This window comes from Amblyomma americanum, chromosome 4 (genome assembly GCF_052857255.1).
Source record: "Amblyomma americanum isolate KBUSLIRL-KWMA chromosome 4, ASM5285725v1, whole genome shotgun sequence".
NCBI lineage: Eukaryota > Metazoa > Arthropoda > Arachnida > Ixodida > Ixodidae > Amblyomma > Amblyomma americanum.
The window spans coordinates 192,338,073-192,480,807 of record NC_135500.1 but is presented as its reverse complement, the minus strand read 5'-3'; the positions used below and the strand labels follow the sequence as shown (position 1 = coordinate 192,480,807).

The 142,735-nt window shown below is 45.7% G+C and overlaps 7 protein-coding genes across 9 annotated transcripts; 3 read left to right on the top strand and 4 right to left on the bottom strand.

The window, feature by feature from the left end:
• Positions 1-4,342: 4,342 nt before the first annotated feature.
• LOC144130501 (uncharacterized) lies at positions 4,343-9,569 on the bottom strand. 2 transcript variants are annotated; one of them, XM_077664416.1, is made up of 3 exons: positions 9,407-9,569; positions 6,577-7,197; positions 4,343-5,863 (listed from the first exon to the last, which is right to left on the bottom strand). In XM_077664416.1, the coding sequence occupies exons 2-3, from the start codon at positions 7,177-7,179 to the stop codon at positions 4,493-4,495; spliced, it is 1,974 nt and encodes a 657-aa protein (XP_077520542.1). In that variant the 5' UTR covers positions 7,180-7,197; positions 9,407-9,569; the 3' UTR covers positions 4,343-4,492. The 2 variants fall into 2 exon arrangements, with proteins under 2 accessions (XP_077520542.1, XP_077520541.1); XM_077664415.1 differs by having other exon boundaries at positions 6,577-7,133.
• Positions 9,570-29,052: 19,483 nt separating this feature from the next.
• LOC144128911 (uncharacterized) lies at positions 29,053-40,570 on the bottom strand. Its single transcript, XM_077662703.1, has 2 exons — positions 40,307-40,570; positions 29,053-29,367 (listed from the first exon to the last, which is right to left on the bottom strand). The coding sequence occupies exons 1-2, from the start codon at positions 40,485-40,487 to the stop codon at positions 29,231-29,233; spliced, it is 318 nt and encodes a 105-aa protein (XP_077518829.1). The 5' UTR covers positions 40,488-40,570; the 3' UTR covers positions 29,053-29,230.
• An 11,516-nt stretch (positions 40,571-52,086) lies between these two features.
• On the bottom strand, positions 52,087-59,495 carry LOC144128910 (uncharacterized). The gene is made up of 2 exons (XM_077662702.1): positions 58,528-59,495; positions 52,087-52,220 (listed from the first exon to the last, which is right to left on the bottom strand). The coding sequence occupies exons 1-2, from the start codon at positions 59,398-59,400 to the stop codon at positions 52,164-52,166; spliced, it is 930 nt and encodes a 309-aa protein (XP_077518828.1). The 5' UTR covers positions 59,401-59,495; the 3' UTR covers positions 52,087-52,163.
• Positions 59,496-63,267: 3,772 nt separating this feature from the next.
• On the bottom strand, positions 63,268-77,527 carry LOC144128908 (transmembrane protein 185A). Its single transcript, XM_077662700.1, has 7 exons — positions 77,155-77,527; positions 76,843-77,019; positions 73,273-73,480; positions 73,075-73,158; positions 68,952-69,128; positions 68,124-68,256; positions 63,268-66,060 (listed from the first exon to the last, which is right to left on the bottom strand). The coding sequence occupies exons 1-7, from the start codon at positions 77,190-77,192 to the stop codon at positions 65,825-65,827; spliced, it is 1,053 nt and encodes a 350-aa protein (XP_077518826.1). The 5' UTR covers positions 77,193-77,527; the 3' UTR covers positions 63,268-65,824.
• Positions 77,528-77,566: 39 nt separating this feature from the next.
• LOC144128909 (small ribosomal subunit protein eS1) lies at positions 77,567-88,014 on the top strand. Its single transcript, XM_077662701.1, has 7 exons — positions 77,567-77,725; positions 77,921-78,024; positions 78,343-78,530; positions 83,603-83,728; positions 83,871-83,953; positions 84,057-84,166; positions 87,840-88,014. Exons 1-7 carry the CDS (start codon positions 77,664-77,666, stop codon positions 87,977-87,979), a joined length of 813 nt encoding a protein of 270 aa, XP_077518827.1. The 5' UTR covers positions 77,567-77,663; the 3' UTR covers positions 87,980-88,014.
• A 2,020-nt stretch (positions 88,015-90,034) lies between these two features.
• On the top strand, positions 90,035-136,409 carry Aasdh (Aminoadipate-semialdehyde dehydrogenase). 2 transcript variants are annotated; one of them, XM_077662699.1, is made up of 16 exons: positions 90,035-90,355; positions 90,457-90,600; positions 90,684-90,846; positions 110,522-110,645; positions 111,146-111,369; positions 113,941-114,130; positions 115,192-115,421; positions 120,320-120,417; positions 120,821-121,198; positions 125,941-126,038; positions 126,270-126,754; positions 129,013-129,161; positions 131,548-131,711; positions 134,746-134,871; positions 135,532-135,666; positions 136,017-136,409. In XM_077662699.1, exons 1-16 carry the CDS (start codon positions 90,094-90,096, stop codon positions 136,398-136,400), a joined length of 3,354 nt encoding a protein of 1,117 aa, XP_077518825.1. In that variant the 5' UTR covers positions 90,035-90,093; the 3' UTR covers positions 136,401-136,409. The 2 variants fall into 2 exon arrangements, with proteins under 2 accessions (XP_077518825.1, XP_077518824.1); XM_077662698.1 differs by lacking the exons at positions 90,035-90,355; positions 90,457-90,600; positions 90,684-90,846 and adding an exon at positions 110,020-110,434.
• On the top strand, positions 100,285-103,666 carry LOC144128905 (uncharacterized). The gene has a single exon (XM_077662697.1). It carries the CDS (start codon positions 100,441-100,443, stop codon positions 103,579-103,581), a length of 3,141 nt encoding a protein of 1,046 aa, XP_077518823.1. The 5' UTR covers positions 100,285-100,440; the 3' UTR covers positions 103,582-103,666.
• Positions 136,410-142,735: the final 6,326 nt, after the last annotated feature.

Sequence of the window (142,735 nt, the reverse complement as noted above, 5' to 3'; positions counted from 1 at the left end):
AAGAAGTTCCTGCACGTTTAAAAACAGCCGTTGTGCGACCCCTTTTTAAAGGTGGCAATGCCAAGTGTGTGCATATTTACCGCCCCATTTCCATCCTGCCTAGTTTAGCAGAAGTTTTAGAAAAACACATTTTCTTAGTAATGGACAGCTTTATTTCTAAGTCGGGGGTTTTTCCGATTTTCAGTACGATTTAATCGAAAAAAGAGGCACTCAAGACTTATTAGAAGAAATCAGTGACCTCTTGTTTTATTCACTAGAAAGAAATCTAGTATCATGTGCACTTTTTTTTGGATGTCGCAAAAGCGTTTGACACGGTATGCCATCCAATATTATTAGATAAGCTCTACAATTTAGGTTTTCCTGATCCTTTTTTTTTCGGCTGTTGCATAACTTTCTTACAGATCATCCCCAGCTTGTTTCCATTTCAAACATCTGTAGCTCCCGTGTTTTTCTCAATGCTGGTGTACCGCAAGGTTCCATACTGTCCCCCTTACTTTTTAATGTATACGCTAAGGACATGTGTACTGTGCTACCTGCTTGCAAACTATTTCAATATGCAGATGGTACTGCACTTGTAGCTACTCACGTGAATTTTTCCAACGCATTTTCAATGCTTCAGACTGACGTCAGAAAATTAATGGACTGGTTCGATATGAATTCAATGGATAATAATCATTCTAAATCAAAATTAGTTTGCTTCCGCAGCCCACTCAAGAATGTCGCACTTTCTTACACCCTTTATCTACACTTATCCCGATGTATAGACTGCTCTTGCCCTTCAGTACAGTTTTCAGATTCTGTAAGTATTTGAGGATTTGGTTTGATTCCGGTCTTCTTTTTTTTTCTATTCACTTATCCTACATACGTGCAAAGCTTCGTAAAGTCGTCTGTTTGTTATATCGTATTAAGATGTTTTTACCTATTTAGGCGAGGAAATAATTGGTTCATTCCATAGCCTACAGTGTACTCAGGTATGGAATCACAACTTTTGTTCTCGTATCTGGCATCAACGTGTAAATAGATTGTTAAAATGCATGTTAAAAAGTATTACTTACGATGTGTGTACTCCGAAAAACGTGAATCTTTTTCAGATGCTAGGGATGCCCAATTTTCGATCCCTTTTTGTTCATACCGTGGTACTAAAACGTTTCTGGTGCGATGCATTTAAAGTCCCCACTGTGCTTCCACGGCCTTTACGTCATGTGCCTTCATTTTCAGTTCCTCACACACGGACCAGATTTGGTCAATATACTCGAGCTTATTAATGCTCTTCCTCCTGAAATTAATTCCTGTGAGTCTATACGTGATAGATATTCGAATTAAACTTCAAAAATTTCACTTAGAATTATTATGTTGTATACTTCAATTTCTGTGCCATTGTAAATCTTTTTGGGTTTTTACCCGTTTTGTGCTTGGTGTTGTATTTCTTGCAATTTGTTTGGTTTCTTTAGTGCCCTCTTTCTTTTCTCTCCAAAAAAAAAGTCAGCTTTTCGGCCGAGGTTGAGGTTGAGGTAGAGGTGTGGAATGCTACAGGTGGGGTTAGCCTTGCTTTGTCTGCCGGCAATTGCTCCACCGCAGCGTCCCTTCGATATTAACAATGCCGCATCTACCCCGCTATGCGCACAGTCTCTTATAATAGCACACATTCTCTCCCGCAGTCACCATCTATGCACACAATCAATCCACACAGTTCACATCACAGTCCGAGTCTTGCTGTTGACTGACAGGCTTCGCGTGACAAGCCACAGTGATGGCTTAGGCGAGCCTGATTTCTGTTATTGTATTTGTATATTCGTGAATAAAATTATTATTATTATTATTATTATTATTATTATTATTATTATTATTATTATTATTATTATTATTATTATTATTATTATTATTATTATTATTATTATTATTATTATTATTATTATTATTATTATTATTATTATTATTATTATTTACAAATACTCCGGTATCAAGGAGACCAAGCAGGTGGTCATTTTTGTACAAGCATTTTCTCTTCACCACAAATAAAGAATACATATGCTCTTGTGCTTGACATATGCAGCAAAGAAAGAAGATAACAAGAAATGAAGAATGTGGCATTCCAGTATTGCAAAGTGATGGCTCTCACGTAACCAGAACAAAAGTGCACTTGCATGCGCAACGCCGCAGAGTAAGGATAACCGGGTGAAAGCCCCACGCTGTATCATACCTCTTGGAAATGCCAGGACAAAGTAGACCAAACGTCAAAAATGCCGTACCCGACACACAAGCAGTGAGATGCGACGCTAACCAGCGACAACCTGGGCCAGCAAGACTGAACCAGCCAGATAGTCCGCAAGTCAGCGGCGAGCGTACTACAGAAGGAGGGTTAATTATGGTGGAATGCGGAAGGTAATGCGAGAGCTGAGGAATGCGCAGTCGGTGGGTAGCAGCAGGTCTATATTTTTTTCGTGCTTTATCATTGGATGAAGTGACACCGCGTCCTGCGTTCGGTCTCTATTTTTGGCTCAAGCCTATAGCAACAGCGGGAGCCAATCACTTCAGCACACGAATCATTTCAGGCCCTCCGGTGTGAATTCGTGTTGTTCTCGTCGTATAAACCGAAACCTGCAAACTCAGAGCTCGCTGTTGGGATGGTGGTGCGCTGGCGATACTTACAATGGAAGGGAAGACGAGAGCATGCTACAAAATTCGAGGGTGCGTGAATTCCCTTTGATTCGGTGCGCATGCCGTGAAAGGAGAGCGCCGCCCACCTTTGCTGCGCGACAGACGCTCGAATAGGCATCGCAATTTCAATCTAGTCCCTGTGCAAGCACTGACTGCTCAGCTCGAAATCCATGTTTTATTCGCCACTGGGTGCTGTGCTGTGGAGCAATGCCCCGTAACTTCTTAGGCTTTGACCAGAATTGCAGCAGTAACGAAAGCACCCGCTAGAAACACGGCGTCTTTTCAATTTTAAAGCCGTTCATGCAGTCTTCCTTGCCTTCTTTTTTTTTTGACAGAATAAACTACCGAAAGGCGTTCAAACTCAGTTTCATCTAATTTCTTATTCAATCAATATCCTCTTAATACCGAAGCGTGCTCGTAGGGCACCCCCTGTCGAAAAGTACTTTTTGCGTGCGCTTTCAAGTGCAATCGGTCTCTCACATAAAGCGGCACGTCCAATGAATTATGAAAATCACTTTTTTTTTGCTGAAAGCGTCATGCATATTTCAAAGGTCGGAGCTTGCAAACTCAATTTGCTATACCAGTGGGATTAAGAGAGTTGCCTCATCGAGTCTGTACACAGCAGGCCTGTTTTGCATTTCTGTGGCAGCCCTGCAGCCCCCAGGTTTTTATATCTAAGGACGCCGCCGCTATTTCAAGGAACCTCGTTTTACATGTCTATCCTCACTCTACGCAGTGACAAATCAGCGGCTGAAATACCTCGCTTCAAATAGCGTCTGCTACAGAGACATGGGAGAGGACTGTGCCCTGCAATGGGCGTAGTCATGATGATAATGATGGTGGTGGTGGTGGTGGTGGTGGCGGTGGTGGTGGTGGTGGTGGTGGTGGTGGTGGTGGTGGTGGTGGTGGTGGTGGTGGTGGTGGTGGTGTTGGTGGTGGTGGTGTTGGTGGTGGTGGTGGTGGTGGTGGTGGTGGTGGTGGCGGTGGCGGCGGTGGTGATTATGATGATGATTATGATGCTTGTACTAGTATTAACCCCTGAAGGGCAAACATGACGGACAGGCACAAGGGCACAGCGTCCTACCTGTGTGCCTTTCACGTGCTAGAACATGCATAGAATGCAGATTCGCCTGCAATAAATCCTTTGGAAATTAACGGGGCCTTGGTAGAACTGGCACATGTTCGACATCAATGCCCAAAGAGAATGTTGTCGCTTTGCTCATGATGATAAAACTGGTTCCACGGTTGAACGATGAAAATTTAAGAAAGCAATAATAAAATGAAAAGGGCTTACGGTTCGGAACTTTCGTGGCGATCATTATTCCGAACCAAAGAACTCTGGAAACTCGGTAATTAAGATGTGGGAGAGTGCGTTTTGTAACCCTATGTGACCGCAGAAGCTAAGCTGGACCATAAAGTATGTCTAAAGGGCTTGCTTTCACAGAGTGTCTAAGTGATAACACGTACCAGAAAATGATCGCGGCTTGAACAGAATCACTTGAGAAAAAGCACCTGTGAACTTTGAGAAACTGCGCTTTGGCTTCGCTTTTATTTTCCGACACAAGTGTGGAAAAAAGCAAGACAAGACGAAACAACAAATGAGAAAGAGAAAAAAAACAGCCTTGGTTACAACTTGGCCATTTCCCTTTTGCCCCTCTTACCAACCCCTCCCCCCCCCCTCCCGATGGCCAGTTTTAGGACAATCACAAAACAACAAGAGTAGCTGGAAACCGCGCAACCACCCAGCTTTGCCGCAGTTAGGACAAGTGTTCAGGTTTCCACATGTCCCCTTTTGCCATCATCCGGGCCACCTCTGGAACCTCTGCCAATGACGTCACTTTTTCTTCTTGGCCCTGAAGATTCTTGGAACTAGCTTTAGCCTCTTCCTCTTCGACTTCTTGGTGGGGCTGTTGTTGTCGCCGTCGCAGGTCACCATCTGCACGCCGGTATCCGTGGTCTTGCTCGTGGCCTGCACGTACTTGGACGGCTGCGGCGGCTTCTCCGCAGCATCGGCGCCCGCAAGCTTGGAATGGCTCGCTCTGCCGCTCTTCTCAGGCGGCGGGTTGTTGATGACCGTGACCTCGACCAGGTCAGCCTGGACAAGAGGCGTCACTCGAAAGAGCTGTTTGTCGTCACCGCTGGACTGGGGGCAGAAGTCGCGCAGCGACGTCTGGCTCGCCTTCTCTCCGCACGCGTTGTTCTTTGGAGGGTTCCAGCTGGGCGAGCCCCAGATCTCTTTCTCGTCGGAGCGAGCGTTGGATGCAGCCTTCTTGGACGCGGCAGTGTGGTGACTGCCCTGGCTGGGGCTGCCGTCGACCGCGTTCTGGAAAGGAGTCGTAGACTCCGGGTGTGATGGTTCGTCCCAGCTGGAGCGCGACTTGAGGAACGCCTCGTTGAGGTACTGGTGATCCAGCTCCTTAGGGGTGGAACCGGCTAATGAGAGTTGGCTTGCGGAAGACATTCCCGATGCAGCCCCGCTGACCATGGGGCTGCTACTTCCCGGAGAAGGCTCCTGCGGTGATTCTTGCTCCTTCCAGAACGGTGTGGCGCCAGAGCCGCCAGCGGCACTGTAGGACCCACTCGACTCTGACGAGCTGAGTATCCCCCTCACTGTGGCGCTCTGCAGATCTGGAGTACTGCCCAAAGCTTCGATGGTCTGCTTTCCCTTGGACGCACTTTTTTTCGTCTTCCAATCCTTGGACATCTGCCTCTGGGTTGCCACTGCTCCTTCCGCCTTAGGCTTGTGCAGTATGCCGTAAGGGTTGTTGGACTCCTTAATGTTTCGCTGGATGTTTTCGACGACCTTGGAAAATTCGGGTGCTTCAGCGATACCTCTCGGCTTCGATGTGGATGGCATGCCTTGCATGTACTCTTCATCCAGCAGACCCGCCTTCGATTCGCTGTCTTCGTTTTTGTCGCTGGGAAATTCTTTCACGATGGTCTTGTCGTCGCTCCGGCTGAAGATGTTCCACAGCAGACGACGCTTTTTCTTTTCAGGCGCAACCGGTTCCACCGGCTCCTCCACCTGGATCGTTGTTGAAGGAGGTTCGGGCACTGGGGCCGACTCCAAGGTCACCACCTCTGACCTCTCAACGCACTCGATCGTCTCAACATTGTCGCTAATCTTGTGGAACTCCTCGTACGTTGTCCTCATGACACGGCTTTCGTAGCAACCGTATGGCTGGTGACAGCTAACTGTGGTCACCTGCAGGAAGTCGCACCATAACGCCAGCTTTTTTTTTTGTACTGAAATCATTGTACAAGTGTTCACGTGGACATGAAAGGTTTTTTCTGTCAACTTTGTTAACTTACGCTATCTTCTACATGTGATGGTTGGCATTCTAATTATGCCTTAGAATTCTAAAGCGCACCCGAAATTGATGTAGCACGAACTTGCGGTGAAAAGTGCCAACTCCAAATATATAGGTCACATTTTCTCTAAACATTGCTCTGCAGTTTGGAAAATTCCTAAGAAATTGCAAGCGCGACTGGTTACCGTTATTGAGTTCTCACTGAGCAGCACACATCTCGTTCTACTATGTCGTTTAAAAAACGTTACAAAAAAAGAGTGCCAATGAGCGTCACATCAAGAGCAATATAAGCAGGTCAAGGCTGCAAAAATTATTAATCCCCAGACCGATACGTTGGCCAATTAACTGCGTGGCTTAATTATTTTTAATCGTCCAGTAGTTCTCTTTAAGCGGCCGACGCTCCAGTGCTGGCCATTCGTGACAGCCAAACAGCAAAGCGTCGAACAGACACTAATGACGCACCTTAAAGGAACATTGAGGGATTCCCTCCCCCTGCCTTCCCGACCGGCCTTTGGTAATTGTCCATCTCTTGTCAGAGGCGCGAAACACACGCACAGGCACAAGGAAGGTAGACGGGATCGAGCCCCCGGCCGGCCTCCCAGCTCACCTGCTCGCACTGGCTGTGGGCGTCCAGCGAGGACGAAGACCGGCTCCGCGCCGGGGCCGTGGGTGCCAGCGGCAGGAAGCCCGCCGGCAGGTGCGCCTTCGGGTTGCGGGGTGGCGCCGACGGCGCGGGCCACGTGTCGTCGTCGGCGGCGGCGCCGCGCAGACGCGGCGACGAGAACGAGCTGCGCAGCGTGGTCTTGGCGCTGGTGCAGAGCCACGGGTCCGAGCGGGTCATGCTCTTCATGGAGGGCGAGGGCGGGTACACGGACGACTTCTCCTCCACGTAGACGGGCGCGTGCGTCTCCAGCTTGGGCTCGCACAGCTTGCTGTAGGGCACCAACGGCTCCCAGGGGCCCTCGGGCTTGTAGAAAGCCATGGCGAACGTGGACACCACCAGGCCCATGATGATGAAGAGGAAGTACATGGCGTTCGTCGTGATGGCCAGGGTGACCGAGATGGCGGCGAACACGAGGAAGGTGCCCATCCAGATCAGCACCGACATGAGCACCACCCGCAGGTTGAGTCGATACTTGGGCGGCGGCGCGATCTCGTTCATGGCTGCGTCCGGAGTCGCCCACAGCCCCGCCATACTCTCAGGCCACATTGGGTACCGCGGCCGCAGCTGCGGAGGAGCGCAGCGCGTGGTATGCCGACGCGATGGCGTGCTAATTAAGCGCAGGGGCGCGGACTAATAGGGACACTATAAACCGTAATGCTCGTTTGTTTGTGACTCCCTTGTACAGACTTCGCCAAAAGTAAAAAGACCGCGAGGTCTGCTTCTAAGACGTGTAGCGGGGGTCTTTAGCATCCTTGGGAAGTCCGAATCTTCGGAGGGGGTGAGGACAAGAGCTCATCTCACTGTCGAGAGATTTCGAACACTGGTAACGCATAACGAGCCACGCTGCATGTCACCGAGAATGGTGGAGAACAGTGCGGTGTACAACACGGAATTGAAGGTCAGAGAAGGGACGGGTGGCACTTGTACAGTCCCGTTTATTTCCTTCAAGTACATGTTGTTCACCGCACTATTCTCTACGATGAGTCTGTGCCAACTTTTCTAGCTTTCTGCGTCAATCATAGAGACAAATCCCCGAGCGCTTTAGTTATGGCAAACGTTGTGCCGTATCCTTTTGATTGGATCCGTAGAATCGTAGTAATTCACTCAGAGCTTTGTTATCGATTGCAGTTAAGCTATAATCAGATGCGATGGTGCGGAGGATATTTTAAGCGCGGGCACTGCCGAACGAGCATACGCCAATCATTACCACCATACAAGTTCGAATATTCATGCTGAAAAGCTGCGCAAACTAACGGGACGCACAAGAGAAGAAGACACCACAAGCCCTGGATCTTCTTGCTTTTATGTGTCCGGTTACTTTGCGTTGTTTTTGATCATGAATATCCGCCAACTTGCTCAAACTTCTGCTTCGCTGGAGTTCGAATAGCAACGTCGCCTCTGATACCGACACCTCTGAATAACTCCAACATGGGTAATACAAATGCATACGTCTTCTTCTTTTTTCAATACACGGCTGGAACTACAGTGGAGTAATTTTACTGGTGTCATTAAGCTGCTAACTAAGGCGGTGTTGACTCTGTATGTGTTGACTGTACATCAGATGGCAAATGTAGAGCTGCCCTAAAATCAGGTGTTTACACACCATCTATAGGCATTAGAGAAAAGTACGAAAGTTAGAACAAAAAAAAAGCTTGATTTGTTTGCAGGAAGCGACACTATGTTGTTGGCGGTGTCATAAAGACAACAAGCGTTTGAAACTATCCTGCCGGCAAGGTGTTCTATGTAAACACCCATGAGAAGTCAGCATTGCGAATGAGCAGCGCCACAAGTTAGCAAGCAAAAACTATGTCTCGCTAATTATAGGCACTTTCGATTTATGCATGATGTGAAGTGCGGTCATGTTATGTCTACAAAGTGATTCATTGTACCTTTCAAATCTTGTACTCCCACTCCTACCTGTATGTATTAACCTATTTGTGAGTCTGGAAAGCAAAAGTTAATCATCGTGGGACGTTCTTGAGTTCCACAGTGTAGCTTGAACGGTTCATCTAGAACGAACGTGAGAAGCACCTTTCCAAGTGGGCAAGATCTGTACGGAATCTTCCATTCGATTCAATTAATGTTTACGTAAACAGCCGTTATCTTGATAAGTTATGCAGATGTAAAAACATTCGAATAAAACCTCCATTGACGATGGTTTTTGGCGGTAGCATATACGATAACAACAGCGACCGACACGTTACAACTACCTCACTGGTGCAGGTTTTAGCATCTGAGCATCCCGCGCACCCCCAACCCCATGAATCTAGCCAAGAATCAGTTCGAAGCACACTCGCTTCCCCGGCTTTCTGCAATGATAATCCGCTATTTATTAAAAAAGTAAAGACCGATGCTTGAATTTTAGCGCTAACGAGCTTTGGAGGGAACAAATTATTTTGGATCCCCCGAAATTAGCCAACTCCTGCAGCTCTTAAATTAGGTCCATCTGACTGGACCCTCTGATTTAATCATTGTGATTGGTTGGTGCACCTGCGACGGCTAATCACAACAGCCACCAAGACAAGGACCGGCCAATCAGCTCAAACAGAAAGCAACGTGATATTAGCCCTGTGGTTGTCCGCCCCCGCGGGTGGTCTCCCAGCTCTCAGCCAGCACATTTACATCCGTCCACCAGCCAGCACACATCCCAGGCACAAGCTCAGGGCAGGACCTTCCGGCCAAAGAAAAAGGACGCGCCAAGCTAGCACTGGCGCCCAGGGTTAGGCCCAATGGGTGCAGGGGCGGCGTAGGCACGGCGTGAAGCCAAGCTTACCGCTCACGACGTTGTCTCCGGGGTCTCGCTGATGGGGCGAAAGCCTCATGGCTCGGGTTTAGTCGGGGCTGCCGCTGTTTTTGCTCCGCTCGTCTATCGTCGCATTGGCCGTCGCTGCTTCGAACTGCCTTAGCGCGTCGCACGAGCGGCTGCACCTCGACCTCCTCTTTGACTGCCGAAGGTACGCTCGCTTCTTTTCGTTTTTTTGATGCTCAGAGTTGAACGATGGAAGCGAGCCTTTCAAGCGGTTTTTCTGTAGCATCGATGTTGCGCAGAAAGAAACCGTGAGGGCCTTTTGGTTTGTTTTTTTTTTCGCCGTGTGCGACAACGGGTTGCTTTTTTTTTTCACTGGCTGCTGTGCGTATGTTCGAGCCATAATATACGGGCCCCTGCTGATGATGAAAGCGTGCATGTTTGAGGAGAAAGAGGGTAAAGCTTTGCGACCCTTGTTAGGCTTAGCGGGAAATTAGATGTGCTGGAGGCTAAGCCACGATCGAGGTTTTGAAACGAGGCTCACTGGTCGAGTAGAACGCTGAACAGCCTTTATTTGTCGAGGACGCCTTTAGTCTCATGACACTGCGTAGCCAAATACAAAGTAGACATTTAAAAATACAATCCACTGAACTGAAACCGGGACCAAAACCCAAACTACAACAAGTCTTACAATGGTACACACATGAACGCTTGCTAGAGGCGCAAGCGCGACAGAAGAATCTTGGTGCACTGTTTTTCATTTCGCACACATGCCATAAAGGCATATTTTGGGTTCACTGTATTGTATAGGAAATCATGTAAGGTATTTTCGCGCAGTGACCAAGGCGGGCTCGTGGTCTTCTTCTTGTCGGTCAGGCACTTGGAGAAATCCTCCTCCCTTGTCGCCGGCGCAATTGTTTATGCATCTTCTCTGACTGTTTGCGAAGACTGAAAGACGAAGTTGCTGAATTAAGATCCTGAGTAAATGCCGACATACTCATCGTGTCAGTGAGCTACAGGGCACGAGAAGCGTCTTTATGTCATATACGTCATCATCACTTGTGGCGTCAGCGCTCTGCACGACAGAAGAGCGCAAGAATGTAATACCGTGAAAAAGTCAAACCCGACATGCACTCGTGACACTCTGCAAGAATCTAATGGGACATAAGTGTGTAACCTACTGATGCATGTACACATCGACGGAATCCGTTAAATGGAAACATGAGTCAGGTCAGTAACAAGATAAGAAACAGTGTGGGCGGTGTTTGCGCTCGGTTCAACCCCACAGTGCATCTTGAGGCACTCGGATAGTTGCCCTAATCTGGCCGAGCAGCCCTTCCCTTATCACCACCTCGATAGATCCATAAGAAAAATTGTGTACTTTGCATCCATGTCCACGCGCTTGATATAACCTAGAGGGCTTAAATACAGTAAAACTAACGTGTATAAACGCGAAATATATAAATGATACGTATAACAAGCAGCAAAGACAATTTACCGCATAAGCAACCTGAAGCGTGTACAGTGAAACCCAGTGACAATGAAACCAGCGACCTGAGTACAATGAAACCATCGACAAGTACAACAAAAGCTGCCGCGGTGACTGAGTGGTTATGGCGCTCGGCTGCTGGCCCGAAAGACGCGGGTTCGATCCCGGCCGCGGCGGTCGAATTTCGGTGGAGGCGAAATTCTAGAGTCCCGTGTACTGTGCGATGTCAGTGCACGTTAAAGAACCCCATGTGGTCGAAATTTCCGGAGCCCTTCACTACGGCGTCTCTCATAGCCTGAGTCGTTTTGGGACGTTAAACCCCCATAAACCAACAAGTACAACAAACAATGCGTTGTACTCATCGGTGGTTTCATTGTACTCAGCTTCATCATACTGATCGGAAGACATTGGCCAAGACTGCTATATGCCACCCGACCGTAGCTGTCAGGCAGATGTAGCTCAGTGAAACTGTTGTTCTCATTAGATAAGAGATCAGTGCACGCGACAAGACATACGCGCAGCAGAATAGCAATGCGTTTTTAATAAGTTTCCGTGTACAGCAGAAATCATACTTGCAGGAAACGGTAATTAGGCATTACGCACTGACTAAAGCATTGTCTGTGATCATACCCAGCATCCAAGAAATGGTTTCAAGAATATGCCTGCTTCAGTGGAGGGAAATACTGATAACCAAGAATCGTCGACGGTATACTCTCACTATTTCACGCGCATCATTTCTTAACCCGCATATTGCGGCGCGGCTCCCGCATATCCTTCTCTCTTCTCGCTTGTCTAACGAACGCACGAACAAAGAGGGGTAAAAATGGCTGCCGGGGTTCTTTCGATAGCATGTAGACCGTTTTATATTAACGCGAGAGATTGGGCACAATAGCGTTAAGGTTCCCGTTGTTGTTGTTGTTGTTGTTGTTGTTGTTGTTGTTGTTGTTGTTGTTGTTGTTGTTGTTGTTGTTGTTGTTGTTGTTGTTGTTGTTGTTGTTGTTGTTGTTGTTGTTGTTGTTGTTGTTGTTGTTGTTGTTGTTGTTGTTGTTGTTGTTGTTGTTGTTGTTGTTGTTGTTGTTGTTGTTGTTGTTGTTGTTGTTGTTGTTGTCGTCGTCGTCGTCGTCGTCGTCGTCGTCGTTGTTGTTGTTGTTGTTGTTGTTGTTGTTGTTGTTGTCCTCACACTTTCTGCAGAAAATTCGACGTCATCGTCGTCGGCGTCGTCCGCGTTGTGAGCGAAAAATCTCCGGAGAAGCAACCTATAGGTGGGCCACTTATGTCACGTGACCTTGTGGCGTCGTCAAAACCTGCTCACCAGAGTGTGAGAAAACTGACCACCGTGGAAGGGAGCAGTTAAATTAATGATTGGTCCCGAGAGATTGATCGGGAAGAGCAACCCGGGTCGCACAACCCCCATCAGTGGCAGCACACGAAATCACAGGGTAGCGGCGCACCGCTTAACCGCACTGCACCAGTATTGGTATGAGGACTCCCAGGGATCCATGAATATAAAGTCTAGAACGATCAATTCCGCATATGTGGGCATTAACCCATTAAAGCTATCGCACCATGCCATTAAGGCGGAGTTTAAGCGTACCCTCCAATTTTCTTTGCTCCTTCATCGGTGCGCCAAACATGCCGCTTGCTCATAATTTTTTTACGCCCTGAGTTGCGCAGGCAGCTCAGTCGGGCTATTTATTCCAAAGAAGAAATAGCCTGATTAAGGTATAAGCTGCAGAGATCCAGCACTTTCCTAATTTGCGTGATTATGAACCTTGTCTGACCGGCATCCCGTCTCTCGGTCGACCCTCTTTCTGTTGGCCCCGATGCGTGATCCTGAGGAGCTCATCACGCCGCCCACTCATGCATTATCATAATGCCCGGATTAGTACGGCGGGCACAAATCTCCCTTCCACGGCCACTGCAGTCGAGGTCGTCGCTAATCCTTCCAAAGAATGCTCATCACGACGTAACCCGTAATTGACCCCTGGCTTAAGCCGTTGTTTAATTATTCACTGCGATGAATCTCCCCTGCACGTGTAGCTCCGTATACGTTCCCGTCTCCAGGCAATGCGCAAGGACTCTGCCAGTGCTGCCTCGGGAAGCTAATGAGCGCGCTCTGTCTTTACCGGCCTCCTTTGCATAAGCAGCTCGTACCTTGGGACCACACAGAAGCACGAACAATGGCGCATATACGTGCTCGCGGAGCAGTGATTTTTCGCCGCAGTCCATTCTGTGCCACTCACGACGACAGGCGGTGATAAATGCGCTTACGGTACTTTTTCATTAGCGAGGGCTTCTCCGCGGTCTTTCTTCGAACGGACCACCGGCTCTTGCCACGGTCGGGAAAATATAAGGCGCGCGCTCCTTCGCGCACGAGCTTCACTGCGGCTTTTTTTGCGCTGATTAACGGGCCTTCTGTCGAACTCCTCGCGAACATTAAGATATGCGGTCGTACCACACGTATGGATACGCGGATGACGAAAAAGAATAAAAAAGAATAAAACTGCAGCCGCGGAGAGCGGGCACACAGGTGTTTGCGCGTTCCGGAGAGCAGGTCCATGCGCGGATAAGGGAGTCTATTTGATTAATGGAGTTGCATAAGAACGACGACGACGCTCAGCAGGTGAATATTCGCCGCGAGTCGAGCATTTCCTTTGTCCGTCTTAGTCTTATACCTTTTAGTTCGCCGCGCATATACGCAGCGAAGCCCGAACAATGCTCGCGCGGAATAAAGTGCTCGCGTAAGCGCAGCAGGTGGCTGCTTATGCCGATACGCCGGCTATCTTGTCCCCCCCCCCCCCCCCCCTCCTCGCTTCCCGCTCTCCCCGCCCTTTCTTTCCTGTCCGTCCGACAGCCGAGGCGTTGGGCTTAAGAAGGATCGATACCGGGAGTTACAGCTCGCTGCTGTGGGTTCATCGACGAATGGCGGCTCAGGGCGATACGGACCTCTGGTGTTTGAGCCGGAAGCTTTTTCTTATTCTGTCTTTCTTTCTTTTTCCTTCGTGGCATTCGTTGCTTTCGGTACCTCTTCCTCTCTGTGTGGCTGGTCAGTATATTGTCTCCGCCTAAGAGTCCATGTGACACCCATCGGAGCTCACCGAGCACGCGCCGGAGTATAGGAATCTGTATTCTGTGCCGCCCCCCCCCCCCTCTAAGCTTTCTTTATTCTCTTTGTTCAATGATTACACCGCTTAGCCCGAGGGCGCTACAGCAGGTGGGTTACAGAGTGAAAAAAAAAACACATCTTCATTTATGCAGCACACCTGTTGACGTGAAAGCCGATTCCATTCGCTGGTGGAACGAACAAAAAGCTGCAAGCACTTGCAGTGTAGTCAGCTTAAATGTATACCGCGCCGGTTGCCTTAAGTGACACAATTTTGCATGCTGTTGCGCCAGTGACCGCAGCAGTCGCGGGGCTTTGTGGTTGGGCAGTTCTGGAGGCAGTCAACGGACAGCGACGCACAAATAAAAAAATTAAAAATGACTACCCCTTCTCCTCTATCCTCAACATTACCCCCCCCCCCTCCCCTGGAAATTTTAGAAACCGCCCTCACTTCAATTCTTGGGGAAACCCCTGGTCCAGACGAGTCAAAAGCGCCCTTATGAAGGGGCATATACATCGATGTCTTGAATGCATATTTTCTGCATCGAGGCTACAAATGATTAGAACGAAAATAAAGTCCTTGATAACGGAGGCAACTGCGACGCGTGTAAGGGGCACCAGAGAACGTTAACTTGCGTAAACATGACGTTTAAAAATGGGGCCCTGTAGCGTTGCTAGCGCAAGCGCATGCGGGCAGTGAACAAAGAGAACGACGACAAGGAACGGAAAAGGGTGGGTGGCTGTTTCGGCTGGCTGTAACCCACCCCCCACCCCTTTTTTTTTTCAAACATTTATTGTAACGCCGCTATAGTATTATGCAGTTTGCGTCCACGCATTTTAGCCAAAAGCGGCAAAACGGGATTAACTGCCCCGTTTTGTCCTCACGACGAACTATTAGTCCATGAAAAGACTAACTGCGATTGATGTTTCTTTGCAGTTAGTTTCAGGGGAGTAATGGCAGCTCTTTGAGGGAGTAATGGCTCTGGCAGCGCAGTTACTCGGCGAAGGACTAACCTCTCTATTACGTTTTCTCCTTGATTGAAAAACAGTGTTATTCATATTTTTGTCACAAGCTTACATGAATGCTTCCGCGCAACCCCTCAGACACTGCATTGTTTTTGCGCAAAGGAGGTTTAAAGCACTGCGCTGTCGTTTACGTTTGGAGTCATAATATATTATGGTAATTTGCTACGTATAAATTACCGTGGTAACATGTTTGTAACCGCGCCCAACACCCAGCATCCATGCCTTCTCCGCAGAGCCTTCTGGCACCCGGCTCAACACTGAACCTGGCGCTCGAAACGAACAGCGCAATAAGGAGCCCGTTGTCACGTTCACTGCGAGAGAGACACCAGCGCATGGACAACATCCCGCTTGGTGGACACTGATACCATCGACTGCTCGGATCTCCAGCGCCTACGTTTTATGTGTCCCATGGGTGTTGATATAGGCTCTCGGTGTAAGTTCGGGTGTGCTAACTACGCTCTGACTTCAACCACGCCACTCTGGCCACGCTGTCTCGCGCCATCAACCAACACACAACCAGCATAGCGCCTTTTCCGCCGCACAAAAGATGTGCAGTGTTGTTGATACTGAAGCTTGCGTAAGCTGGTCAGTTACGTAACCCACAAAGCCGGTTGCGTGTGCGTATACGGGAGGTTAGTCATAAACCGATGCCTTTGTGTTGGCTAGAAGCGATCGCGATGGATACAACATTGAAGGCATCGGCCAGTCATAAACCGTTAATAAGTGAGAACAAATCTGCCAGCTTGGCAGCAGATTTGGGCAGTCGCCCTGGTTTGCACAGCACCGCATGCCGGAGGAAGAGAGGGCCCTCCAGCCCGAGTGTTGCGTCACAGCGCGATGCAAGGTGTCTGCACGTGCTGCATGCGAGGGACGAAGTCTGTGGAGGTTCGGGAGTGTGACCTCCAGCGGAGCGTAGTCCTTGTCACGGACGGCTGCTCTTCATCGCCTCGCGCGCGGGCGGAACATCATCGCGCGTGCACCTTGAAGGAAGCGCCGCGTGTGTGTTTCAGAGCATGCTAGTTTTTTCGCAACAAGTGCAGTGTAGTTCGGGTCTTCCCTACTGTTTCTCTCTTTATTGCACGAAGCGCTTTATCCGTGAGCCTGAGAGGTTTATTGGGCCGGGCTCACAAAAAGAGATGATGGCGAAAAAGGTGAGCCCAAATTTCGTATAGGTGCAAAACGCTTTGTCGGTTCCAGATACCTCTTAATTGATTCATTCATACTGTGTGCGTGAGGGGGGTGGAGATGGCTGTGTGTGTGCGAATGTCCTATTTTCGCTCCCTAAAATTTAATGCCGCAATTAGCCATTTCGGTCACACGACATAAAAAGGGAGGATGTTTGGGAGCGTATAGTGAAAATTCCAGGCTTATCGTCCTCTCCGTGTGTCAGCAAGTTGGAGCGATGGCTATACCTTCTCATCCGCCCCCTCTCCACAATTTTGGGTACATCCATTATAATTTTCACCAAGGACTAACTATGTGGACGCAGTAGCATTTAGAATCTAAACTAGTTAGCAATTCTTGCTCGGCTCAGCTCAGCTTTGCGTAGTGCGCAGGCAGTGCAGAGAAAAGTATATAACAGCTGTATCTTGCCAGTACTCACCTATCAGGCAGAAACGTGGAGGACAATGAAAATGGTCCAACTTAAATTGAGGACAACGCAGCGAGCTATGGAAAAGAAAATGTCAGTTGTAGCGTTAAGACACGGGAAGAGGGCAGAGTGGGTCAGGGAACAAACGCTGGTTAATGACATCCTAGTCGAAATCAAGAGGAAGAAATTTTCTTGGGCAAGGCATGTAATGTGAAGGCAAGATAACCGATGGTCCTTAAGGGTAACGGAGTGGATTCCAAAAGAAGAAAAGCGTAGCAGGGTGCGGCAGAAAGTTAGGTGGGCGGATGAGATTAAGAAGTTTTCGGGAATACGGTGGCCGCAGTAGGCAAAGGACAGGGCTAATTGGAGGGACATGGGAGAGGCGTAGTCCGGATGATGACGACGATGAAGAGGAAAATATAGATCGTAGCACACTGTTTTCTTATCGTTGCGTTTATTATGTGGTAGATCTCAATCCCAGTCGTTTGTTCTGGCCTGTTTTAATGTTAGAGAAAAGTATACAATGCAAAAACGATGTTGTTGAGCCAGGTGTCTGGCAGGTCTATGCATTGTTCAGATTTTAAATGGGATACACAGCCGCAGCTGAAGGGACACCGCTTTCCTTTCCATTAAGAGATGTTCACGGGGCGAGAGAAGAACAGCTGGCACGAGCTGAGTTCTCGCGAGGAGCTTTAAATATAGCGTCGTCGGTGCACCTCTCTAAAGCCCTTCGCACGTTAACTTGTGAAGACACCAACATCTGCCAGATGCGAGCGCCACTGCGGCTTAAATAGGCTGGAATCGTTCGACCCAGTTCTCGCTTGTAACTATCCGATCAAGAATGAGTGAGCCTGTCCGTCCGTCCGTCCGTCTGTCCGTCCGTCTGTCCGTCCGTCCGTCCGTCCGTCCGTCCGTCCGTCTGTCCGTCCGTCTGTCCGTCCGTCCGTCCGTCTGTCTGTCTGTCTGTGTCTGTCTGTCTGTCTGTCTGTCTGTGTCTGTCTCTCCGTCTGTTTGTCCGTCTGTCCGTCCGTCTGTCCGTCCGTCCGTCTCTCTGTCTGTCTGTCTGTCCGTCTGTTGGTCTGTCTGTCCGTCTGTTTGTCTGTCTGTCCGTCCGTCCGTCCGTCCGTCCGTCTGTCTGTCTGTCTGTCTGTCTGTCTGTCCGTCTGTCCGTCTGTCCGTCTGTTCATCTGTCCGTCTGTCTGTCTGTCTGTCTGTCTGTCCGTCCGTTCGTCCGTCCGTCTGTCTGTCTGTCTGTCTGTCTGTCTGCGTGCGTGTGCGTATGTGTGTGTTGTGTCTGTCTGTCTTTTAATTACCTACACCTCTTCCCTCTCTCTCTTACTCTTCCACAACTGGCGCACACCGTGGTACACAGGAGACTTATTGAGAGCCAGCAGGTATAGCTGGAGGCCGTGCTGCCGTCGCCGCAAGCGTGGCAGCAACGCGTCTAACGAAGCGCGCACCACGGCGCTAACCGCTTTAGCGTCCGCTCTGCGGCCATGCGGCCACTCAGCCAGGTGGCGCTGCGGGCGGCTAATGCCTTCGTCATGTCGCGAGCCTCAGATTAATACGGTTAGGGCGCCGCACTGCTCTCTCGCTTCTTTCTTGTCTCGCGACAACGGCAGGCAGTGAAAGTAAAGGTGCGAGTGTAATTAGTTCGCGTGCCGTGCAAGTGAGGCGGGAGCTGCCCGTTGTTCTCAGCTCGCTATAATGGCTTCTGCTGAACCACTCTGCCGCTTAACGCTAGTGAGTATCAGCGTCGCGTTCCAACACGCTCGTGCGAAACAGCACGTTCTACACAGCCTTAACGCAGCGCTGCATTTTACCAGAAATGAGTGACGTCAGAAACTTGGGCAACACAATTTCCTCGCCCGGCGTAGTGTTTTACGGTGCATTGCTCAACTGTGCACACAACTGTGACCGCGGATGGCGCCACCTTGCTGTGATACGTACGCTCAAAGTTCTCTTATACTAATATTGCGTGACAAGAAGGACACCGGTTGGCTAATAAAGCGGCCATAATTCAGCCAGTGTTGATAAATAATTATTCTTACAGGTTTAAGTAGAGCCGAACGTAAATGGTGATACTACGTCCCAAAGTGCGTTCAGTGTTGGACCACTGCTTTTCTGCTCGCTTGTATGGATCGTAATATCGCCTCACCGACTATGGTGATAAGCCATCACCGATGCCGGCCTAAATAACATAGTTCTCTTGGTTAAAGGAAGTTTCGAGAAAAGCACCAAGCAATTTCCAAGGGGTGTGCAGTTGCGAGGAAAAAAAAACGTATGCTTCTCAGATTATGACCGACTGTTCCGTCAACAATAAAGCACAGCGCTTTTTGTTTGAGTGTGTCTTTATATACACCGCACTGCTTATTCGGGCGACACGGAAGTGCTGGCTGATTTTTTTTTTCGCTTCCTTGGCATGTTTGGTTTGGTTTGTGGAGGTTTAAAGTCCCAAAGCGACTCAGGCTATGAGTCACGCCGTAGTGAAGGGCTCCAGAAATTTCGAGCACCTGGGGTTCTTTAGCGTGCACTGACATAGCACAGTACACGGGCCTCTAGAATTTCAATTCCATCGAAATGCAACCGCGGCGACTGGAATTGAACCCGCGTATTTCGGATCAGCAGCGGAGCGTCATAACCACTGAGCCACCGCGGCCGCCTCTTTTCCTTAACTTGTATCGGTCCCCGCAAATTACAAAACATATTTCTTTGAACGTTTTTTCTTTTTTCATCGTTTCGAAACACGCTCTGCACGGAAGTAACAGCACATCGACACATGGAAACGGACGCCATAAGGCACTGCACTCTGCAGGTTTACCGCGCACTCCGTTCTGTGTCGTTACGAATTCATAATTCCGTACCAGCATGGCAGGCTGCTGTACATCATTAGACATGTGATATGGTGCACAACTACTTAAAAAAAAAGATACACTGTCGCTCTAGCTGGTATGTGTTTTATGAATCCAAAATGACAGACAGATACGGCACGTTATATATATGGTCTTCATTGACGTATCACTCTGTGCGACACTTTCCAAGTTCGTCCGCAGAAATACAGCTCGATATTTTCTGAGACAGAAAGCGGGGACTGCTATATATTGTCGCTCGATAGGTCGATCCGTTGGTTCCCTCTGTCGACGAATTCTTATCTCACAGTTGCCGATATCGAATAGTTATTCTTTTCCACGGAAGTGGCCATGTCGTCGAATGAGCACACGGAGAAAACTGTTCGTTGCTGACAGAAATTCGGCTGTGTGCTGTGGCCAGTGCGACGGCTCTGAAAATTTGATGCATGTAACTGCGTCTTGCGTTGCACGCGCGGGCCTTGCTTTCACTGGCACCGCTTTCACTTAAGAAGAACACCTGTTATTAATTTTGTTCAGCACAGAAGTGAACAATTCTTGCCCATTCAATTTCTCTTTCTTTAAAATCGAAAGCGCCCCTGACGTCATGCCGACGTTTGAAATCTGAGCTTTCTCCCAAGACAGTTCTTCGGTTCCAGCTAGCTGCATTCTAGTCGAGTCGCTCCTTTTCGTGGAAAAGCTCTCATAGCCATTCTTAGGAATCTTAAACGTGGCAAAAGAGGATGGGAAGAAAACAGCGATTCGTTGATTCTGTCTCCCTCCTTGATTCCTTTCTTTCGTGCCATTCGGGTTAAGAAGCTTTGAAAACGAATTTTCATTTTTTTTTCTTGTAGTTTCTTGAACATGCATTGCGAATTGGCAGCGCGTGAATTTTTTATCTACATATGCGCTAGGCTTAGCTCTTTCCTGTTTTATTTTGAAACACGGGTACCTTGGCAACCCCGCTACAAGACTATGAAGTATACAGATGAACCTCATAGTGTTCAAAGACTTTTCGTTCCTTTTCACATAAGCCCTCGTGAGAAAGCAAAGAACCTTGAATCATTAGAAGCATTAGAACCTTAACGTTGAAGGTCTGCCAAGAAGACAGCGATCTGCCTAGAGCCCCATATACCCCTCTAGCCCTTCCGGACATCACATCCATGTCCACCTAAATTCCACCTTAGCTCCCCCCCAAGTCCCAAGCAGGCAGCTCGCTGCAGCTAATGACGCTGCGAAAGCCGTTTCTTCTTTTCTATTCCAACAGATTCGCGCCGTACTTGGGTAATCGATTTTTCGCTTTGGTACCTGTTGCGACTATACCTTGACCCCTGGCGCCAGGTAATAAAGGGAAGGTTAAATGACTGTGCGATACTGAGTCATCTGGATCTCAAGTACACGCCTATGTTGATTCCTTGGGATTATTTGAGAAGCGTGTTGATAAAACCAAACGATCAAAACAACATGCGCGCACGGCTTCATCCACACTGCCGAGCGAATCGCGGACGGTTGAGGCTCCAGCAACGTCACATCCCAGACGTGTGTCACCGGTGGGAAAGCTAATAATGGTTGCGTCCTCACGGACGAAAGCGAGGAATCAAATATGCCTGCCCTGTTCGCGGCCATCGACAGATCTGTTATCGCTGACCGTATTTAAGCTGCCTTCGTCTTCCCGCCCGAAGGCGTCGCCTTCTCTTGGATGGAAAGGCCCTCATCCTATTTTTCTTTCGCCTCTCTAAAAACCTGGCCTGGTCCATGACCGTACAAGTGGATCGACTTCGGTGAAACAAACGTGATGGGCTGCCTGCGGGACGGTCGGCGTTATTTGTCTTCGGCTCTACCACATACCGCAAGAGGATGCTTTTCACTGTCACCGGTGCTCAACTTCATTGTATCAACAACGCGTACCGCTTCTCAAAGAGTGAGTCTGAATTGTTTCGGTCTGTTTACACTCGGTTCCTGTGTCAAGTAATTGCTGCCCTGCGGTCTCGGTGCAAGAGTCGCCATTGCTTGCTGCGCTTTCGCTGTTTACGCGTGTCTCGATAGCATTTCACATCCCTCCCTATTCGCAGACGTAACTGGCCTGCTGACAGCTCCTTGGCGGCCACGCCGTCTGCATCTTTCTTCCATTTTTTTTTTGTTTCAAGGGTCACTTCTGCTTCTTTGCGACGCGAAGTTGAGTGAAGGGCCATTTGTCGTTTATTGACAAGAGGGTCAGGTACCGCGAGGTTGCTTTTCTGGTTCACAGAGCGAGAGTATTCGTTTTGATTCGTTTCTCTATGCCCAGAATAATCCAATCGAGCCAATCTTGAAACCGGAACAGGACTGTGTAGCAAGTGATAAGTACAGTAGATGGCCCGATGACAGTAAATCAGTAAAACCGCGATAACGATCTACGTGGTTAATAGCAAGTGATGATACTAGTATTGAAAACGACACAAAAAATCTATGAGTGTTTTCAGTACTGCTAACAGCTCTTTGCGGTCTGCAGAAATAAAGAGCTTTCCAACTCGTCAAACTCCTTGTTGTAAGAGAGAGAGAGAGAAAAGAAAAAATTATATCAATACTTTCCATCTCCTTCATGTTGATCAAAAGCAAACAACAAAAAACAAAAACAAATTAACGCCAAAAGTTTGTACACAGAGCGCCGCCATAAAGTCTCTGGCTTTTGAAAAGTCGCAGTGCTTCTGAATTCCTTTCGAAAGAAGGATAGCTGCATGGAAAGCTGTGGCTTGCTCAATGATTTAAAGCACTGTACAAAGGCCGTCCTGTGATTGCCTGGCGTTTCTAGGAATCGTAGGCTTTTGCCTATGCAATAGTATTCGAACTGCGTTAATTAACCTGTGTTCTTCTTTACCTGTACGCTGTCAGCCCTAAATCATGAAAAATGAGAACCTCTCTGACATGCGTAAGACGGGCGCAGTCTGACAAACTCCGAGTCACAGCTCCGGACAAAGCTTGAAATAAGTCTTTTCTGCAACTGTGTCCACTTTCTCTCCAAGAACATCAAATCAATGTTTATTCCTAATAAATTGCACAGAAAAAAATTCGTTCTAAGCACATGGTTCTTGTTAGCAGACCAGGCAGCACGTAAAACATCTTTTGAGATGGTTATGAAGCAATATACAATCATAAAAACAGAAAATTTCAAAGAAAATAGCTAACAAAAAAGTTATAAACCCCAACTTTCCCACTGAACAAATGAAAAAAAAATGAGAACTCGTACGTTACAGCAACAAAATGGAGCACTACCTTCTTAATTCTTTCATAATTTTACACAATGATTTTATGTCGCACAACAAGTGCTTCATTAAGTTCATTAAATATATGAGCTACATAATAATTTCCGGTTTTCTTTCTATACTTCATAAACCCTTTCGGTTCAAGACATTTTTCACTTCTTTGAATTGTAGCACTTATTTTTAACAATTTTTAAGAGCATTTGAATAATTATAACTGATCAGCAAAGTATACTTAAAAAGCTCTGGTACTTGAAGTGTTCACAGAATACCAGTTTTCCCATATGTCTGCGCGTTCCAGTTCTGGTCCATATGTTACGCTATTGTCAATTCTTTTAACTACACTATTAATAACTTGCTCTTTATGGTCAGAACATATAGCGTATAACGTTACCTGATATGTAATTACTGATTTCACTAATGTCTTATATACGCCGCCGCGGTGGCTCAGTGGTTATGGCGCTCGGCTGCTGACCCGAAAGACGCGGGTTCGATCCCGGCCGCGGCGGTCGCATTTCGATGGAGGCAAAATGCTAGAGGTCCGTGTACTGTTCGATGTCAGTGCACGTTTAAGAATTCCCAGGTGGTCGAAAATTCCGGAGCCCTTCACTACGGCGTCTCTCATAGCCTGGGTCGCTTTTGGACGTTAAACCCCCTGAAACCCATAAACCCAAACTAGTCTGTTATATATAGATGTATAGTTACATGCCGGAAGAATGTTTGTACCTAAATCAGTCGCCCAACGTATATGTGTCTCTTGGTAGAAAAGTGAACGGATTGTTGTTTTTTAGGCAACAAACACATTAAAAAATCGCTTCTCCATCAAATAGTAACGCAGGCAGCCCGTTGTGCCCTGCCTTGTGTGTGCCATTGTGTTCCGAGTCCTGTTGCGCTTCCTGCAGAGATCTCAGTCCGGGAGACCGTGAAGACTCTTCTCGACTTGAGCCATAGTCTAAATGATTTGAAACTGTTGCTTATTTGCCAAGGGTGAATTTAAAAGAGAGGGAGGGTAGTGTGTGGACCAAAACTATTCCGCAAGAAAATTACATTGCCCGCCTCCTTAGTTTTACCGACCAAGGAATTTCCAGAGATGCATAGAGCAAATTGACCGCTCCACAATCACTTCCGACATGATCTGAGACGATTATGTTACTAGCGACAGCCGACGCTCCTACTGATCTAGCATGCGCCGTCACGCTGCTACTGTCCCCTAGCAACAAGTAACAATCGATTTGGTCGGAGTAAGCATTACCATCGAGGTGGTCTTAATTCCCGCATTTCAATGTTCGTAATACCAGTACAGCACGTCCTGGAAGTAATAAGTTTGCTAGTTTCGATTTGCGCGGCAAATACGATAGTGGAAGGGACACTGGCATCATCATCACCGTAATAATCATCAGCCTTATTACGCCCTCTGCTGACAAAAGGGCATTCCCATATCTCTCAAATTAATCCTGTCCTGTGCCAGATGAAGCCGCCTTAATCCCGCAGAACTCCTAAACTGATCCGCCCGCCTAACTTTCTGCCGCCCCCTGCTACGCTTGCTCCAACGCATGGTAATGCGTGTCAAACCTGATTCCTTAGCGCTTACCGGCACCGTGAACAGCGCTATTCTGTTTGTCAGAAATGTCAAACCATTCATTGCTGAAAGTTCGTTAGGTAAGTAATAGGTTATGGCCTGCGCTTCAGCAAGAGTGATAGCAACGAAATGATTTTTAGTGACAAGCGGCGGCAACCATAATGCGTCGTTGATTGTAAGAAAACACACGCAGCCATTGGTATAAATTGTTCAAGGTCTGTATTATTCATACTTTGAGCATAGTCACGTTGCGGTCTAACACCACCAAAGCCATATTTTAAAAAAGGCGAAAGGCTGGAGAGAGAGAGAGAGAGAGAAATAACTTCAATTTGAACCCGTCAAAAATGACGGGGAAGGAGGCTATAGCCTAAACCCCCATTCATACCCCTAACCGTCGGCCGGAATCCCTTGGGACTCGGCGGCGGTCAGGGCGAGACCGATGACTTAATTTGCGTTGTCCTTCTGCTTCGTGCATGAGCAGTAAGGTCTCCCAGGATTGTGCATTTCTATCCGGGTCATTATAGAAAAGGTAGGTCCAGAACATGTGGACCAGACCTGCAATGCTATTGCAGTGCGTACATCTAGGATTAAATACTTCTGGATGCCATTTACTGTACAGTTGAAGGTTTGGAAACACCCCGCGGTTTGCAATTTCCTCTTTCCTAATGAGCTGTTTATCTGCTGCTGGATAGGCCTTACTACCGAGCTTATAACGAGAAATTATTTCATGGAATGTTGTGAGTTCGTCACCCGATGGGAGGTGTCCGCGTCAGCGGCGATCGACCGAAAAGTGAGCCCTCGGGCGGTCGCGTGCGCCTTCTCGTCCCCCCCCCCCCCCCCAAGTCCTGATGAGCCGGGGACCAGATCAGTGAGATTAGCTCTGATGGTACTTGCCCTTCTCTCAGAATTATTGCGGCTGCAGCAGAGATTCTGCCCGTATCATAATTCTTAATGGCTGCCTTAGAGTCACTCACTATCACGCTTGCACCATTTTGCATCATTGCTAAAGCAATGGCAACTTCTTCTGCCTCAGTTGCGCTTGTGTTTTTAACTGTGCAGCACGAGACCGGGTGTCCACTATCACGAACCACACTGCTGTCTTGCGATCGTATTCGGCAGCGTCCGTGTAGAGCACATCGGATCTACCTCGAAATTTTCCCTGTAGGGTCACAGCCCTTTCTTTGCGTTTACCTTTGTGAAATACCGGATGCATGTTCTTTGGCAGCGGTGCAATTTTGAGTCTATCCCTGGTTTCTTTAGGTACGTTATCTGTCCGCTTTGAACACTCCGAGGGTTCGTACCTTAGGCGCTCCTTGATTTTCCTTCCAGTTTTGGTTTTTAAAAGCCTTTGATGCTGCGACATCGTGGCGGCTTCTTTGAGCTCATTCAGAGTGTTGGAGACACCTAGCCTTAGAAGTTTTACCGTCGAAGTGTTCGGAGGAAGACCTAGTGCGGTTCTGATCCCGTTTCTGATTATGATTTCAATTTAGTCCTTTTTCTGTTTTGGCCAGTTTCAGATAGGGGGCAACGTATAGCACTCGGCTTATGACGAAAGTCTGAACCAATCTCAAAAGATTGGCCTCCTTCATCCCCGCATGCCTGTTAGAAAAGCGCTTGAGTAGCCGGTACGTCTGGCTGGTACTCGCTTGAAGTCTCATCATAGTTTGTGTTTTTGCCATTTGCTTGTATGCGCAGCCGTAGGACTCTAATACTGTCTACCATCGCAATGGCATTGCCATTCACTCGCAAAGCAATATCACAGCCCTTACAACGGGGACTGGAGATTTTTTTTTTTTTTCGGCAGTCAGCTCTTCCCTGAGTCACCGGAAACTTTCGCTGAAACTGCGAGAAAATAGTAGAAGCATATCTGCTGCAGGGAACTCCCATGAAAACGTAAGCATACTTGCTGCGCCTGACATGAAAAAGGTAATCTAATCCTGTAGGATAGATGGTTTATGGTTTATGGGGTTTAAACGTCCCAAAGCGACTCAGGCTATGAGGAACGCCGTAGTGAAGGGCTCCGGAATTTTCGACCACCTGGGGTTCTTTAACGTTCACTGACATCGCACAGTACACGGGCCTCTAGACTTTCGCCTCCATCGATATGCGACCACTGCGGCCGGTATCGAACCCGCGTCTTTCGGGTCAGCAGCCGAGCGCCGTAACTACTGAGCCACCGCGGCGGGTGATTCTGTAGGATAGCACTGATCTTGTGCGTATGCGCCTGAATCACCAAAACAACATGTCACCTATTCCGCAGCTCCAAAGACGCTATGACGGCTTGTTTTCTCTTCGAGATATGCAATAAACATCGGCACTCTTACAGTGAGGCTCTCTTTGTATTGCCTCATTTGTCCAAATAGCAATTGACAACAGATGTGAGTCAACGCTCAGGTAGTGGCATTTCGTTCTTTTATAAAAGACGCCATAAGCTCAGAGGGATGCAGTTTCGAATTTCAAAACAACACTAAGAACGTATAATTTAAGAAAGTAAATGTACTGCAGAAAGGAGCGATGGTCTGTGTTAAAAAAAACTATGCAGAGGTGTAGCGCTTTTGTGACGTTTAAATAAGGGGTTGTAGAGATTTTAATTTGCGCTCAGGGTTCTGTCGTATGATTTAATGCATATTCCCTTAACAATCACATTTTGAAATGCACACCTTGTTATCGGCCACAGGTGTTTTTCTGTAAATGTATCATGGGCTGGTTGGATTTAAACATTCATATTGAAGGTCGAGACTGCCACTACGACGTTACGATACTACGGACTGCAATTAGCACTGGTTACCTCGTATCTGCTATGAACACTTTAGAAAAGGCAAGTTTTAAACTGAGACTGTCGAAGTTCTCGGAAAACACGCAGAATCTCATTAAATGAGGAATAAAATAAAGGATAAACATATTTTATAATTATCCTGTATCGGCGGTCGTCGAACAGAATGCCCGCCGCTGTCGGCCGTGCTCAATTTAAAGCTGATAGCGAACTTTCTAGATAAAGCGTGCCAAGTTATTAGAACATTCTGGAACAGCGTAGAATCAGCTCTGCCTGGCTGCGGTCAATCAGGATAAATATAGTCGCGTCTTTCGTCGCAAACAAAGCGGCGTGGCGGCGCAGATTTGAAGAATGAACAAACACTGCAAAGATTCGCAGCACTATGAAGATAACGTAGTACTTTTTTTTTGCCGGCGTTGGGCATTAATCGAAAAATAGAAAGGAAAAGGTCCAAATGCCAGTAGAAAGCAAGCAATGATGGGTTGATGTAAAATAAGCATCTAAGGCTACCACATGCCAAACACGCGGTTAAAACGTCTGTTTGTTGTTTAATAAACTTCGCTTTATTCCATGTACGGTTTGTTTACGGCATTTACTTTCTTTTCAAACCCAAAGAGACAAGCACCAAATCAACTGGTGCATTTTCACTTGAAAGCAATATTGAATGCAAAGGAATGTGTTCATTGTAAAATAGACTAAAATGTTTTTTTTCTCAGGTTTACAATCGTTATGCATGAAAATAACGCGTGATTTACTGCGAGCTCGTCCCCACATTTTTTTTTTTTTTTACAAAGAGGTTTGTCCTGTTTTGTCAGTGAGTTATGTGTATACGATTAGCGTGTCGAATGCGAAGACAACATAAAATTACTTCATGGAAACTTTTCTGATGCCTGCATGACTTCCATTCTCCCAAGATAGCTTTATGAAGTGCTGTTTGTTTACTTCATTATCTCAAGTAGCCTGCCATTTATCCTTCTATTCAGTGCGTATTAATTATATGCTGTCTCTCGTGTTTACTTTTTGTTTCACCACTGCGAGCTTTTGCAGCGCATAAATTGGCTCGCGCGTTACCATCTATCTCGGTGTGTCTTGGGACCCAGCAGAATCTTGTGTTTTTGTGTTGCAATCTTTTCTATATTGTGTATGATGCTTCCTACTAGGGGCTCGATTGAATTTCTGGAATGCGGCGCTGTGAGTAAATATTAATTATGCTGCTTTCAATGTTCCCATTATTTAACCTGGCCGGTTAAAATTAATGCAAATCTCGGTAGCCTATTCTTTCCCAGTTATCTTGTAGTGCAGCACTTCCGACTAATTTCCTGTTTTTGATAAAAGCAAGCAGGGAACGTTTTGTTCCCTTGGAGCGGATGTAGTTGTGTGTACCGCTTTGTTGAGAGTTCCAACGTGAAATGAATCAGAAGTGTTCATGTCGACACAAATCATCTCGTATGTTTCAGATCGAAATAAAACTAGCAAGTTTTCATACCCGAAAGGCAGATTAGTTGCATTACCTCTTCCCAGGATGTGACGCTTAGAATGTGAGGCTTAAATTCGAATCTGAGCATGTTGCTTTCGTGGGACGAATACAGTTCCCTCTACACGTCTCGTTTTCATTCTATTTCGGCACCAAGAGTTCATCATAGCACCGCATACAGCTGGCACAAATTGTGCGCGTTTATGGTCTTAACTACGTAAGCGTGTGTTGTGCTGTGTTTGGTTTATGGCACGTAAGTAATTATGCAAGCGATTGCATTAAGATGTTTGATTACGGTTGTAACGATAGTGATGACTATCATGAGCAAAGGGACCGAAATAAATTAAACTGGGATCCCGCAGCAACTGGCAAATGGCTCGGGACATGTGTTGATACCTGTGTCCATGAAGACAGGATTTCAAATTTCTGGCCTATTTTCTGCTCAACAAAGGACCTGTTCATTCTCTCTACTTTATCTGCCGAGCTTGGCCGCTTCTAGGATGGGTACTGAACAAGACAAGAACAGTGGCATTAGGCCTCTTCACAAGGCTCATGAATTTTAGAGGAGCAATTTTATTTTTCATATTATTAAAGCCAAGGAGATTTAGTACACCCAGAACCATCCAAAAAGAGCAATTGGGCGCCAAATTACATAACAGGCTTGCACCGATGGAATGCGGTTGATACGTGCTGGATCTGCAGCAAGAACATATCCGAGCAAGCAATGGTCTTCAGTCCAGCAGCGACGAGGTGCAGGTGCAAGTGGCGAAGTCGATTGCTCCCGGGCAGACCAAGCCGCAGGGAGGGCGCGGACGCCTGGGGATCGGCGGCCAAGTGGTCGAAGCACTCGCTCTTCCAGCACCAGCGCCTGTGCAACAAAAACCACTCATAAAAAATCACAGAAGGAACTGGCATCCCCAACAAGAAGCGACTGCAATGCGGAAACCTGCCACCCAGCGTTAGGTTCAGCTACTGCCCGAAATATCGCAGTCCAGTTCCCTTTGGGCGATCCATTTGCCGGAGTTAGACTCCTCCGAGCAGCTGTAATACAAAACAAAGGCTGCGCAAGCGATGTTGTATTACACGCACGACCACATCACGAGACGAGGATGCAAGCTTTTTTTTTTTTTTTTTGGGGGGGGGGGGGGGGGGGGGGGGCTTCGAGGTTTGAATCCGCCGGGTCAAAGACGAATAAGTGAAGATTTTGCAAAATAAAAGAGTTCAGAAGTAGTTTACACCACACGCAACTCCTTTCCATACTCTCTTTGCAGGTTAAAGGTTCGTCAGCAGGTCCCAGGTTCAGCACGGGATATATTCAAAATTTCGCAAGTGCGCTTTCCCACATAACTATGTTTCCAAAGTCAAGATGGCCGACTTGTTTATTAAAAAAAAAAACTGCGTAGGCTACAGGAGAGGCGCTAAGGGTGTGGACAGAATGTAAGAAGCGTATTTTGGAAGAATCAAACAAAAAACTAGTCCTTCTTGCTTTGTTTCAGCTGGAAACGCATGGGCAGCCATCTTGCCTTGGGCAACATTGTTATGCGGAAAAGCTTACTTGCAGCATTTTGAATACCCTCTTTACATTTGCTCAAATTCAGACACCAAACTCTTAAATAACGTCTTTCTTAATGAAAAAACTACGCTGAAACTGGCAATTTAACTCCTGAAATCTTGGTCAGCACGTTTTCTTTCCAGCTTCACAACGAAATGATTAAGGCGCCGTGTGTGAACGGCATTAATGCTCAAGTCGATAACACATTGAATGGTTAAGAGCTAATGAAACCGACCCTTTTTCCCCGCCAAGAAGCTCACCCATTCTCACTACGGTATCAAATGCAATCACAGCATCGTTCACGGGTTTGAGTTTTTTTTCTGTGCCTGTGCGACGAACCAGTGGCGGATAAGCAAATAATTCATGACGCCATCATTTCGTATCAGGACACGAATATCCCGCCGATCAGTTCATCGGTAGCATACGTACGACGTATTTCATCCTTGAGCTACACTCTTCCATTTTGCGCGACCAAGAGAGAGAGAGAGAGAAAGAAAAACATAAAGGCAGGGAGGTTAACTAGGCATCGCCCGGTATGCTTGCCCTACACGTGGGAAGGGGAACGGAGGGAGAGATAGAAAGGGGAGAGAACAAAGAGAGATGATCACTTTTCCACATGTCCGTTGGCCATTACTTGCAGGGTACACAGGGCACACATTGATAGTTCACAACATTGCACTCAGTCCTGAGTCATTCAAGAACTTTAAATGTGCCTTCAAAGCTGTCCTCTGCGATGAAGGCTTACTCCAAGGACCCAGAATCTTGGCTTCAGTAAGGGGCCGAGGATCTAAACGGCAGAGTGTTGCGCGACCAAAAGAGAGCGGAAGCTACAAGGAGAAAGATCTGAAAGAGAAAATGAAGGTTTTGAAAAAGCGCCCTTGTTCAGTTTTCAGACGTCTGTGATAGGAAGAACACTGAGTGTTTTCAATCTAAGAAAAGAGTTACGTAAGTGAATTGCTTGTTAAGGGCTGAAATATTAAGAGAAGCAGGAAGCGGAAAGTAACAGCCGCATCTCCAATTAAGGAAAAATAATGCCAAGGCCTTACCGCGTTCTTTTTGCAAGGAAGCACATTGTTGCCGAAAGAGCCGTTCTGGAAATTAATCCCCAGCGGCCTCATTACCGCTACAATAGGAGCAGCGCAGGTACCGCCAAATTAATTCGAAACCTTGTGCAGGCCCCTTCACAGCACTAATAATAAGTTGTCTCGACAGAGTTGGTTGTGAGAAAGGGGATATTAGGCCTCACTCCTTATTTTCTAATGATGAAGTCATTGCTGGTTCGGCTGATCCTCGCTGAGTGCCTCTGGCGGAATTGCCGTTTCTTTAATTTCGTTGCAAGTATCGTCTAATCCAGCAGGGCACTGTTGTTAGATGGAATTCCAGTGGCGAAAAATAAAAATATTTACTTAAGAAGCAAATCTTGAAAGCCGTAAGTGGTTCATAGCTTGTGTTTACTTTCTTATATACTCGCTGTTTACCGAAGGCTTCAACTCACCACTTAGCGAACATAAGTAACTGTTCTGTCCGACATTCTTAGTCTGCTCTTATCCTTCGGGAAGAGTTATATGGCGATGCGTACTTATTCGCCTTCAAAAGCATCGCTATGAAGATCGAGGCACTGAAAAATGGGCGAATGAAATATGATCTCTTGTTAGCTTTGTTCGTTTTACACTACAACAAGCTATTCATTTCGTCCTAAGCAGGAACGGGCAAAAAAGCAAATAAACATTCCATATATCTCGCGTGACTCTTCAATTTGCCGTTCGGCTTTGATACAGTCGTCTCAAAATCAGAGCACGGAACGCTATACCGAGCCAAAAATAACTGGTCCGTATCGATCCGCAAAGGTTCCTCCTAAGGAGGCACAAGCAATGCGCGTAAGGAACAAAACGTGTACCTCACAAACGAGGAGAGACGAGAACCTCACACAAGTGCGCGAACTTCGCCCTCTTTTTACAAAGTCGAAATTCTGCAGCTCTTAAACAAAAGGACGCTTTTAGTGTCTTTTTTTTTCTTCGGGTCACTTGCGTGGATTTCGGCAGCTTTTTTTATCACAAATATACAAAAATATCCGTATTACTTTGTCCCATGAGGAGAAAACGACTTAGGCGATTATCCTGCTCGCGCACTTGCTTCACAGTGGACACGGTGTAGCAAAGCAAAGTATAAAAAGAAAGTAAAAGCTGAGACTCGCTGCTGAGATCTGATCACGCCACTGTTTTCGCCAGCACGTCGGCAAGAAGTCTTTTTTTTTTTCATACAGGATGACGTGCAGTCTTTGCGCGGTGGATGTTTCGTAACCCTGCTTCGCAACCTGCACTGTGATGCATGCCTAATGCCCCCCACCCACGTAACTGGTGCGACAGGCCCACCGCTGCGCGCATCTCCTAGGTCGATGTCGCCTAGAGAAAGTGCGCCAGCTCGGACTTGTCTCCAACGGTCCCCGCAAGCGTGCGGGGGTGGCACAAGGCGTGATGCAGATTGGGCGTTACAAGACGCGGAAGCAGCCTCCGGCCTCTGGCTGTTGCCTTCTTGCTTGCTGCATTCTCGAAAAAAAAAATTAAAAAAAATTAACGATGTGTTGTCTGACATACTAAGACACTCGACTCGTGTGTTTCAAATGTTCAACGGCGCGCGCTTACAGTTGACAGTTTACAACTGCCTAAAGTGTTTAATCTTTCAACTATTTAAACTTACGGTTAATAGTTTTTGGTAGTTAGCGTGAACAATTCACGCAGCAAATTATAGTTGCTCAGGCGCTGTATTAAAGTGTTAGTGGAGGTTGGGGCAAAACGCGACATTTTGGTTCTTGGTGCCAGCTAACTTTTGAATGCGTAACGAAATTAATAAGATGTTTAGCCGGCACGGCCCGTTTTATGTTCGCTGCAACTCTCTTTCCTAAGCAGCTATGCAGAAAAAAAATTGTTCGCGCGCATTGCTAGGCCGCCTTCAATATATTTAATACGACTAGTTTTTGGTCTTATACAAAGTTTAGGAATGTTCGCCCCTCGCATTATTTGGAGAGAGTTAGTTTAGCAGCAGCCTAACGAGATTACTAGGGGGAGGGGGGGCTTAATTTCGAGATAACCACCCACCTCCGCCAAAAAATCTAACTTTCTTTTGCCTACATATGCCTGACCTATTCTCATGACTGTGTATGAGCACACTGAAGCGGAAGGAATTCCGAGATAGATTCTTTGGGACACCATTACATTTGTTGGCCCCCATTGGTTTTCGCTTTCCACTAGCTGGCTGTCAATTTAATTTCTTTCAATTTCGTTGACTTTGTTTGGGTTACACAAAAGTTGCTCGCTACAAAAGAGGCTCGCCCGTTGACAACACTTGTCTGGCTAGTTGGTTCCCAACTTAACTTTAAAGGCAAACTTCGCAGCCTTAAAAGACGTGCCAGACGAGGCAGACAGGATGGGCGAGTCTTACTGCCGGCGTCGTCTGCAATGCTTATCTTTCATATCTGGCCAGGTATCTTCAATAGCCTTTAATATTTCATCCTCTTAACACCAAAAGGATTTCTGTCCACCCTGATCATTCAATAAAGAATAAAAAAGCATAATAACGCAGACGGACGTCACTCCTTTTAATATATCGCTAAAAAATAGGAGTAGTGACCTAGCACTACCTGCCGCGGGGCTCAGTGGTTAGGGCGCTCGGCTACTGATCCGGAGTTCACGGGCTCGCTCGAACCCGACCGCGGCGGCTGCGTTTCGACTCCGTCGAAACGCTAAGGCATCCGTGGGCTGTACGATGTCAGTGCACGTTAAAGATCCCCAGGTGGTCGAAAATTATTCCGGAGCCCTCCACTACGGCACCTCTTCCTTCCTTTCTTCTTTCACTCCCTCCTTTATCCCTTCCCTTACGGCGCGATTGAGGTGTCAGCCGATATATGAGACAGACACTGCGCGCATTTCCTTTACCCAAAAACAAATCTTCATTTTTAACTAGCACTACGGCAAATTGTGGGACTCGACATGAACGAAAGTAATCAGTGGTGTATTATTGAATGCAACTTTCTGACGCTATTATGCTCGACCTGCAGTAGAAAGTAGTCCATGAAATATCAGAACGGCTTGATATGTTGAGAGCTGGAGCGTAGCGCTATTTCACAACGACTGTATAGCAGCGCCACCTCAGTTAATTTTTACATTTTAGTGTAGACACTATGAAAAACCCATCCGATTAACGCCGCTGCATCCCCACGCGCCTAAACTTTCTTTCTTTTTTTTTTGTAAGCAATGGTCATAACAAACTGAGTACTAAGTTGTGCTAGTATACATGGATGTTCTTTTGCGCAGTAGGGAAAAAAATAGCATGTCAAGAAATTTTTTTTCGAAAACCTGCAAAGTAATAACATTCACAGCGACACCTATTTTCATTAAATGTTGTCAGTGCGATAGCGTTAGCAGCTATTGCCGCCCTTTCCACTTCCGGTCCGGCGACGTCACTTTTCTCCATCCAATGGGCGAATTTTATGGCGCAACGACGCATTTAGGCCCCATGAGGCTTCTAAGACACATTGAAAAATGCATACAAAAGTGAATTTTCAGTCTCCCGCCGGATGTCAAGACATGCGAGACCAGAGCAAAATTTTAGGAGACACTTAAGCTCCGCCTTAAGGGCATGATGCGATAGAGCCACTGGATTAATGTCCATACGTGCGGAATTGGTCATTGTAAACTTTACATTAATAGATCCCTGGGAGCCCTCATACCACACCTTGCGCCGTGTTTCAGCGGTTGAGCGGTGCGCCACTGCTCTGCGATGGCAGGTGCTGCCATCTCGCGGAGTTTGTGCGACCCTGCTCTTCTCGAGCAGCCATTAATTTAAACGCCACCCGCCACGGTGATCAGTTCGCTCACAAACCGGTGGGCATGTTGCGATGACGCGACAAGGTCATGTGACCTAAGTGTACCGTCTAGGTTGCTTGCCCGGGGACTTTTCACTCACAAAGCCGACCACGCCGGATTGTCTGCAGGACGGGAGACTAAGCATTATCGCGTTAAAAGTTAAGGAGTGTTGACACGGCCGCAGGAGCAGAAAAGCTCTCTGCTAACTGCTTCCCCGCCAAGGAGGGAAGACACATACGCAGTTCGGGGAACTAAAATAATGCAGGCAGTGACGGTATCGCGGCGCTATATGCTAACAGTTTCTGATACGACACGCTGTGTATGCAGTACTACAACGCACGTTCACGTGCCCGGCGCATTTGCATATTACGGACTAATGTGTGCAAATTAAATGGACACTCAACAAATAAGATGGGGACACAACAGCGATATTACTCAATGCGATTACGAACGGTTGGGGTCGCTTTTCAATCACAATGTGCGATGAACGTCCCTCATAAGTGAACACCAGCCATGTCATCATTGATCTTCAGTGAACGAAAAGCTTACTTTCGTACTGTCAAATCTGTGATGCGGTGTGTTGTGTTGGGTTTAATGGCACATAAGCAGCTAAGGCTATCATGCGCCAGGCTCAAGGTATATGAACGCTTTTCTGTAGGTGCAAATCTGTGATGCTTCGTTTGATTACGATAGCTACAATATAGCTCGCAAGTACCGCTTCAGTGCTCACTGAGAAGTTCCTCTGTGGCCAATCACTATACCGACGAAGCACTGACCTCCCTCGCTGTACAGCAACACATGTACGCGAAGCCAGAAAACACGGGAAACGAAAATACGTTGCTGTGTCCCGGAATCACACATGCCACGAGCACTGAAAAGGCTTCGACTCGGCGGCGGTTCTATAGGGCCAAACCGAGTGGTGTGAGTGAGTGTACATTATATATATATATATATATATATATATATAATATATATATATATATATATATATATATATATATATATATATATATTATATATATATATATATATATATGTGAAGGAAGGAAGAATTCATCATTTCTTATTGATGCGTCTGACTGCAAAGGCATATAGGACGGTGGCGCGTGTCAGGCCGATGCGTTCTGTATCGATCGCAAGGATCAAAAGGACGCAGAGACGAATCTACGTGGCCAGCTTTTCTCGGCCACACGGCTGCACTTAAATTACTAGTTCCGTGTCCGCGTGGAGGCTGGTGACATGACACACACTCGCCCAGCTGCTGCCACGGGCAGCAACTATAATAAAACTCCCAATTTCATTATCAGGTGCATTTCCTGTCATTCAGTAACGTCAACGCTGCTGCTCAACTTCGACGGACACAAACTGCAAAAAAAAATTACTTTTCGCTAATACCTAGTACAGTTCTGACGCCGGTGGTTAAAAAAGAAAACGAAACAAAAAAACTTGGGGGGGGGGGGGGTGGGGGATTCTTAACAGCGTTACGCAATGGCATTTGACGGTTTGGTTTTATGGAGCTTCATGTCCCAAAGCGACTCAGGCTATGAGGGACGCCGTAGTGGAGGGCTCCGGATAATTTCGGCCACCTGGGGTTCTTTAACGTGCACTGACAACGCACCGTATACGGGCCTCTAGCATTTCGCCCTCCACCGAAATGTGACCGCCGCAGCCGGGATCGAAAGCGCGGCTTTCGGGCCAGCAGTTGAGCGCCATAACCATGGAGCTACCGCGGTGGCTGCGCGATAGCGTTAGAGAGTGAAATTAATTAGTGCCACGAATTAGCGGCACTAATTAACTACGCGTTGCTGTACCGTAATCTACACACTGTGTGAGGCGAAGTGCTCGTACAAGACCTCCGTTTATCCTCAATTAGCGTGCTTCGTTTAGGTATGTCGTATTATGCATTGTGTTGATTTTCGATTGCTTTCTTCGTGGTGTGTGCAGTCTTTGCGAAAAATAAACAGCACAAGGGGTTTGCTTCCAAGACGTGTAGCAGGGCTCTTTAGCATATTTGACAGTCCTAAGCTTGAGAGGGTTGAGAATTTCAGTTCCCCCGGCCTTCGTGAGCTTAGGATCCCCGAGTAGGCAGGTGGAGCTGCGCTGCAGGGCTCAGAAGCAGATCCCTTGGGCTGTATACTTTTGACAAAGACTGTGCATAGAACATGTACATAGAACATGGTAATAAATAACATAGCGTGTCCTGCTCGCGACCACCCAAGAGACAGAGATTCGTGTCCAGAACTTTGCCAATCAATGTTTCTTTTAATCGAAATTGAGATGACTGACGTCAGGACCTTCTCGACCAATGAGGAGTTTCGAGTCGCGGCGCCACGCCGGGCTTTGGCTGAATGGGGCCATTATTAACGTTATCGCGGCAATATACGCAGGCTCAGGACTGTAGCCGGAGGGAGGGGCATTAAAGGCACAGGCGTGTCTAGGTGCAAGTATGAACGCGTACGGACGCACTGCGCGAGCAGTCTGTACGTGGCGTGTTTTAATCCGTTTAAGGGCCAGCGATATATGTGGGTGACGTATAAAACGAAGAAGCGTTCACACTGCCGGTTGTGCCGCTGTTCATCAACGCCCGTACCTTAACGACAAGGGAAGGTGATTCGTGATCGTCGTGATGACGGGGGCTTTTCCCAGGGAGAAATGCGCCACACGCTGACGCAGTTCCGCTGACCACTCGCCAGAGCAGTGTTCGATCCATCTGAGATCGATTTTAGGGGGCAACCCAAGTCGAAGCTAATTGATTGTCTTAAGTGCCGAGCGTGCTTAAGCAGCTCGTCGTGTTTTACATCTCCTGATGCGGTTGCGACCGAATTGCACTGCACCCTTAATGGCCATCCTTCCGGCCGTAATGGGTATACAGGTGATGTCAAAAGTAGAGCGTATACATGCCTCTGTACTTACTCGTACGCTATTTTTGTTGCAGAAATAGAAATAGCGAAAAAGTAATTAAGCGGCATGGATCATAAAGAACGTCTTAGTTAAAAAAAGGTGAAATGTTTTTTTTTTTTTTTTAGAATTCCAGGTTATTCAACAATTTAATATACGAAGCTTCTAAGTAAAGCATGCAAAGTGCTTTGCACTAGTATATAAAATGGTGGCGTAATCGTCGATCAAAAGCACGGCGATGTTAAGGCTTCTCGTCACTGCGTTGAAGAAGTATACGGGGAAACCCGTAATGACGTCATTGTTGCTGCAACCAGATTCTGCTGCCTTCGCCTGCATGCTGCTGTGCGTCGTCCGATGCCGCCAAACAATGCTTCGTGAGCTTCACCTTCGATAGCGTTGGTTTTCTTCCGTGAAACAACCGTTTCTTCGCTGGAAACATAGCGCCGTTTTCAGCGACGCCATACGTGACGTCATTATCGGGGCCTCTATCTGTCGCTGTGCACTGCAGAGAAGCCTGAACGCCGATGCCGCTTATTCGTCGATTACGGCAGCATTTCAAATGCTAGCGCTTAACGATCTGGCAGGCTTTGCCTGCGTGTTTCATATATTCGGCCCTTTTAAAATCATCGAATTCTAAAACCTCTTCAGTTGCTCTTTAACACCGTTTAAAGTCAGCAATGGCTGCGCTGTCGCCGTATCTTGATTCACCTCTCTGTCTACGAGAGGCGCGACTGTGCGCTCCTAAAGGTTTGTGTGGTATTATATACCAGAGCTAAGCAATCGTTTATCTTTGCGATAAATAAATGGTCGCCTGAAACGCTATAATTTTTAGCTGGTACTTTGAATCACGTAGGCCAATCGAGTCAAGCATGCATTTTTACCATTCCCCGTGCAGTTTTCAGGCTATAGCATCCGCTTTCCAGTAAACCTACCTTCTCTATCGCCGACCCATACCGAGCACAGCCACTGTCTTCGTTCACTGACCACTACCTGATGCAAGAAGTGCAGTTTTTTCTATATTTTTCGTGCATGCATATCAACGCAACTATTTGATGGACTGATCAACTGATCACTGACTGGTAATTTTTCTGGTTTAGAGCATTAGCCACAACACGATGAAGCTATCTAACTGTTAATTATACTTGGCGCCTAACACAAAATGGGAGTCTTGATGTCGTCATACGTCAGCGCGTAAATACTGCTATATATATATATATATATATATATATATATATATATATATATATATATATATATAGGTTGTGGGTTCGGATCCCACCGGCGGCATGGTTGTTTTTTCTGCTGCTTTATAAGTAATTTTCTTTAAGCGATTTATTAATCTAAGTATTATTATCCCACTGATAAGCATAACACATTAATAAAAAAAATTAACGTTCCCCTATGCACCTTGGTTTCGGTGACTGTTGGCTCCCTTCATAAATTTGTCAAACGGGCCCCTCATTTCCTTTAACTTGTCTGCTAATAGCTTAACGAGGGTCTCGGTTCTGGCAGTCTTGATGCCATAGGTAGCATAAGAGGGCTCTCGCACAGTTTCCGCCCTCACCGTTAGATGACGTTCTACGTCACGCTCGCGGTATTACAGGACGTGCTACGTCCGCCGCTATGGTCGAGGGTGGCGCTGGTGAACACTCTCAAGGCTCGCTTATACCGAGTAAACATAACTACCCACGAGAGCAGCAGATTGGACAGCCGTCGCCGTAGCGCAGTTGGTAAGAGCACAGGACGCGATATTCGGAGGTTGTGGGTTCGGATCCCACCGGCGGCATGGTTTTTTCTGCTGCTTTATAAGTAATTTTCTTTAAGCGATTTATTAATCTAAGTATTATTATCCCACTGATAAGCATAACACATTAATAAAAAAAAAATTAACGTTCCCCTATGCACCTTGGTTTCGGTGACTGTTGGCTCCCTTCATAAATTTGTCAAACGGGCCCCTCATTTCCTTTAACTTGTCTGCTAATATATATATATATATATATATATATATATATATATATATATATATATATATATATATATATATATATATATATATATATATATATGTATATAGTATATGGGCGCACATATATATCCAATTTTAGGTGGGTAGTGCGTTAAAGCAGTCAGATCCGTATACACCGTGTTCTTCCCTGTATAGATTCCTTTGCACTTTCACATGACTGCCCGTGCGAGCTGAGAGCTCAGGCCAGTCCTGTTCGAGATCAGCGAGCGGTTTTTCAAAGCGGCGGGGCGCGTTTGAAGATTTGCGGCAGCTCCCACACATACACATGTCGCGCTACTGAGGTCACAAAAGCACAACGAGACACGACGACACGCCCAGAAACAGACGACACACAACCTTGCTGCATCTTCTTGCTTGCTTCGTCCTTGTGCACATCGTTAATTTGTAGAAAACAGCGCGAACTTCAGTGCTGCTATGCATAAGGACAAACCTTAAAGTCGATAAAGACGCGGTAGTATGCCATACACACCTTTCTGTCCGCAACATAGACAACTTTCGGCGTCCGGGCCAGAGACAACGCTGCAGCTTGTCGGGCGGCAGTCAATGCACTCCGGGCAGAGCTCTGACGGACAGAGCGGCAACCGAGCAGCCGACGCCCCTACGGCGACAAGGATACAGAACAGCAAGCAGGCGCGAGCCGAGTCGTCCATCGCGATGGTTCTTGTGTCCTTTGGCAGCGTCTAACAGGGAGTGCAAGAAGCGCCGTGTTTTCCAATGCGTGCTTCCTTAAGCTGTCTCCTATATATGCCGTGGTTGCCTCCTATATGGTAACAGCTGACCTTGTTTGCTACCGACAGGAAAGGAAGCCACACGTGTGCGTGCTTCAGTGACGTCAGCTGTTGCTTCCTCGGGATAAAAAAGTACGCGGCAGGTTGTCCCGTGATCACTGCCGATATTGTTCAGCAAATAAAAGTGATGTGCCTAGAGGAGACACTGATAACTCTCTCAAAAGTCAGAAAATGTGCAACTTGTAACGCTAAAGCGGGGTCGCATGTGTGAAGCGCTTCGCTGACTTTAACAAACGAAGCTCTGACGTCACGAAACACTGTGTGGCAGAGTGGTGGTGCGTTTACAGAGCTTTCAAGCGTAACTTAAGCGTGTGTAGTGCTTAAGTAACGCCTTACGAATCTTGAGCGCTGTTAACCTACAATTGTTGAAAGCAAGTGGTTGGAAGGCCCAGAAAGCTGTTAGAAGTTTTTGTCCTAAAAGATCGTGCTAGCATGTGTAATATAATGAAAACAATTTGCCTAAATTGAAATGAACTGCACGCAGTTTAAGGTTGCACTAAATGTCTAGTAACAATCAAAAGCTTCGCAACGATTCAACAGCAAGAAGGAAAAAAAAACGCCGCGGTAGCTGCATTTGATTTTCTGTTGTCGACATTCTTTCGTTTGTATGGCTGCGCGCAGGTGGATGCCAGTGAATAATTACTCCCTTAATACGATGAGAATTTCCTTTTGCCAATTTTATAGTTTTAATACATCACATTCTCATCATTCCTCCTTCTGCGCGAAATGGTTTCAATGCATTCCAGGAAATTCACATCAGGATCACCCAGGCAAGCAAGAAACTGGTTCGTGACACTGGGTGCTTACGAAAGCCTGCGCGGTTGCGGAGAAAATTTAACGAGCACCGTCGTAAACCCCCACCCCCACCCCCTCAAGTCATGCAGGTACATCGCGAGCCCGTCATCATGGGAGTATCCCTGCACGCCGCATTGTTAACGGGCATAACCCGGTCGACGACCTCCGAGTTTTATGGCCACGGACGGCTGCAGAATGTCGGTACGCGTTTTATTTTACGGGCACTTCGAAAACAATTGACGTCATACGAGCTCTCAGAAAGATGAAATTTCGCGAGCTAAAGCGCGAAAAAATAAAGAGAAAAAGGAACAAAAGAGTTAAGGCCGATGACTTTATGCAGTGAGGTGTCATATAGTGGAGCGCCGTCGACGGCTGCCGACACAGTATATAGCCGTGACACAAAAGCTCTGTTATATCGCTGTACGGAGCGATTCCTGTGTCTGATAGAGCTCACTGGGACGGGAATACAATGTACAAGGATATCTTTTTATATCTATGAAAAAGTGCTAGTAGCATACGGCAAGGTTTCCTCCCCTTAAATGGTCACCTTACAACAGGGATCCCCAAAGTTTGAAAAAAAAAGAGCGTGAGTTAGAATTCATATTTTTTGGCTGCAGATTGAAAAATATTGGCGGTGGTTTAGCTTTGGTTAAACCTGGAGTGACGCGATAGCTACAGCTGGCCGAGTGGAACTTGGTCATGTGACCAACCACGTGACCAACCACGTGATCAGCCACGGCGCCGCGCCGCCGGCAGATGCTCCGCACCACGTGACCAACCACGTGACAGCGTGGCGGCGCAGCCGCAGGGTGGCGGCGCCGCCACGCTGAAGGCTCGAAATGCTACCGTAATGTAGCTATCGCTACAAAACAGTGAACAACAAAAAGATAGAGAAGACGCCTATTGATTAGCGATTACAAGATGCGGTTTCTTGTAGATACTGAGTCAAAGCACTTCAGTAAAAGCGGTGGGTTGCGAGAAATTGCGATATGGTATTAGCCAGCGCAGGGAAGAAAATCTACTGGCTGGACTGTGACGGCCAGTGCTGCAGACGTCGCGAACTGAGGGGCGAAGTTCTGCATCTTTCTCCGAGTAGCAACAGGTTCGAACTGTCACCTGGCGGGCTCGTTTCACCCTCTAGTTACTCTCCATTAAGACGTGCACTACAGGTAACAAGCACCATCGCAGTGCGAAGCGAATGTCTATAGCCTGGTGGAGATGGCCAGAGGTCTTCTCGCGCGCGCAGACGTCGTAGTCAAGCTGCCGGCCTAGTTTCCTGTGGTGACGAACGAATAGGGACCCTTAAAGGTCACTATGGCAGCGACGCCGCAGCGGTGGCGTGGTTTGACCATCCGTCACGCATGCGGGAAGGTGCGGGGGTTCGATCCCCACTGCGGCCGGATATCCGCCGCGGTGATACAATGGGTGCAAACTTTCCCCTGGCCTGAAGCTCGTCTTACCTGGTGTGATATGCCTGGGACATGGCTCTTTGACCCAACCTTGTGTAAACTAAAAATACCTTGTGCCACAAAAATTCATGATCATCATTATCATCATCATTACGGCAGAGAGAAGTGACTGCCAGGATTTCCTTATGTTTGGGGGGAGGGAGAAGGAGGTCAAGACCAGATCGACGATACGACCCCGGTGAAAGTCCCATGGGATTGAACGAAAAATCATAACGACGGGAAATCTGGAAGCGCGTTCACTCAAATCGCTTGCAAGCAAGCAAAGATACCTCCCAGCGACGGCTTTTGAAGTTCGTGTAGTGCTTACCTTCACGTGCAGACGGAGGGGCTGAAAACACAAGAAGTATACTTACCGACAGGGCAAAACTTTGGTCGAAGCGATATTTCGAACGAAGGAGCTTCGCTGTAGCGAGTGTAATATTACCGTTTCATGTTCTTCATAGCTTGCAAGGACAGCACGCCGAGCCTCGACTAATGAAGTCTAACAATAACACACGCCGAACGTTTCCGTGCGACTGCAGTTAGCTTCATACCGCTGAAATTTATGTTTCGACGACATCGATTTTGAGACAGCTTCGCGTCACCACCCCGTCTAATGGCACGCAGTTATTGAGCTTTATTAGTTTTAATCATCAGCTACACGATCATGAAGATGCTTGTTTTTACCGATGTGCATTTGTGAAACAAGGGAGAACTAAGGAGAACTAATTTAATGAACTAATGCAATGCCTCGAAACATGATCATTTTCGCAACAGCAGGACCCTCAAGACCGGAAGGCGTCCATTACAACCACTCTGCGCGAAGGATGCAAATGATTGCCCTATATACTTAACAGAAGCGGTGCACGACCTCCCGCCCAATTTGAGGACGAGGATTAATTATACGTGCACTTTGTAAGGACCGAGGAAAAAAGAAAATGAAGAAGGCTATTTAACACGAAAAGCTGGCCGAGTTTGTGATAACTCATGTTGACGACTAAATATTGTGAGCAGACCAACACAAAGAACGAAAAGGCCACAGGACCAGAAAACTCATTTTACGCAATGACAGTAGTTAAGTTGACAAATATTCAAGCAAATGCGTGTGTGGTCGTATGTGCATTCGCAGACGCGTCGTGCGGCCTTGCGCGCGTGTCATTTCAGCTTCCAGGCCGAAAGTTGAGCCGCCGGCGGAATTAAATGCAGGTTTACATGAAACGCTGATACAACCAGGCACACAGTTTGCGTATCTGCATAGATAAGGCTCTGAACGAAGCAGTGCTGCCACCCAAGAGAAGAGCGGCTCTAATCTGAATGAGAGCCAAAAGGAAACCATCCTTGGAAGGTGGTCCTCAGTGTTAGTTAAGTCCGTGAGACAGTTCCAAAGATTACACGCGAGCTATGGCGAAAGAGGTGACGCACTACAGCGCGATAACCACTCTATGGAGATTGTTTATATTCCGACGCGAAATGAACTGTGCGTGCGTGCGTGCGTGCGTGCGTGCGTGCGTGTGTGCGTGCGTGCGTGCGAATGAGTACCTTTCTTGAGTGCCCCGGAACAATAAGTGGACTTCCTGCAGTACCCCTGTTCCTTGCCTCCGATAACCGCAAAATTACTAATTATTTCATCCTTAGCTGGCGTTCTTTTCACGTGTCTGTAGCTTTTCAATTTATCTTCTAGGATACTAAAGCAAGCTGTGTTCAGCCGCTCCTCGTGGGCACGTGTCATTCGAGAAGCGATCGGCAGCAGCAGCAGCAGCGAGTCCACGCTGAGTCTGTCCATGCAGCATGTATTTTGCGCTTTTCTTATTTTTTATCTCTCTCTACACGAATCACACACACTAAGCAGATGACTAAATAAAACGCCTGCCTTCTGGCGTTATAGGCCGCCAGCCTCCATTGAAAAAAACGTTTGAAGTGGCGGTAATTCATTTTCCTCGTCTGCACGTGGCATGAGCCGGCCAAGACATAGGCGGGATGGTAAGGAGTTGCGAAAGAACACAAAAATTCTACCGCTTCCGACGTAATTGAAATATGTAGAGAGATAATGTAGAGGGAAATTTCGAAAGTCGCCGTCGCCTTGGCCGAGAAAGAGCCGGCAGACAGGGATATGCCTCCACGACCATTCATTCTGACTCGCGGGCATCAGCCCAAGAAAGGGAAAGGGAGAAAGGGTTTTTCCCGAGAAGAAAGAGCTCGTGGAACAGGTGAGCCGTGGGAGGAGAAAATAAAGCAGGGGCGAAAATGAGGGAAGACAAAAGAAAGAGATGAGTACAGCAAGGCCTGCTCAAGACAGGGTAGCAAAAGGCGCGAGCGTTCGTTTCCGTAATCTGCCCGCATCGAGCAGGCAGCGTGGAGCGGAGGCCGCCGCTCAAGCAGTAACTCGGTCGAAAAATGGAGCAAGCATCCAGTTACAGGTTGAGCGTTGGCAAAATTAACGTTGCTAGTTATGCAAGCGTAAAACATAAGAAAATTAGGCGAAAAGGGGGGAACGAAGCTAACTGCAGACGGTGAGAGAGTAGGTAAAGGGAGTGGAAGATTGATGGGAAAGTATAGAAAATTCTTGCATAGCGACCCTATCGGCGGCCACCCAAAGTATGTCGCCTTCATATATCACACAAGTGTTCTAGGGGCTAGAATGTAACTAAAAGAGAAATAAGCAGGCTGGCAATTCCAGGAGGTTCGCAACGTCTGCCTCCGTCAGGAAGGGAAGGCGGTGAACGTGTAGAGAGAGGAAGCATCGGGAAAAAATTGGGAGGAGGAGGAGGAGGAGGAGGAGGAGGAGGAGGAGGAGGAGGAGGAGGAGGAGGATTTAAGGGCTGCTCCCTGAAGCTTCCTGTCCGCAGATTTTAAGCGGAAATTTTTCAGGAAGTGTCCGCACTTAAAATTATCATAGGTATTAAAAAGAATGCGCCTGTAGGAAGGTGTAAAATGTATATCCGTAGTTCACTCTTGTCCCTGTCCATAACCAAACAAAAATAGTATTACCTTTTTGAAAACTTAGCGCAAAAAACGCACGGACGACACAGATGTGGACGGGACAGGAGCTATCTGTCTTGTCAACATCTGTGTCGTACGTATATTTTTCGCGCTGTTTTCAGAAAACTGCTATCAACTAGCCCAAAGCAAGCTACTAGTATTACCTTATTTTATTGCACTTGGCTGACCATGACGGAATAATTCAGATATTGCAGCGATAAATAAATCCTCACACTCAGTAAACCTAACCCGCGTCGTGAGAGAAGGAAGAGAGAAAAGGTGTCGTAGTGGAGAGCTCCGGATTAATTTGGACCACCTGGGGATCTTTTGCGCTGACGTCGCACAGCACACGGGCGTTTTCTGCATTTCGCCTCCATCGAAAGCTGACTTTTTTTTTCAATTGTTTTAGCACCGTGAAATAGGCACATTACCCGTGAGTTCGTCTATGCTTTCGCCTGAGCGATGAGCAATCCAAGAAAGCACAATGTCGACGATGGTTCCGATGAACTTCCATCAACCAAGTCGGTGAGATTGATACCGACCGATGAACTAAGTACATCTATACGAGTGTCACGTTGGTAAGATTAAGGTTTATGGTTTATGGGGGTTTAACGTCCCAAAGCGACTCAGGCTATGAGGGACGCCGTAGTGAAGGGCTCCGGAAATTTCGACCATCTGGGGTTCTTTTACGTGCACTGACATCGCACAGTACACGGGCCTCTAGAATTTCGCCTCCATCGAAATTCGACCGCCGCGGCCGGGATCGAACCCGCGTCTTTCGGGCCAGCAGCCGAGCGCCATAACCACTCAGCCACCGCGGCGGCCTGGTAAGATTAAGGGTGAGCGAACCGATCTACAAAAGTTCGCTTTATTTCTAATCACTATACACTGTGAAACGGAGCGCCAAGAACGCTGGAGTACTCCAACGGGACACAGGCTTCGATGGGAGACTAAATGCGCAGTGCGTTAGCCCCGGGGTGTTGTTTGCTATGTTCTTATCGATATCGATTCTTCTTATCGATATCTAAGGGTTTTAGCACGGCGTAATTCGTGATCGGCTCCCACTACCCGCTTCTGCGGGGTCGGGGTATACTGGAGGGTCCACTCATGCGCAGATGGCTCCGGGGGGCGCACACCTTTCAATGCGCAGGCGCAGCTGGGTCCCCATGTAAGTGGATCGAGGTAGTGGATCACGCGGGTCGTACTATTCTAAAACTGTCTAAATAATTTTCTCTTTTTGCGCTGTTTTTTTTATTTCATCATGAACCATCAACTGACCCACGCTTTAACTCTTGGTTTGAAAAGTGAGCTCGGACCACATCGTGCGCCACCAACGAATATCGATCGCTTTGTCGACAAGTTTGGTTAGTTTTAGCCCCGGTGGTTCTAGCTAAAAAGAGACAGAATGGTGGGACAATATATAGCCCTGAAGGGACGAGGTACACGGGGATTTTGGACGGGACACGGGAAGTCCGCGAGGCTCTCGATCCAGCTTAGCTAGGCTCTTACCCACACCGCTAACTACGCGTCTCTCTCTCTCTCTCTCGCCATAAGCCGGAGCTAATCGGATCTGCTCGCGCGTCATATGTACCATCTTATTAGAGGCCGCGCGGCAGTAATAGCTTTGCCCCATGTCATAATTGTCGCTTCCGTGTTGATCTGAGGCCCTAGTTCGGGCTTGTCTGAACCGTCACACCGTCGGACTCGTGGTCGCCCACGAAGTCGTAAGGACTCAACTCAATGAAATGAGAGAACCTTTGAATTCAACACAGGTCGGCGAATCCGGGCACTAGGCTTTAAAAACGAAAATGAAACAAACAATTGACGTGGTCCGTAGAACAGTTGTTAGATGATAGCAGCCGCTACTACTCCTTTTGCCATCGATTAAACTTATTCTTTGGCCATTCTTTAGGCATAAACCATATAGAGCCCGAAGAAAGCTGTAAAGCGCAAAAGTAAATAAACTAAGATTTTAAAAGGCTTGAAATTCAGCGAGGGACAGCGCTGCGAGCTATGGAAAGGAAACTGATAGGTGTAACTCAAAGAGGCAGCAAGAGCAGAGAATGGGTTCGGGCAGTGCTTGAGGTCATGGGGATTCCGGGGGTCTCAGAACCTCCCAGTAATATTGGCAAGAAATCTAGGGGGGGGGGGGGGGGGGTAGAAGGGGGGGGGGGGGGGGCTAGAATGTAGAGACTGCGCGAATCCGAAGCAAGCAGCTACTTTTTACTCTTCTTTTCGGAAGTGGTTTAAACACTTCTCTGTAGTTCCGAAATTTCGCTGCGATGTCTAGTAAAAATCATTAACATGCTTTCTAAAACGCCAGATGGAGAAAAATACAAAGTTGACAACACCGCACAAAGGGTGTAAAAAAATGAGAAAGCCGTTCCCTTACATCACGAGTCTGTCCAGAGCTGGTCGCTCAGCTCCAAGGCTACACAGAAACAACGAGCACGTTGGCAGTCGTTTGTTTCATGTCTCTGACATAAACTGAGCAAACAACGACCTTTAAAAATGATTTCGCCCCTCAGTTGTATATAAAACCAATTGATGTGTAAAAGAGGCCGCCAGCCCAGCCCCCCCCCCCCCCCCGCGCTTTCTCTGTCTCCCCATTTATTTTCTTCTGCCTATGTGCTGACGTCCTAGTCGAAATCACGAAGAAATGGACGTGGGAAGTTCATGTAACCCCAAAACAAGATCACCACTGGCCTCGCAGGCTAACGGAGTGGATTCCAAGAGAAGGCAAGCGTAGCAATGGCGGCAGAAAGTCAGATGAAAGGACAATATTGCTAAGTTTGCAAGAATAACGTGGCTGCAGGTGGCACGCAAGACAGGGTTGATTGGAGAGATATGGGAGAGGCCTGGTGACGAAATTTTAGGAAATTTAATGGATGCTCAAGTTAACGCGTAATGTGCATCACAGAACCGCTGTGCTCAAAATCACCTAATCGTCACTCTGAAATTATAATGAAGTGAACGCGGATCCAGACCTTCATTTTAGGAATAAGGGGTTGCGGTTTGTCAACTGAGGTATAGTTGGGTGTCTAAAGACATGTCTATGTCTTCGTGTTAATGCTTTTTTTTTGCCGTTTTCCTTACTGTTTCTTTTCCAGCCCCCCCCTCCCACCACCTTTCTTTATCCGTCGCAAAGAAAGCATGGGCCAAAAAGGGGGGGGGGGGGGGGGGGGGGGTAGCAAGAACAGTTCCAGTATCACCACGGTTGGTTTGACGGATAACAGGAAATTCCGTTACTGATGCGGTGTCATTCATGCAGTTGTTACAAAGAGGCAACATGAAGAGGTAACAAGTACCGTAAATTCCGGTATACATCCCGCGGGCTATGCATGTTTAAACGTTAAAATATCGAGCTTTGGGGGCCATCTATAGGTGCAAACTGTACGGCATTTTCAGTTTCATCCACTAAACCATGAAAATGCCCAATGCGATTACGTGTGCCAGGTGCGGACCATCTAGTAATTTTGGAGCGAAAGCTCCACTTTTTGCATGAAAAGCTGGAGGTCAAATGACGCTTGGATTTGACCTCTAACTGGAGGCTCGCCGCAGGTGTGGCTATGACGTCATACCACGTGACATGTCGCTGCTGTTACCACTCGTTCCCCCAATGCGCCGAGCGCCGCTCCGAACGCTCGCTCTCGCCAGCTGCGTTACGTGACTAACCACGTGATTCGCTCTTTCTGAATAAAGGGCAGCGCTCGACGCCTACGCGGTACCGCCAAAGCTGAACCGTGTCTAACCATACTTAATCGAGCTTTCTCTTCTTATAAGCTAGCTCAGCCGAGCTGAGCCACAGCCAATTTTGTAGCCAAAGCTACATTGGCCACGAACTCGCAGTTTCGCCGTGCTCGCAGTCCCACCGTGGTCGCACCGCACCACGTGACCAACCTCGTGACTGGTCACGTGACCAACCGCCTACTAGCCAGACAACCAGACTAACCTGGACTTGCAATCAAGATTAACCAAGGCTAACCAAGCTATGTCTTAGCTTTCGCTACGTATATCCTTCCATAGCCGAGCTAAGACACTGCCATTTTTTTTTTCAGCCTCCTGCGAACAATACACCGGGTGCGAACAGCATGCCGAAAATAACGGTAATCTCTTAATTTAGTTTGCAGTAATTTCGTTTAGTCTAGCAGCTCTGTTACAGATATATGTTAGCGTTACCAGATACCAATAAAGGGGTTCATTAAAGGTGCATATGTTTCTTATTTCATAATCTGATCATGAAATAGACATTAAGTAGCACCCTAAACAAGCGTAAGCAGCATTCATTACAAATGATATACAGTAGACTCCCGTTAAGAACTCTCGGATATGACGAACAATATGAGAACATTTGGTTGTTTCCTAGGGACTCAAAGCAAAAAATAATAATAATAATAATAAGACGAACTGTTCTGCGCAAGCGGCCAGCGCGAACCACGCCGACTCCCTTCAACATCACTCACGGAGTGTCCGAGCGGCACTATCGAGGCAAACAAGAAAAATAAAAAAAGAGCGCGCGCTTTCCCGCAATACGCGCTACCCGAGCGAGATGGCTTCCGCGCACCACAGCGAGGAGGTGCGGGGAAGCCATCTCACGCCGGTGCGCTTTCTTGCGGGGTTGATCATTTTTTAAAAAGCAAGGTGGGCGCTTTATGAAGGGGGTCCTCATTCTTGCGGGAGTGCATCATCATGTGGGACGCGTTATTGAGGTCAAACTTTCTTGCAACTTCTTGCGAGAGCAGCGAATGCAAAGCCCGGGGAAGCGGGTGTTTTCGCGCCTGCCTTAACGCGGCACAAGAGCTGGGTTTGACATGGTCAGATCTCGGCGCCGCGAGCGTGTCACGTTCCGTGCGTTGTCTCTGGCTGACTATTCTATATTCCTCGCAATCGCCTGCGCGATTTTCCTTGGCATTCAACACCAAACACTCGCCATTCAACTCGTGTGGGTACGTGCCTTGTTTGCTGAGGTCAACAACAACGTGCACCAACTGCTCTTCGACTACAAGGGCTTAAACAGACGGGAGCCGAATTTCCAACAGATGTGGTGTAGCGTCCACGCATTCTCCCGGCGCCGAAAGCTGGCATGGCCAGATATCAGCGCCGCGTGCACGACAGATGGAGAGACGCGTGGTGCACTTCCTTGAAACAAAGTTCACGAAACAGCACGTGCGCTTTGTTGCCCCGGGTTCGAACCCGACCGCGGAGGCCGCGTTTCGATGGAGGCGAAACGCTCAGGCGCCCGTGTGCTGTGAGATGTCAGTGCACGTTAAATATCCCCAGGTGGATTCCGGAGCCCCCCACTACGGAACCTCTTTCTTCCTTTCTACCCTCAGTCGCTCCTTTATCCCTTCCCTTACGGCGCGGTTCAGGTGTCCGCCGGTATGTGAGACAGATACTTCGCCATTTCCTTTCCCCAAGAAGTACAACCAGCTTTGTTGCAAGAATTAAGTCATGAACGAAGTCGCCCGTCAGTCGATTCTTCAGAAGTGCACCTGCTCGTGGATTTGGCAGCTACTATATACACTGCAGAAAAAGCGAGTTAAGAGAGGAGGAAAAGAAGAGTGACAATGTGATCTCAGAGCCCATACCGCATGGCTGGGCACCTTCGTAGCGCTCAGAGCGCAAAAATATCATAAAAAGAAAACAAACAGCAATCGCTGCGGAAGAGCTGGGGTCAGAGAGAGGTGGCTACAAAATAAAAAATAAGAAACAATCTAGGTCATTTTTTTTTTTAAGTTCGATGATGTGGGCCTGTTTTATATGCCCTCTCTCTTAAGCTCACTTTATTCAAGCATAGTGCAGTGAATCTCACTGCAAGGCCATTTGATTCATTACTTTCATTTAATGTACACGTGTCTGACGCATCTAGCTTGCCCATATACTTTTGGAGACACTTAATTCCAATTTAAGACCAACTTCTGACAAAGGCAAATTTTTGTATACATAGTTCCTTAATTCAGATTCGTCGCAGGACACATAAAACTGTTTTCAATGTGGCTATAAAATGTGTGCATTGTGAATAAAGGCTACTGAGCGTCCACTAAAGCTAGTCGATAAGAAGACCTCAAATTCGAGCTGACAATTTACAAACAATTTACAAAAATTCCATTCTTGCGCCTCGCAACGACGTCTGTTCCGGGTTTCTCGCGCGAATCCTGCCATGTTGTATGGCTCGCGTGACATCCGTCATTGATCGATTGATTGATTGATTGAAACAAACTTTATTTCTATCGGAAAAAAGGCGCCTCCCTCCCCGCCCCCGGCACGCAGTCCTGGGAAGTCGTGCGCCTGCGGATTAGAGGCTGGCAGGCAGCCCTTAACTCGTTGCGGCCTCTTCCGCCAGATGGATGGTGCATCGCTGGATGGTAAGGTCCTAGCAACGAACAACATCCGTCATTGAAACCAACAAAGGAGTAAGCCGGGCTAGTTGGTACATTCTTTGCATGGAAACAGCGCAGCATCCGAGACCAAGAAAGGAAGACACACGCTGCGCCCGTGTGTGTGTCTTCCTTTCTTGGTCCCGTCTGCTGCGCTGTTTCCATGCAAAGATCCGTCATTGGATGAAAGGTCACATCCTGGAATTGCGAGAAAAACTGAAACGGCGTTCGTACACCTTGGCCGAGACACGGGCAGACTGGAGGTGGCGGCACGTCGCTCCCCTCCAGTTCAGCCTCCAAGGGGAGCCAGAGTTGCGCGTTTGCTTTCCATGCGCCCCACGTAGCCGCATGATTGCAAGGCATCCATGCAAAGTAGCAAAGCCGACGCCTCCGCGCAAATTGGCAGTAGACTACTGCCGCAAATCCGTTAGTTTACATACCGTTATCACGCTTGGTGGGCTTTTATTTTTGCTCGCGTGCACACATTTTGAATCGGTTTTTTTTTTGTATCCAAAGCATGCAGTTTTGTGACAACTGCGTGTATTCCTACTTATGTCCTTGAATCGTTTTTCTTTTTATCCAAAGCATGCAGTTTTGTGACAACTGCGTGTATTCCTACTTATGTCTACAAGCACGATATCATCAAAATAGAGAATGCATAGTTGTTATTGCACGAATCCACGAAAAATGCTGAAACGTGAGACTTTTTCCCGGAATCGCGGAAATTTAGCTAGGGCCTTTCGGTTGGCAGCAGAAGAGGCCAGGGATCCCCGCCGCCGTTAACCCTTTGTGGGACAATGAGACATATACATCCCACTTAGTTCCCCATACTAACAGAATCGTAAGAGGCAGAGAGACGCATGGGTCCCATTTATGCTGTGCTGCCACCTATCTTAACGTTTCAGTGATTTGTTCAAAAATGCTTTCAGCTGAGTCCACTAGATGAGGTAGCGAGTCAACACCACCTTGAAACCTTGAAACTTCGTTCTTTTTTTTTTCAGCACATTGAAAGTTTTTGGCTATATTCGATATGGCAAAAGAAATCAAAATGTCCGGTAAGTGATTCCCTTTTCTGCACAGAGAGGAACAACTCTAGATCACAATGTGCCCTTGTTCTGAAGATTTGAGATGATAATAAGATGAATGCACTTTCTTTTTATGATGCTCAAAATAGTTGGAAATTTAGCTAAGCGTAACAACTTAATTTTGAGTGGTCATTTTCAAACATCCTATGTAGGGTTGTTTTTGGGCACCAAGTCATCAACAGCCAAGCATTCAGAGCCGCCAGCAGCGAGAAGCCCTTCCGAATGACTATGGAGAGTAATAAAAATGGCCAAAAAAGGGGGCATATTGAGTGAAGTTTGGTTCATCGGCAAAGAACCCAACCCTATGAAAATTGCACAAATGCGTAGATGCCATTGGTGTTTCACGATTGGAAATGAAGTGCAAACAAGTTAACAACAAGCAAATAAGTGCAAACAAGTTCTTAAAGTGGTTACAAGAACCTAACTGAGTGAGCAAAGCCATGTAGGTCAATGGGAGAAATGCGTCCCAATTTTCTTTATCCCCATTTAGTGCTGATGTATCAAATATGTCCAAATTTTTTTTGCCGAACTATTCGTACTAAAATTGTGAAATTTGTTGAGAACTGACTCTGTGTGCCTCATCTACTTGTGCAATCAAAAACTTTTCAGCAATTTTGCAAAAAATATAAGCTATCCTACCAAATTTAAGGAGGGATGTACACTAACATAGGACCAAATTTGTTCTGACACTGTTTCTGCTTCTGGAAAATTGAAATTTAGCCTAGTGCTCACAATACATTTCTATGCGCTACCTAACAAGTTTCAGTAAAACTGAAGCATAATGGTTTTATTTGAAAACAAATTTATGAATTTTTTGCTTTCACTATAGGAACATCTTTGAACTAATTATAATTACGCAAAATACAGCAATAAAACTTCCCCCAGCCGTTTCCTCAAATGTGGGGGCTCTTCCTAACTAAAAATGGCCGATTTTATTGTTGCTTCAAAACAATTCTTTAAATACTCGTGATTCGGTTTTTGCACAACCTGCAAAGAAAAATTTGTTTACAAATTCTCAGAATATGCTTAAGGCATGTAGTGAAATCTGATTAAAAAAAAAACTGAGGTTAGTGGTCCATTGGTATGTTCTAGTATGTTCTAATTTATAAAAAGAAAACAAATTTTAGGAGATTTTTTGAAACCAGAAAACAGACACGCAAACGCACCTCACTGCAAGTCGAGCCACATTTTAAGAGTGAATTGGTGTGGTTAGCACCATTTTAAAAGGTCTTCCAATGCTCCTACGAGCACACCGTCTAGAGGTTATGTTCTTTAGGAATCATGGCATTTTTAGGTGAAAATTCAAAATATCACTTTTGCGGTCAATTTTGTACATTAATCAGCTGTCACTTGTTAAAGTATCAAGCTGCTAGGCCCAACTCTACCAGTTGTTTTACAGACTACCAAGGATCTTTTCCTTCATGCAAGAACACGGTGGTGACATTATTTAATAAATATTTAAAACTATTGCGAACACCACTCTCTGATGACTCTGCACTGCAGCATGCATGAAGTTTGTTATACATCCTTCTTGCTTGTCATTTTGATTTCCTCCATTCTGGCACAAGGCACATAACATTTTGTGACCTCACAATGTCCTGGCAGCACTGAGCTTAATCCCTACATCAAGCAAATGATTGAAAATTGAAAAAGTATGCTGGCTCTCAACTTACTTCAAGTAGAAGCTAATGACCACTCCAGCTATCGCCGAGGGCAACAGAGAAGCAAATCTTTCAAAATCATTTCGGAACTCCCAGATGGCCTGCTGCAATTTCACAAAACGCAGACTCTACAGGAGAACTGTAAACATCTTGTGGCAATATGAGTTTCAAGAAATGCATCGTAACATCATATTGACTACAGGACAAGCTGATCTCAAGGGCAACCAAGTAGCCAATGCCATCGCTCGGGGCCATACCACATGGCAAATGGGAAACCACACCGGTCTCTCAAACGTTCTGCACTAGTTTGGAACATCTCCAGGGAGCTCGCATGCAATACCCAAAGCCACATCCAAGGCTCAGTAGGGAACAGTCAGTTCACTGGAAACAATTACAGACAAACTCTTATCCGAACCTAAACATTCTAAACAAAATTCACGGCACACATTATTAAAGAGTATGCCCCGGGTGCAAGGACAAACCGACACTATATCATACTGCATGGGGTTGCAAAAATATAACGGCAGCTCCCAAAATACAGAATGCTACAATGGAGGTGGGCAGCAGCGCTGTCCAGTGATAGCCTGGAAGAGCAGAAGAAGCTGACTGACCAGACCAAGATCACCACGACCAAAACTTGCCGAGCCAAATAAAAGTTCTCTCTCTCTCCAGTGTAGGCAAGTGATTGACGTCCCCACAGCACGGGATGGCATGCATGAGCTTGTGGGCATAATTAGCATTTCTATTGGCTAGAAGGTGGTCTTGCGACCATGAAATGATAACACTATAAGTTTTCTGTTGTGAAAGAAGTACTGCTATGATGATGACACCATAAACAGTGCAATACCTATAGAATATGAATATTGCTGTAAATTCAAATTAGTTCCCAGATTTCGGGAATATCACAGCAGCTGCTGCTGTTTACAGGCAATTTGGCAGCTGGTTACATCTGTCTGGTGCAGGCACCTGTGTCTGAAGCATGCATTATCACCTCAGGTTTGTAGACGTCAAATGACGTTTAGCCCATATTTTTATTTTTAAGATGCTAATAAACAATAAAATTAGAGTAGCTTACTCTCAGGGTATTTTTATGCTCCGTTTCATTCATCAGGTGCAACGCTGTGAAAGGTGAAAAAATAAAAGAGGTGTGATACTGTGCGCTTGTTTTGTGGCCGAGTGGTCTAAGGCACGAGAAAGAGACAGCCCGTCGTCAGCAATAAGAGTGTAATTATTCTAGCTCATGACAAACGCATCACGTAGAAGGCCTGCACGCAAAGCATTCACTATTTATCACTCGCCACACGGAATGCACAACTTTTTGATTGTGGATGCAGACAGTGCGCTAGCTCCGACAGCACTGCATCTGAAGTATGGCTGCTTCGCAAAATGGTTAACATATTAACGATGCTGCACATGACACTACAATGATTGTGTTTGTGTTATAGGAGGGTTGGTTTGGTTTGGTGTACAGGGTTTATGAGGAGCACCGTAGTGGAGGGCTCCGGAAATTTCAACCACCTGAGGTTCTTTAACGTGACCCCCCACAGAACATCACACGGTACACGGACCTCTAGCACTTCACCTCCATCAAAACGCGACCGCCACTGTCAGGATTAAACCCATGTCCTTCGGGTTAGCAGCCGAGCACCATAACCACAAAGCCACTGTAGCGGCTGTATATGAGGATTACGAAGTGTGTCACTGAACTCAACCATATAAACACAAATAGCTGCAGTAGCCTATGAATGATTCAGCAAGTCCATGGCCGAGGGGAAGTATACTCTATCACGGTCCGGATAAGGGCCTCTGGTTCAAATTTTAATGCACAACTTGCCTTCGCTTGAGAGTGGGAATGGCCAACCTCTTGTATATAGCCCCTGCATATATATATAGTTATGTTTTAAGCAGCAATGGTCCAGTACTTTGATCAAGCGCCTCACATGTGGGTGGTGCGGGGTTTAATGCCCAGCACTTCCAGGTTTCCATTCGTTTTCTAAAAGTACACGTTTTTTTCTGGCCTGCAGCTTGGTTTCTCTGGGCTGAAATGCTTGGAAAATCGATCTTTGATCCCTCCTTGTGCAGCCCAAAAAATCTTGTCATGGAGCTCTTTAACCAAGCTACCCACGCGCTGATAAAAATTCGTCTTTTTGCTCCGCAGCTTCCTACGATGATGCATTCTGCACTGGAGGGAATGGGGCAGACAGATGGGGCAGACAGATGGGGCGACAACACCAATTACGAAATAAAACTGGGGAACTTGGCTAAAGCAGCTAGTGCAGAGTTTGTTCCCTCCTCAAAAGGCAATGCACCAACAGACTGCTGATAGTGACTTCCCATGTATTTCACTGCACCCCCTTTTTTCAACGTCAGTCATTCACAAGGCACCACTTTCAAAGAAACCTGGTCACAACTGATACCTACATGCCACATAAAGGCCAGGGGTATTCACAAGACAAAATTTAAAATCGGACAGGTAGGCAGAGAAGTGTTATAATGCCGAATCTAAGGGCAGGTTTAAGAACAGGTTCGCCTGTTTTGCCCCTCCCTTTAAATAGACAACTGTAAGGTGGGTCATGTGCAGGCAAATTTAACAAGCAATGGCATTATGATTTAGTGTCACATCTCAGCAAAGACACAGAATTAACATCGCCCTGATCAGCCAAGCACCTTGAAAAACTGTTTACAATTTATAGGCATTGCACAGAGCCCTCGAAGTCGACTCAAATGGCCCTCAAAGACTTCTCTGCCAATTCCATTTATTTTTGTTTAAAGGCCCCTTCAACCAACTTGTGTGCTATAATTGAAGTGCGAGATAGAAAATAAAGTTACAACAGAAATACCTGGCTGTGCACAATATGCATGCAAGGTTGTATTTAACAGTGTTTGTATATGGTGCCAGACAGAAGGGACAAAATAACGGGAAACAAAGGTTTAGTATACCGATGGCTCAACCTAACCGAATATTGCAATCAGCCATACACGCCAATGCTACAAATGTACAGCTGACAGCACTATGGAAATGGCGTCAAACCCTCAGCTTTATAGTCCCTCAGAGGCCAGTGCAATTCATTTAGGGCAGGCAGCTCTTGCCATGTCCTCCAGTGCCACGAGTCGCAGATGTCAGGCTGCATTGTTTCAGGCTCTACATCCTGGCTGGCGTCTACTGTGCCTCGCACAAACACTGTCACAGCATGATAACCAGCAGTCCATTCTACAGTGTCTACAACAGAGCACACTGACAAGTCACTGATGTACATTGCTGTACTTTCAAAAACCTCTCTGATCGCTGCCTCTTCCCAAGTTTCTCCAAACTCAATTTCCCCACACGGAACCTGGTACAAGCCTCCACCAAGGATGCCCTTTCGCTTTCCAAGGACGACCTGGCCCTGTCTTGACTTGTCCAAAACAAAGACTGCAACTTGAGCAAACGGCCGCTGGTGCGCCGGCTGAGGCAGTCTGCTCTGATACTTTTTCCACAACAAGCACAACATCGCCTCAGCTCGACCATCAGGCTCCCGCCGATACCGGTCCTGTAGAAATTTAACAAGTGCACCTACCAAAAGTGCAGCATCTTCCATATTTAGCAGTTCTGCTTCTTGAAACAGAAGTTCCTGCACGCCACCGAACAATTTCTCTAAAGTCTCCTTACGCTTTTGTAAAGATTTCAACTGGCTTTTAAAATCTGCGCAAAGTAGCATGTACTTCTGCAGAGGCGTTTCTTTGGCACTAGTTGTGAAACGTCGGGCTAGCAGTGGAGGCTTTTTAGTGCGGATTATTTGTGACTGTCGCGAAGCAGCGGATACAGCCTTCTGCGGCACTTTCATATCACGGGGCTTGGAAACTGTCACAGTTTTTGGCTGCTGCTCGATCACAGTTGTTTCACTCGTATCGCACGGTTGCACACAGTTGTTTGAAGTGGAGCTCGGGCTTGTTTCAGAAACTGCAGATGTCTTTGCAAGCGAAGCCTGTGAAGCTTTGTTCGGCTCACGCTCCACTACGCTTATCTCTTGTGGTACAACCTTCAGAAGGGACGGCGATTTCGTATTGAGCGACTGCTTTTCGCTGTATGCTGGCACAGTGTAGTCGTGATCGATTTCCAAATGCTCCACATTGACGGACGTAAAAAGAGTGGGCACCGCGTCAGATACCAAACGGTGGGAGCCTTCCTTTACGAACTGAGCTGCGTCAAAGTGCGCACCACACAAATGATTGTTTTGGTGCACTTCCGCTACAGGTTTTTCGCACAAGGCACGACTTCCAGAATTTTTTATCCACTGCCTACATCGTTCGACATCCCGCGGAAACCGGTAGAAACGCGAACCTTCCACAATGCTGTCTGATCCGCTGGCGTAGCATGAATTGAAGGCGCAGTAGATCCGCCGATCGCTCGTTGCGAACAGAGGTTCACATTCGTCGCTGTTTCGAGCCATTTGTCCGTGTCTAGCAGTCACGCACGGCAAAAATAGCACAGCAGCACTTGCACAGCAAAAACGAGCGCGGCACGGACAAGCGAGGCGCCTATGTTCACGCTATTTTGACGTCCGCCGCAGTCGTATTCGATCCAATCCAATCCAGCCATCTACACGAAATGGCGCAGTATCTGTCGCACATATCGGCGGACACCTGAACCGCGCCGTAAAGGAAGGGATGAAGGAGGGAGTGAAAGAAGAAAGAAAGCAAGAGGTGCCGTAGTGGAAGGCTCCGGAATAATTTCGACCACCTGGGGATCTTTAACGTGCACTGACATCGCAGGTCACACGGGCGCCTTTTGCGTTTCGCCTCCATCGAAACGCGGCCGCCGCGGTCGGGTTCGAACCCGGGAACTCCGGATCAGTAGCCGAGCGCCCTAACCAGTGAGCCACCGCGGCGGGTACGAAGTTCTCGCTATTACAGAATTTTATTGCGATTCAACGACTTACGTTTGCCTACGTGCTCAAGTGCTGTTCCAACACGGTACCGCAACAAGCTCTCTGTTTTACTGCCTTTGTGGCCAGCCATTTCATATTGGTTGGCGGCTGGACGTCGGCTCTTATGTCACGGATAGTGACCAATATGCTTTGAAAAAGATTATGTGGGAAAGGGTAGAGGCCAAATGATGTGGTTAGGAACTCGATGCGGAATTGTACAGTATCGGATCCAACAGAGGAATTAGCCGAGAGAGCGAGAGAAACTTTTTACTGGGGACCACGAAAGAAAAAAGTAGGGGGGGGGGGGAGGGGGTCAAGGAGCAGGGGTCGGTCCTCATTCCAGGTCTCCACTGTCTTTAGCAGCGTCCCTGACAGTGCTCATCATTGATGAAATGAAAATTCTGGTTGCGAATAAAAACAAGAAAAGTCTCTCAAGTAATAAAAAGGGGAAACGAGCACGGGATGGTCAAGTGATTACAGATCTGTTAACGCTAGCAGGAATAATGGCCTCAAAAAGTTTTCAACTGTGCGTGCACGATGTGTACATGCTGGAGAGATTAAGGAATGCTATGATGATTTACTGATTCGCTCTCTGTTGTCAATAAAACATATTTACTGAGGTAGTGGCTATCGCATGCAAAACAACACTGCACATTAACGGACCACCACAACAGGCTGGTTCACTAAAGGATCACATTCACGTTGTCAGTCAGGTGGCAGTGAAATGAGCAAAATATAACGACTCTACACATTCCCCTCATATATTACTAAGAAGCATCTTTTACCGTAAAAAAATCAGGAGTCATGTGGGTATTGCACAACTTTGATGCGTTAGAGGAAAACATAAGCATGCTGGAAAATTTGATAGAGTACAGGGAGCACATGGGAGCACAGCATAACAGGAAGAGCTAGAAAATACCAATCAGGAAGGCACAATATACATTCTTATTTACTGCGTGTCTACAAGACATACTATTTGTAGAATCAAGTCGGGAAGAACAAGCAGTGCCTCAGCATCTTCTAATGTGCTTATGATACTGTCCTGCAAAAAAACTTTGACGATCGATCGAACTAGAATAAATTATTTAGGACCTAAGCACGCAAGGCACTACAGATGACTCAAGAATTAACATGAAGAAAACTAATGTTAAACAGCTCTGTGAAGCAGTACGTCATGGCATGTTTGATATATTGGAAGTAGTGTGGAAATATATCTAAATCAAGCGATCTTAGCATGTCAGGACCACAGGTAAGAAATTAGCAGGAGAATACAAGGTTGGAATGCATTCACCAAACACTCCCAAGTTATTAAAGGCACTTACTAATATCCATCAAAGGGACAACAGAGTTCCAGTGCACCCTGCCAGTACTCACCTGTGGGGCCAAAACTTAAAAGCCAAAGATGGAAGTTCGAAATGAGACAGAGGTCAGCATACAGAGGTGGAAAGAAAAATTATAAGTACAATGTACAAGATAATGGAAAGCAGAGTTGACTGAAAAGCAAAACAAATATGGCGATATTCTGGCTGGAATTAAGAGAAAGGAGACAGCCAGGAAATAATGCACAGAGCAGACAGCCAGTGGTCCTCCAAAGTGACAGACAAGACGCCAAGGAAACAGAGGGGTGGCCAAGACTCGTAGAAACTCAGGTGGAGTGACGAACACGCACCCAAATTTGCTGGAACAGTGCGGTTATGGTTGCCACAGGCCTAATAGCTGATAAATGGCCTCTGTCCAGCAGTAGACGCTATATACTTATGATGTTGGAAATAGAATTCTCAGCCTAGCGAATGCAAGATATGCCATAAACACCAAGCCGTAGCTTTTAGTTGCACTAAGCCAATGCTTGCAGGGAGCAACTCAAACATTAATCTGCGTCACCTGCACAAAAAAATTATTAAGTGCTTAGTGTCTTAAGTTTTTTAAGCTATTTATGTGATGCTAGCAGAATCTTACAATTTGCCGTAATGCCATTACTATTTTAATGAGCTCACCAGTACTCATTTGCACATGAAATGTATACTCCTGTCCCTGTTGCTTACGAACATGAGAATATATCTTCATTACAACAGTGTTGTTAGGTAACAAGGTATTCACTACTTTAAATCAGAAGAGGCATCTCCACAACATCTCGCTACAAACGGTGCTGCTCTTACTGATAATTTTGATTGTTTGTGGCTACTTTTTCTAAGACAAAAACAACCGCACATTTTGCAAACCATGATTTATATTACATTTGAGAAATATCATTAGAACGATATCAACATTCTGTGCTTGTGAACACTGTTTATAATCACACAATCTTTCTAATGGTTTCAAGCATTATCACTATGGCACATGATGGCAATAAATCAGACATGTGGCACTGGCTCCGAAAATAAGGGTACTGCCAAGCTCAAGAAACTAAGGATGAGGTCTTTCCTAGTGCGTCCTTGGTTCAAACACGACACACTTCAAATGCATCTAGATGCCAAGAAAAAGATGTCCCATTACATTGATTATAACTTATGCGCCCACAGCGAACCAAGAGAAAAATCTGCATTGTAGTAAATAAATGCGCCTTCAAACAGAGACTGTGTACTTCGTTCTTTGCATCAACAGCTACACCATGCATTTCCAGCAACACTAAGCTCACACGGCTTCGAGAACCGAGCTCCCCCAAACTTGTGCGTGGCAGTTTATATTGAGTGCAATATTGAACATCTGAAGTTGTCCAGATGGTACAACGAAAAACTGTGACCTGCAAACCATTCTCACATTATACTGTTCTCATATATATTCCCATATCCATTACTACATTTGACTACTTGCCCAGGAAATTTCTGAAGGCACTTATTCCAGCCACTCCTGCACCCTCACTTTAGCTTCCAAACATGATCAAATCAGGTACAGGAGACCGTAAAAGTTAAAATGCCATGAAGGCCATAAACTACATTTCCTTATGGATTATGTGTACAGCCAATAGTCTGAAGGCACAGTCAGCACTTCTATGCAAATCCACCTGAGTGTATCTACAAAACGCCTAATAGACATGGGCAAGCCAGTATCATCATACGCAGACTGTCATTTCTGGCTCACGACAAATCCAGTTTGTCGTGTTTTCTGGCACTCTGTGTCTGGCAAGTAGGGCTCATGCGAAGAATCTTTTTGGTTTGCCGACAGATGGCTGCATAGGTACTAGGTGACCATTTTGGTAACATTTTAGAAAAAAAAAAACCATGCCGGTTAGGAAGTTAATTGCATGTCTGTGCACAGGCCAGAGAGAAACTTTTTAGGAGCACCCATTACAAAACCATTCAAACCACTCAGAGCCACAGCAAAAAGCTGATGTGCTAGAAATGCACCTCTGTTTTAGCACCAAACTAAGGAAAGGGACCACAATAACCTGCATAGTGACATAACATTTTTTTATTCTTTGTTTCAGTAGACCGGTAAAATACACATTTGTATTTAAAACCACCCAGCCATATGGTTGCATTTGTAGTGTGGTGCAGTTACCTTTATTGCCTGCTCGGCCTATGTGCCTACTGCAGATACCAGGAATAAAGTTATTTCCAGACAGATTAATAATTCATCGACCTCTTCTGTATGTGCATCAAGATCTGTGACTTTGCAGTATTGCTTCCCTGTTTTTCAAGGTAATTTGCCAATCTGACACAAAGAAGATACAAACACAGGTTTGACGTAACCTTGGGATGTCTATTCAAAGCAGGTTTTGCATAAATGCATCTTTGCAGCCATGCACAATGCAGGTGCAGGAAGACGGAACAAAAGTCATGAATGAATTCTAAGTGTAGAAATGCATAGTCACTACTCTTGCTTACACATGCAACACTCGACCAGATCAAAATACAGAAAATATCTAGGAGCAAGGGTAGTCAGCCCAGTGATATGCATAGTCATCTGCTGACCAAAACAGCATTAACAAAACAACAAGGCAAAGAATTTGCAGTGACAGAAACACAATTACAGGAGACAGTTATACTACACTAGAAGAATGACATACCACTGTATCCACTCTATTCACATGGTACAGGGGGATTAAAGCTGGGATTCAACACTAACAGTATTCAAAGAGTTAAATAACAAAGAAAACGAACAAAAGTAAGGATGACTATCACACGGTAATAATTTCCTGCAAAGTCAAGCTTACATCTACCGCAAAGTTCAGTCGCAGCAAAGATCTCGCCTTGATGCCACTTTTTCAAGAGTTTGTTCCATGTCCCAATGCTACGCCTTGACAGGAAACTCAATAAGGCACGGGTGCTTTTATGCACTGAAAACGTCAATGTCATGCTGCATGAACATTATCATACACTGCTTTCACCTAGTTAACTCGCTTTTCAAGTTTTGCATTCAAGTGTGACCATTCCCAAAACAACTAGTTGTTTTCAGTACCACCTCATGACAGCCAACGACATTGTCCAGGAAGTTGTTAGTAGGTGCTCGTTACAAAGCACAAGTACTCAATGACAAAAGGAAAAGCAAACATACCACTCATGTGAAAGACATTCGTCAGCTGGGACATGGCACGTGCGTCCATAGGCGCAATAACTTATCCACTGAATGAATCTTTGTCAAGTTGCAAGTCTAGAACATGCAGCGATTCACAGAAGACAACTTAGGTTTATGTTTAATCATAAATAAATGGAAACAAAGTGGCCTCGTTTAGCACAACCTATCAAGACACATTCCTTGTACTTTGCAACATGTTCTCCCAAAAACGAGCGCATTCCAATCTGGCACACAGTAATAGCAATGAGCATATAGGTGGAAAGACTGCTCTTGAAAAGATATAAAAAATGCAGCAGCCTCTAAAGCATTAATATCTGTACAGAAGATAGTAGCACAGATCTGAGGCTCTTCATATGCCTATGTTGTGTGTTCAAAAATTGTAGGCAAGCAAACTTGTGTCATCTTTCCAGACATGCAAATAATAACCTTCTGAACCCTCATGCATCAACCAGAAGAGGTATGAACAACCTCCCAAGAGAATCTTAATGCTTCCATATTACCATTTTCAAAACTAGTATAGCCCACAACAAAGGCTTCTCTCGGACTACCTAGAGTCACTAAACTTGTACAAGCCATCCAAACTCCAGCCAACTTCCCTTACTGTTGCTACAAGGAAACATTGGCTCAGTCATGCTCAACCTCCTATGAGCAGATCTCAGCTGGAATCAGCTTTTGTGACAAGATCTACATGACCGGCACAGCTAGATCCTAATGCAACACCACTACACAGGAGATGAGGTGTGCAAGCAACAAAAATGTCAAAGCACTGAACAAGATCTGCCACATTTGGCCTGTAGGTCTAACTTCCTGCAACCACTGCATGCCGCCCACAGTACTCAACAATGCCTTATGACCCATGAGCACAGGGCTGAATAAAGAACTGTAAAAGGTGCAGGCCTCAGATTTAAAAAAAAAAATACCCGTGCACACTGGTAACATTTCTTACTCGCCCCCATCATACATAGTGCTTGAAATGAGGAAAATTGTATTTTCAGCGACTCTTTAGTCATCACGATGCATACAGGTTGTGCGTGGGAGGGAGAAAGAGAAAGAGGCATGCAGTTTTGCAACATGCCCGAAGTGCAATCCAGTCATCTCACTCATTACACTGAGACAGGGAATCGGCTCCAAATATGAAAACTCTCTGTGATATCTATTAGGCAAGAAGCCTCTACTACAGAAGGAGGAACAGAAAAAGGAAGGCAAAACAGTATGCGCCAGTTTTAATATTGGACTGGCAAAATGGGGACCTTTCTGCAATCAGTGTAAAAATACCGGGAGGAAGCAGAAATGGTGCTATGGCCAAAATAATCTGTCTGCCCCCTGCTTTTGCTGGCAAGGATCCACTTCACCATCTATGCACATCTTCCTCAAGCAAGTTACTGGCCAAAGAAAAAGGAGAGAGACCAGCTGTCTGCCGGCACTAGTTGAGTCAGTCAGGTGTGTCGATGGCAAGTGCCGCAACAATGGGACGAGGCTCAGAAAGCACTGAGCTCCTCGGACGTTGCCGTGGTATCGACTTGACCTCTGACACAGCAACCGCGTCTCCTGGAGGTGAACTGTCGGCTTCGTTGTTGTGCAGGCTGTAGGAGATATTGCCGTACTCCTGGAGCAATGGGCAAGCTCCCAGGAGAAACTGGCAGAAGTCCTTGCGGATCCCAAACCACCCTGCAGGGCAGCATAAGCAAGGAGTAACAAAATATTGGAGTCTTAAGGGTAGGATGCCATGGCATAGTGGGCTAATTCCCATATATCCAGAACGCCATTTTCTACTCTACATTCACAGATCCCTGGGAGACCTCATATCCCTCCTGACACAGTGGTGCAGCGGTTAAGCAAAGCGCCACTACCCTGCAATGGCAGGTCCTCTCAGCGGTGGGCCTTGTGTAGCCCAGGTTGATCTTCCTGAGTGACCAATCATTACCGTAAAAACCGGAATATAGGTCGAACTGTTTTTCAAAAAACCATGGTGAAAAGTCGACCCCCGTCTTATATACCGGTCATTGGCGGAAAAAATACGGAAGTCTTGCAACAATGGGTGGCTGAAGGCAACAGCCTCCATCACCATCGCCATCAGCAGCAGTGCCGCCATTTTGCGTTTCAGTAGATGCAAAGCGGAAGCTAACGGCAATTTACCGTCGCCTTCAAGAAAAACACGATTGAGTACGAGGAAGCTCACGGGAACCTGGCGGCACAGCGCGAATTTGGAGTATCCGAAAAGAGCATTCAGTACTGGCGGAGGCAGAAGCTGCGTATTACAACTTGCAGCAACCAGAAGAAAACATCATTTCGTGGGCAGACCGTAGTGTATCGAGAATAGGAAGGAAACGTTGCGCTGCGAGCAAGATCGCTGCCTGTGACTGCCGAATGCATCCGCGTGAAAGCGGCAGAGATCGCGCGTGCCTCTAGACTCACGAGGGCGCAATTCAAAGGCTCGCCATCCTGGTTGCGGCGATTCATGAAGAGGAGGACTTTGCTCTACGGCGCCGTACTTGCCTGTGCCAGAAACAAACACGCGGGCCGATTGGTGCGCGATATTGTTGAAAAATTTGCCAGGTGTACATACAAGCAGCATTTAAATGAAATTAAATACTGTCACCATTGTGTAACCTCTCGAGTCGCATTTGTTTCAAAGTAAGGATGTCTTTCGGTACTTTTCCCATTGAAAAAGATTTTTCATTTTTAGAATTGGTTAGTTAGGGGGTCGACCTATATTCCGGTCCGACCTATAGTCCGGTTTTTACGGTAATTTAACTGCCACATGCCACAGTGGGCAGTTTGTTCACTATCTGCTAGGCGGGTGTGATGACGCCGAAAGGTCTCGTCACTTAGGTGGCCCAATTGCCTTCTAGGTTGCTCTCTGGGCATCACCTACTAGAGTCATGCTCGTGATTTTTCGCCCACAGTGCTGACGCCAGATTTTATGAAGAACGACGCCTTTAACGCTATCGCATTACAAAAAATCATAAAGGCTCAAAACAATAAGCACAAAAACTTTCGCCAGCTAACAGGAGGCAGCAGCCCTTTTGCACTGCTTGCACTGTCCCTTTCAAGCAAAATGTGGACACACTCCAGGCAACGTCCAAGTTGCGCCACACCATTTTTTCTGCTTCTTGGGCAAACATTCATCACTACATAAACAGATTTCCGACTTGTGGCTGTAATCCATTGCCAAAGCACGAACAAGAGCCAGTGATTTATTAAATTTCAAAACTGGGTCCACAGACCTGCCTGTATAGAAATTAAGGAGGGGCATGGCAAAGAGGAAGGCCAAATTCATCTAAAAATCTGATCTTGTGCATCAGCGGTTTTTCTTGACCACTGCCAGTTAACTTGAACAGTTGTGAGTTACTGCTGCAAAGTACAGCTCGGTATGCACACAATGCAAACTGGTTTTCGCTACTCTGAAAGTACTACTACTCTTAGATTAGATTTTTATAACTTGATTAGCACAAGAGATACTTCAAAACTAAGTTTTATTTTCATATTAACACATTTTATTACTCCAATGAATTAATTCAATTTCTTGCAAAAAAAAAGAGTTTTAAATTCAATGTCCTCTGTTGTATGAAGAACTGCTTCAAGCAACACGCAAGTCTGCCAAGTTGGCAGAGCTTCTCATGACACTTCTGAAGCATCAATTTACAAAGTCCATGAATATTTTTTTAAACAGTAATACATGTAGCGATATGTGCCAGTCTCAACTGAAAGCAGGGAGTGTTGTCACTCACAGTGATTTCCTCCTTTGGATCCAAACGAGAGGAAGATGAGAACAAGAAACGTGAAGTAGAGAGGTGTGCAAGTTTCCGTGTAGCCAAGGCTGTCCTCCGTGTCCAGTGTGTCCAGTTTATTCGACAGCAGCACCTGCAACAGAGAGGAATAAGACAGCTTAGGCTACCATTCACACATGAGACATCACAACACAAAGGGTGCCAAGATTCGTCACGTGCATTAGCCTTAGTAAATAAGACGTGGCAGCGTCTTCTTTTTTACTGTAACCATTTCATTATTAAATACAACCTTTCTATAAGCAACAAAGAAAAGGAATATACAGTCATCTATGGAAGGTCAAATGGTTCTGGAGTTTTACTTTATTACGTACCTATTTTCTTACGATATGTTGGGATTCTATAATATGACTACACATAGAATGGCTGCAAATAAAATGCTGTAACGAAGCATCCTCAGTCACATACAAGGAAAAAAAAAGTCAAATCGGTTTCATAACACAAAATCCTTGTAAAACCTAGTTCAGGTACAGCTCTATAACACTTAAGAACCCTTGTGAACACTGGGTCAAGTTTTGCTACTCTGAGCTTAATTTTTCCCAAGAAGGAAATATTGTCACTGACATCAACCTTCAAGATGCAGCAGGGTACATTTTTCACATACATGCAGCCCAAGTTCAAAAAAGAATGCAAGAAAAACAAGTGAGCTATACCACTACTTGAAGTACCCACCTGTCCCAATAAGTTAAGTACACAATAAAGGCATAGTTAACATCTTTTTCTTTTTTTTTTCCTTTCAGAAAGACCTTGAACTGAATGCACTGAACTTACAAGAAACACAAGGAGGGGGCCCACAATCATGCTGTAGGAGACCGCCGAGTGCAGGCTGGTGCGTCGCTGTTCAGGGCTCACTTCGGGAGTGCGGAGCAGGATGCTCGCAAAGATGATGGCGTACAGCACCCCGATCACCGCCAGGCACATAACAATCCACAGCGGCACAAACACCACCTGCAAGGCAAGCCACACACTTGGTATGCTGCTGTAGCACATGCCATGGCTCCAACTTGAGCAGTGGCCTCACAAGGCCTTGTGATCACACATTCCAGTTACGAGGAGTGGGGGCCTCATTGCAAGGAAATTCTGCCAAACAGCTTCGTAGCTTGACACTGTGTTCAAAGCATGCAGAACAGAACACAGCAAAGCCTGAGCAATGCCTCCCCGATGACCTGGACTCGGAAAATCAAGCCTTCTAATATTATCATTGCTTACTAGAGCCTTTGTGCCTACACCGCAAATGCAGCGACAGAGAGAGCACACCATCAATAGTGACATACCACGGGAAATGGATGAAGAAATGTTAATTCTCATTTTCTTTGTGAGGCAATGCTTAAGAGAAAAGCAATCACCAACCATGCCAGCAGCTCACGCTATGATGCAAGCCATGGTACCTAATTAGTGACGCCACACTGCAACAAGTAAACAAACATAGGCACCCAAAAGGATTCCACTGCAAAACAAGTGATGCGGCTAGCAGTGAAGTTGAGGCGCTAGTCCAAGACAGGTGAAAAGTTTCCCGACTGGAGCTTTCAATCCAAAAGCATCAATGTGTCTTTCCACAAACAGTAGTGGCGAGCTCAGCTGTGAGCGCGTCTGAGCTTTTAGTAACAAGCAGGTGCCCTGGGCATGAATATGATGCCGCCATGAAACAGTTTTCCAACAGTGGTCATCATAACTCAGCAATACACCCAATTACTAGTCTTACATCTCATGGGTGTGAAGGGCAGCACTGGTAGTGTGCACAACAGCACTTCCCAGCCCAGCCAATTTAACTGCAAGAATAATGTTATAAGTCGAAAACAGACCTCAGCAGCAATATTTTTAAGTGTGCGGCAAGAAAAAGTCGTGACAGAGTTGAGAGGCTTTGTTTCGCATCTCTCTAGCCAAGAAAACATTGGTGTAGGGTGGTGGCCTCGAGTTTCACCAACAGATGGTTCGCTCTTACGAGACACCATTAATGAAGCAGGATGAAAGATTACGCATGTTGGTAAGAGCTCATGTCGGGTACAGTGCCTCTAAAAGACGAGACACCTAAGGAAGACACACAGGACAAGCACCTAGCAAGAAAGGCATTCTATTGCGACGCTCAGTACGAATACTTGTCAAGAAGAAACAACAAACCAACAATCAGGTGTCACTATATAAAAGGAGAATGTATGGTAGGAAATTTCGTTCCCCAAGAAACTTCCTTTGTTCTTGACAAAATTTATATCAAGCATTGCAACAAAATGGCTTCGTTGCTATAGTAAGAACCTGTCCTGCATGCCTTTTTTGTGTTTCATTTTTCAGTGCTACTGCACCCAACATGAGACCTCATCAAGGCTGACTCCACGTCTGCCATGCCAAAAGCAATAAGTGTCTGTCCACGGCAAGTACCATCCGAGACAAATACAGTCAAGCCCACTTATAATGGCCATAGTTAAAACAAATCTTGCTTATTACGAAAGAGGGTGATATTATCATCAGAATATCTAAGTGCAATGGCACTGCGTCTCAGATACAATGAACAACTGCGGCCGCACTACCTGGGTACAGTAACCAAGAAAATGCCGCGAAGTTGCCCCAAAAAGTCACCCTTTTAACAAGTGCAAAGACCAAATAGCGTCTCCCAGTCCAAGTGACTATGCCTTAGAAAACACATGGCAACCAAAAAAGCAAAAAGGCAGCAATGAAATTCTAGATAACTGCCTGCCAAATGCATGTTGACGGTCTACATGATAGATCTTAAATCGGTGCATGTGTGCGCTGGCTGGACAAAGTATCCAAACTGGAAGAAAAAGTGCAGTGGGTGTGACACATTGGGCAGCATCCAAAGCAAAGCTACTACACCCAGTCTGTGACCAACCAATGGCTGTGATTTAAAAAGTTCAGATACCAGCCACATATGCCTCGCTAGTCAGTCATGTGGCATGCATCGCCTGCTGGATCAGCTCTCCACCTTCTGCGCTGCCATAGCATTCAGGCTGCAGGCACACAGCAGACAGTACAGTTGAAACCACTGCCTTGATGCATTCTGCATGCACATGCGCTGCATTGCTGAATGGGCACAAGAATGACAGATGACTTCTTGGACAGCCACGCAATGACATAGATGTGGATTTGTGGCAATGCACTGGTGATGCATAGCTAGCTGGACTTGATGTCACCAGCACTGACTTCATTAATGTGGATAGTAACGCAGACACTGCAGAGCCATGCACTGACGAAGCAGTGCAAAGTAGAGCACTCCCCATCTACCAGGAATCTTACGGAGTCAACAAGAAAGCTAACCTACCATTAGTTTCTATGAATGCTTTAACCGTGATTAGTTACATCAAGTCTCTAGAGCAGCTTGTTGGCAGGAAGAATCTTGGCAAGGAGCACATGACCATGCTGGATAGCTTGCAAAGCACCGTGATAGTGTCTTTTTTTTTATAAAGCAAACGTGCAAAACAGGGCTTTTTTTTAACAAAATGACAGTTCTGTGCACGTTTGCATTTTCTACTGCAATATAGAAAGAACACTTACTACAAACTTTGGACAGAATGAACGTAATCAGAGCCGCAAATACTATTTATTCATTCGAATAAGTACTGCCTGTTGAAACAGTGCCATTAGTTCAGAAATACCACTCAGATATATCATTCAGCACAGCACAATAAAAGTATACCGTTCCACCGAAGTGGAGTACCACAAGGCTGCTAATATGCCACACTTGCATGCAAATCTTTCACATCATCACCAGCAGCCTGACTACAGCCACTGCAGGACAAAGGCCTCTCCCATATGTCCCCAATTAAGCTGGTACTGTGTCAGCTGCGGCCACATTTCACAAGAAAGTAGCAATTTGAGAGCGACTATCAGACTGGCTCCTCCCAATATTCCTGGACGTCTCATTTTAGTAAATGGCGCTCAAGAAGAGAAACATATCGGCCCAAAAGGGCTTTGCAAATTATTACTTCCTCAAAATAAATTACAGCTCATAGCACCTACCATTTCAAGAAAACGCAAAAATTCAACAGCTTTCTCATTTGATGTCTAAATGTAGCTCAACGTGCGGTTACCCAGCTTGCTTCAGCTCATTTTTAATGCCCTTTCCAATGTATTGTGGAAAGATTCCCATTTTCAAATGCAGCTCCTTGAGGCATTGTGCCTAGCCTATTAGCCATGTCAGACTTTACCATGAGTAGACCTAATGCTTCAAATAGTAGGCCCACGACAACCACCAACAGTGCATACAGTCTCACTTCAAAGGAGCGAGCGTTTGCAAACTCACAAATTAGGTGACAAGCTAATATTTTAACATATGTGAAAAAAAAGATGCGATCATGAAGGAAAAGCACAGCAGCAGTCTCACTCTTCCTGCAAATCTGAACTGCACCATGAGGGAAGGAATGAAGGAGAGAGTGAAAGAAACCAGAAAGGAATGAAGAAGCAGAGTGCTCTAAGATTCATTTCGACCAACAAGGATTCTTTAACAAGCACTGGCATCATACAGAACACAGACGTCTTATGTAGTCTGCCTCAATGAGGAGTAACCACTGCAGCCAGGACTCACTCCCACAACCTTCAGCTCACCAGCCAAACGCCATGACTACTCAGCCTACGCAGCTGATTTAGTATCTGCAAGGGGCTAAAATGTGGAACTATTTGGATATTTATAATTTTCCTCACCTTACATTGAATGAATAGAATAAAGAATAAGAATAGACTGCTTTGGGTACATGAATAATGAACAACAATGATTACTCTACACAGCAGATGTAGTGCCATTACTGAGCGTGCACATCCGTAACACCAGCACAGTAAAGGCATCCAAGGAACTGCAAGCAGCATGGAGACAATGCACGGAACATGCATTATGACATCAAACCACGACATACGCCAGGCAATGATGCAATAACAACCAGACACTTACCACCCAGCTCCAAACAATAAACTTGTCCAACTGGAGAGCCAGGAATATAAACTGCAGGACGTTCACGGAACAGAAGAGCTCCAGCTGTGTAAAGAAGAAAAAGACAGCACTAAGAATTATTCCACTCCAATGCACACAATGAAAGGCCATTACATCAAAGCAGCCTGAAAAAAAAATATGGCAGATTCCAGCAGTCACCTCAAAGGAGCGGTCGTGCTTAACAGCCCAAATGCAGACGGCGATGGAGAGGACCGAAATGAAGATGAGTGGTATAAAGACAAGTGTCCAGAGGTGCCGGTCATTCTGCAGCTTGTCACAGGCAAGCACCTCAAAGACGAGAAGTAGCAGCTGCAGGAAAAGGCTGATGACCATGGCCTTGTAGTGGACCTGTCCATCACCCTCGTTCCTGCAGAGAGGTAATGGCAGCAGCATATGCAATCTCATGTGCCACGGTAACTCCCAGCTAAATTAAAGAGTCGCAATTCAAGGCCCAATTTGCTTGCACATGCAACTGTTCAGCAACAAAGTCTTCTAAATTTTTGCCCATCAGACCCACTTAGATGTCACAAAAATGTGCAGCGACAGTGATTGAAAGCCACAACAGCTGGATCACAACCAAAAAATGCCGGTTCCCTTATGTCATCCTGCCACAAGTTCTATCTCTGAATGCCTTGCCTGGCTAGCAGACCCAAATTACGTAGCATTGACTAGACGCCAGGTTTCGACTGACAGGTTCAGCCAAGGTTCTTCAAGACCGACGCTGGGGCACAAATACGACGATCCTTGTAACAGTTGCAGCCAGACTCCCAGATCAGGGACTACCCAACAGCCCTTGGTTAGAAATTCTTGATTAAGTCCCTGATCTTACAGTGCAGACTTAGGCAAGCGCAGCCGCTAGCCAAACTGCAAGCCAAAGGTGTGCAACTGAAGGTGGGCAGGATGCTCGATACACATTGCCCCAAACACACTTTTAGGTGAACACTATTCACCTACATCCAATAAAACCAGTTTGCTAAGCCAGTTCCTCTCATCACAAAGGTGCAGTTCGGTGGTTGACACCCTCATCTATTTAAAACCAACCTTAGCACCCACATGCCAGGGAATAAAAGGCTATATTTGTATCTTCAACCAGTGCATTATGCTATGCGTGACCTATACCCACAAACGCGACACAGTGTCCCACTGTGCGCCCATTAGTGTCCTATCGCTAAAACTGGGCATTGCACCAGATGGGTCACATTCCGTTGCAGTACTGAATGAAAAGTGCATGATGGTACAGCCTTTGTTAAAAGTTTCCACACCATGCGAACCCTGGTTGAAGCAGGAGTGTGGTGAATCGGAAGCACTGCAGGTGCCAGCGCTTGCTGGTTATGCTGCTTTAGAAGGTGAACAGCCTTTCAACTCTTGCCCTTCCATGCAATATAGTGTCATATATTAAGTATGGAAACATATTTTCAAGAGAACGTTAAGACGCAATCGAAGCACAACTGACACAAAAAGCCACAGAGAGGAAGGGAGGGGGAGAGAAGAGTAAGAATTAAGGATTTTTCGTTTCTCTATTATTCTTCAATTTCCACATCAACTCATTCTGTTTTTGCAATTGTCTAATTTGGCAGCCTGCGATATAACAACGCAAAGCAGGCAGGGCATGGGTTACTGTATCCATTCAAGATTAATTTTTTTTAAGCCCAATACTAAACTCAATCTGTCAGCAGACCTACGATGATGATGATGATACTGGCTATCCCTTTGTATCAGGAGATCAACGGCACTAAAAACCGGATCAAGCCAAAAAGGTAACAAAAAATAAAAATTAAAGAATAAAAACACCTAACACACGCTCATGGCACGTTTTGGTCCTCTGAGCCTTCAAGGAGCGTGACCAACGTCATGTACGCCACCAATGTTCCAAACATCGCCTGGTTCGCTCAACCAGCTTCCATTACGGTGGCTCGTCGGGTCGGCGAGAACTGAGTGCCATCGCTAGTGCCCCGAGGCTGTTGGATCCGCTGATCACGTCAGGTGGCATGGGGCCTACTGAGGAATTGTCCTGTGCATCCGAAACTGACGGGTGTAGGCCTGCACATTCCAACACGATGTGCTCAATGGTTTCATCAGCGCCTCCGCAAAGTTCACACGTCGTGCTCGTACCCTCCGTGTACTTTGCTCGAAGACACACCTACTTTGTATCAGTGCTCAATGTGGCCAGTTCACTTCAAGTGACAGTGAAGCTCAATCGAGGCTAATTAGAAAGCACCAAGATAGTCACCCTGCCAACTAGTTTGTCCTGCTAAAGTACAAGAAATAGTGCAAGGCAAGCAAACTGCTGTGGCAAGAGGCTTCTTATAGCATCAACTTTACTCATAGATGTTTTGAGTGCCTGAAAGCTGGTTTGGTTCAAAGCAGCATATCGACATTGCTTGTTTCAAGTATTCTTCTGTTCGGTCATACTGAGCACATGCTGAGCGCTGTTAGAAAGTACCCACATACTCGCTTGATATCATACACCTCTGATATCAATCACAGGAAGAAGGAAAGAGTGAAAATTCTTCCTATTACTAAAACCATGCTCCCACTTAGCGGCTGCATGCCCACTTCAGCTGTGGTCACCATAACTTATACTCCATTTCATACATAACAGGCAACGCTATAAGGCTTTTGCAAAAATAGTGCATCCGCAAAACACTATTTCTCCGCCACGTATCATACGTCCTTCTTGAAGCATCAGTGGCTGTTTGGCTGAAAACAAAGAGCAATATAAAACGAAATGGCAGCACTGAAAATTACTGTCGAAGCTGTGAAGTGCTTAGTACTCGGACCCTCTGGATTAAATTTTCTCTTAATGCGAACTAATTTACAGGCCCGGATAGAGTAAGGGCGACTCGCCCTACAAGCCACGTATCAGAACGCCAAAGTCATTCTTACTTCTTGAAGTCTCGTTAAGTTGGAGGACAAAAATGTGGCAATAGGTAAAACGAAGTTCAGGAGATCACCATTCACGGCACTTAAGATGTGTTGCAAAGAAATATGCCTGTGTTCACTTTGGTTGTAGGGCGAACTACTTTTTGGGTGCAGACTTGGCCTGCACGAACGGGCGCACTAGCTTTGGCAGCATTGCCTGCTATGTATGAAACGGATTACAGAAGCTTTCAACAAGGAAGTGCATGCCCAGACAATAAAAATGTGTGACTAATGAATATCATCTATCCAGGCAAGGTGCACACATAGACCTGTAATCCCTATGCTTTCTCTGTGGTCTATAACCAAAAATGCAAAACAGATCTGCCAATCCCATTTTCAGAAGTAACAGCAGAATAATCTCGTATTCAGTCATTCTGTCAACCTGTTTATTTTATTTATTTATACAGTATTGGGGCTTTAGATATCGAGGCAGACGGAGGGGAGCAGGGAACAAAAAGCAGGAAGAAACAAAACAGAAGACAAGAACAATACACAAAAAGCAATACTACCAACAGAAACCAAGGCAGAGCACTTTGCGTGTTCACTCGATTGTATTCCCGCGAACTTTTCACCTTCACTTCACCCCACAGCAAGAAAAGAACACGCACTCTTTCCCTCTAATGTGGCACCGAACAATTTGTGACGCTGGTCATGCAGCCTCAGATATTAGAGATACTTTTCTGGCCAATCGAAAAGCCTAGAACCGCTATTAACACAGTACAAAAAGCGAAACTCAACCGTGGTCCTTTCAGCCAGTTTGGAAGGCTTCTTTGAGCTAGTTCAGCTGTTCTGAGCGAGCTGCAGTACCTGTATTGGGGGTGCGTCCACCACACGTAGCTGCCCACAACGGCTCCAACGATGACCATAAACTTCCATATCCACAGGGGAAGGAACACAACCCAGTAGTTCCACGAGATGAGGCCATCGAGTCTCAAGGAGAACAGCAGCGTGAACGCTAGCAGGCAGCAGTGAACTAGAAAACGACTGCAAAGACACAAGACAACGGCTCCATCAGCGCAAGGGAACTGATCAACAGCAACGAACTGAGCGTCTACGGAAAGGTTATGGTGCACCAAACAGTGCGCTAGAAACTACAGTGGAAAATGTGTCGCTGGTCACCTAGGGTTGAAATCTTCAAAGAGACTTTGAAGGTTCATAACATCAGGTTGCAGGCACGAAAAGCCAACTTGAACGCCATGCGGTGTGGTGGCAATAATGAGGAGTCACTGTATCTCGCACTTCCTACATCCAGATGAGTTATCGCACAATACAGGCCCACGCAAGTCGCCAAGCGATATGCGCTAATAATTTCTCGGTCATGGTCAACGCTGAAGGAAGCGATGTTTTGCAGCTACGCAATAAGGCAATTCGCCTGTCATCGCTTGATAACGCTTCGTAAAATAGTAAGTATTACTGTGTCTCCTTCCTCCAGCTTTCTTCCTTCCAAACAAAACAGACCGCAAAAATATTCACCGACGAAAATTGCTTACTCTTGACGCCAGGGGCTGCGTGGTCACGGCACCGGAAGCAGCCGCTGCAGCGCTTCGAACGCTTCGAGAGTGTCGAAGAGTCTGTTTGGAGAGTATTTTCACAAGTTCCGGTCCTTTTGGATCTTCAGCGCCTTTGCGATGGCTGTCGGAAAAAACAAGGGGCTTTCGAAAGGCGGAAAGAAGGGTGTCAAGAAGAAGATGTAAGTCAAAATATTATCTGCAATGAATATAGTTGTTGTTTTGTGTTGTGCTAGTAAAGAGCGTTGCGTTTTATGTCGGCCAATTTTGGTGGATGGAACTCGATAGAGGTGACGGTGTGGCTGGTGACCGGTGCATGGAACCGACGTTGTCTTTTTATTTTGTCGCAAATTCTTTCTGGTTTCGTTCATTTGCAGTGTCGACCCATTCACGCGCAAAGATTGGTATGATGTCAAGGCGCCGACTATGTACACCGTCAGGAACATCGGAAAAACATTCGTCAACCGCACACAAGGCACAAGTGAGTGAAATCATGCCAGCGGGCAGCCGTCTGTTCTCGCTGCATTGTAGCTTATATGTTGTGTGCACTTGAACCCTCTGGCGAGTGGCCCCATCTTCTTGCCGGTTCTTGAACAGTGCTACATTATACCCTGCTCACCACAGGCCTGCGACAGCTTTGGCGCTTGCCTTCCTATATGGCTGGAACATATCCCACTAGTAACGTAGCAGCGACTTGCATCTGATGTGTTTGAGGTGTTGATTTGCATGATATATTAATATAAAAAATGGGAGACCGGGCATGTCACTGAACTGATTTCTTGGCATTTATTTTTGGCAGAGATTGCGTCGGAAGGTCTTAAGGGACGTGTGTTCGAGGTGTCCCAAGCCGATCTGACGAACGGCGAGGATGCCTTCCGGAAGTTCCGCCTCATTGCCGAGGAAGTACAGGGACGCAACGTGCTGACAAACTTTCATGGCATGGACCTGACCACTGACAAGCTGCGTTCTATGGTTAAGAAGTGGCAGGTGAGCGACTGTTTGTGCCTTGTCAACACCACCTAGGCTCCCTAAGGCCGCAGCAGCAGATTCGCGCGCGCAAGAGTTACAAAGGTTAGGGGTTCAACATACCATGCTTGCTGATGAATACGCGACGGAGTATCCAAATTATCCATGGTGAAACGATACTAGAAGCAAGGCCATTTATTTGCTTTTGAGGGTTCCAGCTTTTCTTTTTCTAGATCTATTGTTGACAGCGTTGTCATTCATCCTGCTGCAAAAGTTTTTGAGCTGGACATTGTACAGCGGTGAGCAGCCTTGTCTAGAGCGTGCCGACGGTGCTCTGCGGAGTAAGTCGGCACCATCTAACATTAGGCTCAAGGTTCGAGTTCTGCGTCCCGTGCGCATGCGCATCCAAAATGAAGCGGTGCCTGCTCGTGGGTTCTCGGTCTCATTTCCTCTCAGGGCTTGCGCTGAATATTATCTAACAGTGGCCGGAAAACCAACACGTTTCACGCGGATGACGAGGCACCTAGGCAAGTGCAAGTGATATCGGATGATCGTGCGTTTCAAAAGCAAGTGAGAGCGGATGATAGCGCGTTTCAAACATGCACCAGGCTAAGAGTTCTAGTAGGGGTCTTTGTTGTCCGTTTTCGTTTTGTACATATAAGGTTAGCTTGCTAGCACCATGTTTTGCAGGCGTATTGTTTGATGGCGTGTCTTTGCACTGTGCTATCAGCTACAAGGGACCCCGCATTTGGTATCCGCGTAGATCTAGGAACTTGGATGCAGAAACGCACGATCATCCACTATCACTGGCGCTTGGTTTCCTGGCCGTCTGGTTACGCTCGTGAAGCAGGTGGCATGGCCACGCGTCACAAATGCCAGCGTCACAAATGCAGGCAGCGCATCCCTGGCGGCACAAAACGAACTCGCAAGGTGGGGGGCTGTACAAGGAAGCGATAAGCAGGCATCCCTGTCTATGCCGCGCATGTGCACGGGACACGCATCACTGTAACCCAGAGACTGTTAGATGGTGCTGACTTGCTCTGCAGAGCACCGTCGGCACGCTCTAGACAGGGCTGCTCGCCACTGTACGGCACCAAAGAACTTCCTTCCACACAAGATCGCAGAGTGGCCATCGTCACAAGCATCAAATTCACAAAATAAAACATGAGGGGCTAGTTGGCGTTGCATTGTTTCTAGAAGAGTAATTTAGCACTACTAATTTTGTCTATCTGTGTGCACATCTGAGAATAAGTAGCAGTCAATTACTCTTCTAGAAACAACCAAAGGCCTCATTTGCCAGCTGCTCCTGTCGGTTCAAGAGCATAGCTAGTTCGTAATGCGCAGAAGGTGGAACCAGTGAAAAGACTGGGCAGGAGGCACACAACATAAGCTCGTCGGCTCCATGACAAGCTTGCGTTGGTGTACCACTCGAAAAATGTCTGCGTGCTTTGGGCTTCGATCAACAACGCAGTTGTGTGCAGCGGCATTTACTGTAAACATTGCCGGGAAAACAAGTCCTCTATGGTCCTACTGCTTGCTAAGATGGTTGTATCCTAGTTGGGCAAAACTGAGATTATGAAGCTCTCCATCAGCGCTGACCTGCATTTCATGCAGTTTGGCCTCTTCAAAGTTGCATGCACACATGTCCTTTAACATGAATAGGACGAGAACAATGTCCTTCATCTAGCCGCCGTGGTGGCTGAGTGGTTACGGCGCTCAGCTGCTGGTCCAAAAGACGCGGGTTCGATCCCGGCCGCGGCGGCCGAATTTCGATGGAGGCAAAATTCTAGAAGCCCGTGTACTGTGCGATGTCGGCGCATCTTCAGCAACACTGTTGCAATCACCACCGCGATGGCTCAGTGGTTATGGCGCTCGGCTGCTGGCCCGAAAGGCGCGGGTTTGATCCCGGCCGCAGCGGTCAAATTTTGATGAAGGCGAAATTCTAGAGGACCGTGTACTCTGCGATGTCAGTGCACATTAAAGAGCCACAAGTGGTCGAAATTTCTAAAGCCCTTCACTACGGCGTCCCTCGTAGCCTGAGTCGCTTTGGGGCAGACACTGTGGATAATGCAAACGTGCGAAGCGCAGCCGCGCCGTCGAGCACAATGTACTTGTTGCCCATGCATCGCCAATGCCAGGATAATTAGTTGCGCGATGCACACCATGAGTAGCGGCAGCCATAAGTAAACCCTGTCAGCCAAAAACAGGTGTGCATAAATTCTGCATGCGACTTTTGTTCGTTTTAGATGATACGAATATTTTTCGTGACCCTGCGAGATTCGACAGCAACACGCATGTGGTTTCTTTGTATTCTGCAAGAAACAAAAACGAACAGAATGTCTTATTCTGGAATGCTGTGAAGGAACGAAGTCCTCTGGGGGTGGCCTATAGCCATGGGGTCTTGATCTTTTCGTCTTCAGGAAATTTAAACGCATGGGCTTTTGGTCAGATTCAAGTTGCCGCAACATCTGGGCACACGCTTGTTAGGCATATTCCTCTGATTAAGTGACCGACTGAACACAAATCAGCACTTGTAGCACACCAGTATAAACATCGGAAGCACGCAGAGTCTTACAAACATCCAAGCCACCAGAACCACCGCGAAGAACAAGTACTTCGATGGGAACTGCGCTGTCGTACCAGCAGCCTGCCGGGACAAGTTAGGGCAGGTGCATGGGTGGGGACTGTCACGACACAGACCTCTTGCCATAACATGGCGCTGACGTCTGCAAGGAGAGCTGGGGCCTTCGTCTAGGCTGCGCTGGCCTTGTACACTTAACTCACTTGCATGTTTTGGGACCGAATGTTTATTACAAAAGTCTTGGGTGCACATCTCGAGAAGCAAGTTGTCGCATTTGCTGTACACGTGGTTCAAGCACTCTCTTTGGCGAAGTGGGCCCAAGGTACTGTTGTGATACATGCTACCTTCAGCTCTCATTGCACTCCTCAACTGCAGTGGGAGCAATATGCTGCAAAATGTTGAGTGCTCATTGCTGCAGTTGACACTACACTTAAATGGAGCAGTAAGCTGTAGTCTGAGCGTTACTGAGAGATACTAAAACATTATTCGGATTTACATTGTGAACTGCGTGCGGTCTCATAGCTATATTGTGTGCACATGAACCCTCTGGCTAGGGGCCTTCTCCTCTAGCTGGTTCTTGAATTGTGCTACATTAAATCCTGCTCACCACAGGCCTGCAGCAGTTATGGTGCTTGCCTTCCATATTGGCTGGAACACATCTTCCTATCCTGTAGTAGCAGTGGCTTGCATCTTATGGAATCAGATGGGAAGCCTTGCCATTGGAATTTTTTTTTGTTACGGCCAGCTTCACAATCTTTAATGCAGTAAAAGCTCGTTAATTCGAACTCGAAGGCGACCGGAAAACTGTTCGAATTATCGAATGGACGCTAGAATGAGCAGTTATAGCTCCCCACCACGCAGGCAGAACCCGAAGCAGTCACATCCAAGACTCGTTACCACAAGCTAGGCGCTACTACAAGTTTGTGGTTGGCATATTCTAAGAATTAATTGACCCAGTCTTAACGGCAAATGGAATAAATTGATCGGCCAGTTACGCGCCAGAAACAAGTACTGGATGCATTCGTGTGAGCAGCGAGCTTTAGGGCTGGAATATATGCCACTATTTATGCTCCAAAACATGTTTATTTATGGGGAAGGGTTGTCAGAATTAAAAGTAATCAGCGAAGTGCATTTGCTTGCATTTCTTCTGCCGAGAATCCATTAGCATCATCTGCAGCTTGCCCTTAGCAACGTCATAGTTCTCATTGACAGCGAAGTGGCGTGCTGCAACATTGAGCGCTGACGCTACTCTTCATGTGCGCTTGGCAGTGGCATAGTCTCGTTGCCGCTGTAGAACTCTTCACTGTCGGCGGTTCTCACCGCACGCAAGCCCTGCGACGTCTCCTGGGAGCATGCAGCCTCAATTATATTGGCGTCACTCAAGGACTCGAACATTTCTACGCTGCTTTCGACGTCGCTCGCGCTTGCGGCATCAACAAAATTGGTCATCACCTAAACCGCCATACTACGTTGTTTACACCACGTGATCGCAGTCTCGGCACGACGAAAACCTGTAACGGTTCGCGCCGAAGCATCAGCGGCGCGGGCGAATGCTACGGCATGCACCGGAACGTGGGCTCCGTGAGCTTCGTTCACTCGACTTTTTTTTTTCCATTGTTTTGGTAAATTTGGAGCGTGTTTTACTCGCTATAGGTCAACTTCTATCTATGATTAGTGGTGTCAGCCAGTGGCTCCTAGTTCGAATTAACCGTAGTGGATGCCGACTCGTTCGAATTATCGGGAGTTTTCCCCCATTGAAATACACAGGGCTGTGCCGGGACTCGGGCGTCAGTTCGAATTAACAAGCTTTTACTGTGTACAGTAGCCGACGGCTAGTTCGGACTTGTAGGATATTTCGGACTTTGATAATGCGCCATCAGTAACCCGCATACATAAGTGCCTCTGATGCCATGCTTATGTTTCATGTGGTGATGAGCAAATAGTGAAGCACCTTTAACCCATCCTGTCTTCATCAGGATGCCTTCCATCATCGAACAGCTGCCATAATGGAAGGTACAGTGGCTACAGGTTATGTTGTACTAGTTATAGTAAAGGCTATCTTTTGCTTTGTGCACAATTGTTTTCACATGCGGAATGCTTCATTTGCAGCTGCCATTATTTTAATGGCTTGTGTGCCAGACGAATTGGCGACCACCAGTTAAAGCTGTTAGTGTGGAGAGTTGGGCTAGTTGGTTGCAATCAAGCTGCATGTTTTTTCAGCATACAAAAGGCTTGGACAGGGTGCGCGTGCCTTTTTTTTTTTTTTTGTACACTCGAGGACGTAATGGAAACTGAGGGGTATCCAAGTGGCAACTGTTGCTGAGAATGCAGATGTACACATCTGTAAGCTCCATCAAACTATTGCACCGATCCCTGTCTAGTGTGGTTTCATTGTCATTGCAGCTTAACTCTGAAAAGCATAGGTGGAAAATTGTGCAGTAGCACTAGACTGAGTACTGCAACAGTCTCATTAGACCAGCTAGGTAAAAAGTGTATGTTTGTGGTGTTGCAGACCTTGATTGAGGCGACTGTTGACGTTCGGACGACTGACGGCTACCTCCTGCGAATGTTCTGCATTGGTTTCACCAAAAAGTGCGCCAACCAGCTGAAGAAGACCTGCTATGCACAGCACAACCAGGTTAGCGCTTTTTCAATGTGTTTGAGTTTTTTTTTTTAATTTAGGGCATAACCTGCTGCTTTGCTTGCACAGGCTAGCTTTATCAATTAAAAACTGGTCATTTAGAAAGGGTAGCAGTGCACTGACGATTTTGCATGCACAGGTTCGCCTCATCAGGAAGAAGATGACTGAGATGATGATTCTTGAAGTATCTTCGACAAGCCTCAAGGAGGTTGTCAACAAGCTGTAAGTCCTGTTGTTGAATGCACTTTAATTGTGCTGATCGTTGGACACAATGTGAGGTACACCACTGCTAATGCCACACTTCCTTCTTTTTCAACGAATGCAGCATTCCTGGGAGCATTGGCAAGGACATTGAGAAGAGCTGCCAGCACATCTACCCACTGCACGATGTGCTTATCCGCAAAGTGAAGGTGCTCAAAAAGCCGAAGTTTGAGCGTAAGTGTACATGACACACTGTGGTGCTTTTCTGTATTTCCTTTCATTTTTTTTTCTCTCTTCTATGAGGTGTACTGATCGTATTATATTGTGAGTGTAATGTTGAAGCCGTTTAGATTAGCAGAATAAGACTCCACATTCATTAGTTTTTGTGGAAAAGCTTGTTTCCTCTTTCTGGTCTTTGGGTATAGGTTACCAGTCCACCAAAGAAAAGTCCACTTTAAAGGAACATGGATGCGGAATACTAAATCTAGCTAGATTGGTAACATAAGATTGTAATTACATTGGAATCTTGATTTGATTCTCTTGGGTTTGCAGAAAATATATCATCCGAAATTTGACATTTTTAAACTGAACAGAGCAAGGGTAAGCCAGACAGTTGAAGAAAATCTGAAGTGTAGTCACTGCCCTCTAGAGTTGTGGCAATTATGCCAAGTAGATTTTTTGCTAGCTGTGGTCGCCTCGTATGTTTGATGTACAACTCTATGTTGACGGGAAGTACTGCCGAACTGAAAAGGCATTGCACATAGTTCTGTTGAAATGCGAGAATGTGCATTAATGTCTGGCTTTGCGTGTCGCCCAGTTTGCCTGCGTGAAGCTCTCATGCGCATTTAATGCACAGGCTGCTAGGATTGTTCTTGCTTTTTTTTTTTCACAGTGAGGCAGCTATCAGAATAAAGAGTTTTAATTGGGCTTTGTGCAAACAGTATGGCGACACCATCTGTTAATATTGCAACAAACAGCTTTACAGTGCAATTGCGAAGAAATGATGTCGCGTGTGTTTATTTCTAGTTGACCAAGGTGTTTATACATTCGTCCTGTTTTTTTGGAAGGGCTGACAGAGGTTATAAAAGTGACATGTCAGTGCAGAGATTTCATGGAGGTGTAAATGACATAAGAAATTGGGGACTTTGGATTTACTCAGTGAAGCTGTCTCATGTTTGCACTGCATAAGCCCTAGATGTGTTCACCTAGGGTTATCTCAGTCTGTCATGTAGCGTCTTGTCTTTTGCTGAATATCCCTTTAAACAAGTGTAAGGTTACTTCGTTTGGCAGACTCCAGAACTTTAAATTAAGCATTTCTTCGGAAAGGTACACTTAAATGATAATGATGTTGTGTGTATGGCATCTATCATTTGGAACATAGTTGCAATATTCAGTGCTCAACTCGACCAGAGATTTCAATATTTTCAGAACCTTTAGTTTACGAACATTAGTAGGTGTGCCCTGTCTAGTCATAGCATTTGGGGGATTCCAGTTAGACTACAGTTGAATGCCGCTTCAACGAAATTTTTGCCACAATGAAGTATTTTTCATTCCCCATGAAATCCCCACGGGAGATAACGTATTAAAATTCCCTCGAAACGAATTACTTTGTGAGCACGCATTCGCTTCTACGAATTTTTCGCGAGCCTTCACTAGTCAGTGGCCCGCCTTTCTTCAAAAGTTGGGTGGTGTACGAGATTATTGCCTGCGGAAGCAGTGGCTTGGAGCAGCTAAATAATGCACGGAATGTATGTTTATTACATTTTCATGTATTCTTTATTACAAAATTTGGGTGGGAGTTGTTTATTCGTAATAGGGAAGCAGCGAGGGGACTTATTGGCGCCGTGCGAAGGCCGCCGGCCGTGCGGGGGCCAAAGACTAATCCAAATCCAGTCGCCAGCCTCCCCTCCTTCTCCGCAGCCCTTGCCGCCATTTTCTCGTGTGTCGGTGTGTTGATTGTCGGTATCCCGCTTCACGGCAATGCACGGCGGCCGGTGTAGCCCGCCATCCCCTTGTTTGTCAAGCCAATGAGGGGCCAACGAAAGGCATAGCCAAATCCACATTCATAATCTTTTTATCCTTTCCCACGCCATTGGCCATGTTTTCTTCAGCCGGCGTTGTTGAACCTAATTTCAGGCGCTGTTTTGTGTTCTACACTCCGGTTTGCACTGTTTGCCTGCTTTGTTTAGGCGTCATGAGTTACGCGCTCACACCGACGGGACTCGTGCGAAGGCCCGATATTCCATTGCTGTGCCAGTGGATCGTCGATGCATGGAAAGCGATATTGGCCGTTAAAAAATGTGCCATCAGTAACAGTTTGAATGGTTCCGAGGACAACTGTCTTCGAGAGTGGCGATGAAGCCTCATATGGCAGCAGTGAGAGCGGCGACAATTGAGAAGCTCATAACCAGTGACGTGCAGTAGATACTGACATACATAGATACCCTGTGATATTCTCCTGCGTCTGATAAGTAATTTATGATCGGACTCCTTTCATTAATCGGATTGATTTCATAAACTGCACAGTGGCTGCAGCATGTAGTTGGTCTTGAGGTCACATGAGACATGAAAAGAACTGCAATATAACTGCTGATACGTCACTTGTTTACATTCTAGCTCTTGATGCAGGCTGGTTGTAGTGAATTAAAACCACATATCGGTGTATTGTGTGTGTGTGCGTACATGCGTGCATTTGTCATGACTTACAGCTGTCGTTTGGCTAAGGGGTGAGGAGGGGATCAGAACTAACATTCTTCAGAACTACCCGGAACCACACCAAGATGAGATTTAATTATAAATTATTTGGTGGCCTTAGGTGAATACCATGTGGTGAATCGTGGATCCAAAGCTCAGCCAGGTGGTGCTTTGGAAGAGGGCAAGCAGCACCCTCTTTGCTGAGAATGTCATCAAGTGGGAACGGAGTTGGATATGTCTCTTCCTTGTAAGGGGTGCTCGCACGAAAATAGAGGTCTTACTTCGATGTAACATTCTTTTTTGGGTTCAAGAGCTGCACTGTTTTTCTGCATTTTCTAAATTAAGAGCAATGCCTAGCACTGTTAATGAGATCAAAAGAAATTTCAGTGATAAAGCAAACACTCCATGCTGGTTGCCAGGGTCATTCAGCGTCCACTTGAAATGCAATTGATCAAAGTGCCTTGGAGGTGCTATTTGCCATGCATAATTCAAGAATAATAGCATAGTAATGAAGATTAAAACCAGCACACATCGGCAACACTGAAAGAAAAAATAGCCTTGCCAAAAGCACTGTTGAACAATACTATGCTTGCTGATCTATATAACTTCGCTATTAACATGACCTTAAAAAGCAGCCGCCCGTGCCTAGGTGTTCATAAATCTGGTGAATACTATGCTTGCTGATCTACATAACTTCGCTATTAACATGACCTTAAAAAGCAGCCGCCCGTGCCTAGGTGTTCATAAATCTGGTGACTCTGCTTCGCTGATTGCACCGTAACTGCCAGGTGAGCCAGGAATCTCTGGCAGGGATATCATAGTCTTGCACAAGTATGTTTCACACAGTTAAACATGTCTGCACACTCCCTGTAGTTTTGCCTCGCTGCCAGGGGAGCGATGCGGCACTGCTTGCCACACCAGCAAACTTAAGCTTGGGGAATCATTTCAAAGAACACTCTTCTTAAATTAGGTCGCATATGCCTTTAAAATAAGTGACCTGTAGATTTCAACAGCCATAGGCTTAGCAATCATTGCAGCATGCTTGCTTGACTGCAGTGCAGTAATGTTTTAAAAGCTGCTTAGGAGCATCAGTTAGTGTACCAGTGCATTCACTGCTAGCGCTGTCACCTGTGGGGCATTAGTGCCTTGCTTGAGGAAGGAGGCTTGGGTGTCTGTACATTGTTAGCTGCAACCTGTCTGCATTGTTTTTCAGTGGGCAAGCTGCTCGAGCTACACGGAGAAGGCACTGGCAAGGGTGGCGCCAGCACCACTGCAACCGCAGCTAAAGGAGAGGAGGGTGTGAAGGTTGACAGACCAGAGGGCTACGAGCCCCCTGTGCTTGAAACTGTCTGAGCACTACATTCGAATAAATCACCCAGAATATACAATTGTTCCTGTCTTTTGGGGAAAATGCTGCGCTTTGGGTAAGGCCAGTTCCGGGGGTCTCTTCTTTTGGAAACTGGTCTCCTCTATGCCATTCATTTAAGCCTAATGCTTCAGCTGCACCAGATGAGATTTTGTGGCACCATCCTTATTGCATTGTCAGCGTCTTGGGGGGGCATGGTAATGCAGGGAAGGCAGAGTGGCAGGTAACTAAACAGCCACATCGTTTTGTGGCATGGCTGTATGTGACAACGCGGTTAGTCGGCAGCATCACTGGTGGGTCGGGAAAGACGCTGAAGTTCAAATTTTGACTGCAGATAAATCCACCTTCTACGAAACTTGTTAAAAAACTACAACCAGCCATGGATTGTTCTAAAATGTACCGAATTGATATCCGGAATGAATACAGACCATCCAATATTCAACTGATGTTAACGCTGCCCGAGCGCGTGAAAACGCCTGTACTGATGGCGACGAATGGCGCAATACCCATTCGAACATTTATATGCGTAGGAAAGACAACAAATAAGCAACTAATCGAGGCACTTTGCACAGATATTGAAAAACCGCTAAAGCACGTGCCTGCCCAACAGTTTTCTAATCGTATCGTCAAAGAAGCAACCGGCTTCCTGTAGCAGTAAGTCACCTGTTGTGAAGGCAACCATAGGACTTATCACAACTAATACTTTGATCTCAAAGGAGGTAGTTGCGTTGCTGTGGTAAGTTATAAAGAGGTTCTGAAATGATTGACGGTCATATATTCTAATCTAGCAGATCTGTACAGCTGGTCTTTGTGAGTACACCAGTCAGATTTCAAAGCTTGCAATTCCAGCTAGCTTTAAAAATTTTGCCATGCAGTGATGAGTGATTTAATACCGATCTCTCGTGCGCTTTTCTTAGCCTTAGTAAATGTACCACTCCATAGTCATGGGCCCGTGTAACGGTAGAGCGCTTGAACAAAGTACTCAAAGGAGTTTGTCCAACTTGCAGTTCTAGAACAGTGACAGTGCTACGCAAGTTGGCTCTGTGAGACTGCCGTCTTGGAGTACCTGGCTGTTCATACCGGAGCACACCTGATATGACAACTGGAATTGCACCAGCTAGCTGTACTGTACTGCTGCATGGTCATACTCCAAGGACTGATAGACATATCGTTGGTTGCCCGTGTAGAAGGTTATTGTCCAAATCATGACCAGAATTGGACAAGAAACGGGAACGAGTGAGGGCAAAACGGCTTTGCTGCAAGACTTGCACTGGCAGAAAGAGGGGTGCAACGACTCCAGCCTTTTCTTCGTGACTTTGTGCGGGAAGAAAGCCTCCAATTGCTAAGAAGGGTGATATGGCCTACAACAAGCCATTGAAGGTTATGGGACAGAAGGGGCCTCGTTCATTTGTCTGTGAAGATCACCGCGTACATGGAATGCACCCAAATAATGTCGGGTGCCGGAGACATCGGTCCGATCAACACGTTGTGAACAATGTGTATTCTCAGAGAGCCAAGCCCTTTTACCTTCCAAGAACTGAATGAAGACTGAGCTAGTGTAACAATCTGAAAGTTTGGAAGATGAAGAGGTAGCATATCAGAAGAAGGTGAAGTCCAGCAGCCAAAGCTGGAGGTCAACTCGAGTATTACGACCGCCTACATTACTGAAGGACTGTATGTTGTGAAGTAAGACCAAGTAGGACTTTCATTCTTGGCAGCGTTCTTTTTTTTTTTTAAGAGGGGAAAATATGTTGTGTCGCACGGGCAAGTTTCAGTTTCGCTTGTTCAAAGTTTCAGTCACATGCATGCTGTGTAAGACACCACGTGTACGTGACGAAGAAAATAAAGAGGAAGCGAGAACAAATTAATATTATTATAAATCAGCGCGTCGTCTGCTAAGACAATCGCTACACAACACCGCGAGGTGGCGCTGCATTTCAACTCTCAAGTAAACATTCGAAGAATCGTTAACAATTAAACCTTTTTCGCCGCCCAGTACAACGGCGATGATTATCCATCACGGCAGGTTGGAGGTACGGGTTCCGATGACAGGATCAGCGCTGACGTGACAAACACTCTCTTCCTTGAATCTTCCCTGTCCATGAGCAGATTCTGGTGCTCATGCTTGCTGGCGTGCGGCGCTACTGTAGCGCGATTCTGTACTGTCTGGCTGCACGTTGGTCCTTCGGTCGTTTCGGCTAGGAAAATTTGTTACGAGCGGCCGCGGGTAGGCTCCGTAATTCGAGAGCACGGGATTCCTGCGGATCAGCCGTTGCATTGCGCGTGCTGCCGAAATTCGATTGTTACAATCCGGCGTCACCTCTGCGGCTCCTGCAGGCAAGACCTGCCCACTCGCACGTCACGTAATACCCTTTGTAACCATCACCTCGACCAAAGTAGCCTCGCCATAAGAAAGTACTGGCATAGTAGCGTGTCATTCTTTCTTTGTTTCGCCTGTTTTTAGGTGCGTGCGAGCATTGTGCGCCGTCATATCCTCTTACTGCCATGAACTCTGGCTACGTCCGCGATTCTTTGAGTTTGGAAAGAGAAGGCAAAGTCAGGGAAGTCGGTGCGCAAGCCGTCTGGTCCCTGTCGTCCTGTAAGCCTGGTAAGCTGACACCGCCACTGGCCGTCGTGTGCATCTAGCTGCGGCAAGCGAATTCTGACTGTTCATCACATTTCTTTTTGCAGGCTTTGGCGTCGACCAGCTCCGGGACAACTGCCTTGACACTTACTGGCAATCGGATGGGCCTCAACCTCACCTAGTCAACATACAGTTCAGGCGAAAGACGACGATCCAAGGAATCTGCATCTACGCAGACTACAAGCTTGACGAAAGCTACACTCCCAACAGGTGCGTGTGTCTTGTGCCTCTTTACGCCATGTTATAAAACACGTATTAACGGCTCCTCGTAGAGTTTTGCTCGCGGTAACTGCATATTAGTTGCGGCTTGCTGCGCGATAACAGAACTTTATGTGCGTCGATGCGCGGGCACAAGTGTGAAGCTGTGTGTGTACAATCCTCTTGCGCTAGCAGTAATGCGCGACAAAAAGAAGGTAGAATACTGTTGGGCTCGTTCAGGCAGAAAGTTTTCTTTTTGCTTGGGTAGAATACTGTTGTGCTCGTTCAGACAGAAAGTTTGTTTTTTTTTTGTTTGGCTGCTGATCGGCATTGTAATTCAGATAACAACTTTATGTGCGTCGATGCGCGGGCACAAGTGTGAAGCTGTGTGTGTACAATCCTCTTGCGCTAGCAGTAATGCGCGACAAAAAGAAGGTAGAATACTGTTGGGCTCGTTCAGGCAGAAAGTTTTCTTTTTGCTTGGGTAGAATACTGTTGTGCTCGTTCAGACAGAAAGTTTTTTTTTTTTTGTTTGGCTGCTGATCGGCATTGTAATTCAGATTAGTTCGTTTTTTGCTTGAATTTCCACCGCCACCTTTGCTTGGTAGTACAGCACGCATGGTTGCAGCAGCTAGATGAAGTTTTTTTTTGTCAGCTGTTTGCTTTTCTGTCTGGATTTCTCAAGTCCAGGTCGAACTCATGCGAATGGTAACTTCATTGTGGTATGCACCGCAGCGGTGGCCAAGTGGTTGAGCATCCGCCTCGCATGCGGGAGTTGCGGGATTCGATCCCCAGTGCCGCCGGGTACCCACCGGTGATACAATGGGTACAAGCTTTCCCCTGGTCTGGTGCTCGGCTTATTTAGGGTGAAATGCTTGGGAAATGGGTCTTCGACCCAAACTTGAGAATTTGAAAAATACCTTGTGCCATGGCGCTCTTTGGCCATCGATGCCCTTGCGCCATAAAAATCCATCATCATCATCATCATTGTGGTATGCAAGTTAAGAAGCTCGTAGTTTCAAGGGCATTTGCATAATGACTTGAGGGGCATGTCTGCTGGATATTGAAAGTAGTGTTTGAGGGAACATGTTTTCATGGTGAAGCAAAATGCAACGTTGTTGAAATACTTGCTCTGTTTTACCGTGAAGGTCTTTACGAAAAGGACGCTGTGTACAAGACTTTTGTCAGGAATTGATGGACTAGGCAGCTGTGTAAAAGAGCTAAGCAAGGATATAGTGTTTTAGAAGCGGGTAGTGGGGTCAGGGAGAGCCCGCGGGTGCAGCATCTCACGTCGACAGCGCGAGATGGTGCCCCCGGAGCACGGGCTGTAAAGAACCCGCGACATACCCGCGATACGCGCTGCATTCGCAGTGCTGAGGAAGATGTGTGCATCTGGTTCAACACCGAAAATCGGATGTCTGCAGCTCTAATGCATATTTTCTTAAAACCTACATCTCAAGGCAAAGATCCCAGGAAAGGCGGACATGCCACAAGTTTGGACGAAGTTAAAGCCGACCCGACGAATGCAGAGACAGAACCGCCGTATGACGATTCGGTTGCATTTCTAAACGTAGAGCTCACAAACAGGGCAGAAGTAAAATTGTGGGTGAGCAAATCGCTTAATTTTCGATCAAAATTTTCGGTGCACGTCCAAACGCAATCACATACACTGTTAAAGTTAGCTTAACAATTGCGGCATGCGTACTTATGCATCCTGAACAGAGAGATCCCGAATCGACGAGGCTTTATTTCTTCGAATTCAGCTTTTATTTTACAAAGTACACAGTCACTGAAATCTAGATAGATAATTCCTGCTACGGTGATGCCATTAGTAGGCAGTCACGGCGGTTCCTGCAATGCGCGAACTTTCGTAATACACCTGCAAAAAAGAAAGTAGGGGAACTAATGGCAGCAAATAAGTTTATTGGTACAATAAAATCGCAACCACCTCCTTCTCAAGGCACTGCTTACGGCTGCTACGAAAGAGGCACTATGAACAGCGGCTTATCTTCATGTGCAATTTCTTTTTCCGTCGTTCCTGTGGCGATTGGTTCAGCCGTTTTACATAAAAGTGCAGCCTTGTCAGCAAAAATAGCTTCGTCAACTCTGTCGTGAGCGCATCTGTGTGCTGGCTGCAACCTAAGGCATAACCAAAGTTTGCCTTCACAAGCAGCATTACATTTGTTATGCTGTCACTGCAGCGTTTCTCGCGACTGAAGAAAACAGTGAATATATCCTCTAAATTATTCACTGCCCGTAAAAGTTCTTGCGAAGGATACAACAACCCTCCCTTTACTCTCTCTGCTCAGCAGGAATACTCTGAAGCATGCGCTCGGCTGAAGCTAGCTTGCCTTTCTCGATGAGCTGGTCGATTGCAGCAACACTTTCTTCTTGAGCAAGAGCATCGCGCGCACCCATGAGAGAACTTATTTCTCCACTACGTCCATTAAGGTCAGCATTGCCTGAGCGCACTGTCTTGGCCAGATTGTACGACGACAAGCAGTTGACGACAATTAGAAACTGTGTCGGTGTTGGGTGGTCGTTGGACACGCACTATTGCCTGATTATGCCAAATAAATTTTCCAGTGGATCCTGGCTCAATCTGGATGTCATGATGTACTTAAATCCCTGGCTGGCAAATTCGGCGTCTTTCCTCATTTTTCGGTATGGTAAACAACGACGGCTGCTTTTCTTTAGTCCACTTGTAGCCGGTTTGACACCCGGGAGCAAAGCAGTGCCGTTGCTGCTGACGGTTCGGCATTCCAACTTTTCACGAACGAAATAGGCAGCCGGCGAAACAAACTAAAATGATGCGCTGAAAAAACGGAGAACAGCCAAAGCCTCAAACCATGCGTGAACAAACGTGCGAGAGGCAGCACATGGGCACCACAAATAGACAGCCCACGCGACTACAGCGCCGCCGCTAACATCCGGGTCCCGTCCGCACTTGCCGCCTCGCCGCAATGCATGGGGCGCGCCGGCTGCTGAACCCACTAACCCCTTCTAGAACACTATAGCAAGGATGAGAGCCTAATTTTTTGTCAACATATTGACTACCTTTGCTGCCTTCTAGCTTATGCCTTCCTCCTGCGTGGCTGTAAATATGCATGTTCATTCTGAGGTGTAGGTAGGCTATCTTGGCGAAGACTAAATGAAGAGTTAAATTTTGTTTGTTTGGAGCAGGTATAAAGTACAGCCGTCCTGATTTTTAATAATATAGCTCGAGTGTCGACCAAGCTGCTGGTCAGCGCCTTATAGCGGCGATAAGCTTGCAACACGGCGAGAGTTCGCGCACGCGCACGAAAGGAGAGCGTCGTCTGCTACGCTGTTCCGATCATGAGGACACACGCCCTGCGACAATATCCGTTGGCAAAAAACCGGCGGCCAGCAGAGCTCATGCGCATGACTAAGGTGCTACACTGAGACATGCTTTCGTTATTTTTTTCCTACTACAGGAGGCCGCGCTGACGACGCAGAGTTAAGAAAAAGTAACAACAAGGGAAATACAGCAGCACGCGCAAGCCATTGCCTGGAATGCGAACCCTCTGGTTTGAGCAGCCCTCCGCGAGGTGGGAACACGATAAAAGGGGCACCAACCAGCTCTTTAACCAGTCCTTCAATTTCTATACGGTGTAAAAAAAAGCATCGCAGCTTTCGAATGTCTCACCGTAACATCTTAGCCATGCACATGTGCTCTGCTGGCCGCCGGTTTTTTGCGAACAGATATTGTGGCAGGGCGTGTGTCCTCGTGATCAGAACAGCGTAGCAGATGACGCTCTTCCTTCGTGCGCAAGCGCGAACTCTCGCCGTGTTGCACGCTTATCGCCGTTATAAGGCGCTTATAAACAGTTTGGACGACGCTCGCGCTATATTATTAAAAATCAGGACGGCTGTACCTTTAGCTGGTTGGAAATGCTGTGGCTCATCAAAGAGGCTTGGCGCACTAAGAACATTTAGTGCTGCATTGATAATGGGCGCACCCTGCATGCCAGATTGTTAAATCAATCCTTGGGTTGTGCTGATTACTCAGTTTTGGAAAGTGCAATTCCATTTTGTCGCAGGGAGTCTCACAACTTCTGGTTACATATTTGTCGAATGTAGCAAGTACAGGCTGCTCACCTCAGTTTTTCAACAAGAGGTGCACAAGAATCTCAATATCGAAAATAATGCACATTGAAGAGAGTTTGCAATTAATTTGAATGCCATTCATTTTGAGTGCAAAAAAGGAAAATGGTCAGTTACAGCAAAGATATTTTAATTGGTGTACACTATGTCAAATTTGTAATGGTAGTTTATTATGCCACATGCACACAAGAAATGGCAGTAAATGCTTAAGGCCTTAAGTTTGTTAATGTAATTATTTTCGGAGCTGGTGCTGCACGTCCACATTTAATGTCATACGAAATTCACTATGATCTGCGAGGCAGTCACAAATTTCACCTGAATATAAACTGTTCTAATGAAGTGAATATCTCACCAGTCATTCAAATGTAACAGCAAATTGCTTCGCAGAAAATCCTGTTGCTCTTGACTGATAAGTCGAAAAGTAGCCATAAAACTCGCGCGTGAGCACACAAGCCTAGAGTATACGTCCTAAGCTAGGCTAAGTAAAAATGATGCCCTTCTCATCGAAAATGCAGTAGAGATGCCTCATGTGACTTAAAGTTATGAATTAACCATTTGCTGCTGGTTATGAAGTTGTTAGTAACAAAGTTGCAAGCTTTTCTGTGTGTGGAATGAGGACGGGAGTACGCATTGCTCGGGTGAATAAGTTGTGAACTCAGTAGGTCTCGAATGGCAGTGAGGCTAATGCCATGAAATTTATGCATATGGCTCCACACAAATGCCCTTAGAACATAAGTCAGTAGGCACTTAATGGAATTCAGTTTGTCCGTGTGGCATGGGTATAACAATGCTATTGCCAGTTATCATGAAGTTACTTCTTTTTGCTGCTCAGTGGAACCACTGAGCCAGAAGTTTCAGTGCTGTGGCTTTGAGAGAATGGAAGCATAATCTTGCGAGGGCACAGCACATCTCTCTTATTAGTGAGAAAAATTTCTTACAGTCCAGCATATTGGTGGTTTTTGAGAAAAGGAAATGCGCACTGTCTCCTATCTTGGCGGACACCTAAACCACCCTTCCATAATGGAAGGGATAATGGAGGAAACGAAAGAAGAAAGGGAGAAAGAAATGGCTAAGTCTAAGGCTTCGGAATAATTTCATCCACCTTGGGATCTTTAGCGTGCAAGGACGTTGCGCAGCACCAGGGCGCCTTTTGCGTTTTGCCTCTATCGATACTCGGCCACCGTGGCCGGGTTCAACCCGTGTACTCCGGCTTAGCAGCCAAGCATTCAGCATACAAAATTTGATGCAGATGCACGGGGTGCCTGTAGGAGAGCACTGAAGGCAAGATTTGAAGCATAGGAAGGAGTCTGATTTTGCTGTGGTTGTTTAGAAGTGCTGTTTTGTGCCATATTTCTACTCCAGGCAGATGTGAAAAGCACTGGTTGTTGAGTGCTGATATCCTTTGTTAAGACAGTGGCACTCCCATCCCTCTGCAGAGCAGGAAATAGGGAGTATTCAAGTGACGTCGCAGGCACCATTTTGCTGTTTAGCACATAGCTTCAGCATTGCAGGCCAGATCAGGGGTCATATTACGCAACTGTCACAAATTCTGTCAAAAGTTATTGACAGTGACGTCAAAATGACGAAACGATGAGACGTCACTGCTTGACGCAATGAGGAATCAGCCAATTACAGCATGGCAGCGCCCTGGGAGCATTTATTTGCACGGCGAGGGGCCGTCTGCTAAATTTTTCTAAAAAGACTTAAAAAATATGCAGCAATAAAAGCAACTAATATTTTATTTTGTCAGAAAATTGTGTGTAAAGTTGGAAAATATTAAGCAAAACAAAAAGCGTTCGAAGATACACTTTTAAATTTGCTGGTGGGTAACTTTTGCTGCCGCGGGGATGCGCTGATGGCGGTAAAACGTCAAGCCGCTGTGCACGAAAGCAGCCGATTCCACGCCGTGTTATTGTTTTTTACGCGGCGTCTGAAAAGAAGCAACTGCGCGGTTGACCTAAGTGTGCAGAAAAATTTGAATGCATGCAGTGAAGGCTATGTGCCTACCGATCGAACTTGCAAGAAGCGCTTGGTACGAAATCGACGAAGACAACTTGTTGAAGTCTGTGTTTTTCGGCTCTCGATCGATGACAAAAATGCCAAAAGGTGATTGAGCAGATTGCCTCCAACACCTGCCGCACGCATTTGCTTACCATTGGTTGTGCGATGCCGACGTGTGCCTCATAACCAACGGCACCTTGAAAGCCGCCGATAGCAAAGAACCGCAGTGCACACAGCACCTGCCGCCACATCAACAGCGCGCTTGCAAGCAAATTTCCTCCCAGTTCATCGGCGACTTCATTGCACAGCCATTCCACAGTCTGCTTCTCTAGTCGAAAAAGGCGTCGAAACAGCCTGTCCGGCAAGTCAAACATAATCAAACGTGTCTTCGTGCGCTCTCCTTCGCCGTTGCTCGTGCCAGCTCAGCCGCCTCACTCGTATCGCCGCGTACACCGCCGCCGTTTTCTGTCAAAAACGCTGCGGTCAAATTGACCGCCTCGAGACTGTCACAGATAACTGTCAGTTAGCGCCTGCATAATTAGGTGTGCAGCGTCATCACGTCTGCCACATCCGTGATGTAATCTGCAGCCACCCATGACGCAAAAAAGCAAAATGGCCGCCGGCCACGACCGACCAATAGGAGCGAGGCTATTTGACACGTTTTTGACAAGTTTGCTAATTGACTGTTGCATAATCCGGCCCCAGGAGGCGATAATCCCATTAGACATGCTCACAGCCTTTCGCAGGGCTTCACAGACAGCAAAATAGTGACCACTGTGAGGTCAGTGAATACACCATATGGGTGTTCAGTGAAGCAATATTTTGATTATTTAGTCATTGTTGAGTACTTTGTGGCTTTTCAAGAGACACACCACCCCAAGAATCCACACTATAGCATTTAGGTTTTCACCGGGCATTTGCATTTTCTGGCCTGTTACACTATGATGCAATATGTATGGCAGTGACAGCTATGATTATTATTGCCATAATGGGCCAAAGCAGTGGCATAAATGCAGACTTCTGAACTTGCAACACTGCTCTCCAGAAAAGTTGGTACTTAACCAACAGTCTACAGTGTTCAGGCTACACAGCCACTATGGAAGTAGATGGCTGGTTTGTATGTGTTCATTTAATGCTATGTTGCTTATTTTATGGCAGCGACCAATGCCTTGCAGTCAGTAATGTACAGCACAGTGGCCTGCAGTGACACACTGGTATATGCAGCATTGTGTTGTTGTTTTAGCTGTTTTTTGTGCTTGCTCCTTGCTGTTTTTCGTGCTTGCTCCTGGGTGTTTTGTTGCTTGTGGTTGCGCACGTCTGGGAGACTAAATAATCTGAAGCTTTCCTATGGTGTACAATCTACTGGTTCTAGTGAGGGTGTCAAACACATCTCTGGACATTGTGCAGTCCATGGGAGAGCTACACGCAGCTGTTGCACCAAGAAAAAGGGCTTGAAAGTTAAAAAAGATAAAAGCCCTTATTATCATTGGGTACTTGTAGGTTCAGTGTGGGCACCCAGTGCAACATTAGTCATTGGCGTGTCATGCTGTGCAGTTATAAATAGCTCATGGGTCGAATACCTTCTCTGAGAGCTATGGTCAGATACAACTCAAGAAGGAAGCGGGAGATGCCTGTAAAAGGAGGCCCTCTAGCCGATTTTCACGTCCACAGATTTTTATGTCGCCACAATAAATTCGATTGGGGCCATGGTTAACACCCTTTCATCTGCCAATCTCTGTTATTTGGCACTATGTATTATCTTTTTAAGGGGTTAACCAAGAGGCCTTGAGAACCGGTCGATGCCATGGGATTGAGAACCTCCTTTGAGGGGCATCTGCCACTTTGTTCTTGAGCTGTATTTGACTATAGGTGCATGTGCTATAATACCCTGTTCTCTTTCTCCCTTTCTCTCTCTCTTCTTTTGTCCAGAAAAACGAGCTAAGGTAGGTGACTCCATAACTGTGCTTTGGTGCACCATAACGCTATGGCCTGCTGGCTTGGGATTTAAAAATGTCCCCGCAGTGAACGCATTGACATGCATAAAAATCTGGTTACAGCAAGCACTTTTGCACATTTGGTTACTGAACGCTTGAAATGTGGTAAGCTAGACACACTATTAAATATGCATTTGCTTTTTATTAGTAACAAAAGTTCAGGGCTCCTGCACAGGTTGCAAAATGCTATTCTAGGCGATGTTTCACACATTTAGACGAACACCACAGAAACAGAGAGGAGAGACTGGTCAACACACACATAAAGTGCCAGCTTTCGACAATTTTTATTTCAAAAACATGCGTGCTTCTTATCCCTTCCACAAGAAGGCGGGTATAGACACGCGACACATTTTGTACAAAGCATGAGTGCTATCTATGTAACTGCAAACAGAGGCATGAAAAAAACTGCAATATAATCACTGCTTTTTCATTGTAATTCACTACAATGCTTAAGCCAGCCGACATTAAGAGCCAGAATGGCAACGAATGAACGAGTAGCAATTTATGTTTGCAGTTCTTTTGCGTATAATATGCCCTATACTAAGTTTTGACATCGCAGCTATTGTTCGGCTTTTGAAACCAAGAAATCATGGGAGACAGATTCAGTAACAAGCTATTTGCTGGTCGTAAATGCATACCGCATGGCATGTATACTAATACATGCCATGCAATGTGTACTTATATTTATTGTATGTTCCTGACCAAAATGTATGTTTAAGTAGTTCTATTTTGTGTATCATTTGTGTCATCTCAATGCTTGTGACTTTGTTTTCAAAGCAAATTCTGCCGTAAGCTTCGTTACCTTTTATTGCTGCTATCTGTACACTGTTGCTGCCACTGTATTCTGAAAGAAGGAAGGGGGTGCACTGCTTTTTCAAGCCACTCTAAGGCTTTTTGGGTGCACCTCCTAACATCACCTGATGTTGAAATGAAGGCACTTGTATTTGTATTTTTATGTCCTAACTCATCATTTCAAAAAAGAAAACACGCAAGCAGAAATTTGGTATCTATATTCCTTTAAGAAGTGAATATTTCTTTTTGTTACAGGATTTCAGTGCGTGTGGGCAGCAGCTTCCACGACCTACAGGAGCTGGAAGCTGTTGACTTGAACGAGCCCACAGGCTGGGTGCACATTGCAACCAGAGACTCGGCCGGTCGTCCTGTGCGCACTTTCTTTATCCAGATTGCAGTACTGTCGAACCACCAAAACGGCCGGGACACCCACCTGAGACAGATCAAGGTGCACTCGCCTGTCCAGCAATCCTGTGTCAGTGTGTTGCCCAATGTCAACTTCACCAGTGTTGAGTGCCGCGCCTTCAGCACCATCCGCTGAGACATCAACTTGTAGGCCACCTGCTCCATGCAACAGAAATTAATAGCATCAGCTTTTAGCTTGTGGAAAATAGCTCTTTCCACATCTGTTTCAATTTGTCTATTAGTTACCCTTCCTTTGCATTGGTGCAGTTCTTGCTAGAACACATGCACAATGGCTGAAGATTTGGAAACTGTGAAAGAAATTATTGTTGCATTGCTGATTGCAGAAAAAGGAACCATGACAATTCATCGGCTGGAGCAGGAGTACAAGTCCTCGGAAGGTCATGGTCTTCCATATGCAAAGTTTGGTTGCGCTGATGTTCGCCAGTTCCTAAACAAAATTTCTGATTCTGTGAGCATTCGGCATGACTTTAGTGGGGAAGAAATTGTATCTGTGAAAGTGAGCCGCGATGTTCAACACATTAATCGAATGGTCCAGCAACAAAAGCCAAGTGCGGCCAAGCACAAAATGAAGCAGACAAAAGTGTATGCACCATCACAGAGGGGAAGGTCATCAAGAGGACGACCAGCCGGAAGAGGGCGAAGCAGTTACCACGTCGGTACAAGGCAGCCACCCATCACACAGATTGCACCACAGCTGTCCAGGGCACCTCAGCGTCAGTCGGCTTCTGTTTTGCCCAAAGAGCGTGGCTCATCATCATCTCACTCGGCACTACTGCCTAGCCCACCATTACTGCCTAATCCACCATTACTGCCTTCATCTGCATCAACACCTTCGTACGGTGAAGGTCCATATAATGAAGTCTTGTCCAAGCTTCACAACTTTCTGGCCAAATCATCCTCTGCTAAAGCTGCATTGCCCGACAGTTTGACTCAAGGCATCAAGCATGAGGTGTCGCAGGAAGTGCATATGCTTGTTCCTCAGGCTCAGCAAACCTTGCAGCCAGTGCCAGCCACTTCCCTGCAGGAACAGCCAAATATTGACTCCGTGTGCCAGTCTGTGGCTGTCCAGCCTGCTTCTGCAAAGAAACGTCAATATTGTGCACCTCACAACAGCCTTGTGGACCGTTGGAAAGAAGAAAGTAATGTGTCCCTGCCCACCAATTACAAGACTTCATTTCCTGGGGCTTTTACCACCTCGCACTGCCAAGCTGGTGTGAGGCCTTCTTTGCTAAGCCATTCAATTATGATTAAGCCTACAGAAGAAGGTGCGGTGTTTGGCAGTGATTCTTCTAAAAAAAAAACTGTGTACAGCATGCTAAGTCCCAGTGCTGCCACGTATGAGCCGCAGAGAGGTACGACTGAAGATAGTCTGAATATCAAAGAGGGCGTTGCATGTAAAGAGTTTGTTGATAAGCAAATGCAAGCCGATGTCACTATTGCACTGAAGAACAAGGAAACTTCAACAGATGATTTGGCTCTCCGTATTCCAGATGCTTTTTCAGATTGTGTAAAGTCTGTTTTAGAGGAGCATGCCCATGGTTTAGAGATTGAAGTGCTACTGAAAATGTGCACGGAGAGAATGGGCAGCGATGCTTACTTTATGCGTGATAGGCTCCCTCTTGAAATGGTGGGTGATGTACTTGCTTCTGTCTCGTCGGTGGGTGTGGTTTCCAACTCTCAAGGGAAGTGCACAATCAAGCTGCTCGACAGCACTGAAGAGCCGTGCACACCTGCCACTCTGCCCGACGACCTCAGTGATGGACTGATGTCAGTTCTTCTTGACTACCCTCATGGGCTTGATGTGTCAGAACTGCTGAGCTTGTATGAGAGGCGATTTGGCAGACACGACTACATCAGCACTTACTGTGAGTGCACAATTGACTTTGTGCGAAATGTCGTCATCGCACTCCCTCACACTAGCCTCACGTCACACGGCAGTGAGATTTACACTGTGAAGCTTTACAGAAAAATTCCGCCAGAGGACCAGATGTTACACTTTGGAAGGTCTGCACCACTCTCCAGTGCCGATGAATCAGACACTTCGGAAGACACAAGTGCATATTCTGTGCAAACAGTGCCCAAAAGCCAAACATTTTCTGTTGCTTTAGGAGAAGTGTTCAATCCGTCTGAGTTTTATATTTTGGTTGCTGAGAATGGCATGCTCTCTAAGCTTGAGGGTTTAATGATGAAAATAGACAAGTTTTATTCCACAAAACCTGCAGATTTCTATACAGTGGACCGCAAGAGCATAAAGCCAGGTTTCGTCTGTGCTGCATTGTATCCGATAAATGGAAAGCCAGTCTGGCATCGGGCGGTTGTAAAAGGTGTCAGAGCCGGCACAATATATGTGTCATACATTGATTATGGGACATTAACAGCTGTGAAACTTCAGGACATACGAAGACTTCGGCCTGACTTTTTGGAGCTCCCTGCTCAGGCAATTAAAGCTTCCCTCGCTGGTGTAAAACCCTCGGATGCTGATTCATGGCCACCGGAAGCAAGTGATCGCCTTTTACAGCTTGCCAGGAAGGCGCATTGCACCTGCTCTGTTGTGAGTAAGGAAGACGACACTTTCATTGTAAAGCTGGAGCAAACTTCAGGCAGCATTAAGTATTCTTTTGATGATGTTTTAATCAATGATGGCTTTGCAGTAAGCACACAAAAAAATGGCTGCGACAGATTTGTGCAAACGTGGGCCTTATCTGGAGGCCACACTGCTTGTGTGATCACATGGAATGCAGTGGAATATATGTCTGGAGTAGGCATTTCAAAGCTTTTTGGTGAGGAGAATGATGTTGTCTCGGAAAGGCTTGCACAAAAAAGGATTTCTTTTCCAGTCTCTGTTTTAGACAGAGAATGTTACCCGGAACTTCATTATGAAATTTGCTCTTCTGAAGGTGTTCTGAGCAGTGACAGCATTCGTCTCTACTGTTTACGCAACGTTCCAGACATTCTAAGAGTGTTGAAGCATCCATCAGAAACCTTGAATCATGAGCTCGAGAGCTTGCCAGTGTCTGGTTCTTTGTCCAGTCTTCCTGCGCTTGTGTCGCCGAACGGAAGGGAAGATGACAATGGCTCGGAAGGTAGTGTTGCCTTTAGTCAAACTCTCCAGAGAAGACTAGAGACTCTTAAGAAGCAGAGAGCAGCTCTAAGATTGTCAGCATATAAGAACAATGATAGTTCCATCTCATCTGACCTTGAATTTGTTGAAAAAAAGGTGGCCTCAATCCAAAGGTTGCTGGACATGAACTCTGCCACCCAGGCTGAGGAAGCAGAGGAAGCATCTAGGTCGTTTGACAGTCGTTTTAAACCTCGGTCTGAAGGCAGTGCTACTAACAGTTCGCGAAGTGCTGTCGACAAATTCCAAGTCAAATTGCTGGAAGCACTGATGTCTTCTAAGTCCAAGTGAATGACTTTTGTAGAATCACTGGTGCTTCTGTGTTTTTACCACATTTCCTTCCTTTTCTTTCAATAAATTTTTCTTTATCATCGTGTACATTTGTCTTGTGAATAAATTTGTAAATAATCGCCTTTCTGCAGTCTGATCAGCTCTTTTGAAAAATGAACTCTGCAGTGTGCTGGCTTGAGTAGATAAATTTTTGCTACTTAAAGGCCTTCTGCAATGCAGGGCACAGGATGGAATTTCAGCAAAACAATCTGACAAACATGCGCGCATTAACAACTATAACAAAACTGAGTCTTTCTATAAAGTTGTTAGTCTTTGTTACTTGATGCCAGTAATATACTTTTCAAGAAGCTCTACTTGTCTGCAAGCGCCAGAGGTGGCACACCTGTTTGCACACCATTTGTGCCAGAGTTTGTTTCATGTCTCGTTCTTTTTATTTGTTTATAGCACGATCTTTGTGGATAGGCTGTACTGAATGCAGCAGCATAAGGGTGGATAGTAGAGGCACGTGACCACATTGGCTGTGTCTGTGATCGGCTGTTTCCCCACCTGCTGTAATTTCCTCATGACTGATGTCACGGTCAAATGCAATGGAATCAATTATTACAAAATACGACCTCTGGTTTATAGGCAACTAGTGCAGTCATCGCTTACACTTTTCATTTCAAAGCTTTTCCTGAAAATCTTTCAGAGACTAACTTTTCTAAGTAGAGAAATGGTGGCCTAGCTATTCCATTGGACCGAACTTTAATAGCTTGCAAATCCTGCGATTTAAGTGAGAATTCATATTTTTGCATTTAATTAGAGTGGATGTTCACAAGTTCTTGGGAGTGTATTTTCATGAACATTTTAGCTGGACGCATAAAGTTTCAAAACTACTTACGAATGTTTCAAGAGCCCTTGATCTCGGTAAGTTCAAATTTATTTTGCCAGCTTAGTTTAAACCAACTATATTAGGCTATGATTTTATCTCGCTTATTCTAGTACTACTGCATCCTAGTATGGGGCAGCACAGGCAAGGGTAATCTAGAAAAACTATGTTCTGCAAAAGAAATGTGTTTGATTTACAGGAAACAAATTGCCCTATTGCATGCATAATCCATAGGTTACGTTTAAACGTCGCCTTCACAAGCAAGTCGGCGAACTCCCCGGACTGTACCGCATATGTGGCATGCTAGAGACTAGAACATGCTTTAGTGGCATGCCTAGCATATGCACGAGGCTCATGCTAGCATCTGCTTTGAAGTCTCTTGACACCAGGCCCCTCTCGGAGGATTTGATCCTCGGCGCTTGGCCAGAGTTGTTCGAAAACGTACTGTACAGGCAATGCGAACGTTTTCACGCTTTTTAAGCGACACGGGCCTGGCCTCGTGTTTGTGATGTTAAAAAGTGTGCTTTGGTTTTTTTGTTATTGTCTTCTGCCTCCTCCCATCATCATCGTTCCCCATCGGGACCCTCTTATTTTTCTCCTCTTCCCGTTCCCCAGTGCAGAGTAGCAGGCCAGATATTTATTTTTCCGGCCAACCTCTCTGCGTTTCCCGTCAATAAACCCTCTCTCTCTCTCTGGAGACCTTAGCGAATTACCTGTATTTCAAAATAAATTCACACGGCGCAAGCTTCGTTGCCGCTTACACACGACCAGACTGTGGATACGTGAATCAAAGGGCTAGACCAATGTACGGAGAACAGTCAATAGATTACCAGCTACCATTATTACTAAACATCTTTCAAGAAATTGTTGACATCACAAGAGAATGTAAAACACGCTACTCTTTTAAAAGGCGAGTGAAAGAAGCTCTACTGCAGAAACCTGCATATTAACTTCAAATATGCCAGCCCAACTTTGTCTTGACAGCATTATTCATGGTATCGAAAGCTGGAAGGGACAAAGAAAGGTAACCAAAACGAGTTAGCTGGAGTCGCTAGTTTTGTCATTTGCAGTTTTTATTGCTGAGTGACACCTTGATCACTTGTATTTTTTTTCCTCGATGTAAAATTGTTTTGTTGGCTGTTTTTTGCAGGCAATGTATTTTGCTCATAGTGCTTCTGTTTTTGTTCTTATCTTTCTTTTTGATATTGTACGCTGTTTGGCTGTTCATAATTCTGATGTCAGGTGATTATCATTTATTTAAAAGTGAAATAGAAGGAAAAGAAAAATTAACAAAAGGGAAAGTATAGGTTAGGTTAGGTGGCGAAAGCTGCCGCACGATGCAAATGATAATGCCATTTTTTCATTGTCATACGTCCATCGGAGGCAGTAGTAACGATGTGGGTTTGTTCAATGCCATAGAGTTTCTTACTATTAACTAGGGAACGCTGGCAGCACTGCACCTGAATTTCCAAGGGCGCGCAAAGCATCTTGGGGCGATGAGCTACTTGGTGCGGGACAGTAGGTTTTTTTCAGGAACACAGAGTGGTGTTACAGAGATATCCCATTCCGTATCCACGGCGCGCAGACGAATTTGGCGTAAAAGTAGTGTGCAAAAGCTATAGTAGCGAAAACGCAACAGTACAAGACGCCAATAAAAGGTTTTTGTTTTCCGAAATGCTGTGGAAAAACCTTTTAAAATGTTGAAACGACTACATTTTTTTTCAAAAACATATCTCTTTTTAAAAGTGCGCCTGTTAAGCACAAAGTATTGGCTTTTGTGGTCTGTAATGCTTGGCCAATAGGAGAGCAAGCCACTGCTTATTTTGAGCAAACTTTGCATTTACATGCTTTTCTGCTTGTTTGTTGTGATTTATAGACAGGATATTGAATGATAGGACATTCTTGATTTTTCTGCCCACTGCAGAGCGCGTGCCCGCCGTATGGTGGCGCTGTCAGATAACCCTTTAATATTTTGAGAGCTTAGATTTCGGCTAGTTTTAGATCTAGGCTAGTTAGATGAAGGGCTCGTGAAAGAGCAGGTCAGTGACCCAACGACCTGGCCTTTTCCGGCTGGCAGCTATAGATATGCAGGGCTCATTTGTGAGTCAACTGGTTTAGACAGGTAGTTAGTATTCCTTTCTAGGTGATGGGCTTTTGCGGTAGGCAGAATTTTATTTAAGCACGTGGTTGCAAGTGTTATTTTTTTCTTTTCTACCATTTTGTGGTAGTAATAATAGAGTGCTGCTAAGATGGTCAAGATACTGAAGGTTAAATGCAAGGAGTGTGAGGCGTCGGTGAATTTGAAGGAAACGCGGTTCGAATCTGTAGAGGAGGCTGAAGGCGCGGATTTTATGTGCAAATGCTGCGTATTAACCTGGACAGGGCTGACGAAGCGAACACCAGCCTAGCGCTACGAATGGATGCCCTAGAAAAAGAGCTGCAGGTAGAGAGGGCAGAGAAGCGGAAACTTCAAGAACAGCTTAGTCAAGTGTTTGAGGAAAAAACGGCTGACACCGCCAAGTGAAGCCACATTGGCGGACATTCCAGCGCCAGACACATGGATGGGGCCTGCGCTGGCATGGACAGCGATAAGGAATTAGGTCAGGCGGGTACATACAGGAACAGCTACGCACACGTGGCAGCTAGGAAGCCTGGAGGAGATGGAGAGAAGGGGAACAAGCTAACTTCCAGGAATGAGGTCGCAGTCACAGATAAGAGGCGGCATAATAATCCGGTAGTTAGGATGGAGGAAGGGAATAGCCAAGTGCTTATCGGTGGTGACTCAAATATGAGTAGGTGCAAAAGAACTATAATGGAGCGTGTAAAGGGTGATAAGCGGGTAGCAGTCGGGGCATTCCCAGGCAGGAAAATGGACGCAGTACTGAGAGAGAGAAAAAATGAACTTTCTATGAATGTTTCTTGCGACTGCCGTTGTAGCAAAAAGTAGGCCTTCTGGTGCGCTGTTTCTTAAATAATTTGTGTGGTGTGTTTAGTGTTACCGTTTGACAAGTGACGCGTCAATGACTGTAGTTGCTGGACGGAGTATCGAGCGAAAATGCATTGCTGTTGTGTTCCGTTTTGCATGTCCAGTCAGCGAAACAAGAAGCCTGGCGTTTCGTTCCATGAAATTCCTGCCGACTTAGAAATTTGGCCGGAAAGGCGGCTAAAGGTAATTTGAAGAAAGATGCTACTGTAGACACTTTAACACATCTCCAGCGAAAATTTTATTTTAATCCAACGTTTCGAAGCCGACTCGGTTCTTTTATCAGGGGTGACTGAGGGCAGTAGCTAGCGTTTTTAAGTATGGAGGCGAGGAGGGGGTCAAAGAAACGAAAGCTGTGATTCGAAAAGCGTGGGGGGGGGGGGTGGGGGTTAAGTCACGCTGTCGCACTGTGGGTAGGTGGTCAATGGTGACTTTTTTTTCTTGAGTTAAAGAGTGAAGTCCCTGGGCATATACTAGCTGGGGGCAGGTTTCCTTTCGTGCGGTTAATGTTCGCACTCAAGGCTCGTACGCTTTAACCAGCGTCAAGTTCAACACTAAGGTCCTTCGTCAGAAGCGATTCAGAGTATCACTGTGGTCCTGGCCAAGTCCGGTTTTGGAGCCTCCTCCAATCACACACCCCTGAAGAAGCCGTGCACCGGGCCGGGGGTGGCTTGTACCCATTTCTACCGGTGGGTGTCCGGCTGTGGGTTTCAAACCAACCACTTCCCGAAGCGGACGCCCAGACTTTGACTCCCACCAAGACAGGGGTGGACTCTTTTTACCCGACGTCAGCGCTCCGAAGATTGTTACATGGCCTCAAGAAGTTCGTCGATATCATGCTCAAAGACCGAACACATCTTCAAAGGCCACTGGACACATGCTTGCTCTACAAATAGTGTGAATAAAATCGCAGGTTTGCCTGTCCTGACCTGTGAGAACAAGGATAGCGGCCACAGGGAAGCACTACTGCATATTATCTGCAAGAAGTTAATCAAACCGTTGCTAACAAACCACGCACTTGACATCACAGACAAGAACGCAGTTGCGAAGATGTACAATTCAAGAAACCTCCTTCCCGAAAATTCTTCAAACTGCAGTAAGAAACGATTTCCGCCGTCTTCATCGTACCGACGCATGCCATTTTTCCTTCTAAGTGCGCACGTGTTTGTGCTTTCAAGCGCAGTTTTTTTTTAATATTCACAAGTCGCTCGCCATTCCTGATATTCCCGTTATAATAATAATAATTAATGGTTTTTTGTGGAAAGGAAATGGCGCAGTATCTGCCTCGTATATCGTTGGATACCTGAACCACGCCGTAAGGGAAGGGATAAAGGAGGGAGTGAAAGAAAGGAAGAGAGGTGCCGTAGTGGAGGACTTCGGAATAATTTCGACCACCTGGGGATCTTTAACGTGTAATGACAACGCACAGCACACGGGCGCCTTAGCGTTTCGCCTCCATGAAAACGCAGCCGCCGCGGTCTGGTTCGAACCCGGGAACTCCAGATCAGTAGCCGAGCGCTGTAACCACTGAGCCACCGCGGCGGGTCTCCTCTTGTTCCAGGTGTCATTTCATCAACGCAGGTGCTTGTCGTTTGGAGAAATCGGGTCAGTCAGGCCTGCTGTGTGTTACTCCCAAAGTCACTGTGCGCGTGTGCATCACACAGGAACCTAGTGAGCTGTGTTTCTTTCGGAAAGAATAGAGAAGAGGGGCATGGGTTTATTTGAAATTTGTCAACGTTATTCAAGGAGGTACGCGTTCGGCGAAAGCTCGATCGTCGGAAAAATGACCAAAAACAGCGCAGGCTGGGCCCTCCAAGGTCTGCTTCACCCCATCGAAACATCTCTCGCAATGCTCCGCAGCAAGACTGCAACAGACTCGCACTTCGCTAAGTTCTAAGAACATTAGATATGAGGGATGTGCCCCCTGCGGGCTAACGACTCCCCAGGAAGGTTACCGCGACGTCTCCGGGTTCCATCCATTGAGCACCATGCAGTCCTCCTTTCCCACGGGTCACCTGGCTACAGTTGAGAGCTCAGGTAATTCCGGACTTCCTCCTATCCTTATTCTATATCATGGATTATTTTCGCTTTTTGCTTGTCCGAAGTAGTTGATTTCTTGACATTCCTCCAGCAGTACAATATACAGCCATGCATCATGCAGTGTAAATACTTATTTTGCGGCATTTCTAGCCACTTCAAGCACTTGTTGTAATATGGATGTTTCGAACATGTTCCTTTTGTTGTAAACCGTCCAAAAGTTGCTGGTTATGCAGCAGACAAAAGGTCCTAGCCGCATGATAGAAAGGCGTGCACAGCACGCTTTCAGATTTCGAAATCGAAACTGGTGATCCTCTTTCAGTATTATGTGGAAGTCAGCTCAGACTTATTAAGAATTTACTGCACTCTAAGACCTTCAAAAACATGTTTTTTGTTATTAAAAAATAAAATGTGTTGCTCAAAGCCTGCAAAAAGATAAAACAGCATGATCGGGCACCACGCATCCCAGTCTCCCAGCCATTGAAACCGAAATTGAGGGTCATCGTTTAGCGCCGCCTAGCGGCCAGTCTGCGCAATGTCGAGGCGATCTCGGGCTCATTGAAATCGAGGAGACGCTTCAGGCATGTTCTTCAGGAGGCATTGGTTTGTTTGTGACAGCGAATCCACGTGCTCACCGCAGTGCCAGCTGTGCTGCAGTGGTAGTGTGGCAGACTCGTGAACTGCGGAAGAAACTGCACCGACTGCACTGTAGCAGAAACGCAAGTTCAATGCGACGATAAAGAAATGCTGACATTGCATGGCTGTATGGAAGTAGTAGCTGAGCGGTACTCATCCAAGATCGCTGTTGTCTACGATGATGGCACTGAGAAGACCACGCACACGTATCTAGAGCTGTTGCGTCGTGCGCAGGAAGTTTCTCAGTTTATCAGTGGACTCGGAATTTCACCCGCTATCATAGCCTGTCTATGTAAAGCAAGAGCTAGCGTCGTGGGCCTCATTTTAGGGTACTACATTGGTAACATCAGCGCTGACTGACTGCTGTTTCGGTTTGAGAGGTGCCACTAATCCGTGCCGTCAATTTGCTCATGCAGGGTATTGAAGTCCAACTGTGCGTTCGCTTTTCTGGCGTCGGAATGTCCCGAGAAGAACGTCAAAACGCTCACGAACGCTGCTGTGAACTTTTATATATTGGGAGAACAATCGCTTTACGAAAAGGTATGCATGATTATGTCGCCGCTTTCGTCGTTTTAGCATCCGCAGCCGGTTGAATTTTCTCTGCGTATGAATAGACGTGAACCCTGTCTGCATTATTCATAGCTTGCGTTCAACTTCACTGTGATTAATCACCCATGTCGCATTATCGATACTACTACAACGAGAAATTGATTTGAAGCGCTGGAATGTCATTTATTGATATGGAGATTAGCGCTAGCTGTCACCCCATAGCTATTTCTAGCCTCTATTCCACAGCGGTTGCCAGTGGCTGTATGGAGCAGCAAACACTAATTTTCTCCTTGTAATAGTTATTTTGAGTGAGCACCCAGCCTGAGTGTATTTTTTTTTTTTGACGCTGGTTCGTGCTAAGTTAGTGATGTGTTGAATGCCTTAACATTGTGATTTTTGTTTTTCAACGTGGCACATGAATGCAGCATAAAAACTGGATAAGTAGCTGCTATTGATTTATTACACATCAAAGGTACTTGTTGCCATTTCAGTGCAAATTCTCCACAAATGGTGATTGGACAATACTCGGCACCCTTTGGGACAACACATTTATATTGGCAAGCTGTAATGGCAATGCAACCAAGCACCTTGACAAGCCTGTCATATTTACGGAGCCACAAATGGCATATGTGATGTTTACATCAGGGACAACTGGTGAACCAAAGGTCGTCAGAGTGCCTCATGAATGTGCCTTGGTCAACATCCAGCATTTACGGTAATTAATGACTTGTGTGTTTATAGCTGCCTGTAATTTTATTGAAATAAGCTGGCATTGAAATGAGGAAACTATCGTGTTCATGATTGTAGTTGAATTTTGTTAATTACCATAATTTCCAGTATACAGTCTGCACCTCAATTCTTGCTGGAAAAACAAAACTTTTTATTATTCTAGATTGTTCCCACTTGGTGCGTAACCTGCAGGGATTGAGAGTACAGTATGCGAACCCTTAAGGGCGCCCAAACCCCAATGTTTATCTTATATTTCAGTTTTATTTTGTGAATGTACTTCTTTTTACAATTGCCATGAAATATTACACAATCTCAGAACCCATTATGATTAGCGGTGTCCATGGCTGACCCTGACTGTATAGTCCACACTAGCATATAGTTTGTGTAGCATAGAATTTTAACCTTTAAACATGTATGGTTTGCGGACTCAATACGAGAATTTTTTATACATGTATTTTAAACAGTGTGTGCTGCAATTAAAAGCAAATAATGTTAATTTGCTCCAAGTGGGTGAACTGTGTTGAGCTCAGTATCAATAGCTGTGTTTTGGAGAACTTACAGCATTGACAGAAATATGTTTGTGTTAGTTTAGACAACTTTGCATGTGCCTTCATTCTTCTCAGATCCTCATATGCATGTCATGACTTTTTCACTTCAGTTTAGAAGTGTATAGCCTTTTGGCAACAAAACATTCATGCAAGCTCATAAATGGCATGGTGAATAACGTGCTCCATTGTTTGGTGTAAAATCATTAATTCAGTGTATGCAGTCAGCTTATGTCTATCAATAGCTGTTTTCTTAACGGAGCAGCTAATGTGCTGCTGGCACTCAATAACGCAGTGTAGGTGGAACTCGGAAGCGAATTAATACCACTAATGTGTTTCAGCTGAAAAAGAACCATCATTACCCCAATGAAAAAAGTCAGTGTTACAGATTTGTTTTTTGTTTTTCACTTTAAGATCAATTCGCTCAGCATTAAAAGGCATATTTATTGTTGAGGAATTCACAGTTGAAAATGAAGGTTTTTCTCCCACCACTCAATTCAAACTCATGATGATAACGGCATTCAGTCTGAGGGACTTCGTGACCCCTGGCTGGAACTGGATTGCTGTGCGATCTATCCTCAAAGATCTACACACACAAAAAATAAAGTATCTGACGCTTTTATTATTTATTTGTGACGCTAAATGTGCCGCATGGCATAAAACGTGATGTCAGTAACAAACATTATAATACGTTACAAAAAAGCATAAAGCCCGGTTATGTATAAAAAGTCACATTATCTTTGGGCGTATATGTTTTTCGATAGCCACAAGTAGAAATCGGAGTCATTGTTTGAAGACAGGCCTGCCTCTTGAAGAACACTAGCGCACACCAGCGAAGTTTCTGGGCATGTCCACAGTAGGTGGTGGACAGTGGTGTTGGGAGCGGGTGCTTTGCAGTGAGGGCATTTTTCCGGTGCAGGAACCTTCTCACTTTTCCACTGGTTGCGAACTGCAGGAGTAAGGGCCACTCCAACCCGCAGCCGCCTCAGAGAGACCTCCTCCACCCGTGATAGGTTAGGGGAAGGGGGTAGGTACACAGGCAAATAAGAGCATGTGTACGCTGCCTGAGGGAGGCTGAAGATGTTAAATGTGTGAGAAGTGGATCTGGTGGCAAAGAGGCGGGGGGGAGTTTGTGGGACGTCTGTTAAGCGAGATATCATGTCAGGTGCGATGCTATGGACGTCTGTGCGAGCTTGAACCGAGTGTATGAGTATAGGCACCTGATAAGATTGACAAGCAGCATCTATGGCCTGGGAAACCCGAAGGGTATCACGGACTTTCTTTAGATGCTTCAGGGCTTATTGTGAATGAGGCACTTGGCAAACAGGCTCACCTGGCGGTAGATGCCTACGTTGTGGTTAGAGAGTGCAACGTTGGCAAAGCTGGTCAAGTTGTTGGCGAACGTTGGCAATCACATCATCGATGGCAGAGATCTCATGAGGCATTGTGGGTGTTTTTCACTTATAATTTGCTTGTGATGGCTGGTGACGGTAGCACCTGTCTTTCAATTTACAAACTTTTCTCTTGTGTCCTCGTCTTTTGCTGCGCTACAGTGTATTGGAACAATGTACCATCAAGCCCAAAAAGCCACGCTACTAAACTTTTCTAGTTTATAAAAGGTCTGTTTAAATAGAGTTAGCTTATTTGTCATTAGAATGCTTTAATCAATTGGTATAAGCCAATTTAATTTGTCCACAGTGTCCCGGTAATGCCAGGCCAGCGCACTTGTGAATAGTTACTGCTGGCACATGCACTGGACCTCCAGTAGCATACCTGGGGCACTGGAGGCTCTTGAAAACAAGCGTGACAGTTATGAGCTATCAGGAAAAAGTGAGACTGTTTGACGGCATCAGTATGGTGCCCGTATAATATCAGATCTCAAGGTTGCCACATAGGCACTACCACTTTGACACAGCTGCGGTTTGTCTCTTTTGTACAGCTTATGTACTGCATTGAAATTTCTTGTAAAATGGGAATGCAAGCAAGACACTATTTTTTTTTTTTTACCACAGGTCCATCTTCAATATCTCCGAAGAAGACATAATATTTCAGGCAGCACCGCTGACATTTGATCCTTCTGTAATAGAAATCTTCCTGGCTCTTACATCTGGTGCACAGCTAGTTTTGACTTCTGAGGCTGTTAAGCAGATTCCTCGAGCTGTTACGCAACTTCTAGTTGACAACTTGGTGACTGTCATTCAGGTAGGATGGTGCTCCCACTTCTTCACATATGCTGCCAGTTTTCTTCTTTCTTATTCGGGTGTATAGCACGTAAGCACGTTTTAGTAGATTGATCGATTTCCTTTGGTCACATTGACTATTGAGGTTGGTGAAGGCATGCAAGAAATCATGGGTAGGACTAACATATATTGGGAACAATTCATACAATGAAGTAGGTGCAACTGGCTATGTCGTCAAGGACATGCAATGAGTCATGGTAGATGAGTGGCAATTGTGGTGTGGAAATTGTGCTGCTTGCTGAGCAAGCCTGCGATTGCTTCTGATGACACTGTGTAGGTGGGGCTGTTGATAGCCTGCCATTCAGTGCTGCATGATCTCCAAGCAGTGTATTGGTACAAGCTGATTTCCCAGAAATCGGCTGTGTTGATTGGTAATTCACAGCTTTGCAGGTTTGACAGCAGGTGAGGGAGCAACTCTTACACTCAGAGTGATAGCTAAGCATGTGACATGTGGTTTGTTTAAAAGTTCATTCCCTGTTCTTGATGTTGAAGTGAATATGTGAAAGAGACACATCAGTTTCGCATTTTACAGTTAATTCTTTCTAGCCTCATGAAGCAGAAAGTTTATAGCGCACTGAACAGCAAGCTCTTGTGTGAGAAGATACAGATCCTAATAACATTGTTATAATATACAATTTTATTAGGAGCAGCTGTAGACTATTATAATATGCTGCTTTTGTGTAGTAGTTGATACGGTACAGCAAGATAGATGTGTCTTCACTTGTATTGTCTCCTTTTAACTCCCTTACAACAAAACCTTCACAGCAAGGTCTCAATCTGACTAACATTATTCAAAAGAAGGGCACTGCCCAAATGTTCAGAGATTATTTGTTCAGTGGTCAGGTTTTGTTGTTTGAAGTGTGGTGTTCTTAAATTGGCTCTGAAAAAAAATCTGGCGTTAAATTGGTTTTGGGGGAAAAGAAATGGCGCAGTATCTGTCTGGCATCTCGGTGGAGCACTGACATGGCACAGCACATGGGCGCCTTTGCGTTTCGCCTCCATCGAAACCTTGTTGCTTTCCAGGCAACCCCAAATTTTATTCGCAGTCTTGGTGCTAATCGCATCAAAGAGTCGCTACTCAGCAGCGCTTCACCACTGCGGGTCTTGGCATTTGGGGGAGAAGAGTGCCCTTCTGGTGCCTGCATAAATTCCTGGAGACAGCGGGGAAATGAAACAGAAATCTACAATCTGTATGGAATCACTGAGGTGTCCTGCTGGGCAACATGCCACAGGATTGGTTCTGCAGATGTTGGGCATGTATATTATTATTTTTTTTATGTTTTAGAATGAATGTTAACGAACTTGCTTCATTGCCTGTGAAAATTGCTTTAAACAGAGATTTGACTGACACAGCCAACTGTTTCACTCCATCTATATAATCTCTTGCATCTTCGGCACATGCTACACTGACGTCTCAAGGACCTTCTTGCATATTATCCATTGATTCACCTGCAAGCTTGCTTCTTGACGCCGTGCAGCCATCCTTGATCCATAATTCTGAGATCAACTCTCGGAAAAGTTGAAGCAGAGTCAAGCTTCAAAGTTCTTATTCCTCTGATTGACAGAGGTGCACTTTTCTATGCTCAGTGCTTATACAAAGGCTGCGGATGTAATGCAGACAAGCATTACAGGAGCGTAGTCATGGTCGTTTGTCATAGAAGAACATTGCTGGTGTGTAAGTTAGCGCTGGCAGTTTTAATTTGTCAGTGTGGATGTGAGTATATAGAATTTACACGCAGTGCTTAACTATGTACAGAACTGATACTGCTTCATTGTAAAGCAGCGCAAAGACGAAGGGCCAGAGAAAGAAAGACATGGGACAAGTGCTGACTTGCAACTAAAGGCATTATTTGCCAAAACCTTCGCATATGAAGGAACACTGAAGAGCGTGAAAAGTGATGATACAGATAAACCATGAAAACAACAATAAAAAGCCACCCAGAGATGCATGCGACCTTCAAACATTTCCAAGGAAAGCAATCTCGTGAAGGTTTTTGCAAATAAAGCCTTTAGGTGCGAGTCAGCGCTTGTCCTGTGTCTTTCTTTCTCTGGTCCCTCATCTTTCGTGCTGTTTTACAATGACCCTACACCGACTAGCTCAACTAAAAAATTTGAGAAATCATACTGCTTGCTCTAAGCTTAAACTTAAGGAATTTTTTTTTTTTTTAGGCACAACACATCATTGCAAAGTTTATGGCCAACAGTTTGGCTACGTGGTAACTGCAAAACTCTCCTTTAGCACAATAGATTTCAAATTGCCATCATGTGACATAGGCAGTGACAAGGCCAGAAAAATTTAGGATGAGTTAGGTCAGGAAGAAATTGCACTGTTCATGTAGGGTCAACCAGGCTCCTCTCGGTACATGCAAGCACTGTTATCTTAGCTCCATTGATAGCAATCAAGCCAGTCCTCAGGCATCCTCTCAGATAAATGCTTCACCATTTGGTAAATGATATTTGCATCTTTCGCCAAAAGCATTGCCAAGAGAACCTTGAAACATTATTGTTAGTTGTTGTGCTGTGCTGGGTTGGGTTTTGTGGAACATAAGCAGCTATGGCTTTCATGTGCCAAGCACAGAAAGCATTGAGCATTAAGAGTCTTTGCAACTCAAAGACTCAAGACTCTGATCACAACCTGAATGTGAGCTTGAGTGAGACAACTCATGAGTGAGTCCGCCAACCTACGGATGTTTGTGACTGAGTCGCTTTCGTGTACAAGATATGCATGCTATGCTCCTGTTATTTCACATTATAATTCTCGTCTTGTGATGGAGTACAGAGCCAGACTATTAAGTCGAAAGCCTTTAATGGCTTATACCCCCATCCATCCGTCCGGCGTTACATCCAGCAATTTGATAATAAAAAAATCCTTGTGCACGGTTGGATTTAAACCACCATCCTTCCGGTCCGCAGCCCAGCGTGCTAACGACTAAGCTGCTTCCTGCCAACGCATATGTAGTTCTCCTTGTCTAGGACGCTGGAGAGTGTTTGCGGAAAGGCATTGAATCAGACGGATGCCTCCTAAGCGTCCTCCAGTGTCTCCAGCATTTAAGATTCACAAACAGTTGTCTACTTAATTAACATCTTAACCACACACCAGTGACACAAGCAGCAGCACTGCACTAAGGCTTTCGCCTCACCTCACTTTAGGTCAACAAACTGCCCCCTGAATTTTTATTAAAGGCCTATAGACAACAAATTTTTGCTTGGGGGTTTTCTCATTTCAAATGTGTTAGATATTAATTACATAGATCACCCCGTGATATCCACCTATGACCTCTAAATAATTTATAATTGAATTTCTTCTTGACACTGTTTTGGTTTCATCAACCGGACAATGGCTGTGACATATGGATGTTCTTTAGGTCGTGAGGCACAACGCTCGCTTATTACGGTGCTACTGTCAAAGTATGCATTAGGGCAATGGTAATTCATTTCTTTGGCCAACTTTGGCCGGAGCACTCAGATATAGCGACCAAGGTGGAGATATATAAGCTCTCACCCCAAAGTTTAAGAGCTTTTGTTTCCAGCAAACGTGGAGATCGAAGATCGTTTCTCTGCCCTCACGCCACCGCCCCAGAAAGAACGTACCAACGCGAAAAGCAATAAAACGGTAGCATTGAAAAAGTGAGTAACCGTCGACTAAGCATGTTAGCCGGCATGGCAAAGCATCCCAAGTGGAAGCAGAGTGCGGTGGCCGCGAGACAGGGGCAGTGTTGAAAGCGAAGGTATTGCATGTGGTTGGGGGTCAGCTAAGAGCAGCAATTTGAAAAGTTTGAATGCCTTGCTAGCTATGCTGGTCACGTCGTATGCGTTGTCTGCACAGTTGGCTTCATCTTTTGTGCTGCTACTACGGGCAGGCAGCATCAAACAGCGGACAGTGCAGCTGACACATTTTGTGCCATGAGTATTGCACTAATTTCGTCACTACTTATGCCTAGGAACAATAGATGAAGCTGTCGAAAACACATGATCAGCCGCATGTAGATTTTCGGCAGTGTGTCATTGAAGCATAGCTAGCCAGGTGTTTCCTCGGATGACTAAGTTTGTTCACACGACAACATTGCAGAGCTGTGTGCTCTGACGAAACCGTTGTACAGGGTGACCGAAAAATACTGTAGCGCAAGAAAACAACAGTAACTTTTCCACAAACAACCCAATTGAGGCGCGTTTTTTTTTAATTCGTAAGTGCACTGAATTCTGCAAAGCAGTTCACATTTGATTCTCAAAATGTCTACCTTCTGCTTTTATACAGGCCTCCAGATGCTTTCAAAAATTTTTCAAAATAGCCTCGATGCCTTCTGGAGTGATTTCGTTCCAGGCCTTCTGAAGAGCACATTTCAGGAATTCGATGTATTCGGGCTTGGAAGAACACACTTTTTGCTCCAGGATACCCCAAACAGCAAAGTCCAAAGGATTGAGATCAGGGGAATTGGACGGCCGAACATCCTTCCCCCAGAAGCCAGGGAGATTCACCTCACACCACTGGATTGTTTTCTTCGCTCCGTGGGCAGGTGCACAGTCTTGCTGCAGCCACCAGTCAAGGTTTTTTGCATTTTGTTCAGCTTAGGGTATGACGGCACCCTCCAAGATGAGCTCACAGTAGGTCTCTGCATTGATTTTGACTCCGTTTGGGACAAAAACAAGCTTGGTTTTCCCAAGGCCTGAAATCCCTCCCCAAACGGAGACACTCTTGGGGAAATGGGTTTTCTCCACTCTAACATTTCGAGGAGACCCGACTGGCAGCAATTCTCAATGGTTTTCATGAATTCCAGGCCGGTTCAACAGTGTAAATCTCATCTGTGAAGAGAACCCGTTTCAGGGCTTCGGCACGGCTCACCTGCCTCATTCTGTGGCACTTTTCCAATCTGGAGGCCTTCATGTGGTCCGTAAGCAGCTAGCCTTTTGCTGGTTTGCACACCTGACACCTGGAATCCCAAATATTCTTTTACAAGTAATTGCATGGTGGAGTTGCTAACTCCATGCTCACGGACAAGTTTTCGCATGCTCCTTGGGGGATTTCGCTTGACTTTCTTGCGGACAGCCAATTTCAGTTCCCTGGTTCTTGCAGTTCGAGGCCTTGTGCTTCGCGGCCAGTCCTTGACGCCTCCTGTCTCCTGGAATCTTTTAACGACACGGTGCACTTGGACTTGGTGCAATTTAACCATCATTGCAATTTTCGGAATAGGCATCCCCAGCTTGTGGTGGGCAACAATGGAGTACCGCAATTCTTCAGAGACCATTTTTCCTGGAAAATATTGCACCAATGGCAGTAAAAATAGTAGTTCTATTTTAGAAAAACGCAAGTGGCATGAAAAAATCAGTGTTGGTGCTCAAAAATGCAAACAATAATAAATAACATGAAATTCAACGCACATTACAGTATTTTTCGGTCTCCCTGTACACCAAGCAAGAGTACTTCCCTATAGCTAGGAATGATTAATATGGCTGACCTGCTCCCAGCTTCTGTGGACACTTCAGCCATTATGAGGTATATCCCATGCCTAAAGCTTATTGTTGGCAGCAAGGTCTCGGCGAGAACATGACCACCCTGGAGAGCCTGCTAAGTACTGTTGTAGGGTATGCTTCGTACAAGAAGACGCACGTAATGCAGCTTCGCCACCTTTGGCAGAAATAATATTTTTGGCTGTGATACGTACGGAGAGTCCACTTACTACAAACATTGGATATTACGAACAGAATCCACGTGACCATCAGGTTCGTTATTAGTGGGCTCGACTTATAACTGCTGGTACATTGTTTGTTGTCATCCCAGCTCTTGAAGCAGGTTGGTTTAAGTGTTGCAGTGAATTAAAACTGCATATCAGTGTTTATATGGCAGTTAATTTCGTGCCTCATGTGACCTAAGTGCCAACTACATGTCACAGCTCTTATTCGGTTGAACAAACCAAAACCAAAACAGCATGAGCGAAGAAATTTAATTTTAAATTATTTAACAGTCGTAGGTGATTACCTTGCGGTGATTCATGTAGTTTGATTTCTAATGCGTCATTTGAAAGAAGAAAACACAACTAAAATTAGGCGTCTATAGTCCTTTAAGGTCTCTGTTGCATGCTTCATTGCGTGCCATCTAGTTTTGTGACATCATGTTAATGCATTTTAAAAGTGTCTATACCTGCTGCTTTCCCAGAGCTATTCCTTTGGGGGAGCCACTTGATGGAACACTGCTAGAGGTGAGAGATGACGCCGGCACCATCATCAGTGAAGGAGATGGCACACTTTTCATCGGTAAGCTCTTCGGCATAAAAATTGTGCTCTGTTAACAAGGAATTCTTGTTAGAAGAAACTGAATTTAGCTTTTTTATTGTCATGCGTCATTTAATAACCATTTTATCCTTGAAATATCGTAAGAAAAGAAAATGACCTTTTTGTACTACTATTGTCAAAATGGGCCGCAATACAATTAATGAGCATTATTAGTTTTCTTCAGAACATGAAATCTCAGCCTGTTGGTGTAGTCACATTGATGGTATGAAGCGTATTATTTTAAGAACATATGTTGAAGTAAAAGCTTATTTATTAAATTTTCTTGCTATTGTTTACTTATGTGACATGTTCCAAGAATTTAAATCGTCAGGTATTGTGCTTGTTGAATCTCATGTAACTGGCAATGCACATCATCTGCATTTAGGTGGATCTGTGCGGCGCTGTTTGGTTGGAAACGAGAAGTGGGAACATCTGGACCCCTGCCACATGCGTGACTCCGGTGACGTTGTCCGGAAATCTTCGAATGGCCTTACATTCCTCGGCAGGAACGATTCTGTCTTTAAGTACCATGGCAAGAAGATCAATCCTGCACACCTTTCAAGACGGCTCCGTGGTACCGGAATGGTTGAGAGCTGTCATTGCCACTTCTGCACAGAAGAAGAGGTGCTCTTTTTCTTTGTTATCTTGTCCTCTACATGTGACATTGAAACTGCAGCACCTCAGTTGAGACAAAGCCTGGAAGGTGAATGCCAGTGCCCATTCAGGGTTGAAGTGGTTCCTAGCTGGCCTCTTACTAGTCATGGTTAGTATTTCTGGTCTCTCAATTGTGTTATTTTATTATCTTCAATTCAACCATGTGCTTTTATAGCAGCAACTGTTTTATGCAGTTTGCAGTGGTTGCAACTGCCCCAAGCTATAAATCAGCTGGCATACTGTGGCTTCAGAACTCATTACAATGCCTTCTCTGTGTAGCCATGCATTGGTTTTTGAACTTGACATAACCTTGCCTGGCTGCTATATTCGCCCTTGGCAGAGGTGTATTGTTGATTCATACCTGAGGTAAGAACAGAGCAACTCAGAGTTGAAGGACAAGAGAAGTCAGCATCTTTCAATCAGTGTCACAGTGTTGCTGCTGTCAACATACTGCACCCGAGCACGTGGCACGATTACAAATGCATATCCCTTTTTGAAAGTCCGTAGCCCACTTTGCAAATGTGATGACAGGTACAGAGGTCCCCTGTATACATGATTGACAATGCAGGTGTATAGATGCAACATGCACTAATTAAGGCGTGATTTAACTATCACGTATTAAGAAGGCGAGTCTGGCTTTCACATCCGCAAGTGTGGTCTTAGGCTGCTGGCAGATGACAAAGCTGTGAGCTTCGATTTTTGGCTGCATGTACTGGTGAATTTTGTTCCTTGTAGTGGCCAAGGTGTATGATGAGGCTACTATTGCATTGTTACATTTTGGATGCCTTAGACACTGGTAGAGGCTGACTTCCTTTTTGTCCAAAGTGCCTGGAGTGCCAGGAGGATGACAGGAGCTTTTCTGCACGGCTTGACAACTGTTGTAGTTGCATACAGAGTGGCCTTGACATTTTCTCTGGGTCTGCATTCCCAACTCCCAAATGGAACACCAACATTTCCAAGGAAATAGACTGTAGAATGCATAGTTATTTAAGTCTAAGTGTTCGTTAAAATCCTGCATGATTGAAGTCAGTTCAATTACAGCTCCCCTGAATGTGTTGCCTAATCATGCAGTTGTCGTTAAGGTGCGCAGCATTCAGAGTGACAGGGCTTTGTGTACCAGAACAAAATGCAGCTTATGAGTGACGCTATACAGTGGGAAGCTCCAGACTGGGCTGGAAAATGAAAATTGGTTTTTGGGGAAAGGAAATGGCCCAGCTGTCTCACATGTGGGTGGAAACCTGAACTGTGTGGTAAGAGAAGAAATAAAGGAGGGAGTGAAAGAAGAAAGGAGGGTGGCTCAGGAATAATTTTGACCACCTGGGGATCTTTAACGTGCGCTGACATCGCACAGCACACGGGCGCCTTAGGTTTCGCCTCCATCGAAACAAAACAGCCCCGATGGTCGGGGTTGGAACCGGAACCCCAGACCAGCAGCCCAGCACCCTATCCACTCAGCCACCTCGGCGTGTCAAAAGGAAATCGTGCAGTACTTATGCAAAAGGAAATGGTGCAGTAATTGTCTTGCTATGTGGATGGACACCAGAGCCCCCCCATAAGGGAAGGGAGGAAGGTGGGAATGAACGAACCTTCCTCCCTTCCCTTAGTGCCAGCCACAGACATATGTGAGACAATTGCTGCGCCATTTCGTTATTTTCCAGCCCAGTCTGGAGCCTCCCACTGTATAGACCTCCTGCATGTTTGTAAACAAACGAGATGGCGCTGCAGTCACTAGCGAGCTCGTGGTAGGCAAAAGGCCAGGGAGTGTCGTCGCGGAGAGGTGTTGAGCGCGGGTTTTCAAGGCTTGTAGGCACGTTTTCAGTTTCTGTGAATCACAGCAATGGTTGATGTTTACAGCTTAGTAATTTCTTGAAGTACACGAGCTCGCATTGGCCACGTGCGGCATATTCAGAGAAATAGTTCGCCACTGTGTATTGTATATACGGTTAGTAGTAAACAGAAAGCGTTTCTGCCGTTGATTTCTATGCTAGGCATTGAATAAAATAGGAAGCTTTTGGCACTCTGCCCTAGCCAGAATGATTTTGCTTCGGGACAGTAGTGAGAGGATGTGCTGGTGATCTTTCGGCGGAGCAGACGTGCGCTCACCGTCTGCTGACATACGTAGATGTCGTGCTGTGTGAAAAGTGGGGACTGCGTCGTGTACTTATTCTCCTTTAGCTGTCCCGCTTAAACGCTGTTTTTACTTGCAGGATCACGCACCAGCCAGGCCGACTTCTCCCCTTGTTAAACTGGTCGATTTTGTGAAAATTTTTGATTTCTGGAATTATTTTCTTTCTTAGCCCTGGGGTGTTCTGTTTCGTGACGAAAAATTATAGCAAAATATTCAGTAGAAATTTATAAAGTACGCTTTCGAGATGCAGTATCGTCGAAAATTGTGAGGTAATTCCTTTGAGGCTTTCTTTGTGTTCAGGGCCGCATTTCTTTGACCAAAGCGCAAGCGAAGAGGCCAAAAACGAGGAAATAAACGTTAATTATAAGGTTCGTTTTCTGACCTTTCACATTTTCTGCGATTGGCATAACTCACACCTTCGTAATTTCGTAAGGCATGAAAATAGAATGATTCTATTTGTCGCAAACGATTCCTGAGACGTTGAGGAATGTAATTTATCTCTCGATTGTTTTTTCCTACAGGTGCAGTATTATGTCCGTTATTTTTGTAAGAAATGTTTTTAGGTAACTATGCATGCATAAGTACATGATCATCTAAAAAAAGAAGTAATAGCGTCATATACAGAACAAGGCTTTGTAAACATGCTGGCATAAAAAATTTGCGCACTTTCTACTCAATTAGTTAAGACCTTGAGGTGACTTGACGAGGGTTTTAATTATAATTACCCAAGAACTGCACCAGGTATAGCTAAAAATAAAAGGCATTACCGAAACTAGCGTAGCAATGTCATATTTGCACCAAATTTAGTTTCATATCGCGTGCATAAATAACGAAAATACTTTTCATTGCCGCACCCCCTCTCAATCTCGACACGTCTGTTAGTAGAACGCCTGCGGCTGCTTCTTTCCAAACAAGCTTCGCGGTCATGGACTGCATCATGAAACATGACACATGCATGATGCAATGAAAAAGCATGTGGCTTTTAGCACACTTAAGGTACGCTATTCTAAGCAAGCCAACGTGACCACACATGAACTTACCAGACTTCTTTCTACTCGAATCAAATAATTACGTCTGTCATATTAAGAAACACTTTCTAGTAAATATCAAATGCCATAAAACGTGCCATTAAAACATGCTGTGCTATTAACAAAAGAACGCACTCCTTGGGGGCGAGTGAACCTGCCGGCGGGGGCCCTGTGCACACCAGCTCAAGGTGATAAATGCGTGCGCAGCTAGATACGTGCTTTTTTTCCTTGCACAGTTATAAGCGTACTATGCTGATGTTCAGGTGAATGAAAGCGGTAACTTACATGCTATTAAGTACATTGAGTGGCAGTGCCGTTCGACTCCCAGACTTCGCGCTTTAGTACCGCGGCCCATTCCCCGTTAGCCAGTTTACTAATGCGGTATTTATCGCGAGGAGCCTATCGGGGCTAATTTAAATTTCCTTTTATGCTACTACGTGGATCGAACAGTGATGCAGCTGATCAATACATGCGGCTTCTGCAGTGTGCAGGCATGATATGTAGCCGCCGGTAGCTGCAGCAGCTGCGGTAGGCACCGGCTGGCCGTAGCTGTTTTGCCTACCATGCGAAAGTCGCTGCTGACATCAGCGCCACCGCATCTTCGTGACGTCGCGGGGTGAAGGAGGTCCATAGCATCACTCATAAGCTACATTTTGCTCTGGTACACAAAGCCCTGTCACTCTCTGGACTAGCTTTACCAGATCTTAGCTTTTTGTGCCTCGTCGTCCAGGAAAATCCTGATTGGCTGGTGGGCAATGACATCATCAGTGATGTCACCAGAGCACAGAAATCTCATTGGCTGGAGGGACACAGTGTCACCAGACCAGTGAATGCCCTTTTCTTTTTTTTCTGGATGGAAGCGATGCCACTAGACCAGAAGTAACGTCATCAGTTCAGGTTTGTCTGTGTGAAGCCTCCACCTGCCAACCATGGCATGTTGCTGGTGGTGTACGGGAAGAGGTCAGGTAGGGCATTGCTCGGGAAGAGCAATCTGGGTCTCACAAGCCCCCACCAGTCACTTCTGGCTATGGCATCAACAGCTGCGAATGCTTTCTCATTGCCAACACATAATGGAATTGGGTGTCCCTAGGTTGTTTGGCCCATATAGAAGTGCAGGTTCTGTCGCTAGCAACTGAGCTCAGCAGGTTAGCTCTGCTAAGAAAACAAGAAACATCACTTGGCCAAAGGCTGCTTGCTGCTGAGCTTGACTCATGCTTCACATGCTTTCTACTACCATGGAATGTGTGTCTGTTTGTTGTACTAAGCATTGTCATATATGGTGTCCTAGTCTTTGAGCATTTGCCTTGTGTATGGGAGGTGCACAATTTGATCCGTTGTGCCAGTGGGCGTTATCAATTTTTCATTGGGTACCAGCTTTCCCCTGTCATGGTGCTCGGTTTCTTTGTAGTGAAATGCTTGGGAAATAATGTCTTTGAAACTACCTTGTGCAGATCAAGCACAGCCAGTGTCCTCTTTTGCTAAGCAGCCCATGCGTCATTAAAAAATCAGTCATCATCACATATCCTCAGATTACTTTTCCAAGTGTGCCATGGTTGCCATTTCCCACTACCCCGAACGTACACAGCAGTTTCTCCTTCGTCTCTATATCTTGGAACGACTCGTCTGAGTCTCTGTTGAGTGAAATACCTAGTTATGTCACAGTGATATCAGCGTTGTTTCTTTTTTATTTTACAGGAAAAATAGATGTTGAGGCCTTGGTTGCTTTCCACAGGAAGCGAAAGCTGCAAGACGCCGTCCCAGATGTTCATTTGTTGCTGGCTAAACTTTGGAATGTAGGTTTCCTTTGAAAAGAGCAAACTGCACATTACAAACGTGTGTTCACATTTGTTGTTATCCACATTAAAGCACCAGTGCGAACATTTGCTCCATGTCACTTGAGTCCATACATAGCTAGAATCCTATTACCAGGGTTGCATGTTGACTTGAGACAAAAAATGTGCAGCATTTGTTGCAAATGACAAATTAACTGCAGTGCTCTTATGTCTTCCCTTTTTTTTTTTCAGGATTTGTCGACCAAAAGTGATCACCCTGTTGTTCCTGGCGACATGACATTTGTTGCTGCTGGAGGGAATTCACTAGGTGCCGTGAGAATTTCACAGGAGCTTGAGTTTGCCTTGGGCAGATCACTTCCACTCCTGGTGGACAAGATCCTGAACGACAAGTTTTCGGATGTTCAGGCATACCTGACATCTGTGGCAGAGAAGCGCGAGTTGCCTGATCACCGAGTTCAAAGAAAACGGGCGAGACTGGCACCGCCCACAGTTGTGCAATGCACATCGTCCTTGTCAGGACGAGTGAAGTGTACTTCTTGTTTTACATGCACGACAAGATTTGGTACTTGGCATCACTGTGGCTGTGCTGAGCATTGCCTTGGACAAAAAGTAACAGGAGCAGACCACGCGTACACCAGACCAGTCGTTTCTGAAAGGTGGAAATACAACCTTGGAAAGTGCATTGATGCATCTCCTCTCATCGTCAGCTATCAGAGGTTTGTTTTTACATTACGTTACATTGTTAATAATGGCAGAGGTTTGTTTTTACATTACGTTACATTGTTAATAATGGAATTATGGAGTTCTACTACAGCAGTTCGGAAGCTATTATTTGCAAAGTGTCGCCCTTTGTTTAAGTTTTTGTTGGCTGTCTTAATAGTGACAAGACACGAGCAGAGTAACAGGTGTTATTTTATGTCAAGAGGAAAGTGAAGTAAGTGAATTAGTAAAATTACATGGTTCAGTTCAGCTGACAAACACCTACCATGAGAAGAACATGGAAGGCATAACACAGGCACTATCTGCAACGAAATTTGTTACACAACCGAAACGCACGTATGGACACCCCTGATGTGTGCGCAAGCAAAAAAGCATTAAAAAGACATGAAAAATTTCACAATCATTATGATTGTTTGCACATATTACTTGCAGCCACTTTCCGTTTATATGTGCTGCACTTAACATGCCAGTGAGTTTTTCTAGCAATGGGAAATGGTAGTGTGTTCTGAAAAAGAAAAAAAATCAAAAGCCAAGTCAAACTAGTGGAGCATCTTACTATGAGGTTAATCTTCTTGTCTCTGTGTTCTAATTGGCTAACATTCAGCGGATATCACTGAACAGGTTTAAGTGTAACCCTTGCCCTGTTTTTCTTGGCTTGATTCTAGTGTGTCCTGTGCGCTGTTTGTTTCCAGTGCCACAGCTTGGTTGTTGTGTTGTATTAGGAATAGTTTACTAAGGACAGCAGGCTACAGTCAACAGATTTGCATTCTTTTTGCTGCTGCAGGAGCCTTTAGACCCACAGAAGTTAATGAGCTTCCACTTCATAAAATATATCTTTTAGACAGCGTCAAGTTCGTTCAGTGCAGTTTGACTTGTGTGGTTATTTCTGTGGTCTGTTTTGAGGTGCAGTTATGTTTAGCTCCGTTTCTAACCTCTTCTTCAATCTCGGAAAAATCGTGTGTTTCATCAGCATGCATAATGTGAAGAAAGTTCTCTCAAGTGCTAACACATTGAATTACACTCTTTTATATTGCTTTTTATCTGATTCAGTTTTTAAAATGTTTTCTGTACAAGCTCTTTGTTATTATCTTCAGTAAGCCTACACAACTCAAAAGGACACTGAAAACAAGTAGAAGTTGGCCTGTATTAACAAGCCAACTAATCACATAGGGAACACTTTAACCAAAACAAAGCGTTTGGAAGCTAGAAAAGACCAAGAAACGAAATGCAGGTGTCGCCATCACCTGCCGATTTCGCAGGTAAAATGCATTCTTTGACGCTGATTTCTTGGCGTGGCCCCCAGAGGCCACACTACACTGCCATTCACTCCAATGCGGTGGCAACCCATCCCTTTCAGTAAGGACGTCACAAGTTCGACTTGGCTGGTGGGAAGGTTGTTAAACCCAATTTTTTTATAGATGAATGCATCATTTGCTCCCAGGCAAACATTGACATAGCTATAGAGAACCAGCGAGTCAATTTTTTCTTCCCATTGTCCCTTTAAGATGATTTGAGACTATTTCTTCATTTCTCATGTAAATGCCTTCTGCAGTGCTGAGCCAAAGGTTGTGGAATGACACCTGGCCACAGCAGCAAAATTTCGCTGGAACAAATGCAAAAATTGCCTGGACATTTGCCCCTGTAGTAGTGTGAATTTCAGCGACAGCTGGTGTGTTGCAAAATGCTGATGCCATTTGGAGTGTTTAGTAATCATTAGGGGTGTGAGATGCCTACCGTGTCTATGTTGCTGCACTCGCATTAGTGCCACACGCCTAGTGAATGTCTTTTGCTAAAAATATTGTACTAACCAGCTGTGGGGTCGGGGGGGTAGTTAGGGATGTAGGTTAGGGGTTGCTCATACGCACGGGATGCACAGTTATGCATCGTCACAGTTCACTGTGCTTGTCACGCACCAAACACCCACCTTATCTCTCATTAGACCATCCATCACCAGCAATACATGCGCAGCAAGGGAAATAGGTGATGGCAGAGACTGAGTGGAGAACGAGGGGGGAAGAGCGGATGTTGCCATGATTTCCCTTAATGTGCCATACATAGCTGTCATTGTAAAAGTACCTGTACAGATGTCAGTGCACATTAAAGAACACCCTAAGTGGTCAAAATTAGTCAGGAGCCCTCTACTACAGAATCTCTCATAGCCCATATGCAACACTGAGATGTTAAACATCACTTAGCATGCCATGCCATGCTGTACCATGTCTTATATGAGTGCTTGCTTTTCTTTCTGGCTTAGGGGCGACACGCTAGTGCTAATAGGATCCCACGCAGGACGCTTTTGTGCCTTAAACGAAAACTCTGGAGATTGCCTCTGGGAGATTTCAGTTCCTGACCGGATAGAGTCTTCAGCTGGCCTATCAAGCTGCGGGAGATATGTTGCCTTTGGTATGTACCCCGTGTTTCTGCATTGTTTTGGGCTGAGAGTGGCCTTCACAACTGATGTAAACAAAGCTAGGCTGACTCGGCACCATGTAAAGTAACCTGATGTGGACAGAAATGTGTTCTTCGCGATTAGACAGCATAACGGTATGCAACCTGTACTGTGGTCATGCAAGATAATTAACAAAATGAAATCCGTGTATTGATATGACTGGCAACCAAAAATAACATGATGGCTAGTAAATTCTCATTTATTCGGATTTCAAGGGATTGGAAGAAATGGCCGGATTATCCGAAGGTCGATTTATAAAATTCCCCGCACCCCCAGAGAAGAAAAATAAAATGTGGTGAAGCCTTATAATTATAACGCTTCACCAATGGAGCCTCCGTTTAAGACACCATCACACAATCGCTCTGAAAAGCCCATGATGAGCGTGTAGTTTCAGCATGCTGGAAGAGCAACATGGACGTAAGCGAGGGGAATGCACATTGGCGTTAAGACGGCAAGACTACTTTCAAGACAGAAGAAGAAATTACCGTCGACGCACTGGTCAGCATCCAAAAGCGGCGCGTAGCTGGGTTGGAACAACTGGCAAATGCGCGGGCAGACAGCTGCCGTTGCCGGGGGTTGGCGGCGAAGCTCAGAAACTGAAACTACGCAACCAAGCTATTTTTTTTACCTAGCAATAGGGGCCCTCCAACTGTCGTCACGCCTGCCGTTGCGCGCACTTAAGAGGTGTGTGGTTTATACATGCAATAGGCAAGATTTTTGCACAATCGCTTGCACTGTCACTTGTAAGAATTGGGTTTTCCAGCACATCACGATAGACCAAAACGTTATGGCGGCAGGACAAGTGCCATGGGTGTGAATGTTAAGCATTGTGGAAGTATCAAGCAAATAACAGCGCGCTTTCGCGTTGTGATTATTTGAAGTGGGTGATGTCTGCCTTCTGGTTTTCATCAAGTGTGTTACTTGGAAAACCCCACTTGCAGAATTCGCACAAGGCCCGAGCCTAGCAGCGTCTGAACGTGACCGATCCACACGATAAATGACGGAAAAGACGCCTGTATATTGCTTTTCTGGCACTTTAAACTTGATCTTCAGATAATATGCCCAGATATTGTGGTTTTGACAAAGCCTAATTTATGTAAGTCTGCGCGGTATTCTATCACTGGCGAATATTCAGGAGTTTTCGAATGACTGGAAATTCTTGAATATCAGTTTCTCTAATCGAATATAAAACGAATATCAAACATATTTGATTCGTATTCGCAATTCTGAATATTCACATACTCCTAATAACATGTGGAGCACTCCCCACTAGTCAACGAAAGTGGAACTCCTGCAGCTGGTGTTAATCTTTTGCATACTCATCTTACATATGCCAAGAATTTACTTATGTTAATTTGAACCTGTTGCTTAAATTAATCTAATTAATCGTGTTCTTCTCTCTTATGTTTGCCTAGGAAAACATTGCATGTACGTTTTTCTATAAACCGGGTTCAATACTGGCTGTGACAGTCCAGTTTCGATGGAGGCGAAATTCTTGATGCCCATGTGCTGTGCAATGTCGGTGCACGTTAAAGAACCCCAGGTGGTCTAAATTTCCGGAACCCTTCACTACGGCATCCCTCATAGCCAGAGTCACTTTGGGACGTTAAACCCCTATAAGCAAACCATAAACGTTTGACATGCCATTTTTTGTTTCCATGAATGAAGTATTTTTCCGCTTAAATAGTATATCCAGGCCTTGAGAAAGGCAGTTTGTCAGTTTTCCAGCGAGAAACACTACTGTTTGATGTTTTTCAGGGATGTGCAAAATTTTCAACAAAGTGTCGTAATTGATGAAAATAGCGATATTGAAATGCTGCAACTTATCAAGTAAACACCCGAAGGATCGTGGAAGTAATTTCTATTTCGAAGGTGCACATTACACTTGAAATTGCAAAAAAATGCTTCTACTGGTGGCAAAATGTCTCCACAAAAATGATGGGCGGTGTGCTGCCCTGCTCACTGTTTCGCGAAATATTATTTACTGCATTGACTATGTGGCATAAAAAACCAGCTTACTTGTGAGATGAAGGATGCAAAATTCACTAAAGCTAAGAAATCACTGCTAGGTGCAGCACACTGTCTGTGATATCAGTTTTCACTGGCATTAATAATCTATGACTTATTGCCGTTGTGTCAGGATGCCAGTAATTAATGTCATTGGAAATCTACCACTAAATCATTTTTGTACTTTCCTGATAAGCTTCGACTTGATACTGTTGGTGCCAGCATCAATGTTTTGCTTTGAGTGGATGTAAAAATTAAAAGAAAATTGCTGTTGTTTCTTCTGGCTTAGCTTGAGTGATGTTGTTGTCTTCTCGTGCCTCATGTGCTCCACAGGCTGCTATGATCATCACATATACTGTGTCGACATTGTGAGTGGAGCTGTAAAGTGGACCTTAAGCACTGGTGCTGTAGTCAAAAGCTCACCTGCTACAAACAGGACCAACAACTCATTTGTCTGTGGCTCCCACGACAGATATCTCTACTGCATGACTCAAGATGTGAGTAAATTGCAGTTGATCCCTTGTTGAAATCTGTACGTCTTTATTCTTTTTTCATTTCGGTGCATTTTTCTGTGGCCTAAGATTTCTCAGTCTTCCACTTATCCGCCTTCAGTGACATTGGGGCAACATTAGCTTCCATAAATTAAAATTTGGAAATAGTTATAGTTATGGTTTGGTTTTATGGGGTTTAACATTCCAAAGCGACCAAGCTATGAGGGACGCCGTAGTGGAGGGCTCCAGATAATTTCGACCACCTGGGGTTCTTTAACATGCACTGATATCACGCAGTACATGGGCCTCCAGCATTTCGCTTCCATCGAAATGCGACTGCCGCGGCCGGGATCAAACCCGCGTCTTTCAGGTCGGCAGCCGAGCACCATAACCACTGAGCCACCACGGCGGCTTTTTTGAAATGGTTAATTTGATTGCCTAGTAATAAGGATGACTAACGGACAAATTTTTCTTCAACTGTGAGGTTTCTGTGAAAGCTGTATAGCTTTCCTTAGTAGCCATATGGCTGTGCTTTGGTGAATGCTAATGAATAATCACTCCCTTAAGGCCGTTTCACATGATGCGATTGTTGCCGCAACGCAGTGCGATTTTTGCCGCTGTGCGACAGAAATGCGCGTCGTTCTCGTCGCAGGGCCACTGCGACAGACTTTCAACAAGTTGGTCGCATTGTCGCAGCGTCGGTGCGGTCGCAGCGACGGCCACAGTAGTCAGCCAATAGGAGCTCAGCGACATGACAGGAAAATCTCGAAAACGTTTTATTGAGCTTAAGAATACATCACAGCTCAATATTATTACCCATGATTACGAAATCAACGCCTGCCACGATGTTTGACATTTATTGCAGCCGAAGAATTTTCGGCCACTGAAAGGCCGCACCGACGCTAGGGCGCTGGTGCCGACGGCACCGACTGAATTCATCGTTGTCATGTGAAACGGCGGCTGCGATTACCGTCGCAACGACAGTGCGACCGGGCCGTAATTTTTCGTTCCCGTCGCACCATGTGAAACAGGCTTTATTACAAATTTACTTTACTTTGTGGGATTCCCTAAGGGCATTAGCGTACAGTTTGTTGTTAGAAACCAATGCCTACGTCCACACATTGCTTTTGAAGAAAAAACCAAATTTGACAGGTTCAGTTTGCTTTCCTGGAGTGCTCATGTGCCTGTCTTGTGTGCCTGATTAAGCGGGCAGTGACAGACGGCACACGAAAAGCACTTTGGTGTCAGGCTTGTAAAGAGGTAAACACACTAAATGAAAATCGGTTCTAGTTTCACTGCTGGTACTGAATTAGACAAGGTAATGGCACACTGTTGAACAAGAGAGGAGCACGCTTTGTTATTGTCAGCATGATATTTGAAGCAGCGTCGGTTGCATGTGTTTGCTTCCCTGTGCGCTGTCCCCTTTCATATTGGATACTCAATGTCTGTGTTTACAACACAGTGTAAAGTGCCAGCGATTGAGCTGGTGCCAAAAGAGGGCCCCGTTCACTTTGCTTTTGCTTTATATCTCGGGAAACGTAATCAGTATCACAAGCCAAGCTTGGGTCTGACATTGAAGGAATGCTTCATTCAATGGAATTTTTACTGTAGACCTATTAAAGCTGCTTGCAAAATTCGTTTGTTTTTCTTATTGTAATTTAAGCTAGTGCCTCATGAAATTAGTTTGATTCAAATTCAGCTTTAAATGGACTGTTTTTTGTTGGTAGATGCCGGAATTTACCCTTCAGGACGCAGTGTGCACCTAAAACGCAGGAAAGAGAAGCCATAGCAAACAAGTATTAGCTGTCATGCATTACGTAAAGTCAACACCAAAAAGATTCTTGCACAAGTGGCCGAAGCGGCTGAGTCAAGCCTTCTGTGAAGAGCCTTGATATTTATTAGCAGGGAGCCTGCCTGGAGAGCTTTCTTCGCCAAGCAATGGAGTCAGTCGTTTCCATAGGTGTGCGCAGGGTTCTTCATTAGAGGCAGCAAAGCTAACTGCAACAACCCCCCCTCCCTCCCACCGTGGCTTATACAGCCAGAACTCAGCGCATTGGTGAGGAATAGTCATTTAGTTCAAAATGATGAAATTGTAAAATATACAAAATATTATTGAACAGTAGTTTTTACTTTCATGTGTAACATCGCAAAAGGAAGGCAGTCCCTGCGCCGCTGAGGCATCAGTGTAACAGTGTGCTTCTGAAGGAATTTTCATTTTCTATAAACTGCAAAACATATATGTGACATCTCTCTTTTGTTAACTGCAAAAAAGGACCTGAAAAGATTGTTTCAAAGTGACCCGGCAGTTAAACAGCTCTTGGAACACAACATCACGGGTCCTCGGCTGCCAGTATCATCAAAAAACCTGCATGGCCATAACACTGCACTATAAACAATGGCGGGACGGGTTCGACAGAGTAAAGTGTATGAGGTTAAATGATTGGTGGGGGGGCACACCCCCTGTTGTATGCACGCTTATAGTATATGGTTGCTTCGATACCCCCAGCTGTTCCATATGTGCAGGCAACAGAAGTCACTGCACTGATCCTGTTCGCAGGAGTGCCCAGGAAACTTGTGGAAATGTGTTTCTGAGGAGATTTGGAGCTATATGAGCAGCCTACCGCATAGCAGTTGTTTTTTTTTTTTACATCGTTCAGACCTTACGTGTGGCAAAAGCTCTGATTGATTTTGATTATCCTTCAGCGCTCGTATCATACAAAATCGGTTGCCAAAAACTACCACAATGTGAAATATAAGCTTGAGCAGTGCAGAAATCTAGCTATGGGGCACATTTATATGTGCATCTGATAGAGATTTAAGGGCTCACAATTGCTGCAATATAATACCTAGTTTAGGAAATGTCACTTAGGTACAGGAAACATGCCAAGAAAAGTGTAAAACCACAATGGTATATACACAAATCCTCAGCTTTTTTTTGCATGCGGGTGTAGTAAATGTTTCCTCTCTGATCTGCTGACTGCTTGCTGTTTTTCATACTATGGAATAAGAACACGTGAGAACTTCTTGGTATGTCTCCTAGATTGGAAGCCTTCTTTGGAAACGGCGCCTGTCGGAAGGAAGCATTTTCGCATCTCCATCTGTTTCGTACAACCCATACCAAATATACGGAGCAACACTTGATGGTCTGGTTGCAGCACTGTGTCCTGTAAGTATCTGACTCACCACACAGCTTCCAAACCCTAGCTCTCTTAAACTAGCACGAGGTGTTACCTTAGCTGAAGGAAATGCAGTCAAGTGGAGTTGCATCAAGTGGAGGCTGCTAAAGTCCACAATGTAATTCTGGTGTATATAACCATTTGCTGAGCATGCATTGGAAATGGCCCTTCTTGTCAGTGCATGCCACAATTTTTAGTTGCCCTTATAGGTGAAAGTGGAAACATAAAAGAATGCACTCTGGTTCACATAAAGTGATTACATTTCATTCCAGCTTCATGATGTAAATCGCGACCACTCTAATCATGAGTGGCCAAGAAGACTCCCATTCACAGGTTTCAAAGATTCACATGTCATGAAAGCAAAGAAATATTTTAGAGAATTTATAGCCTGTGCATTCCAAGGACAGCGCAGGCCATACTAAAGAGAGGTATTGTGTGGTTGAGTTAAACTGTTCCTAAGTAAAAAATTTATCTGTTAGATAATTGAACCATAGAACAAATATAGCAGCCCTGCATGGCTGCATTTTACTTAATGGTCACAGAGTGAGATCTGCTTTTGCTCTCTGTTTTAACGATGTCTTTCTGTCATAGCAGCCGCATTATTCTTGGTATGTGTCGTTTGTAAAAGTGTGTTGTCGAATATGCTGCAGGCAACAGGAGAAATGCTATGGACATGCAAGCTTGACAAGCCGATCTTTTCCTCACCCACCATTTGTGACACTGGTGTGGGTGTGTGCTGTGTTGATGGTAAAGTTTTCCTCCTCAGCCACACGAATGGCAGCAAGGTGAGCCGTTGCAGTGTTTAATTTTACTTTGCAAAAGTCGAGCAATTTAATGCAAGTTGTAAGTAATTTTGCAGAAGATAAGTGCTAGATATTGCTGACAAGTAAATAATTTAGGTTAGGACATTTATAGCTTTTTGTCTTGCTTTTATGCTGGGTGCTTATGGCCAGACTCTGAAAGGAAAAGAACTGTTAAAGATATAGTATCATCTGTCATCAAGGATCTTTTAATTTAATGACCTTATTATGTCAGCTGGAATTAAAATTTTTGCATCACTCGACATCTTCCACATTATTTTGTTTCCATCTTATGTGAGGGTTTTGACTGGTCTTGTTTTTATTTACTCGAATAGCTGTGGGTCACCGAAGCTGCTGCTCCGATCTTCTCTACACTTTCACTGACCGATGGTGCTGGGGACCCATCTCTAGTTGTCGGCTGCCACAATCAGTGCGTGTACAAACTTTCTGTTAAGGATGGACGCATACTCTGGCAGGCTCACCTCGATTCACCAGTCTTTTCGACTCTGTTCTGCCCCACTGACAGGCCATTTTATGTTGGTGCTACCACCAAAGGAACATTGTGCATAATTAATAGTGAGAGTGGAGAAGTGCAAACATCGCACTGTTTTGACAATGAGGTGTTTTCATCACCGGTTCTGCTTGAAGACCATATTATTGTTGGTTGCAGAAACAACTACGTGTACTGCCTGGTTTTAGAGAGTAAATGCTTCATCTGACTAAAGAAAGCCTTTGTGTGTCAGTTATATTGCAGCAGAAAGCATTCACTGCTTTTGAATAATTTTTGTCTTTGCATCAGATTGCGGAAGCTGTTCTGCTTTTTTTGTGTTGTTGGAGCTATCATGGAAGGTAACAAGATTTTCTAAATGCGTTTAAAATATTTATTAAAATCTGTCTTTTACAAAGAGGTTACAGTACCAGTTGCTGCCAGTCTGGTGCTCAAAGTGGCATCTTAAAATTGATTAATCTATACATCTGCTAATCACATGGTCATAGAAAGCAGCTGTTTGATCATACCTGTTGCAAAAGTTTACTTTTATACTTGGCTGTTCCGTATGGCCACTTCATGGAGGATAGAAAATGGAGGTGCTGACTGGAAGCGGCAAGTAAAAACTTGCCTTTCATCGCAACTTTATAAGCGCTGAAATGTATTGCTTGCTTTAGCTTTTAATTTACTAATTAGACTTTTGTAGCTATGCAGTTTTGGTGCTGAGTACATGTGTTTCAATGATTTTATTGGTAACTCTCAGTGAGATTGTTAGTCATCTCGAGGGTCGTAGCTCGTACCATGTTTATTTTACTCGCCTCAGGCGTCACGAGTCGGATAACCTCAAAGTTTTGACGCATTGCCAGATTTTTATATACATGGGCCATATGAGGAGTTTCACAACTGCTATGATCAAAAAGCTATGCACAGAAAGTGGCGACATGCCATTGCATATTGCCATCAGTTGTCGAAGCCATGGCTGGCTCATTTTCGCCATATCGTTACGTAATGCTACGTGTGTTCTAGTAACATTGTAGTCAAATTCTAGTTAGTTGAAAGGCTTTGGAAACAGCCACCGCACAGGATAGCCTTTTGCGGAATTATCTTACATCACAAAACTGTGCAAAACATGTTTGGGATCAATTATTGCTCGTTAGTGGATTCTGCATTGCTAGCCACAATCACTGCATATGGTTGTATATGCAAGCAAAAATTCAATCACAGTTACTAGAAACTGTGATTGAATTTTCATTTCTCTAGGCGATGAGAGTGTGATAAGTGATACGTCATGTTGTTTCATGTTTTTCCTTTTAATCCTCGAGCCGTCCTGTGACTTGTGTGTCGTATGCATGCAAGAATGGCGGCATCACGTGCCTGCAAGAGCCACACTCGCGTGTTCATCCTGCGAATGCCTGAAGGTGCGTTCGTGCGACTACAAGAGACGCATTCACGGTGCCAGTGCGTTTTAATAGTTAAATGCTTTAGCGACACGGTCGTGCATGCAGTCGTATACGGCGTGACTGGTCTGCAGGTTATGGCAGGCCGGTCATAATGGCATGCTTATCTCTTTTACGCATATGCCATTGCCGAACTAGAAAGGATCATAACCTGCGATTGCAGAGGTGGACAGCATGGAATTTTGGGTTTTGAAACACGTGTGTTGAAGGTAAGTCACCACCATGCTTTAATCTCTATGTTAGCTAGTGGCAGGGACTCTGGGACAGGGGGAGAAGGGGGGCAATTGCCTCCCAAAATTTTGCCAGCTGTTTGCTTTCAGATCAGATTTCTGTCAAACCATTCAAATCTACGACATTACAAATGTAAAGCATAATGTGGCTGAGCTAGCTGGCTTCATAGAGTCAGTTTTAAAGGTTTTCTTTTGAGTAACCTTAACCACTCATGTCTACTGAAGTCATTGAGTGCAGACCCCTGTTCATAAGCATGATGAGTGGAATTAAAACAAACAGTGCTTAAAGTTTCTTAATGCAGTCATTCACCTCTCATGTGTGCATCTTTATAAAGCTGCCCATCTCAGCACAAATTTTGTACACATTAAAAATCACAGCTTTGGACAGTATGCAGTAAGAAATATTTAAAAATTGAATGAAAGAAATAGCATTGAATAAATAAAAAAAAACTTGGTCTTGCCCCCACCCCCCTTCAAGAAATTTTCCAGAGTCCTTGGCTAGCAGCTGTCTTTCATGCACCTGTGTGCTCATGCAAAGGCACTGACCGATAGAGCGCGAGTGTTGGCTCCTTGAAGCTTCAGACAGCGATGGATGCCTCTTTCTCGGAACTCATCGTCGGTCAAGGGATAACCATGTTCATGGATTAGAATGGCTCAAATCCAAATGGGAAAGCCTTTTCCAGCTCAACTTTCATTGCTGGGCACCCACAGAGACGCCCGAGTGGAGTTGCGCTGAGCAGCAACTGCCATAGCCAGTGATCCATCGAAGTGGATCCTGTTTTAGGGATGCAAATCTCTCGATATGAATGGTACTATAATTACCTTGTTTCTCCCCAAAGCTATGTTAGTGTCATCTGCACTTCAAGAACGAACTGTCAGCAACGGTGGACATTTATATTGAAAACCAGACTGATTAATTAGCAAATTAGTTCAGATGCACTAGTCAACTAAGACAATGCCATATCAGTTCTTGAAATGAAGAAAACGTTGCTCTCTTATACCCTGCGGCGCAAAGGAATCCTGTTGCTTTTTCCTGCATAGAACTGAAACTGAACATATGAGGCAAGCAGGAAGTTCACTACATATGGTGTGTTGTACGGCAAAACATCACCCAATTCGAACTGCATGCCCTACTGTACCGCTGCATGCATTTCAACTTGCTTCGTCACTTGGTGCAAGAAGAAAGGACAGCTAATGCCAAGTAAGTGGCCGTCACTTCCGAGAGCGACGAAGCAAAATAAAATGCATGCCACGGTACGATAGCGCGCGCATTTTGAATGGGGTGACATAGGCCATACAACATGTCGTAAGCACCGAACTTCTGTGCCTTATGTGTACAGTTTCGGTTCTGTGCAGGAAAGGCAGCATATTTCCTCGCACTGCAGGGTGTCAGAGAATTACTTTTTGCTTGTTTCAAAAACTTAAATGGCATGGTCTTGTTCGTGGCTACAAACTCTGCATTGGCCCTCGTCACCAGACTGTGCTAATTAGCAGTTAATTAGTAACGATTAGTTAAATAACCGATCTCTGCCGCAGCTGACTGTATACATATGTTCATGAAAAAATTTTGTTTATATTTAACCACCCTATCTTTAGGAGTACTTGAAAGTGTTCGCTGAAACACCCAGTATGTCGGGACATACCCGAGTGAAAATTTTCAACTCGTAAATCTCCTAGTTCCAGCGGTATTGGTTTCTTAGAATATTGCCAACAACTGCTGGGACCTCCAACTGTGGCACGAGTACGAACGAGTAGGTGCTCGAACCAGCAGTGGCCCTATAGTAGCACCGACTGTTTGTTTGGACAAACTGTTCGTACAGTGTCCTTTTGTTTCTTAACCTTTCTGAAACATTACAAACTGTTGAACCATTCCTAAATGTTAAGCACACACAAAAAATTAAAGGACTACATATACAACAAAATTTTGCATACTTTTTTTTCTTGAATGATGCTTTAGGCATAGTATTTGTCCCAGCGAACTTCAGCCACACAACGGTAGCGCAACTTAAAGTATGTTATTGACCGCTGTATGTAGTATGAGTTTTTTTATATTTTGTTCAATTGCATAATCAAATAAATTGGAAAAAATTACTTTTTGAGCTATTGCATGTCTGATAAAAATTACATTGCCACATTGTAGAGTGTCCCGAAAAACCTCTAATTTATCAGTTTTCATTTTTGTATGCGCTCTCGAGTTATTTTTTCCGCGTCGAAAAGAAAGCCCATGAAATATGAAAAAGAAAAAAATGTGACAATCCTCTTGTGCACCTATAGGGTGCCTCGTCCTGTCGGGCCGTTAGGAAATCAACTTCAGGAGCAAATCAAAGACTGAATGCGACATGTTAGGCACAGTATGCCGGTCAACAACTAGTAATGCTGCTAGAGTTTCAGTCTTCATACCGCTTCTGGCAACCAGGACATCGGCTGTTTTCTGCACTGAATACGGCCAGGTCGTAAGTGTTACTTTTAATTTTGTCGCCAGCGTACTTCATTCCTTTTGCTCTGTATCATTAGTAGCATCATTGAGCACAGCTACATTCACGGCTTCCAGATTTCAGAGCACTGCAATCGCAGCGCTCGAGCGGATTGTCATGTTAATTTTTTTTTCAGATTTCGTGGGCTTTCATTTCAATGCAAACAAAATTAATTACATCACATATCAAAATGATAACTGACGACTTAGAGGTTCTTGGGACGCTCCAGAATCTGGCAATGCAATTTCCGCCGGATACGCAGTAGCTCAAAAGCTATGTGATAGCATAAGGAGCTCCTCCGTCCATAAGGAAGCGTGGCGAGTACCACTCGGTCGGGGTGTGATAGAAAAGAAAAACAAAAAATGAAAACGCCTAGCAGGATTCTAGCCTACGGCGGCTCGAACAGATCAGCTTCGCTGACTGTTGCATTAGAACTACTTTGTAAGGTTCCGGGAGTTTCGCGTCTGTTTTAACGCGACAGCGTTAAGGAGCTCGTGTCGCAGAAAAGCCGGTGTCGTCGGCGGCGTTGGCCGTGAGCGAAAAATGGCGCATCTCGGTGGACACCTGAACCGCGCCGTAAGGGAAGGGATTTTCCTTCCCTTACAGAGCGGTGCGGGTGTCCAGCGAGAATTGTGAGACAGGCGTAATTTCCTTTCCTTAAAACCAATTTTCATTTAATTTTCCTTCCCTTACGGCACGGTTCGGGTGTCCACCGAGATATGCGAGACCAGCGGTCAGTATAAAGGAGGCGCTGTGAGACAGGCGTCCTTAAATTGCCCAACGGGCCACACGTCGCGCCGAATGGGCGATGGCGTTCCTTGCACCCTTTGGCAACGCTGCAACACGCTGTCGCGTCTCACTCTTTTCCTGCGCCGCTCGCGCCTCTATTGGCCAAACGCGATCACATGGTTTTAAAAATCATCCACGTATTGAGAAGGAAATTCTTCCGCAACGTTTACCACTATACCGCTGCTCACAGCCCATTGGTACATCTACTCACGTCGTGCTTTGCGGCATTTCATTTTATCCGAGTGCCCATGTTCATTGAAAATAATGCTTTCTTATCAAAAACATAATTTTATGACCAGTGTTTGATAATTATTAAAAGAAAAGCGCTTGTGACTTGGGGTTTTTACAATAGATGGCGCCACCGGGCCACATAGCGATTATTTTGTTCGTAACTCACTCATAGGTCTTAATACAGCCAGCGCATTTCTAGCAAGCTGTGTGATTCACTGCAATAATTTTGCGGCTAGAATAAAGTAAGTTCGGCACCCAAAATCAAGCGGAATGAGCCTGCACTCGCTCTAACCGCTGCACCAAGTCTGCCTCCTACATGCAAAGAGTTGCTTTCCCTCATTACTTGGATGCTTGAGACAGCATTATGACGGACCTACACGCAGCACTGGGGCCTCTTCGGTGCATTAGACCACTACGCCACCGCCACAGTTTTACATCCCGCGTGTTAAATTGCCAGTCACAGTTGTCATTGGCCATACAGCGAAGGATTGGCCTAAGTGCGTTGCAAATTTACAGGAGAGGCACGTTGACGTAATTAAGATAGGCAGTCATCTCGCGTTGTGCTTTGAATGTCGCCGTCTTCATCATCCTCCCTCTGTGCGCAAGTCAGTCCACAATCAGCACGCTGGTACTTGCAGCACGCGCAAGCCAAAATTTGAACGTGTGGCGCCTTTACTATCTACAAAAAAAGCGCTTGGAAGCGCCATCTCGCAGGCATGCAGCAAATCGCAAGAAACGCGGGAAATTTGTCCAACAAATTAAATTCTGGTTGTTGTGCATCAACACTGCGCTATCTCGTTTTGTGATGGGGGAATTTTTTCATTTGATTTAGTTACTCAATTTAACAAAATATAAACGTGGTTAAAACTGTGTGCGCTCATTGTGTCCCGGTATATGTTTAAACTTTGACTGAAGTTAGCTGGGACGTATATCAATCACCACGTTGTAATTCTTTATGGCCGCTAAATAATTTATAATTGGATTTCTTCTTCATGATGTTCGGTTTGGGTATCAACAAAATAACAATAGCTCTGTCGTCAAAGGTGGGTTTAGGTCGCGTAGGCGTAAAAAAAATGCAAAATAATCGTTTATACGTCGTTTGTTGTCATTCCAGCTCTTGCAGCAGGCTGGCTACAGTGCTCTAGATTCAGTGTTGTAGCGAATTTGAACTACGTAAAACTTATTACGCGGCAGTTTTTTTTTTTCATGCGTCATGTAACCAAAAGCATGACGTTACAGCGATCGATTGGTTGATGAACCAGAATGGTATATATGAAGCCGCCGTGTTGTCTCAGTGGTTATCGTGCTCGGCCGCTGGCCCAAAGACGCGGGTTTGATCCCGGCCTTGGCAGTCGCATTTCGATGCGAAATGATAGACGCCCGTCT

Coding starts and splice junctions, on each gene's coding strand:
- LOC144130501 (XM_077664415.1), bottom strand. CDS start 9,455: ATGAGGCTTTCGCCCCATCAGCGAGACCCCGGAGACAACGTCGTGAGC. Junction 7,134..9,406: donor CGGAGACAACGTCGTGAGCG/GTAAGCTTGGCT, acceptor CTCCGGACGCAG/CCATGAACGAGATCGCGCCG. Junction 5,864..6,576: donor CCCACAGCCAGTGCGAGCAG/GTGAGCTGGGAG, acceptor GACTTCCTGCAG/GTGACCACAGTTAGCTGTCA.
- LOC144128911 (XM_077662703.1), bottom strand. CDS start 40,487: ATGGACGACTCGGCTCGCGCCTGCTTGCTGTTCTGTATCCTTGTCGCC. Junction 29,368..40,306: donor TCTATGTTGCGGACAGAAAG/GTGTGTATGGCA, acceptor TTTGTTGCACAG/GCGCTGGTGCTGGAAGAGCG.
- LOC144128910 (XM_077662702.1), bottom strand. CDS start 59,400: ATGGCTCGAAACAGCGACGAATGTGAACCTCTGTTCGCAACGAGCGAT. Junction 52,221..58,527: donor TGGAAGATGCTGCACTTTTG/GTAGGTGCACTT, acceptor GTTCGTTGCTAG/GACCTTACCATCCAGCGATG.
- LOC144128908 (XM_077662700.1), bottom strand. CDS start 77,192: ATGAACCTTCAAAGTCTCTTTGAAGATTTCAACCCTAG. Junction 77,020..77,154: donor TTTGAAGATTTCAACCCTAG/GTGACCAGCGAC, acceptor GTGTCTTTGCAG/TCGTTTTCTAGTTCACTGCT. Junction 68,257..68,951: donor GCCCCCTCCTTGTGTTTCTT/GTAAGTTCAGTG, acceptor TCTCTGTTGCAG/GTGCTGCTGTCGAATAAACT.
- LOC144128909 (XM_077662701.1), top strand. CDS start 77,664: ATGGCTGTCGGAAAAAACAAGGGGCTTTCGAAAGGCGGAAAGAAGGGT. Junction 83,729..83,870: donor GCTATGCACAGCACAACCAG/GTTAGCGCTTTT, acceptor TTGCATGCACAG/GTTCGCCTCATCAGGAAGAA. Junction 83,954..84,056: donor AAGGAGGTTGTCAACAAGCT/GTAAGTCCTGTT, acceptor CAACGAATGCAG/CATTCCTGGGAGCATTGGCA.
- Aasdh (XM_077662699.1), top strand. CDS start 90,094: ATGAGCAGATTCTGGTGCTCATGCTTGCTGGCGTGCGGCGCTACTGTA. Junction 90,356..90,456: donor CCTGCCCACTCGCACGTCAC/GTAATACCCTTT, acceptor GCCTGTTTTTAG/GTGCGTGCGAGCATTGTGCG. Junction 114,131..115,191: donor ACTTGGTGACTGTCATTCAG/GTAGGATGGTGC, acceptor GTTGCTTTCCAG/GCAACCCCAAATTTTATTCG.
- LOC144128905 (XM_077662697.1), top strand. CDS start 100,441: ATGGCTGAAGATTTGGAAACTGTGAAAGAAATTATTGTTGCATTGCTG.